Below are 143492 nucleotides of genomic sequence, written 5' to 3' on the forward strand. Positions count from 1 at the left end.
TAACTATTTTTGTGATGGAAAAATAAGATACAATTTAAAACTCACTTACATAGCTGTTCCTTGCAACTGTTGTAATGACTGAAACGTTAATAACTTAAATAACTGCTAAATACCAAGTCTCAAAATGCAAAAATCAAATGTTCAATAGCTAATTCTGGCTCCATCTAGAGGTAAAACATCAGATAGCTATGCTTCGTGTAATGACACTTTTTCTTTCATCACTCCTGCTGCTTCCTTCTACCTTCACTGATCACGTCTGACATATTTAATTATCTGTTGTTGAATCCAGGTCATATAATCAGCTGAAAGAGTGTTTTATTTAACTTGGCAATAAACTTAAAGAAGTAAAACTGCAGAACAGCAACAGTGTGTAAAACACTGCTCTTGTTATTCAAAACTAATTTATCAGCAAAAATGAAGATAGGCTTATTAGTCACTTTTCACCTTTCACTGCATGTTTTGACTTCAAATTTTTGTCTTTAACATAATATGACAAGTTGTCTCTGGGAACATGTTATGTCTCACTTGAAATTTGACAAACTGCAAACAGCTTCTGTATCTTTTGGATCATGTAGATGGGATAGAAGGGAAAAGGATACATAAAGCAAGGCAGATCATTTTAAACACTACATAACTTGGTTTAATACTGTGTATACAGCTTATTTGATCAAAGATGTTAACAAACATGTATCTGGTATCCTACCTTTAACAGGGTAAAAACAATGGTTGATGCAGACTGCACTCACCACTTAATACAATATTATAACAGAGGCTTACATTATGTGAAAGGTCACATTTGTCATAACCGTAACGATGGCCATGGTCTCACTGATGAAGGAGGGAGCAAAGCATCAAACCTCTGAGACCTAATTTTGTGGGGTAGTGTATAAAATAAATATCTACCCATGTGTAAGATTATGTTTCTTTAATTATTCTTCTGTACAGAAATCTTAGCATGAGTAAAACAGTGTTGTGATGATGACAGTTCTTCAAGGTTAACAAAGGTATACAGAGGTGTCATGTAAGATAGGGTTACATTGTCATCCAAAGGTTCACATGAGTCTAGTAAACAAGCTGTAATCTACTTTCCAGGAACCTTTAAGTGACACAAAGCTATGGTTAAGCAGAGATGTATGTTATGGTTTCTATGTTTGTGTGTTTGTAACTGAAATAAACAAAGCTAATAATTTAATAAAATACCAATACAGGGGCCAGTAACAGTCAGATTCCTTTCTGCATTCCTTCAGGTTTCATCTTTAGTGTCAGCAGCTCTATGTTTCTGCCACTGTACTCATAGTTCAATAATACCGAGGAAGAAAACCGGCCAAACAATCCAATCCTCAAATCACAAAGCAACACATCGAAACTCATGCCATTCACAAGAAAAGAGTTCAGCCTGCTCCACCCAGACTCTCTGGAAGAGACAGCTGTTTGGTTAGCTTCCTCAATTCCTTCTGTTTCCACTTTATTAGCCTCGATGCTAAGCTAGTAGATGCACATTTGTCTGCTTTCTGAGAGGTAACCAACTCTAAAGGGACCATGAGGGTTTGTGCTGTCTGAGGAGGCTAGGATCGCAGCTTTATGCTTCTGTATTATCACAATCCTCAAGTACAGTAGCCTTCCTCGCAGAGCTTTTTCTCAGCTGACTCTACCAGTCAGACTGGCTGCCTTCCCGCTGTCTTTCCCAGGGTTAGCACACCTCAGCTCAACCTGTTGTTCAATGCCGCATCGTGTCAAACAGAGATTTTCAGGTTTAGCATTTGACAAAGGCGTTCAGACTCATACGCACGGCACAAGTATGATGCAAGTGCATTTCCGTCATCACAGACCAAAACACGATCATAGAAGGGTGCACGTAGTTTATGCCTCTCAGTCAACATAAGTATTTATACCTGGTTGAATGACTCACTATGAGGATGAGTTCAAACTGCAGCTAAATATAGATACTGAGGATTTGACTAGTGACATTAGTTACTGTCATAATTAACATGCTCAAAATAATCTACAAAGATCCAAAATACTTTCAACCCCTGTATCTGCAATAAGAGAAATTAAAGATATGACTCGATGTGGATCATCTGTATTTCAGTTCTGCTTCACAGAGAGCCTGTGAATGATGGGGACCAGAAAAATGTTGATTCATGCAGGAAGAAAGTCAGCTATTTTAGAGTCTCTAATAAACACAGGTGGAGGGTATTACCCAATACTGTCCCCAGTCATTGTTTCAATGTCTGATCTGTAACGTCACTTTTTTTTTTTTAACACATACTCCACATACCTCTTAGTCTCAATGTGCAAACGCTCAAATGACAGCCCCCAAGGAAATCCTTCGGTCACAACTGGAAGATGTTCAATGAACGATACGCTCCGAGGGTGGAGAGGCTGATGTTTACAGTGCAGCTCTATCAGAAACATCTCGGCGTGGATGTTTTCTTTATCTGGCCAGGCTGTAGGTAATGATCAACTTTCAGTGAGACTACCTGTGGTTTATGGAGAGGAAAACAGATCAGGAGATACAGGACAGAAAGTTAGAGAGGCAGAGCAAAACCACAGAGCGATACAGAAATATCAATCATTATTTTGAAGATACTGGAGACCAGCTAGGGAGTGCTGCTTTGACTAGAAAGCAAAGACTACACCTGCAAGAAATCAAGAACTAAACTGTGTTAAAAGTGTTAAATTTATAGGCTCTAAAAAGTATAATTTTTGCCTTGTTGAAAGAGAACTTTCACTATTTTCAGAAATTTTACAGACCAAATGTTAACAATAATAACCTAAACAACTTCAGCATATTAGCTGCCGGTAAAAACAATCATTTGCAGAAAGACAGGATCACTAACGTGAATTAGAACCTGTGTCATATAAACTAAAATGTGTATGAGTTTGAATGTCTGCTGTATCGAAGCTTACCTGTACGCGCTGCACACAGGATGAAGAACAATTTGTGACATCCACCCGTGTGATGAAATGTCTGCAGGGTTTCGACTGATGGGAGATGGATGGCAAGGGAGTCCCTCAGGTATGCAGGCCACCATCTGATGGAGACAGAGACAGGCACTGCTCACATTCCTGTTGCTACAACAACTTTCACTCTGAGCTTGGAAGGAGAGAGGCTGATGGTATTCCCTGATTGCTCCTTCCTCCTCCTCCTCCTCTCTCTCTGTTTCTATTTGTTTTTCTCTGTTTTGCTCCTCTGCCCAGACTGGGTCTTCTCTGTTGGCACAGACTTGGACAGAAACTACTAGGCGTACCAAGAAACAATGCTTTCCATGGCATGACGTAACCACATGAGGATGTGATTTCCTCATGGGGAGATTCCTGTGACTTTTTGAAACTCGGCTTCCACTCAAATGTAAAGTTTGCCCCAGTTTTGAAGCAAATTAGTTGAAAACTCTCCTAAATACTGAATGTCCCAGGTCCCAAACCACAAATGTGAAAGGTGAAACATGTAGGTTGCAACATTTCAATCTTTGATACTGTAAACTTGCAAAGGATGTATTGTACATGGAAGATGTTTTAAATGGCACATTAAAATATATTCTATGATGAGGCTGGAAAAAATACATAAAAGAGCTGCAATTTTTGTGTTTTATCTTTTTGCTTTGTTTTGTTTGCTGTATCATAAGCAGAAGGTCTCATGATGCAAACCAGTCATTGATCACATAAATCAAATGCACTCAGAATTATGAATTACTGTACAGGTGACAGGTATAAGCAGCTAATTAAATTGTTCAATACTATGGCTAAGGTCAGAGTATGTCATCAGAAAGCTAGCTTTCACACCTTCATCTTAACTGTGGAAATCTGTTAACTGGTTAATCAGCAAGACACCCTCGGTGGACTACTCAGGAAAAATATGAACGGATGCTGACTAAAACCATTTATTAAAGAAGAATTATGCAGGTCAACAAGTCTGATCATGCAAATTGCAACAGTTTTGATTGAATTATTGACAGGGGCATGTTAATATCAGGATTGAGAAATAAAACAAAATCAAATATTTAGTATTCTTGGCATAGTCTTAAAAATAAACTTATTCTGATGGTGTAACTGTTTCATTTCTAAACTAATGTGAGGACTGTGTATCACTGAAAATTGATTTTCAAGGTAAAATCAAATATTATTATTTTAAGCATTACCTACTGGATTGATATTTTAAATAAATTATATTTTTTATTATCATAAATAAAGAAAAAATATACATTTCATTGTTACATTATAGGACATTGATGCTAAACCACATTAAATCACTAATCTCAGATTGAACTCGAGCTCAAGTGGCTGATAATTATACATAAGTAGGCTACGGCACCTCCCTGAAGTCCTTTGTTACTTCCATCACTGCAGACTTAGTGAGTCATTTCAGTAACTATCTATTTAGTAATTAGCTGACAGTTAATTGGCAAAGTACAAACTCCAAAGTCGGGCAAGATCAATTAAGCATTTGCATATTTTGCATATTTACAGCACCAGTCATACCAACAAGATAAAATGATTACAATTGATATCTATTTTTTATATTCGTAATTTTTGTTTTTCTTCTTCCAAAGTTAGTGTTATCTTTAACAACCTCTTCACATGTCATCTAAAGGTCTGCTAACAGGCCATTGCACCTCCATGGACCGACCTACTTCCCAACAACGTGAGCAGCACAGAGGCCTAAAGGGGTCGTTAGGGGTATGACGTTGAAAACATGACAGACGGACAAACAGTGCTTGGAAACTCACATTAGAGTTGGAATTACAGCACGAGGACAGGTGGAAACATCCGGGAGACTTGCGTGTGACAGCAGTACCCCAGCAGGTGAATCTGGCGCCAGGCCAAACAGCTTCCCCTCACTTTATGTGAACTTACAACAGACACAATTGCACGTCTACGGCAGTAATGTCATTTCAGGAGACTTCTGACTACTTCCTGTCGCGTGCCTACTCTGAATATTTATCACGGGGTCTCCTTAAAAAACTGTGTTCAGACCTAACAGCATGCTAACCTATCTATTTAAACCCCAGGCTCTGAAGTCTATGATTAAACGCATTAACGTTGCCCAACACGAAATACACATCTCTACCACATTCCTGTCCTTGGTATCATGAGGTCCAACTCATTGTGGCCTAAACTGCAGGGCGTCCTAAAACCATGCACGTAATTTAGCTCCCTGGCTTGGGTTGGGTTCAGCTGATACAAAGGACTTTTTTTTTATCTGTCACTAAAGAGGTGCACGCTCCCATGGGGCAATGTTGCTACGCAACCACTAGCTCCGCCCATCTCAGGTCTTTACCTGAGAGGGCGCTCACGTGACAAACCCTAAACGTTTATCCAATAGGAGTCAGGACAGGTGCTTGTAGAGGACAGTTTCGGAGGCGGAAACCTGTTCGTTCAGTAGACGAAAACCGCCCCTTATAAATGTGTCAATTCATTTATTTTCGCAAGCGTCGACGAAGAAGAAGAGACGAGGCATTTAATGAGAGCAGCAAAGAAAAGTGAAGTATTTGTGGTGGGAGATGAGAGGAGGGAGGACATCTGGCTGGTACGTGTAATGGATATTGCGGCGACCCTTTGAAGGACTCCTCCACTCTCCGAAGAAGACACCCACCTGTCCTTTGGTTTGTACCTCAACACAAGCAAAAGTGTCACTAATTTACTTCTTCGGGGGTCGTCTGAAGTGTCAGTAGCACCTGTAGTAGCCCAGGTGAGTTTTCATGAAAGCTTTTTTGTGCATTGTTCACCTGTGAATCACAGCTTGGGTTTGCTCTTCTGTTCTCACGACTCATTAAACCAGTTTTACAGAGAAGGTAAACATGGTTACACTGGTTGTACGTAGGATTAGTTGGTGTCTTCAGAGTAAACTGGAAAAATCAAAGAGATTTAAAAATGATGTTATTCAAGTAGGACAAAGTGTTTTGTGTGTGGTTTAAGGATGGACCTTAGGACAATCACGTTTTCAGGTTTTATTTTTTAAGCAATACAGACATGAACCGTAGAGTGGACAGGAACAGCAGGAGCCACCTCAGGACATGTGATGAATAAAATGTGATCTAAAATTATATTCATTCAAAATAAGAAAAAAACATGTGATCTATATTCATTCAAAAAGGAATAATCTCAGCTACAGCTGTGTTCCTGAAAGAATCTGTTTTCTGTTTTAGCCCCCTCACTCAACTCCAGGATGACAGAGAGGGTCCCATGGTGGAGGGCATTCCTGCCGAAGAAGAAGTCCGGAGGAAAAGACCAGAACAACACCTTTGATGCAGACTTTGACCCTTTTGCGCAACGCCCCCAAAAGCAAAAGGACACTGACAAGGATCAGTGTGACAACTCTCAACAAGCCTCTAACAAGGGCTCTGACCTCTCCAGGGATGACACCTTCGACGACTCCCGCCTGGAATCAGTCTTCAATGAGCAGACATGTCGCAGGAACCTGGCTGTGTCCCGCTCAGGACGCTTCAGGGAGAAGAGGAAAGTGCGATCGAGCCTCCCAATACAGGACAAAGAGACTGAGAATGTGGCAACAGGTAGAGAGGTCGAGAGACGATGACGATGATGAGGAGGTAGTGATCCGAGACTGCTTGAAAAAGATGCTTGTGGAAGCAGAGGAGTGTTGAAAGACCTGAAGATGTTTTACCCAGAGGTCTGCTGAATGTTGTGACGATGGTGATGATGAAGGTGATGATGACGGTGACTGTGAGCAGTACTGAAGGAATAAGGTCAAGTTGTACAAGAACTGTTGCTGATGATGAACTTCTACCAGAGAGCCACGATGATGAATGACTTGAAAATGGATTTGTTATCCATGTTGGTTATCGAACCATCCCACCAGCTCTTTCCCCAAATTAAAGCTCTGAAGAAGAGACCAAGTTGAAATGTACTTTAGAGCTCAATATCATCTTGACATCCCACAACTATGGACATTCATGGTTGGCCAACCTTGAAGAAGACACATCCTCCATGCCATTTTAGGTACTTAAGATAAATGTTTAAGGAGAACATTGTTGAAACGATGTTTACATGATACCTGTGGTAAGAATAATATATGAATTACAATGAAGGAAAAGTATAATGCTCCTCTTACTATTGCTTTAACATGAAATGTTGATTCTCAAGGGTTAGAAGGATGTTTGTGAAGGTGTAACGTGATTTAATTATTATGTGTGAAAAAAACGGTGAGTGGAAGATGTAAAGGAATGCTAGTAAGCAGCTTTGAGTCAGATGCGCCACACTTGCCAGCATAAAAGACTTAAAATGAAGGATAAAACCCAGCCTGTTGGAGACGGAATAGGTTCAAAAAGAAAGCTAATACTGACATTGAAGTAAAAGCTAACAGTGTGAGATCCAAATGAATGAGATACAGGCTTGAAACAGAGGAAGTCTGATCCAGCTGCTGTGCTTTTGACCACCTGTTAAAGCTTAAATGAAGGCAAAATACACTTAATAAACCTGACAACTGCTACAAAAGATTGTAAGAGTGAGTATGCTTTATCGTTTCATTTATGGTTGATGTTATGATAACTTTTTATAAAGAGGTACAACCATGTCTTCGTGTTTGGCTGCTTTAGAAAACGACCATCAAATTAAGATGGACTTTACTTCAAGAATACAGACACACACAAAAAAGGATCAACTCGTAATACCACATGACCTCAATGTGCAAAAGACACACCAGTAATCCTCTTGGCGGCCATGTTGGCGCCCAGTTTTCGCCTTACTTGAAAAGGTGAAGAGAAGGTGTGTTGATATTCCATTGTCTGAGATGAGCAATTACAAGGAATTAAACCCATTTATAGACACTACAGTGTGTGTGAGTCAAAGCCAGGCCTAATTACGCTGTCCTGTGGGTTAAAGGGAGGAGCACGCTTGTATCACTGCATTCCTGTGTTGTCGTGGAGGATTGAGGTGTGTGAGTCTGCAGCTTTCATGTTTATATAACCAGGTTACAGTGGCTGATGAACCTTTTATGGCGATAAAATATCAGTTTGATTTAATATCGTCAGCTGTTTAGGAATGAAGGTTGAAGAGAAAGTGTCAAAAAGCTTTAAACGGCTAACAAGCTAAAAGTTAGTGTTGTTGATTTTCTTGGCTCTTCTGTTTTGTTTATACTTGTGTGGTTTTTGTGAATGTGTGAGTAGTTTATGTTTGTTTCTCAGGTTCAACCGGCTTCCCTTAGATAAAAAAAAGGCTGGAGGTTCCTGTTTTGGCTTATGGCGATCTTAGTTTTCAAACACAATAAGATTAATTTTTAAACATCTTACTGTAGATTTACAGATAGTAAACAAAGGCTTTTTTTAACTGAACAAGTGCCAGTAACACAGCAACAAACACCACGGACGTATGCTCTACACAAATCTAAATGTAATAGAGTAGAAGAAATAAGTCAGAGGATAAAAATCAGAAGAAATCATGAAGGGACATGTGAATTATATCAATAATGAATAAAGATATATACTTTTTTTGTTGGGTGGGTGGGTTCTTGGTTATGGCATACACATATTTGAATAAAGTTAACTTGTAGTGTCGTATTTCTAACACAGGGGGGCGACAATGTGCCTCCTCATAGACTGGGTAACCTCCAGGAGTCCAGTTTAGAACTGTGGGGGAGAAAAACTCCACCCAGAGAGATCTTCTTACACAAAGAGTCACTCGTGAAAACATTTTAAAGCCGGTTCTCATGAATGTTTCACACGTTTATCTTATCTCACAGCAGGTGTAATTCGAGGTTAGGGAAAGTGGCTCTTTTTGCCCTAGCCAATAAGCGCTCTCTTTCTCTTCCTCTCATTGGTCCCGTGATGCATGGTTCAGGGTGGTGAGGTGTGTCCTCGCGCTGCTCCCCTCCTGTCGCGCGCTTAAGGGAATAAACAGTTATTAAGAGCACGATACAGGACCACCATCTGATGTTTTTTTCTGCTTTTACGGCTCAGAAATGAACGTGAAGTGATGTTAAACTTTCTGGATTTGTGTTTTGAAGCTTACAGGAGCTCATGCGGCAGATAAGTGGTGTTCTCCTTTGACTAAATATAACTTTGAAACTTTCTGACGGGGGGCGCACTATGAGGCCAGTTCGCTGTGCCTCATCTCACTGAAGGCTCCTCTGCAAACAGGTGGATTTCGGATATTTATAAAGGTATGGAAACGGCTCATAAAGACATTTTATTTTGTTTGTGACAGGTGAATGCTTCCTTTTTCTCAAAAACTCTGAAATGTGTGGAAACGGTGAAAACTAAACTCTGTTTTGAAAAATGTCAGCATCAGTACTCACAGTTAATCTCTCTATCAAGAAATCATGAAGATTACCATTACTATTCATTTAAATGCTTTTTTTCTAAAGAAGTTATAAAAAAGAGGTTTTAAGTGATATTTCTGTGTTTAAAACATTTGTGAATATAACTTCCATTTTTATAGCCATATTAAGTTATAATAGCATCCCTTCTTTAGAGAATGCTTTCTCTATTTGTGCTAACTGGGTATTTCTTGAAAGTGATTTTAAGCTTTCTTAAGCTATTACTGTTTTGCAATTTAATCAATTCTCACATGTAGTAGTGTTAGTGTTGTTAAATATGTAACAGGTCAGTTAATTCACTTTTGACCCTACTTTGAACACATGTTAAATCAATAACTGTCCAATTTATCCATTTTGTACTGTGTAGCCTTTTTTTCCCACAAAAAGCAGAATCAACACCAGTTTCAGCCAGATTGTGCCTTTAGGTGCATGTTTGTAGTTCCTTTGCACCATACCCATTGATAACACAGATCATTGCCTCAGATATTCCTCAAATCCTTCTCCATGTAGTCCAATTTGCATTGTTATGCTAAATGAAGTTTGCAGATCCCTCATATATTCTGCTACAGCAGCTTCCCCTTCCAGTTGTTTGTGTGTCTCATTGGGTCATCTCTTTTTCAAGAAGAATAGGACAGTCAACAGGTCAAAGACCAGCAGCTGGTGTGAGAGGTGCATCCCCACATGCTCCTGTCTCTGTGTAGCTGAGTAAACCAGCATGTAGCTTTGCTCCCTTTCATAACCCACACTAGCAATGTCACAGAAGCCACTTGACACAGATAAGGTGATCAAAATAGCAACACTAGACGGTCTGCCAAATGCATAGATTGGCGGCGTTATCTGCACACTCACAAGGTCTAAGTATATTCGACAAAAACAGCGTCTCTTGTCTGTTTAATGAAGTTGCCCCGGAGAGGCATGTGCCTGATCAGCAGAGAACTGAATGTGCACAAAACCTCGGGCTGTTTTCAGTCTCTGGAAGACAGCACGTCAAGAATTTATGATGTCACCAAGTTTGGGTGGAGGTCTCGGTGACTGTCTAAGTTAACAGACAAAAACATGTGGAGACTGAAACAAAGTGACACAATCCTGGACATGGGCTGTTCCTGGAGGACAACACATTCTTAATAAAGTTACGTGAGTGGACATAACAATGTGTGGAGTATTTTCCTTGGGAGTTTCCTCGATCTTTTTTCCATTCACTCCTCGACACTGAAGGTCTGAAGGGTAGGGGTCCATTACTTCGCACACAACAAGCTCCATTGTTCTTCTCCCAAGTCCTGCAACCAAGCATTGTGGGAGGAAGAGGAGGACAGCGTTTAAGGGGAGGGAGGGTATGTGTGTCGGATTTCTCTGGAGAGGATGGAGCGCTCGCTGCTTCCTGTTTTGCTGAGCACGGTGGTGAAAGAACTTCCTGTGCAGAGAAGAGGGTTGGAGGTCAGCAAAGTGCCCCGCAACACAGTAGCAGCTTCTGACATAAAGTTTGTGGTGTCTGTGTTTGTATCTGCAGGTGTCTGAGGCTGCAGCATGCCAGTCCCCCCACCTCCTCCTCCTCCTCCTCCTCCTCCTCCCCTGGCTCCCCCTCCACCTCCACCCAGCGCTGCCCTACCACAGGTAACAGTGTGTGCTCGAGTGACTCGACTCTTTCATGCAATTGTAAACGCTTGTGTCCTTCTCACTGACCGTCACCTGCGGGGTATTTGCATTATTGACTGGAATATTACACACACACACACACACACACACACACACACACACACACACACACACACACACACACAAACACACACACACACACACACACACACACACACACACACACACACACACACACACAGTGGCGCAGACAGCAGACTCTCAGTAGCAGCAGAGTGTAATGTTTCCACAGCAGGCGCAGTGTTCTCATGTTAGATGAGTTGTCCCTGCCAGCGAACAAGGCCACACCACAGAGACACACAGCTCCAGCACACACTGATCAACTGAACCAGACTCTGTGAGAAAACAGCAGACTTTTTACAGTGTACGAAATGATCCTCTCCTCTCTGAAACCTTTGCTGAATTCATTTTATGTCCGTCAAAAGTGAGATTGGTGATAACGTTGTATACAGTATGATATGTTCCCCACTCAGCTCCTTATGTAATAAGATTAAATCAAATAAAACCTCAAATCTGGGTAGCTCACTGTAGGATTACAGCTAATAGTCATTTGATTCGATGTTTATATGTTTCTGGGATAAAAAAATGTTCAGCATATGTCAAAAAACAGGAAGATTTGCCAGTCAAATTTACAGAAGCAGATCCAGAGGGGCAACCAGGGGTAGCATGGGCTGCGTTCTGCAATCTGCTTGGCCACCCTGGGAATGCTCAGAGCTTCCTTTGAATTTGAGTGTGGCCTTTGCAAACCCATGCTTATAGTCAAAATGGTCTGTCCTGTGAAGTAAAGGTGTGAAAAAATATTGATTCAGCAATATATCTTTCTGTGACATGTGACAAAATACTGATATTTTAACTCTTAATATCAATATTTTTGTTAAAATAAAAATTCATATTTTAGGCGAGTTGGAAGTATGATACCTCTTCTGCACCTCCACTGCAGTAGATGGCGCTGAAGAGCTCCCCCACAGTATGTTGCCCATAAACTGTTTTACAAATATAATCTTAAAGTATATTCAAAATATTTTATTCCTAAACTTGATAATGTGGGTTTTTGATGCCATAAACGTCAATGTTTTCTCTCTGTTCTTTGGTCAGTCAATTTAAAATCATTTGAAGTTCAATTTTTACAGTGTAGTAGACTCATAAAGTAACAATCATAGTTGTGTTTTGTGCAATATTAGATTATTTTTAATAACACCAAGTGATATTTATTGGTTTCACTAACTGACCACGTCTTAGTTTAGGTAACAAACTTAGGTGACAAAATTAAGTGCATGTATGAAACACTGCATCTGTCTCTCATTATCTAAACCACAATAAAATAGAAAAGTTGTTTCCAATCAAATAGATATAAAGTGATGTATCATAATATTGTGATACACATAGGTTCTTGCCAATACTCAGCCCTACTATGAAATAGTCTGAGATTTTCACAAGATGATGAAATAATGAAGTCGTCCCATAAGGATCTACAAACTGGTTCATGACCAGTGTTGGGAATATTAGCGTTGAAAATGGTAGCTTTGCTGACCGGCAACCTGTTTAATCACTATTTTAAATGTTGTAATGTTGTTACCATTACTAACAGTGAAACGTGGTGTGTTATTATGCACTGGTATCTAACAGCTGTTATCCCACCTGGCTCGCTCTGCCAGGCACAGGGCAGGTAGATGGGTCTGTTACAAACCCCAACACACCACAAACAGCCACACAACAGAACTAGATGCATCAATGGCAGTCAAGTTAAAACTAGGGTTTTCAAGATGGAAGTACAGGCACTACTTTAGCGTCATTGACTTTAAAGGCAAGAGCATACATTCCTTAACAATCCTGGAGAGGCGCGCCTCAAACACTAAGGTCTTCCCGTAGCTCTGCCTCTAACAAGCCTCCAGAGGGAAAGGAGCTGTGGAGGGGGGAGCTTTAAAGAGACAGCAGCTAAAAGCAAAGTTTTTCCAACAGAGACTGATGTCCGGGTTTTCTAATGAGAAGAATTAAATTACAATTACATAGATATTTTTGCTGTAAACAGTGGAAAGATACTACAGGGGTAAAAGAGGGCCAGGAAAGTCAAAAACAACCCCACTGACTGTTATTTTGACCGTACATCTTTGAAATCCAATAGAGGGACATGCAATGAATATTATAATACCAAATAGTCATTTTATAAGCACAAAAGTAATGACTAATCAAGCAAAACCTTATATCACAAATCACTTAGAATAAAAGCAAGTGAAAAGAAAAAGACAAGGGCTTCCACTCTTGTCCACAAAGATTAGCTTTAAGAAGCTGCTTCAAACAGACCAAACACAGCAGCTCTGAGCATAAGGATCACTTTGTTTGGATTCATGTAGAGTGAATGAACAGTTTGGAGTAGATGAGAATTAAAGAAGAAATGAGTGTTATCAAGGACCAGATTCCTAAGAGAGAGCACATAGGGTGAAAAACAGGTCAAAGTTACCAGGCAATTTCTTTTCTTTTTTCCTTTTTTTTTGTCACAGTGTCCAGCCGAGCCTCCTAAGCTCCAGTCTGGTGGAGGAGGGAGGAATGCCCTGCTGGCTGACATCCAGAAAGGAGCCAGGCTCAGGAAAGTCACTCAGGTCAATGACCGCAGTGCCCCCGCTGTTGATAGTAAGAGCAATGTCCATACTGACTGCAAGAATACACACACACACACACACACACACACACACACACACACACACACACACACACACACACACACACACACACACACACACACACACACACACACACACACTACAACACAACCAAACAGCATCACAAGTAAGTGTAAGTCTGACTGCGATCTTTATTTGCGTGCTTGTATTCTCCAATGCTCTAAATGTAGCTACTATTAAGAGACTTCAACAGTCTTGACCTGTTTTCTTTTAACATTTTATCAACATGTTGTTTGAGTGGGTTCAGTATTTGTTTTCACCTACATGGAGACATTTGCCTGTGAAAGAAGTGTTGTTTAGTGTAGTTTTGGTAGCCACATGTTTGGAGCCCTCAGGGACAGGATGGATTCTGGGTGGTGCAGGATTCACTCATTTCATGCAATGTGTGCATGTGTTATCCCTAAGAGCCCAAATCTAGCACTGGAGATGCATCCAGCGGTGGGGGTGCTTCAACAGGAGAGACAGCACCCATGGGACCCACGCTGAGTGGGCTGTTTGCTGGAGGGTTCCCGACCCTCAGGCCTATAGGACAGAGAGACCTGACAGGAAAGACTCCAGGTTGGAACAAAATGTTTAACTCCTACTTAATGCAGGTTGCATTCACATTGTGTTGAATTTAAATGACTTTGTGTGTGTGTGTGTGTGTGTGTGTGTGTGTGTGTGTGTGTGTGTGTGTGTGTTTAAGTGTCAAGGTCGAGCTCCTCCACCTCCCTGAAGCCTCTGTGGAACCCCCCCTCCCCAGCAGACCCCAGCAGTGTCTCTGAGCCTCTTAGGACTGTAGAAGCCCGGAGCTCCGCCCACCGCCCCATCACCTCCTCGTCCTCCGCTCCTCCCTCACCCTCTCACGGCAGCAGACACCCTCCTCCCTTTCCTGCGTCCTCTCCCCCTCCACCTCCACCTGCCCCTCCCTCGGTTCCTCCTCCGCCTCCCCCTCCTCAAGCATTTCAGGACCGTCCAGCTAACAAGCCTCCTCCTCTCCCCTCCTGTCCTCCTCCCCCACCTCCCTCTCAGGTCACCAAGCCCACCTGGCTCCCCATCCAGCATCCACATTACACCTCCATCTCCCAGCCCTCCACCCCTCCCCCTCCCCCTCCTCCTTTTCAGTCCCCTTCTGCTGTGCCAGGAGACCGCTCCTCTGGGAGCTTTTACCCTCCACCTCCCTCTCCTGTCCACACTGAGTCTTCCAGGTTCCCCATCCTGCGAGACAGCCCACTGGGTCCTCCTCCACCTCCTCCACCACCTCTTCCAGTTTCTTTCACCCCCAGCTGCCCATCTAACCATCCTCCTCCACCGCCCAAGGTGCCTCCAGTGCCCTCTCCAACCATGCGCTCCTTGCCCCCATCATATCCCTGCAATGCCCCCACCCGACGTCCGCCCGCTGTGCCCAGGAGTACAGGTAGGTGGACACTGAGAAGAACTTATTCATACCAGAGACATTTCTTTAAATAGACAGCTGTTAACAGGTGGATGAAAGAGGACCTGCTGGTGTGTCTGTTTGGAGTCAGCTTTCCAGAGCAGCAGTCAGGGAGGTTCATTTGTGATCCAGAACAATAAAAACTCCTAAGTGTAACTTGCAGGAAGAAGCCCTCTGCAGAAGCTGCTGTATGACATGTAAAATATTTTTTTGAACTGTTACAATTTTTTTTTCCTTGTCATTTAAAGTAAGGACACCACATGCATCAATGGTTCCTTTTCATACACTTTGTGAAACCCACAGAGGGGTTAGGGATTAAAAAGAGAAACTGAAATATTTCTGCTTTTCAGACTCTGTATTCACCTGACTTTCACCTGTTATCAAACAGTTCCATGTCTGAAGAAATACTTAGACCCTCTTGAGGAGACTTTTGGAACGTCTTTCATCTAAACAAAAACATTATTGACACAAGTACAGGACAAAACCACTAATTGAAATGAGAGACACTGCTTTGACCAAAGGGGGCGCCACAGAGCAACATACACTGAAAGTTACCCACAGGAGCTTTTTATAGGCAGACTCAAAACATGAAGGGATTTATTCGTAGATCCTTTCACTGCTTGTTGATGTTCCCAGGAGAACATACTTTTGTTTATAGGTCCTGAGAGGAACTTGAAGTCACCTTTAATTTCCCCTTTGAAAAAAGCACTTCTTTTTTTCTGTGTGTGTATGAAGTGGCTCACTAAATAATGTCAACACATTTGTTTCCTTTTTGGAACAGTCACACATTGTATATTGGGGTTTATTTGTGTGTGAGCTCTTTTAGCAGTGTGAAGTAAGTTATTTTGTCTGAGACATTTCACTGGGAGCAGTTTCAGATATTAAAAAAAGGAACATAGTGCTTTTTTAGGACCCACAAAATAATTCTCAGAAACGCTTTGAAGGAGTACAAAGTCAGAACTGGTTTGAACCGACTCACTTTTCAGTGGAAATTAAGTTAACTAAGAGGATCCTAGTCGTAAGAGATTGTTTGCTTGTTTTCATGTTTGTTACAAAGAACTGACTCAGACATGTGCATACAGTGTGTATCATTGGTTTGTGTTATTTGCGATGTAGTATAATGAATGTGAATTGTTTATTTTGTCTGAAGTATGCTACCCAAGTATGTGGTGTAGTCATAATTGAGTTAGAAATAATAAAAAATACAAATATATACATACAAAAATATTCAATCTGATTACATAAAGGGGAGTTTTATGTTATTTTTTTGTGTGAAATTGTTCTTTTCTGTGAAATATTTCCCAATCAAATGTAAATGTAAATGTAAGAAACAACAACACTGGAGTTTTGGAGTAGTTGCTGTTGAACATTTTTCTACTTGGACAATCATTGGTTAGAGTAAAGGTTGGAAGGTGTCCCAGGTAGTCATTAAAGTCAGCCTGGTATGAGTTGTGTAACTCTTTCTGCAGCTGTGACACATCTGTGTCATTTCTGACTCAGAGCAGAGTTTTTTAGCCTTGTTGTTTATTAAAGAAGACACAGATTTGGAAATGTTAAGATGATGCCTGACTCTTCTGCTTTGTTGTTGCCTGGCATGGTACCAGGTATGGGTCGGCTGGCTCCCCCTCCTGCTCCTCCTGCACGCTCACCCTCTACTGAGCTGTCCAGCCGCATTCCTCCACCTCCTCCACCTCCTCCCTTGCCTCCGTCCAGCCTCAGGAACGGACACCTGCACAGCCTGGGTGAGCCTTACTGTAGCCTTCATTTTATTTGACCGCAGATATCAAGGTGGTTTTAATTCTTCCTATCCTTATCTCTTCAGCATTTCAGCCCATGCTAACATCTTCTCTCTTTTTCTACTTCTAGCAGATGATTTTGAGTCTAAGTTCCAGTTCCACCCTGTAGAAGATCTACCCCCTCCCGATGAATTCAAGCCTTTCCCTCGGATCTACCCCAGCAAAGAAAACAGAGGTGACCTCTCAGGACACATTAGGTCTCACTCTGACTTCAGCATCCCCCACTAAGTTTCTGTTTTCTTTTTTGACAGTGAACGCCAAACCACCTGGGATGAGGACACACCTCAGATGAGTCATGCTCATCCTCAACCCTTCACACATATCAGCAGCTACACTCCTCTGCTTCCTTCTTGTAAAAACACCAGCACAGCAGTGGTGGTTCTCATGTGTATGTGTGCCCGTTGTTTGTGTTTAGTGTATTTGTGTGCAGATGTGTGTATATGTGAGTGTCAAGCAGGGTCCCGCCTTATTCTAACCATGTGACCTCTGACCTTTTTCCAGTATGGAATGTTTTGAATGTGTGTGAGGAGGAGGTCTCTCCCTACTTGTACTCATACACACTCAGTCCAGGGACAGTGTCCTCCAGCAGCTATATTTATCGTGACTCCTGGCACAGTTTGAAAGCATGACTGTAACTACGTACAGAAGAGAGCCCTCACGTTATATATCTGTGATTTTTGTCAGAGCTTGTCTTTGAGCTGCACTTTTTAATATTTAAACATCAATATAAGAGAAGTTCTTAAAGTGTGGTAGAAATATGCTGAAGGAATTTTTCCTAAATTTGATTTTTATGAATCTAATCTTCTAATCGGAGTACCTGACCCCCCCTTTGAGCTGCCACTATACCATGACTATGAAGAAAATATCTGAAATGTTACAAATATCAAAAAACAGTAAGCAGATGCTTAGAAAAAAACTCACCTGCACTTCAACACATGCTTACTTACTGCATTTTGAAATCCTTGTACATATTTTGTAGCTTTCCTGTTTGATTTAATTGTTTTTTATGAGTAACACACTAATCTTAATAAGCATGAATGAAGGAGTACTGACACTTTCAGACTATGGGAACACTTCAGTTTTCAGTGACTCAGAGGTGATGTCTGCTATGAATAGATAATGACTGAGGTATACTGTTTCCTCTCCCTAAATGCAGTAGCTCATACTAACACCTGTGAAGACAGTGCCACCTACTGGATCATCGTGTACAAAGCAACATGCAAACTAAATAAACCACAGTATTTTGTTAAAAAGTATAGTCCTCACTTTGTTGATCACATTTAGATTTCAACTCTGAGATCCACACTAAACAGAGTCGTCATTTGTCTGTAGACCTGAGTCTTGATGTATTTGCTTTTTAGAAGTCAACCCCACAGCGACAGAAACAGGATGGTCTGGATTCTATTTGTCACTGGGGGTGACATTCTTTTTGGGTTCAAGGCTAAGAAGTTCAAGATCATAAAACAGCCGGGAGCACTTTTAAGAACATAAAGAGTCACACTTGAAACAACCTTGTCCCTGGGTTGTATTTTTCAAGGAGAATCTATAATTTTAAAAAATTCAACCTGGCCTAGAGGGTATCATAAACTGTACTTCATGCAAAGGAACATGGGTGCACAATAGATATAATCTAACCTGTGCCTTAAAGGGGGCGATTTGGATTCAATGAACAGTGGAGTCTGAAAATAGTGGCTGGTTTCTTTTGAGGTTTACCAAAACTGGATTTACACAGTTACTGCAGGGATTACAAACAGCATCATGTCATGTCATTTTCCCTTATTTTTTAATCATTTTTTGCTCATTCTTTTAAATGTGAGAACTGTTTTTTAATAAAAGTTCAATAAAGTGGAACAATCTAAGCCTGTTGTATTAAAAACATCTGAAAAGTAAATGAAAAGTTTGCATTTTCTAATGTAGTCAGATTAAAAGACACCTGTTAAGAAACATAGTTATTGGGCAGTGGAAGAGTTTCTCAATCTGAGGTTCAGGGTTCAAGCCCAGGTCTCTCTTCCCACATAGCAAAGTGTCCTTAGACGATAGCCTGAACCCCAGAACTGGCCTGGGTGATGTAAAATCTGTGTAAATTAGATAAGTTGATACTAATACCACTTTGGGTAGCACTCTTTGCCATCAGTGATTGGGCGACTGTGACATGTAATGTAGAAAAGCTTCGAGTAGGGCACATCCATAAATACTCCATTCACCACATATAGCAGCCCTTTTTCCAGCTTTCATAAGTATTCTGTCTGCACTGTAACTCACCAATCAATATTGTTCTCTCAAGTGTTATTGATCTTCTGAAGACTGAAAAAAAGCAAATGGCCCCAAAAAGGACAATTCTATAAATCTCATTATATTTTACAAAATGAAAAACATTGAATTTCAGAGAGGTTTAGAAGCAGAAATCCTCTTACATAGCCTGCCAACACGATACACTTTCAGTAGATGCATTTTACACTGTACAGTGTCCAAAAATGTTTTTAAAAGATAAAATGGGATCACTTTCCTGTAATGTAAATGTGCCACATGTTGTGTTTGAAAGATCTGTGCAACACACAAACTGAGATAACCAGAAGTAAAAAAACAAACAACAAAAATGTTGGCTCACATCTCCTGTAAAATGACACATCAAACTAAAATCACATTCATGTAACCTGAGGGATACCGTGTACAAACCTTCTTGAATCACTGTGTGAACGGATGGATGACTGTATTGCAGTATAAAATGAGAACTTAAAGTTCATCATGTTTGTATGTAAACTCTCTGGAGGAGATGAATCCATCTTTGTTCTCGTCCTCTTTGGCAAAGATATCGGCCACCATGTTCTCATGCAGTGTGTCGTTAGGAGGGTAGCCATGTCGCTCAAACTCTTTCCTCAGGTATTCTTTCACCTGGCAGGGGACAAAGAGTAATAGTGTAAAATAAAAGCAATGTATGTAAAACTTATTGTAAAATACTGCAGCTAGTTTATTGTATTCTTGGCAGAACATTTGGCACAAGCCCAATTTAAAAACATGGACTCAGATTAATCCTGTTAGTCCAGAGTGAGGTGTGATAATGAACTGAATTCTGATGACCCTGACAGGCCTCGATGGATCAGTTGGTTTCATATAATAACTGACTGAACAGATGACAGCAAATCAGGTCTATTTACTTTATTATGTAAAAGCAGAGCTAGTCAAACAGAAATGAATACACTGAGACAAAAGGTTACATGTGAACCCAAACAAACATAATGAATGCTTCACCTCACTCTTCGACAGCCTCCAGTCATCATTCAAGTCCATCTCCTGGAATGACTCGTGTGATCTTGGTCCATTTCTGATCTCAAGGACTTCAATGATGAAGGTCAATGTGCTCTCAGGTGGGATCTTACCTTACCATGTGTACAGAGTAAGCACAAAATGGTAGTTTAGGCCAACACTTGTTTCCACATAAGGTTGCTTTATGCATTGCAGAAACTTTTTTTTCAAAAGTATGTGGAAAAAAGTAGGATACTGTGTTTTAATGTGAATTAGGAGAAGACAGAGAGGGCATTATTAGTATTTACCATCAAAGCACAGTTTGTCAGGCAAAAACAGATGGTTATAATTGTTAGTACAGTGTGTGCTTACCAGGAAAAAGGCACAGTATTGTACATGCATACTCCGCGGTGAGAGAAAAGTAGACTATTATCACTGAAAAAGACCTGCATTCAGTGTGGGAGCCCTACAAGAGCCATCCAAGACAAGACAGACAAGAACAACATACATAAATAAATTATGTATGTAACAATGGCGAACATGTACTATTCATGCAGTGAGGCTTACACGGTGCATACAAACAAGGCCACAATACCTTTCCCTTCTTTCCCATAGGCCAGAGCTGGAGGGATGACAAGTTTTCTCTTCTCCCCTGCGCACATGTCCTGTAGGCCTTTGTCCCAGCCCTTGATCACCTCTTTAATGCCCAGGGTGAACCACACTGGCTGCTTGTCACCATGAGTTCGACTGGTGGACACACACAGACAGAACATAAAAACATACTGCAAAGACAATAAATGTAGGATGAATTGGCTTTTAATAATATCATCATTATTGTTTTAGGTTAATGAAATGTGAGATTCACCTCAGTTGAAGGGTAATATAAAGCTAGGTCAAAGAAGAAGAATCTTCTCATGTTGACAATTACAATTTCCAAATTTCAAAAGATAAACAAAAACATGACACATACATTTTAAGGATTTGCTATGCATACTTTGATTGTACTCATCATAGATGTATGTAATATAAGGCATAAAAATTAGTATTTTGCTTCCTTTTCTGATTAAAAGTTGGTTTTAAACAACTGTAAACACTCATTAAAGTAATGCTGAAGAGGGGAGGTGAGTAAGGAAACAATTTTTTTCTGGGTAGGCAGAGAGTCTTAAAAGAAAAAAAAAGACAAGAAGAGCTTGAAAGCAGAAAAAGCCTGTTAATTTTCAAAGGGGTTGTTTTTTTCTGAAAAATTTTAAAGCTCTCGTAAGGCACATCTGTTTGTAACAGCTTTGGCATCCCCTGTGAACAAAACAGTCCACTCCTTGGAGAAATGATCCTTTACATGGGTCAATAAAGTTTCCTGGCAAAAATAACAAAAACAAACAAAAAAATATTTTTTTTTCAAATCAAACATATGACAAATCAATAGTCTATCTGGAAGTGTGCACTGTCTGACACATCAGTATCTAACTTCTAACATTCATATGTAAAAACATACTAAATTGGGTCTTGAATGTTTTTCTATTGATCACACAGAGGGCTTTGTTTTAATTCTACTCCATTTGATAAACTTCCAAAACTGCAACAATCACTATCTCAACCTTTCCTCTAAATTTTAGCGCATTAGCTAGGCCGTAGAGTAATATACCACGAGAAGTAACGGGAAAAACACGATTTTTAGAATAATTTTACTAACTTGAGCTTTAAATTTTTGTCACGTGACCATAAAAGGAGGCGTCACCCAACAGATGAAGCCCGCGTGCACTGATCTCTGCTAATATTAAAACGAGCTCTGCAAAGGATGTTTTAACTAGCTCTTACCACCAAAAGGCTAACAACTGTTGCCTTATTGTCAAAGTTTTAAAGCTGAGAAGCATGTTACAGATGTGTGGAAACAGAAAAATGAACGTGTCCAAGTAAGGGAAGTAAAGTTTTTAGATATACAGTTGTACACTCGCTCTGAGGGTAGGGACAACAGTCTGGCCTCCATCTTCACCACCAAACCTACCTGGAGTGAAACATGGTCCCATTCTCCAAGTATCCTTCTTGATGCACCAGCAGGATGTCTCCATACTTTGACTTTCTGTGACAGAGGAAAGGTCTGTGCAGGACTTCAATGGACACCTCGGCTTCAGGCAGCTTTCCCCCGCTGACAGAGAGCAGCAGAGAGGAGCAGAGCCAGCTCAGCACCGACAGCAACATGCTAACACGCTACAATCTGTGCCAACTGACAAACAGCAGGATTCACAGGCAAGTAAAAGTTTTGAACAAATGTTGTGCAGATGGTCCTCTACGTGGCAGTTTCATCATACATGTTGGTGCAGGAACTTAACTTCTGATTGGTCATCCACATTTAATCCCGCCCACAGACACTCCCTCTGTCAGATCCCCTGTAGTATCTCCTGAATGAAGACTCAGCAGTGAAGTGTAGACCTAACCTTTATTAATGTACCATGTTTTAAGAACTTATCATTCATGCAGGAAGATTTCCATGAATCACAACTTTCCTTTGAATCTTTATGTGATTGAGCAGTTTCTTCATGCTGCTGGAGGTTGTTTTCATGTATTTGTTGCAGTCTTACAATCACTTTTCTTCTGTCGGCTATCTGAACATTCACTTCATCAGGACAAAACTTTGGCTAATACATAAACAGCACAGTTTAAAGTGTTCTTCTGTGAACTGATACACACTTACATGCAATTCAACAACATTGCACTTAATAAATACAGGTTTTGAAATACATTGCACAGGAATTGGCACATTTACACACCCCTGATTTTCATACTACAGTACATGGAGTATCAATATTATCATTGCGTCTTTGAGAAAAGGCTTTCACCTTACTAATTACAAAAAAAGTTCAGGATGTAGCTTATTTCTGCATCAACAGTCAGCAAGTCATACACATTGTAAGTATTTCATATGATACAATCATTTAAATGTTCCCTGCCATCACCAGTGTCCATAACAGTCCTGCAGCCGATGAAAGGATAGAAACAGAGCTCCTCCCTGAGGCCAGTGAGAATATGAAGCCAAAGTCGACTCTCCTGGCTTTTCATGGCTCAGAGCAGACACAAGAGCTTCTCTTTTGTTCTCTTCTTCTTCAGTCCAGCTGTAATTTTTGAAAGGGTAAGACCTTCAGTCGAAATCTGGAGTACATTCCTCGTGATCAGAAAGAGGAACTGCAGAGCTGCAATCTTGACATTTTTTCCCCACAGTTCAGGTGAAATACTTGCAACCAGTGGAATCAATGATGCAAGAATCTGTGCATCTGAGCTGCCCGAAAGACCTGCAGGAGACGAGGACATTTTGTTTTTCATTTAAAATAGGTCCACACAGTACCAAGCAAGCACCTCAAATTTCTATATAATGTGTGTAATTAAGGTTAATGGACTTTTAAGTAGAATTATTTGTTTGTACAACAAACATGGAGCCATACTCAGAAGCTAATTAGCTTAGCTTAGCTTAGCATAGTGTCTTCGAACAGGTGGCAACAGCTAACCTGGCACCTTCTTGAGCCATAAAAGAAGGTTTTACCAGGACCTCTGAAGCTTTGAACAACGACAAAAGTTTAAATAAAAAACAAACAAAAAAAACCCTTCAAACTACTTGTTTTCGTTGTACAGTAGGTCACAAGGAAGAACATTTTCTGAGGTGAAATCTGTGAGTTTAAAGAGGTGAAAGGACTTTTTTAATGTAAGAATAAGGTCAACTCATTATTGTTTAGGATACCAAATGTACTTGATTGGTCAACCCCTCAAAACAAAGGGTTTCAATTCTTATCTACATTAGTAATATCATTAATCAATCCACCTAAAAGAGCCTAATACATTCTACCTCTACCTGTTGACACTGTGGCAAAAATGTTGTTTTTGTGTTGTGAGGGGAGAGTCGAGTGGCAGATGACACGCAGCAAAGTGTCAGTGGCAGGGGTCAAACCAGCAACTGCAGTAATAAGGATAACAGCCCCAGTATAAAGGGTGTTAAATTGCTAGACCAACTGGTGTCCTGTAGGCTAATGATTTAACTTGTCAAAGAACTCAGTTTACAGTTTAATTTTAGTTTGCAAGCTGCTTTGTACATCCAGGCATCACATGTTTGCCAACGACGCAGGATTACTTTCTGTCAGTATCAAGCTCTACATTCAAGATTCAATATTTTATTGTCATTTTGGCTAGGGTCTGGGACGACATGCTTTTCTCCCAGTTTGTTGCTTTTACAATTTTTGGGTGCCGATTCGTTTATATTGCAATTCTTTGTGATTTTTGCAATTTTGAGGTTGCTTTTTTGACACCATACCATGCGAAAAGTTAAATGATGTTGATGATGTCTACAGACTAAATCAGGAGCCATATTTTCTCCCAAAAAAATGCACTCAACATGTGAGTCAGCTTTTTGGATTTATTCAGGCCATCTGACATCAGAACTTCTTCCGACACAGGTTAAAAAAGACTAAAATGAAGGATTTAAATTTGAAAAAAAAAAAAAAAAGATTATTGAACAAAGAAAAAATCATGATTTAAAATTGTTAAACAAAAACCTGGATACTTTGTTTTTTTTTCAACTCCTAATGTTGGCAGTGTTGATCAGAATTTACTTCTGTTGCCACAACTAGTGCCCACATTATACATTTTCTTTTTCCTTTCATTGTTAATTTTTAGGTGTTTATGACTTCAAGATGTCACGAGTTATTGGATGGATTAGCTTAGATTTGTGAGTGTGTTAATTGCTGCTTTTGTGTGTTTTGATTGTAGTTTTGTGTCTAAACTGTGAGGTCCTGATGCTCTCTTCTTGTTTGCTGTTATAACATTCTACATTATCTTACATGTGTGCAAATAAATAGTTAAATAAATTAGCATTAGCGACCATGGAGCCAATGGTTACCCATTGCTTTGAGTCTTGATGCTAAGCTAAGCTAGCCACCTCCTGTTTTCCACCCAACCATACAGTCATGACTGTGACAAAACTCTTCTTAACTCTCAGCACTAAATACACATATTTCACAAAATGTTGAACTATCCCCTTAAGCATTAGCATAGAACAGTACATCCTGAAGATAAGGACACTTTCATTTCAGAGCCTGAATAGGATTCATATTGGTCAATGTATGCCTAAGAAAAGGTATTTACTGCGTATTAAACATACCCAGGAAGATAGGACTTGCAGGTCTGATAACCAAAGTCCTTTCCATCACACTCCTCCATGCCTTCATGACGGTATCCGTCTCCACAGTAAGCCCACTTGCAGTCTGAGATGACAGGGGAGTGTTGGAGTAAGGAGGGAGGGAAGAGAGAGAAGACGTTAGTAATGCCTTGGCATCACTGTGTGTTCCAGTGATGCCAATACAGCATTTTTCTGCTAATTTAATTGAACGGAGAAGTGAGAGGATGGCAGAAAAAGAGAGGGCAAGATTAATGAAAGATCAAAGAAAGGTTGCACAGCACTCGCTGTTTTTATCCTCTCTGCCTTGTGGGTTTACACGCTGCGGTGCGCAGTGGGAAAGCTCTGCAGGGCGCCTTAAAACAGCGTGATATTCTACAGTTTGGTAGTGCTTGCACGGCAAAAGTCTTACCTGCTTTGAGTCTGAAGAATAATTCTCTTCTGTTGTTTTCAAGGAAAACAAGCTTACGAATTGATCCTAACTCTTGTCTGTGCATAAAAACATAAAACACCTACATCACACGACTGAGTTAGAGATGCATGCAACTCACTGAGACAGGCATCAGTGACGATCTGGTTTCCATCATCGCACTCCTCTCCGTGCTGAGGCTGCACCTTTCCATCCCCGCACGCACCAACTCTGTCAGGGACTTTCTCTGTGGACTGGAACGGCTGGAAGGGCTAAAACAAACCACAAAGGAAGCACGAAACAGTTACTGAAAAGTTTTATCACCTGGTGCATGAAGGTGTGTAAAACAGTTTTAACAAAGTACAAGCCATTTTTCCTGGAAAATGTGTTAGATCAAGGCCTATGTTAAACATCGAACCTCTCTAACCAAGCCTTTATATGAAAGTAAGACAATCCAATAGCTATCAGAAATCTGCTGAAATAGGAAGACAGTAGTTTTTAAGTTGATACTTTTTAAGGAGGTACAATTTTTCAGTTGAAAAATTCAATCTCTTGCCTTACCTTAACTACATACTCTTAATGTGACAGAGTTTTGGGGTATAAATGATCACTTACTGTACTGTATGTAGTAGAGACTGAAAGATGTGAGCATCTAGTACTAGTTATTCAAAACCCAAGGTGTAACAGGTTAGTTTTCAATTTCATATTATCCTTCAAACCATCACCTGAATGGGCTTCCATCCATCTTTATCTTTGAAGTACAGCACCCTCTGGTCTTTCCTGAATGCTATTGCGTTGTCCAGCTGTAGATTTTCCATCTCCTCCTCACTGTTTACCACAAATATCTAAACACACAAACAAGGTGAGGCAAAACCTGTTGAGCGAGAACTTATCAGTTTTGAAGATTAATTAAGCAAAGTAACAATTAAGGTTGGGTGGGTCTTACTGCAGGGACTTTATTAGGACCACCCCGCTGTGTGTAGCTCCCAAAAGGAGCACTGTTGGCTACCACAGTGGAGTCACAGTCACAGCGACCAGGTGGACCTGGAAGACCCTTCTCTCCCTTTTCTCCCACCAGATAGAGACCTGTAACAAAGCAAAATATACAGAGGAAAAAATAAGTTAAGACACATGCTCATACTGTTCTCTGATATTAAACCAAGCTGCAACCTCTGGGATCAAAAATGAGGCTAACAATGAAGTGTCAACATTTCTGCATGGACCCTCACATCAACTCAGAAGAAATGGTTAGTCTCTATATTTGGCTTCCATTTTAATGGTCTGTGCATTGTATGGATTTTATTAGGGTAAGTATGTTCAGTTGGCCATTTACTGAATAGCAGCTAAACTTAGCCATGACTTTGATGTCCCAGCAGTGTTTAGGGGCTCGGCAAGGTTGCCAACCCTCCCGATTTTCCCGGGAGAGTCCCAAATGTCAGTGCCCCTCCTGAAAATCTCCCGGGCCCACAATTCTCACGAATTTCTCCTGATTTCCACCCGGACAACAATATTGCTACACCATCCTTCTCTTCTGACTGGGCCGTTTCCGGCCGGACATTAATAACAGTTACACCTCGGCTCAAAGTCAAGCGCGGCAAACAGAACAGAACAGAAGAAGAAGCAGAAGAAGAAATGAGTACGAAGAGAAAGTACTCGTGTAAATTCCAGAATGAGTGGAAAAGAGAATTCCCGGGACAGCGTGAAGGGGACGGGATACAGCTATTAAATTTTCTATGTGACTTTGCTTTGTTACTGTGGACTGTGTTTTCTTTGTCCAATAAATGAACTCTGTGAAATTCAAGTATTTCATTGTTCTTGTTTTGTTTGTATATGACCAACCCCCCCCCAAAGGTTGGCAAGTATGGGGCTCGGTGACTAATGAAAAATATATTATTAAATCAATAAGTAAATAAAATCCATTGTCGGGTGTTTTTATTAGCAAACCGTGGCATTTCCTCTCAGACATGTGATCACTCGTTAGGTATCTTCTGTAGCTATTTGAAGACTGTTGGTTTGAAGTCTTAGTATACCTGAGTATAGTATGCCCTCTTAGCATACCCTAACCTGCACATTGGCCAAGCATGTTTAAGAAGTCCTATTTGTTTGACTAGTGTGAGTGCTCTGTCCCATGCCCAGGCCCCATACACTATCCTGACCATGGCAGTATTTATGTCAGTAGTATTTGTATTTTTCATTTCATATACCATATATTTACATTTTTGTACTGTCCTCATTCTAGTCATTGTCTGACAACACTCAGGAAACCATGCAATGACGTTTCATTCCAAGTGCACCTCTGTGTAATTTGTGAAATGACAATCAATGAGATCTAATCCTAAGTCTACTAGAAGAGGTGGGCTCTGGCCTGGTACCTTTTCTTATGCAAAAGCACAAACACAGTGCAGCAAAGCACCTGGTATATTTTACTTCCACCTGAATGGAACACATCACATCACATCAACATAGCAGAAGGGAGCGAAAACAGTAGAAAATATATTAAAAAGTCAACAAAAGCAGCAGATGAACACTCATCAGATGATCAGTTGATAAAAAAAACAAAAGAAATGCAGCTAAATTTATATCCCTGTCAGAGAAGACAGACCCTTCTCTCAATACTTTGATTGGCATAAACATGATTGAGTCTCATTATTAACTAGAAGTAAAATAACTGAACAACTAATAAGACAAAAAGATGGCGACAGCAATGAGCAGACCACAAGTAGACCATGAAGCCACCGTTAAATGTATTTTTGGTTTGGTACCTGAGGCAGGGGGTCCTGGTGGACCAGGATGGCCGTTTGGACCAGGAGGTCCTTGGGGGCCCATAACTCCAGGGGCTCCACTGTGGCCCTTCATTCCCTGTGAAAACCAGGCAACATCAGTAAACACACACACACACACACACACACACACACACACACACACACACACACACACACACACACACACACACACGCAGAGTGGAGGTGACCTGCCTCTCGTAAATAGCTAAGGTAATCTCGTCATGGAAAAAAATATGTGTGTTCGGTGTGTGTGTGTGTGTGTGTGTGTGTGTGTGTGTGTGTGTGTGTGTGCAAACTTAAATAGAGATGCCAAAGACCCTGCAGCCCCTACTGGTCTAAACTTAGAAGTGAAGTAAAAGTTGAGTGACTGAATTAGCTGATGAAAGACGTAGCTCTCTGCTTACAGAGCGTACAGAGGCGTCTTGTATATCATTCCTCCTCGTCTTCTCCTCACCTGCTTGCCTCTCTTCCCGGGCCGTCCAGTTGGTCCCCTCTTTCCAGAGACCCCTGGCCCTCCCTTTGGCCCTTGTTCACCCTGGGCAAAAAAGTTGTAGCATAGTCAGTTTAAATCCTAATCTTTGCTGTAATTATTATTAAATCAGCCTTACCTTCTGCCCAAGCATCCCTGGCAAACCAATGGAGCCCTAAATGGAGACAAATTAAAACATTATTTGTAAAAAAAAAAAACATTAACTCAGCAAGGAAAAAAAACTCATAGCATCTTTGATACTTTAATCAAAACTAAATGGCGAGAGCTGGAAAAGACCTAAAAGTGAGTGTCTTCAATCAGTTTTTGGTGCCATAAACCCACAGATAAACTAACTGCAAAAAGTTGTTTTAAGAATGCTTGAAACACAATTGAAGGTTTGTAATCAAAAAATGAATATTTCTCCACTAACTTTATCACCCTTTGGTCCTGCAACTCCTTGGTCACCACGAGTCCCCTTTTCAAAAAGACACAAGCGATAAAATGCTTAGAGAGGACTTTAGAGAGGACATTATTTCTGTTGTTAAAAAACATGAAGTGTGAGAAGTGATTCTGGACCTACCTTTTCTCCCTTGTAACCAGGCAAACCCTGAACACCAAGCAGAACAGAAATTAGTGGCAGTCAATCAAAGACTGTCTTAATTTCTTTGCTTACAACAATGCAACTGAGTGTATAGTGTTGAGTAACCTTTATCCCTGGCGGTCCCCTCAGTCCTGGTAATCCCATGAGTCCTGGATCCCCCTTTTCACCCTGTACAAATACACATCAGTATGTAACAGTACATAATTTATCTGTAGAGAAACCTGGAGGCTGGACCCACCTTTGGTCCCTCTGGTCCAGGCCATCCTTGTAAACCTGGTTTTCCTGGAAGGCCTGGCGCTCCTGTACGACCCTAAAGAAACACAAAGAACATCCAAAAATTATTGTGTTTTTCTTACTTTTCATTGAGCATTATTATTCTGTATCAGTCAAAATATGATGAATACACCACCATGGGCATGTTATATGAGCTTACCTGAGCATAAAAGCCTGAAAACAAGGGGAACAGCTAGCTTGGTTTTGTCTAAAAGTAACAAAATCATCTACTCATAACTTAACCAATCATGTCAACGTGTTGTATCTCATTTGTTTAATCTTTCTAAAATAGGAGTGCAGCTATGACATGCTGTCCTTTTGAGCTGAATTATATGCCAGTACTATTTCTTGGCTGCATGTAGTCTACTCTGCAGCTGAAGCTAACTGTAGCAGCCTGGCAACTCTCCCTAATGTCAATCTTCTAATGCCACTCTTAACAAAAAGATATTTTACTAACTATCAAGATATTCCTTTAGTTTTGCTATTATGTGATTTCTATGGCATGCAACTTTTTTGCTGATCTAGATTATTCTGCATCGGCTCAGTCTCAAACACATGGCAAAGATAGGAGCATATCAAAGTGACCACAAAAGATTTCCAAATTGGAAATGACAGAGAACTAAAGCTAGCATGGAAGGCTACAACACTGCCACAAAGACTTGCTATTTATTGGACAGGCATTAAGGCCTCATTGATTTTGCTCTATTGCCAGTTCCCTGAAAGCTGGAAAGCCAAATATATAACACAAAGGCCTCACATCCCGGTGACACCTGGCCCAGAAACCCAGAGCTGCTGCCATGCTAGCAGCGTGCTCTCATTTAGCCGCCTGTCATTAAAACTGCAGCCCATAGAGACACCGTGGACCTGCTGCTGCGTGGAATGATTTATCATGGAGAGCAAAAGCACTTAGGGAGATTAAAGCGCAAGAGTGGAGCGCTGAAGAGCCTGGATCAGCAGGACTGGAATCCAGCACAAGAGCTAATGGAGTCAGGCCAAGGAAAGGAGGAGCGGGAGGGAAGGGAGATGCAGAGGAAAAGAAAAGAAAGGAGAGGTGAGGAGCAGGAGGATGACAGGAGACCTTCAGGGATGTGATCGAGCTCTGCTGCGTGGTCAAAGACTAATGTAGCATGACCCATCAAGCAGGTGCAGAGGATATTCTGAGCACATCAATAGACAAATCACATCACTGAGATTGGAGGTGCCGAGCGGGGACAATGGAGGCAGAAAGAGAGATAGATCCAGATCCCATTATTCCAAGGACATCCAGAGAGAAGATGAGCAAGGGAGCGAGACATGCAGGAGAGGAGGAGTGGCTCACCTTTAACCCTGGACGTCCAATTTCTCCCTGAAGGAGGACAAATGAGAAGACAGGAGAGGAAGTGGTCTTTAGAGCAGAGAGAAACTCAAGGACACAAATAATTCCATAAGAAAATATATAAAATGTTATGTTTAAGGCCAAAATGATAACAAACCTTCTCCCCTTTTGGTCCTCTAATGCCGGGCAGTCCGCTGTGACCCTGAAAAATTACAGAATCCATAACAAGCTCAAAAAATCTCAAAAAGCTTGGTACATTAGAAAGAAATCAATACTAAAAGGGTCATCTTGCTTGATTTCCATGCCTCTCTAACAATATTTTCATCCTAGCGACAGCATGCTGAGCGTAATGTCTGATGGATGTGCGATATTTAAATCGCACTGTAAAGTGGTGCAGCCACTAATGTGATATTCCCATTCTGAAACTGTGCCTTACCTCTGGTCCCTGGGGTCCTGGAGGTCCTGGGGGGCCAGGTGAACACCCAGGTATTACTGCTGGTTTTTGTTTTTCAGGTTCCTCTCCTCCAAAAACACTTGGCTCTAAGAAGCTGATACCATCCTTTGTTTGAAAAGATACAAAAAAAAATCCTAATGAGCAGGGTCTCAACATGTGATTCACCATGAGACTCCTGGTAATAGTTTACGAGGTGTGTTTATGCAATCTGGTGTGAGTGTGTGACCTACAGGGCTGCCACGCTTCCACAGCAGAGGCGGTGGGGGGAAGAGTGGCGGCGGAGGAGGTGACATGAGGCAACAGGGGTCAAACCTCAACGAGTCATCCGACAAGCCGAGAGCTGAGTGGAAGACAAATGAAAGTATATCAGTCCACACTAAATATGTGCAACACGTGACCATTCACTTAAATTTTCATCTCACCTGCGCGAGCAGCGAGGATGCTGTCCATGTAGGAGTGACTGGATAGTGCCCATGCAGGAAACAGAAGGATGTGCAAGGATAGTGCAAGTCTGAGCTGCTCCATGGTGCAGGTTTACCTCCCCCTAAATCACAACGCACACTATCAGACACTTATACACACACTCTATTTCTGCAACCTGAGTATAATGCACTCACTGGCAGCTGTCACTTTTCCTTACTGTCACTCCCTTAACCTCAGTCCTGTCTCTCTCCCCCTCCCTCTTCTTAGCATAACAAACTTGTTGAAGCTCCTCACTGCAGCAGATGCAGCCACCGCTGTTATTCCAGGCGTGCATCCGCCCCCCTAGCCTCGTGCCAGAATTAGACAGAGGAGGGGCTGCCACTCAGGCTTATTACCACAGAAACCACATTACAATGGTATGGTTGACACATGCTCATTAACTCAAACACTGCAGCTCTTGTCCCGTTTTATCCACAAACTGCAAGGAAAAGATGGCAGATTGAGGAAAGATGTATGAAGTATTAAAAATGATACAATCCTGTTTGAACACGCATTGTGCAGAAAATATGCTGCATGGGCATCAACTAGTTATCCGTTTATTATAACTAGCATGATATTTCATCTTAATTTTGCTAATCAATGGTACAGCACAGCTTATGTTAAAAAATTAGCAATGTCCTTGCATGCCTGGTCAGACCCGAACCCTCTTACCTTTTCCTTGAGATGTGCCGCACTTGTAGAAACGCAGTCTTCCTCTCTCGCGCTCCGATAAACGAACAGCGCGTGCAGCCTTGCAACTAGTAGCTCCCTTCACATCTGGCAAGCTGCAGCCTGTCTGGACTGCTAATAAATCTGATCCACTTATCGACCTTCCTCTATTCCCACTGCCGGCCAGTGACAACACAATTGAAGAGGAAGGACCTGTGAAGGACCAGGTGCTGAATGCCCACTCGTGGGGACAACACAGACGTGACAGCTCCCTCCGTGAGACTCCGCATCACCTGGGCTTGTTAACTGAATTCAGTCTGAACAGACTTCAGTGTCGCGTGCTGGATGGCTGGGATGAATCTGACATTTCAGCACAGCATGCTTACACCATACACGGCACGTTTCGTGTGACTGATGCGCTCTTTGGCTGTAAAACAGCGCCATCTTCTGGCTATTATAGGTATCAGAACAATTCAGTAAAATCTATATCCTTAAATGTTACATAACATCATTGCTAACGTGCATACATCGGTACATAGTGTGTGAATGAGAACAACTTGTATCCAAATCTGGTGACATCGCTGATACAAAAAATGTTATTGTTCATAATTATGATCTTTTCCAAGATCTGCTTATTTATTATATTCTAGTTCATTTGACCAATGTGTTTAAATGTCTTCAAAATTTGTCTTTGATATCTATCTTCCTTCATAGTTGCTTTTACACCATAGAGACTATTGACCTTATTTTATAAGACTCCCAAACAAGTAAGTGCTCTCAAAGCTACCAAGAAGTGTTATGCAAACTAAAGAACAAAGAGAGGAAAAATAAAATCACTTGGGACATTTTTTAAAGTCATAAAGAAAGAATTTTATTGCAGCTTCAAGTCAAGGTTTAATATTCTTCAGAAAAGAAAGAAATATCAAAAGTAAAAAACAGTAACTCAGTAAAAATGATATAAATAAACGCTCAGCTTTGTCCTTTTTAGGCCAACCTTAAGGACTGTAAATATTTTAAAATTAGTAACTTGCTTGCGAAACAATTCATTTACACATACTGAATGAAAAACACTTATGGATATAGCTGTATTTATTTTCAAGTGTAGCCTTGTACAAAAAGTCAGGACATCCTTTTGTTTAAAAAAGAGAAGAAAAAAACTCAGCTCTGTTAAAAATATTTTAAGAGTCCACCCGTTTCAAGAAAGTTAAAAAACCCCATAAAATATAAACACTGATAAAAAGACAAGAATATCCAAAAATAAATCTTTAAAGTCTCCCAGACTCACAGGGAACAAAGTGGCAAAATACAAAGTGTTCAGTGTCTGTGCAAGCAATAGTAGAACGAAAGGTAAACAAATAACCCAAAGTAAGGCTGGCCCTTTAAGAAGCCCTAACTGAGAACAGTCTGGAAGTAACAAGTAACATGAAGGCTGACTCATAAGATAATTAAAAACAGTCTCCCACACACAACAACACTGTGGCTGCAATGTTCCAAAGTAACACAATGCAAGGTTGTGAGTTTAAAAATCTACAAGCACCACACAGTTTTTTCCAAAGTATACAGTGTGGTGCTTTTGTCCACAGCTTTGTGTGTGTGAGTGTGTGTGAGAGAACATTAGGAGGTGGCATCCTTTAAATAGGCGATGATATCGTGCCTCTCCTTCTTCTTTCTGAGCCCACTAAAGATCATCTTAGTACCAGGAATGTACTTCTTGGGGTTTGTGAGATAGATGTCCAGGGTTTTCTCATCCCAAATGATACCTTGAAGAAACACAAACACAAGACTAAATGATCATCATATTTTAGTGAAAATGGCAAATATTTCTCTCCCTCACATCTGATGGCTGTGTTCAGGTTTTACCGCCTCGAGTCAGAGCAAAGTGGCTCATCCTGTTCAGACCTGCTGCTTTGACTCTAAGCTACGGAAAATGCAGGCAGCCCCAAAGCTTTGTATTAGTGACTGTACCAGATCTGTTGCACAACACTTAGCATCTAAATGCTCATTTAGAGGATGGTATATGGCACCACTGACAACCAAAGTCTTCCAAATCACTAGTTGAAATGCAAACAAATGATTGTGAATTGGCTCTTAGAGTTATCTGTAGAGGTACTTCAGGGGTACATTTTTAGTTGATTGGGCAATTGTTTGTATTTTCAAGTAATTATTCCCAAATATTTCAACTTTTACTCATGTTATTGTCCTCAAACACACATCAATGGATACACAGAAGCCAAAGATGTTATCTTTTAGTCAGCAATGAACACATTAAGCAACACAGCAGCTCTCTCAAACTGCACACAGGTTCACTCCTACACAGTAAGACCCGCCTCTGTCACTGCTCTACCAACCACACAGCCGTATTTTACATATTGGGGTCCCTGTCCCATATCTCCATCAGTTAGAGGCTCCTTGGTCTGAAAAACGCTAAAGGCCCCTGCTCATAAGCTGATTTCTCTGGGAAAGACTGGGTAAGATTTCCATTTTCATGTAGTGTATCATAACTCTTTGTGACTAGATGACACAAACAGGGCTACATGGTGGGCAATGATCAGGACTACAGCCCAACAGCAAGAGGGTCACCAGTTCGTTTCCCAGTGCACCTGGTGGGCTTTTCTGTGTGGAGTTTACATGTTCTCCCTGTTCATGCATGGGATCACTCTGGGTAACCTGGCTTCTTCCCAGTCTGACAACATGCTCATCAGGTTAATTGGAAACTCTTAAGAGTCCGAGTGTGTCAGCCCTACGATCAGTGACCAGTCCAGGGTGTACCCTGCCTCTCGCCCTAAAACAGCTGTGATAGGCTCCAGCCACTCGCAACCCTGAACAGGATAAGTGGTTTAGAAAATTGATGGCACAAACAGCTAAATGTTATTTCACTGTTTGGATAATGGGTGAAGGGATGAGTACAAAATGTTAAAACAGACACACGGCAGTAAAACTCGGTGGCCTGTTCTGTGTAGGTCCCTGACACAGTCATGCCTCTAATGACTAATATATGACTCTGAAACATCAGTGTGACTATACCTGTTAACCAGGATCAGAAGAAATTTAGCACACTGTACTCAAAAATGTGATCATTTGGTCGTTTTGAATTGCCTTAGGCGTGGGTGTGAGTGAATTGTTGTCTGTCTCATTGTGTCAGCCCTGTGATAGGCAGCCTGTCCGTGGTATTTTTTCTGCCTTTTGACCAATGAAAACTGGGATGGGCTCCGGCCTCCCACAAAAGCGGTGAAAATAAAGGATGGATGGATAGATGAATATAAGCATGATAGTTTCATGTTAATGGAAGTGTGTGCACTGCACGCATGGGTTAGGGTCCCTGTTTTGCCGGGTCTGATCTCTGGGGTCATACCTACCTTTTTCAATGTTGGCCTTAGTGTATGAGTATCCAGGAGCCTGTCCCGTCTGCCTGCCGAACAGACCCCACAGGTTGGGTCCCTGCTTGTGTTTCCCCCCCTCCTCCACTGTGTGACATGCTGAACATTTCTGGACAAACGCCTTTTTTCCTTTCTTGAGATCTCCCATAATGAGCCGCTGGAGGAGAGGAAAAGATGAAAAACAGTGAGTGTTAGAGCTAAATTTATATTCATGTCATTCTGTGTAACTCATGGAGTGAGCTGAAAGTTCAGATGACACGTCAAGTTTCATATGTTAAGGGGGAGCCCGGGGCACTTAGGCGTCCAATAAAGTTATGTCGACTTCCGGATTTGTTGTTGTTTATGTGAACACATGGATAATAACAAATGGCACTGAACTCCATCGATGAACATGCCCTGAACATGTAATCTGCGTTGCTTAAGGAAGAGGACAGGATGTAAACAGTCGCTGGGACAGATAGCTCAGTAGTTACGATGATATAACTACAATGAAACACTTAATATACACCACTTTTTAATAAGAATCACAAAACCCGACGAGGAAACACATTAAGAGCTAAAAACCGCCCTGAAAAATAGCAAACCAAAGCTAAATCCCTTTAAAAGTGTGTAACCGTACCTGGCGGGAGTGTGTAGTTCAGGAACCTCCAGGTAAAACTCCCCTCCCTGTTTCAGAGCCAAACTCCTCTCGATTGTTGTCGTTGTTTGTTCTCGAAACTTCTTGTACCCCTGGTTTTTTATGTGTAATCCTTGATGTTCCTGGGACACGGTCGGGTTTGAACCTTGATGCAGAACGATGTCAAGTTTTGAAAGGGAGTGGCTTTACCGGGTTGAATAAGATGTGATCAAACTCATTGCACAACAGACTGAGGCGGACCCAGCAGTTTCTAGTCACACCCATAGAGATTCCAGAGGCAGGTGAGGTGAGTTTGTGCAGTGTGAGAAAAATTTATCAGTGGATATTCGGTTTTAAGTGAGTTGAAACGAACGAATTAAGTAAATCATGACATTAATTGGCTACTTATAGGAGAAACGTATTTTATCATAGTTGCTAATGCTAATATCTCGAGTCATGTGCGCGCGCATGACTGACTTGTTCGTTCACTGAAGAAGTGGAGCAAGTTTCTACCTAGTTTGCATACTGTCCTCTTTTCAATGTGACTCGGAAATAACGACATGGAAATATGTTCTGTCAAAACGTTATGGACCACAACAAGAAACCACAACAAATTTGAGTTCCTGTTCAATACAGTAAATAACCTGTGGGGTTTCCATCATGTCTTTTCATCAATTAGCATGACCCAACGGCTGTAGTAAAAAAATACAGGTGTACATAAAGTGGAAGATGGACTTTACCTGCCTCAGTGTGAAAGTGCTGTGTGCTGCTAGCTCACTGTCACACAGCTAAACCTGCTTAATAGTGTTGAGTCCAAGGCTGACAGCTCAATGTGCTTTTAAATGGCCTTTTAGAATATAATCATAGTCATTTCTGGAATTTATTTGCTCTAAGAACAATAATCCCTGTTACAGTGAATTAACATTTGAAAAACTGACACCCTGTAAAAGATTGAAGCCAGTAATAATGCCATTTAATACAAAGATGGTTTTCTTGCCCTGACATACATATTGTGTAGGAGGCTAAAATCTGATTCAGTAGACTTTATAGTGTGGTTTTTCTATTAAACTGTCCAATATTCAAAAGACTGGTAGCATATGTAACACTTCAATTGCAATGAAGGCAAAAAAAAAAAAAAAACTATTTTCCACCTTGTATACAACAGCAGACCTAAAACATGTCAAATGCAAAGAGATTGGCGCATGTAAGATTCACAAAGATTTAAAGTTGATTTCAAACAGTAATCAAATCTGTCATGATTGCTGTCAGATATCAAATGTGTGTTTTTCAAAATTATGTCAACTAACGCTTTGTAAACCTATCAAATTAAACTGAGACATGGGACAATAATTCTTATTTTCTACACAATATTGTATGCCATGGTACATAGATGCATATGGCCATAAATATAATGATAACTATGCAGATTTATTTTTAAAAAGTGTCATAAATGAAAAACAAAACAAAAATCAACAACAAAAAGATACTGTTACAATAGAAATCTTGTATGGCATCCATCAGTATTTCTATGCATGTCGCTATCTAGTACATTATCTTACATGCACAGGAGAAATGTTTGGGGCACATTTGCAAAAAAAAAAAATGTTTAAAAAAATCCAGACCTTTGAAACATTTACTATGCAAATGAAGTAAAATTTGATTCAAATTTTAGAGTCAAATAAATATTTCAATGAAACACTGTTTTTTCCCCCCTGATATTTCTATCACTTTCTTGACCTTAACAAGCTGAACTGTTTGGACCACTTGTGTGCTTTGTTATATATACTATATATGATTTCTGAGGGATTTAAAGGGACTGTTGGGGCTTTGCAGTAAGTGATCTTGAAAAAGTCTCCCTTCTTGATATATACTTGATCGTAATCCACACTTTACAATGAGAAATAACAGTGCCTACATATAGCTGGCTACTAAACTACAGTACAACGTTAGCTTGTTGTCATGTTTCCAATCAACAGTGCTACATAACTGTTGATAATACCTTACCTCGTTGTGTTGTAGCCAGTAAAAAGTTGTCATGGATAGAAAAAAGTTCTGATCTCCATTCATCTTTCAAACAAACACACGCCTTATTAAGAGTTACGTCCTCACAACAGTGTGTGTGAGACTCTGGGGCCAACAGGCGTCGATAATTAAAACAGATGCTCCTCACAGCATTTTTAAAGGCTTTCTGAGGTCTGGACACTCCTGTATGGGTTTGGAGAAAAAAGTGAGGACACACTATCTTATTGTATATTGTAATGTTTTCATTTGCCCTCAAAATTATATTGAATATTATTCAGGGTCTGAAATTTTCTTTTAATCTTAATTTGGTTTGGGGGATTTTGATAATGTTTTCTTGATGTTTGTCTCCCTCTAGTGGCCAATCCCAGTACTATCGGACAACTTCACTCTTACCCACTAAGAGCTGAGGTAAAGTCTGTCTGGTCACTCACCACAGTCCAGTGGCGTATCCAGGACATGTTTACCAGGGTGGCCAGGATGGGACACAAATTGCTTTATCCTCTACTACTTAACTCTGTTTTGGTCTTCAGTGTAAGATTAAGACATTTGATTGTTTATGCCATCACTTTTGTTACCCTTTGTATTATTTTTTCAGCCATTCGCTTGTTAGTGTTAACAGTAATACTGAATACAGGTTTTTGTTTTACTGTTAGATCGTTTTCTCCCATACCTCTGCCCTCCTATATGTATCAATTTAATTATTCAATCCCCCATCTTACACACACTCAAACACTGCCACTACATCCTCAAGCTTAATTTAATTAATTTACTGCCACACAAATTGTTGGCTGTTGAAAAGTAGCTTGTTTGTTTTGACGTCTTATTCTACGGTTGACATGTGGTGGTTAGCTTAATTGCTGGTTCTGCATATTTGGTAGTCCCCTGTATATGGATTCTCAGATTTGTGTTTGAAGTCATTGAAATTGACAGAAACTTCCCCGTGGGTTGGCACAGTAGGCATCTGAACACTTAACTTTTCCCTGTTTATTTATTTATTTATTTTTTTTTCTTTATTGATTTAGATAAGTGACTGCTCTGGCTGCTCCTCTTCTCCTTCCTTTTCTGCCATCTCTCAGTGAACTGAAGCATGTCTGTGTGTGTGTATGCAGTGAAGTCGCAGGCAGGGATTGTTGAGTGACGACATCAACAGTTCCTCCGCTTCTATTGGTTGACACAGACATAGCAGCGTTTGGAGATGGCGTCACAGTCTGATCCTTACAAGTGTGAGATGAGACTGCAGGAGAAAGCTCTGCTTCAAGCACATCAATAGGAATCATTTTAAAATATTTAATGTAACTTTTGCATTCGCTACCGCGCTACATGACCAGAAAATCAGAGAAGCGATTGAGACATTCTTTCTTTTTGTAAACAACGACGCTACCATGTTGTTACTGAAAAATGTAGTTAAACTACTAGCGATGCTATTTGATGTTACTGCCCAACACTGTACCTCTCAATTGTCTCAATCTGTTTTTCTCAAGTCACAATGAATGCTGTCTCCGTCCTGTTTCGCTGCAGCAGGTGACACGGAGATGCAGCGTGCTCATCTCGTGGCTTTACTGATCCCAGACCTGCATAATCACTGGAAAAAGCTCCGCTGATCAGAAATCAGCTCTCTGGAGCCTCAATCCGACCATATTGTGGTAGTTAAAAGTGTAAAACTGACTCTAGATCAGTCAGTCAGCCATCACCATTGATTGACAGCGTTTCTCTTGTTTCTTGTGTTGACGAACTTGGCCAGCTACCTATCAGATCTGGGGTGGCCAAAGGGGTGGCCAATGAGTTTTCAGGGGTGGCACGGCCACCCCAGGCCACTCTCCAAAATCGCCACTGCCACAGTCAAGGGTGAAAATGCAGAGTTGTGTTTATTGCCACACTCTTGTTTTTAAAGAAGAGCAGATGTTGACTTTGCTGCATATTTGAATAGTTAGGATATCTATTACAACCACTTTAATTCCTGTTTATCCACCACAAGATGAAAATAACAGCCCAAGTTGTCACTTTCCAGTGTAAATTATAGTTTGTTACAGAGAGTTCACTTTGTTTTAATGATATGTGATACATATCCTCAAGGTGTTTAAAAATTGATGTTGTCCTTTTGGCAAGGACAGATTTGTGAGAAATGTCTTTTATTCTGAAGAAAAAGAATCAACCAAACCACCAAGTGCTATAGCTTGAAAGTTTTATTTTTTACTTTCCTCCGTCACAATACATTTTTTTAATTACTGAAAGAAACTCATAGATTTGTAAATCATAGTACCCAGATACACTCATTGCCATTCTTTATATTGTTTTTGTCCTGCATCTCCATCTCTTCTGAACTGTCTGTGAAGTCAATGTCTCTGCTCCTGTGGGAAGAAAACACACGCTTCATGTCTAACAGATTTCACTGGTCTGAACGTGTCAGGTAAGAAAAGTACATTTAAAACAGCTGTTTTGGCTCAGAGGTTCCTACCTGTGCACGTGGTTGTTTTATTAACTGATCACCAATCAGAGTCTTGTAAAGCCTCCATTTCAGACTGCTCCTCCCAAACCTTTGAGGTAGCACTACATCTGCCTGCTCTTGCCTTTTGTGGCACTCTGTGCACATATGAACCGTTGGCCAACCCCGTCCAAACCTTTGCGGCATGTTGGGGTTTTGGCCTTTGTCATTGCCTGAACCCATCTGCCTCCCAAAGCGCATGGGCATGTTGGCGTGCAGGTGGAGGGGTTTGGGGGTGGGTGGATATAGCTTGATGATGGAGGGGAGGCTGATTTTGCTTTTGGTGGGTGTTGGCTGGATTTTGAAGCTGTTGGGATCCAGACTCCTGTGGAAGTCACTTTTACCCTGTGAACATAAAAAAAAAAATAGACTGAGACCAAACAGGTTAGAGATGATTTGATTTGCATTTGAATCTTCTGTAAGAGACTGATCTTCCTGTCATTTCTGATGATGTTTTCTGTTCTCATTCGTGTTGCTTTCCTTATCATGGGAACTTAGAGACAGTTAATCGCTCAAAACAACAGGTTAAAATATCTTGTTTTTCTTGAGTTTTTTTCTTTTTACTAAGTTGGTTGTTTTACTCTTGTACTGATAAAATTTTGCTCTTAAAAACAACAAGAATCCATCACATTTTTCCACTTGGAAGTAAATTGGCCACTTTCCATTAACTGGTCCATACCTTGGTCTGCAACCTTTTCGATCAAAATAGCCATTTTTCCATTTACTCCCATGAAAGAAAAGTGGTCTGGAGCAGCTAAACAAAACACAGCTTGTAAAGTTTTATCCTTTTTTAAAAAATTTGAGCCTGAAATAACATAGAAAAATCCCAAGCAAAAGTGTAGTGTGCATGTGTAGGCCTACTTTGAAATTAATTTAGCATTGGCCCATTTGAATTCCTTTTCTATGTTTGTGTAAAATTGATGAAATAAAAACTAGCTTGCTTTAACATAAAAAGGAAACAACAAAGATACAACTGCATCATGGTATCTTTCTAAAAACATGAGCATAAAATTAGGAATATTTTTTTTGTCTTAAGTCCATTTCAGTGCGCTGTATGATCTTCTCTCTGTCAGCGATGTGACTTTGATCTCACTTTTCCACAGTAGCTCCAAAATCTCTCTCCTTAATTTCTCTTCAGTTTGATACTTTTCAGCAAATGCTATGTGCTTGTTCTAGAAATGTCTTTCAACATTATATTTTTTTGTTGTTTCCTAATTACTTGCCACATACCATATGCATACCTTAGTTGACAATTTTATTATTGTTTTTTAATTAGATGAGAAAAAGGTAACTGTGCAACAAACTAAACAAAAACAGAATAATTAAGAATTTAATAAAGCACAGACAAGGCTATTTCTCTTGACAATTAAACTGCAAAACAAGAGTTGAACCAATTGCTGGAAAAAAAAAGGATTAATCTTCTCTTCACTAGTGATGATTTTAAAACAATCCAAAAATTATAAGCCCTACAAGGAACCCCAAACCCTTCAATCTTCAATGTATTTTTACACACAACAAAGAAAAACACATCCATCTTATTTACCTGCTGGTGCAAATGCTTCCTCACTGTGTGTCTCCCATCATCGCTGCTCAGCAAACTTCTACCACCGAGGGCTGACTTCCCCAAAACCTGTGGGTCAGTTGTCACTGTCCCAAAGAGCCCCCCCAGCACTAGGAGGACTGACAGAAACACTGTGACGGACATGTTCACAAACACTGACTCCTCTCTGGACAGAACCTGCCTGCATGCCTGTATGCCTGTATGCTCTACTGACCACGCTGACCTGTTATTAAAAACCCTAGAAACATACGTCACATACATACATCACACTCACCCTCATTTAACCCACGCAAATACCAGCCTCAATGATCACCCAGCTCTGAGGAATACATTAGAAAAGGCATGTATGTCCTAATGAGGCTGCTGAATGGAGCTTATGGCGTATTCTCCTCAAACAAAAACACAAAAATATATACTCATTCACTCTCAGTGGTGTAGGGATGTGAAGTATCTGGTGCTGTTGTCACCTGATGTAGTTTTATGTTTGAAATGCCAATTAGGAAGAAAGAAAGAAGCCCCCTTTTCTGTGGGATGATTGATTAAAAATGCACAAAGAAACAAAACAGCAGCATTTTAACCACTGGGGATAGATTAAAAAATGGTGCTGCACTGCGCCATGTATGGCTGTAATTGTCTCGGGTTATAAAACAAAGAATTTCACAACAGTTTGTGATGGAAAGCCTTACATTCTGAGGTAGAAAGTTCAGTAAAGTGTTAGACACATTCTTCATGGGAAGAATAGGTTGCTTTTAGGTTCATTCATTAATCCGTTTGTTTGAGCACATGTAAGATTACATAATGTTGTGTTAAGAAATAAAAGGTGAGTCAAGAGAACACAAGAAATCAAATCAATCAAATCAATCAAATTGTAAATTGTAAATAATAGTAACAACAATAATAAAAAACAGCTCCATCCCAAATAAATCAGTGAAAAAAGAACAAAAGTCAGGACTTGAGACCTTATACTTTTTTTATTGTCAACAAGTCCTGTAAAATGTATTTATTTCTTTGCTGACTCTGTTCAAGGCAAGGCAAGTGTATTTATATAGCACACTTCAGCATGGCAATTCTAAGTGCTTTACAGACAGAACAAGTTAAAAGAAAACAATTAAAATTTCACTAAAAAGCAGATTGAAATTTAAAAGAAACAGCAAAAAAAAAAAAGATTAAAAGAAGAAAAAATGTGAAAATAGATTTTAAAACAGATTTTAAGATAAGATAAGATCAGTACATGCACTCCTTTCAGTCTGTTATATCATCATCTTCATGGACATGTGATTATCTGCAAATGTTGGTGAACTCATGGAAAGCAAATAGAAGATGTTTTTGTCTGAGAATTATATTTTGTTTCATTTACAGCATTTTTTTAGTACTTCTTCTCTTTAGATTTTATTGTATGACAGCAAATCTATTTATTGTCTAATTGACATGTAATGCAGCCTTTGGTTCTTATGTTCAGAGTCACAGAGGCAAAAATATGGTTTGCTGAACTACAAACATGGTTTCTTACCAAGTTAGAGGCTACCTAACATATTAAGAACTATTTGAGTAAAATGTCATGATGAATACAACCCTACCTGTCATCTTAGATAGGCCTGAATTCCAAATCTGTGACAAACACTGCAAAATATATGACCAGATCAGTGTTGTGGGCAAGCAGCAGGATTGTTTTACTATCGAGGGCTTTCTGCCATTTGACCACAAGATGGAGCCAAATTCATTCTTGAACATCTCATTTCTGCTTGAGTTGGACAAAGACTTAGTAACTTAACTGATTGAAGCCTTTTGAGTAGAACAGACCAAAACCTGAGAACAGTTGAAACTCCACATTTAGCATACAAGAGAAACCCTCCATCTCATAAATCAGTGAAACATGCATTTTATCTAAGCAGAAGTTCACCTAAAGAACAACAACAATAACAGATTCTAAAGCAAATAAAAGTTGATTTTATTTTGTTCAACAAGCCGTTGATGATTTGGCTTGATGTCTTTTTGTTTAAGTTCTTATTCCTGAAAGGTTTTCAGATCCAGCTCTCTGTCTGTTTTCTGGTTTTTCCCCTTTTCCCCCTTACGTTTACTTTGTATAAAGTCTGGTGTCCTGTTTCCAGTTCGACTTCTTCTTATTCTGAGTCTGAGGGCGTTTGAGGTGTTTCAGAAAGTTTTGGTTCTTTGTGTACTTCTTAGCCTTGTTCTGGAGCAGAGCGTGGATATGCTCCACCATCTCATCTTAAAAATTTGTGTGCTCCTCATCTTTTTGCTGACACATTTGTGACCAATGCCTGGTGACTGAAAATATCATCCTGCTGTCTGACGTATCCAAAGTGTCAGTCACTGTGAATCTTTGTAGGCAAATGAAAACAAAGGCTTTTTGCAGTGTGCAGTAACTCACCACATCTGACTCCAATCTGATGTACCACGCTTTGAAATATCGACATCAAACAGTTAATCTTGTTACTCCTGATCTGGTTTGCTGAAGCATCAGTGTTAATGCCTGACTGCCGGATAACCAACAGCAGTTTTTGAAGAACTTTGTTGTTAGAATTGGAGAAGTGATAGGAAACTTGGATTAAATCAGACCAAGTTCATGTGTCTGATACATATATCCATTAAACAGATCTAAGATTTTTTTTATTAACTGTACCCTGAACAGAAGGAAAAAAATTACAGCAACTCAAGCCGGCACTGTTAATGCCCTTTCTGTTCCTCTTCCACTGTTTTTTTTTCCTGAGTGTTAATTATTGACTGTCAGATGCATGGCTGTAGTCTCTAAGACATCACCCATCTACTTCTTAAGCGGGGTTTAAGCCTATCAGGGGTTGTCATAGTAGAAATGCTGGACCCAACCTGACTTTGGTCAATTTTAAAGACTTGGTAATGATAACAATAAAAAAGAGGCAGGGCTAAAGCAGCTTTGTACCCACTCAGTAAGTTTACATGCAGCCTAAGAAAACGGAGTATGAACTGTGTGAGTGTGTGCTGTATGAGTGATACAAGCGAAATCTGGTAATCATAATATCTCCTAAACAATGTGTGCTATGCAATAAGGCCATTTTCTGTACCAGGATGTAAACATTTTTGCTGTTAAAATACTCTTTTTTGGCTTAGTATGTATGTAGTTTATAGAATATTCAGAACCAGCCTCAGGGGGACACTAGAGGAGCTGCAGCTCTTAGCCTAGCTTGATGCTGAAGGTTGCTGCTGGTTCCTCTGCCTCTGTAAAGGACTGATTGTTTGACCTTCTCCATCAAGGCTCTGCAACCTGCGGCTCTGAAACACCTTTGCAGTGGCTCTTTGTAGATTCAAAAAAATGTAATTGAACAAAAGAATTGTACTTTTCTCACAGAGGGTATTGACACTAAATAAAATCATGCATTAACATTTTGTTGAACTAAATATGCATCACACCTTATAACAAAGCCTGCCATCGCTCTACTTCACCTCCTACAACATCAACAGCCCATCAACTTTCCATTCACCTGTGGCTAACATCAAGGTTTACGCCCCTGGTAAGATAGCTAAAAAAAATTTCTCTTGTTGCAAATTTTTTAAATGTCTAATTATTCAAAACTTTTTGACATTTTTTTGAATTAAAAAAAAGAAAAAAAAAGTAATTTTTTTTTCTTTTTCAATCTCTTTTTTTTATATTTGCAAATTCTTTAAATTAAAAAAGAGAAATCTTGTCAATTTATTTAAATAAAAAAAATTGCTAATACATTAAGCTTGAAAAAATGATTCAACTTTTGAAATTGTAATTTTTACTCTGAATTTTAACAAACTTTTGCAATTTTACATTTTATGAAAATTTTGCAATTTTTTTTAAAACTGCATGGTTTTTTACATTTATGAACAATTTTCATTTTTTGTGATTTTTTTGATTTTTAAAAAATTGATTGGAATTTTAGCAAATGTAAAATTATTTTTTTTTTTTAGAATAAAAAACTAAGACATCACATCACATGTACAATTTCATCAATTCAAAAAAGTATTGTTTTTGAATAATGACTAACTAGATTTGATTGATTATAGAATTTCATACACTTTTTTAGTCTTTTTTTCAGATATAGTAGATTTTGTGGCTCCAATAAAAGTCAAGGTCATTTTTTGGAGTGGCCAATCAGATTTTGAGGGGCCATGCCCCCCCAGGTCACCTTTCTGGACACGCCTCTGGTTTCAGTTGACCTATGATTTTCCTTTATTTCTGTTCTCTGCGAGTTCTGTGTCTAGCAACCGCTGGATGATCCAGCTCTGACAGGTATTCGCAGCCTGGGAGTGCAGCTGACGTCACCCACCATTCCTGTTTGTCATTTGTTCATTTGTGTGTTTAGATGCACAAAGGTGTGACTGGAGCTGTATCTGCGGACAGAATGTGAGGAATGCCTGGCGTGGGACACGGGGTGATGATGTTAACCTGCAGGGAACTTTAATTTGATCCATACGTCATGACCCTGACATTGTTGCCATGTCCGCCATGTTCCCATGCCACCTCTGCGTGTCTCATAGAGCAGTCTGAAGAATCTCAGCAAGGAAAGTATCCAAATCACATGTGGTTTAAGTGATTCTGTATCAAGCCCAAGATGTTTTTTTATGGCTATGGTTACAGTCTATCTTTCTGCATTATCATTTACCTCCAGCCCCTCCTTAGCCTGCCTCTTTGCGCTCTCCCTCCCTGACCCCACGGCCCCAGCTTGCAGACTATGGGGGATTGGGGATTTACGATCCTGTCTCTAACACTTATCCAGAGTCTTATCCACGGAGAGGGCTTCCCTGTTCCTGCAGCTCTGCCTTTGTTCTTTCCCCGAGCACTCCCTTCAAGACCTTGTTCTCTGCCACTGTAATTCTCCCTTCTTAATGTTTTTAATGTGCATCCCTCGCCACCCCGGCGGCCTTTTCATCTTTCCATTTTCTTGTCCTCAGGCCTGCTCTTCCTCCCCTCCTCTGTGCTGTCCACTTACTTGAAAACAGACACTGCTTTCTGCTTGATTTAATACACGATGAGCCGCCTGTATATAACAAGATTTTGATTTACTTTGCATCCATGTATTCTATTAGTCATATATGAGATGCAGGACTTCTTGAATGTTCCCATGGACGTATTTTAATAAACTCCAGGCGCAGTGATTCCAGTGGTTGTTCTAACCTGGCTAAGACTGATCCAGATTTGTAAACCCACCTTTTTTTCTATGCAGGATGTCCCGCTTGTTCCAGTAAAAACAGGGCTAGATCACCTTTATCTAGATACAGATAGCTAAGGATTTTGAAATGAAGATAACCAGTGCTATAAATGTTTTTTTTAAACTATATTTGTCCATAAAAGGCACCAAAAATCCACACATGCTGAAATAGTGAATGGCACAGATCCTCCTCTCTGCAGGGATTAGAGTTACCTCATGTTTTCCCTTCCCATTAAATGATTTTAAACAACTCAAACTGGGATTTCTGATTTCATAACCTTTTCTATTTTTCTTGGACATCCAGATTTCAAAATTTGACCCAAACTGAAAGCTTTGATTTGATCAATCAGCTGCCAGGCCAACAAATCTGATCAGGTAGAAAAAGTAAACACATTTACATGCCAGCCTTTCTTTGCTTCTTTCCTTCTCTCTCTTTCTGTCTTTGGGATCTGGCAGTCTTCCCAGAAGCAGTTTTTCCAGGACTGGGACAACCCCTTTGGATTCCCGGGATGATTTGTAGGAATGTGCTGCTGAACTGATTTATGTGGAGTTTCATCTTCCCCCTCACTTAGACATCAGCCAGGGTCATCATCACAACACTTTACATGCCCGTACGCTCAGCGAGGAGACACATTCATCTCGCTGCTGTGACGGGTTATAGTTTTATCAATGATCAAATCCATTTTCTGCGTTATGATGAATGGGAAAGACGAGCTGACGCCAGGCAGACGGACCCACAGAATCAGTCTGCACCAGGACGACGTGAGACTGGTGAAAGTCTGGGGCCGGTTGTTGTGATCGTGCTGGATAATGGTAATGATGATGATAATGGGTTCATCAGAACAGTCACACTGAGTATAAAAAATTAGCGGATGAACTGTGAGCTGAAAGAGGACTCATGGGACAGGAGTATGGACACAGAATTGTATTTTCCGTATCTTGAGGACAGAAGCAGTTTTGTGTTGAATTATTTAACCTGCTCTGCACACACAGGCCTGAGAGTATTTACTGGCTGGACACAGAATTTGACAACCCCCCACTGAAGTCATCTGTGGCAGAGACTGTAAATTGTCCCGGTTAGCTTCCGTCTTATGACAGGTTGTTAAACTGTACAAAAAAATGTATGATGTGCTTTTACTGAAAATTTTTGCAGGCACTACTCTAAATGTTTTGGTGCTGTCAGTCAATACCATGAAAACAACAAAACTGACAGTGTCTGGCTATTTCTTTAACCTTTTCACTACAACAGTTGCTTAAATTATATGAATATTGAATCTATCAGAAATATGTGTTATGGTTTGAAAGCTGACTGAAATCATTAAACAGCCAATCTTGTCTTCAAACAGGATTTATTAGCGCATTAGCAGGGACTATTTTCAGCGGTGGATTAATACACATTTAGTGCTCTAGTGAGAATTTATGGCAGGACAGTGTTTAGTAGGTGTGACTGACTCAAAATAAACTGCAGCTCTCATTCCACATGTTATATGTAATTGATGTGTTTTTATACATATTTGAATACACAGCGTGCGCCTGTGCAGTGACACATGGGAATGAACCACATCAGGGTCAGGAGACGCTTCTGTAATGTCCTAAACGGCTGTTAGGTTTTCATGTGCTTTATCAATAATGCTTTTAGCCAAAATAAAAATTCAGCTCATCTGAGAAAAATATCTTTCTGTAAATGTAGAAATCCAAATACTTTCAGGTTTCTTTGCTAAAAGGTTGTTGTGATTGTTTCTCTATTTCTGACCTTTCAGTCTCAGGGTTGGGGAGTAGAAATAACCTCTGCATTTCTGTCTTTAACCCTTTTAAATCTCTCTATTTCATGAACGTATAACTGGAGCATTTTGAATCTTACTGGAGTATTTTCCAATGTATAAAAAGTCAAACCCCTTTGCTGAATACAAAGCTTTATGAATGCTAAAAATAAGATAAAATAGAATAAATTGAATATACAGCACATGCTATCTTGTGGGTCCTTTTGGTGGTATGAACAATCTTTACTTCTTCATTTAATATCTAAAAAAATAGAATAAATAATAATAAAAAATAATAATATCGCTGCTTTTTATGCTCACATTACACCCCTTTATTTATTTATTCTAGTTGAAACACATCAAATCATTTGATATGTTAACTTCCAGTTAATTTTGATACAAGCTTTAGGATGTTTTTCCTCTCTTGTCCACAAGATGGCACTCTCAGTTCAGATAATGAAACAGAAAGTTAACAGATTGTTTTAAGATCCTCCTGTCTTCTTTTCTTCCTCAAATTAAGTTTTTGTAAATAAAATCAATGTTGATGATCAGTTTTTAGGTCAGGCTGACATTTTTATTAAGAAGAAAACTTTTCTTGTATTCCATCTTTTGTAAACACTGAGAGTCTGTCACCAACTGAATACACGCTGTGAGATGTGTGATGTGATCCACCAGGGGGCACTCTGACACTCTTACGCTCTGCTCCATGAGTAGGAGGAGCTCCTTAGAGAGGGTGGGGTCAGAGGAGGAGGCTGTCCTCTGAGAAAGTAGGAGTGTCCCTAAACACATGGGATGAATTTTAATAACTGCTAACAAGAGGAGGTGCTTATAGCATTGACCAATCACAGGCTTGCAAAAAATCAGCCAATCACAGGTTGGGACCAGAGGGGGGCAGGAAACTGAGCAAATGACCCCTGATGAGAGAGGGGGGAGGATGGGAGGGATGAGGGGAGGAGAGAGGGGGCCCTGGGAGAGGGATGTGTGTATATGTGGAAGCCATAGCATGTGTTTTGTCTTATGTTTTATTGTGAGATATATTTCTTTCCTCAAACATAAATGCTAAAGGCCCGTTCATGTGTAAAGAGGAAAATAAGCCATGAATAAAGAAGATGAGTGATTTAGCTGCTGTAATAAAACCGAGAAACTGCTGTGATGAAAGTAACGGCGCTGAGAAAATGTGATTAGAAGTTTTGTAGTTTGTGAAAAATTAAAGTTTATATAATAGAAGCTGTCAAATAAAAGGGGATTAAAATAAACTGTAAACCGGAGTGTTAGGGTTGTCTGCTGTTTGGGTAGAGTTAAAACAAGCCTGTATTAGTTTGTTGTTTCCTTTCTGCTGCTTGATTTGAGTGTTTACTCTGCCGTTTATCTGTTGAGTGAGTTTTACGATCATTGGGACCTGTAAACTTCTTAAAACCCTGGTGCATAAATTCAAAAGACATCGGCATGCATGTAAAAACGAGCATAACACTTTCTGATACGTGAAGGGTTTAAGTTTGTGAAAGTATGTATGCACTAACCGTGTTTAGAGGATAAAGTGGAAGCAGAGAAAAGGAAGCAGAAAATCAAGAAAAATGCTGAGAAAAAAAACTCTCCCTCTGCTGACCTCTGGGACTTCTCTTTGCTCCCAGTTGGACGGCCAGTTTGGCTGCTGGTCAGTGGGTCAGAGGGGTCAAAGTTCATTTGAGACACCCACACAGAGAGCTCAAAGCGACCTCCAACCTTTGCCTGCCGTGTGGCTGAACTCTGCACAGCGCCTAAAGCAAAGCAGGCAGCGAGGGAAGGGAGAGAAAGAGGAACATATGCAGCAATTTCCAACACGTGAAAGAGGATTTACTTTACTGGAAAATGTGTATCTGTAGTTTTATTTGACAAGCTAAGTGTTATTAGCAACATGAGTGAAGTAACACTGACAAAAGGTTTTACATGGAGCCTCTTCCTGTCAGTGAAATAAGTAAATAAATGAATAAATTGATGAATAAAATAATAAATAAATTAAAGAAGTGGAGTCTTAGCCTACATCACCTCAAATGATAGTCATATCTAAGAGAAAAAAAGGTCCAAATGATGAGATTAATAAAAGATGAGGGTTTGAAGGTCATAATGAGACAGTGGATCATTATCATGTAAAAAGTCTCACAATTTTAAAACAAAAGTTAATATTTGTGATAAAGTACCTGGCTTAACATTAGGAATTATAATTTTAATACAAAGTTTAAATAAAGAAAAAGTCTTACTAGTCAGACAAAATAAAAAAAAGAGGTAAAAAGTTGAAATGTTAAAAAATGGGAATTAAAAGAAATACTATCTTACAATTTTGACCTTTTATTTGATCATGTTTTTGACCTCTCCTCTAATAAGAAAGATATAAAGGTCAAGTTTTTTTTTTTTATCCAAGGCTAGTGTCACTTTTTTATTCTCTTTTTCTCCCATAGGTTGGGCCTCTGCACACATGTGCAAAAATTAATCGAATTATTTTCCCCAATATCTAATCTACTATTTTTTGCTCATCAACAACTTTATGATACTTTTTCTGTTTCTGTTTTTGTGATTTTTTTATGAGCAGCCTCAAAATGGAAAGCAAAAAAAGCACATGATAACTTAGTGATGAGCTCCACATGGAGCTAAATTATAAAAAATTAGATCATTTTGTTATTACCACTAGAGGAAAATTCTCCTAACATCCAGCACAAACATCGTACAATCTCAACAACAAATACAAAGTCTATTGACTGGTTTTCTGACCTCCGTACATCAGCCAGAGCTCAAGAAGACTTGTCATTTTACACTGCTACTCAGAGTGTGTGTGTGTGTGTGTTGACATATGATCCGTATGTTGTAGTGATGGGAGGATCACACAGTAACCTTAATTAAATAAAGGCATATATAATAGCAGGCCTCTAAAAGTCTCCATTCAGAAATCTGCTTTAACACCAGCGTGTGAGTGCATGCACTTAGCTGCCTTCAGTTACAGTACTAACACTCGTGTTTCACTTCCAGGAAGCTTTCAACCTCTGCCGCGTTAACCTCCATAAATTACACACTATCCACAGTAGTTATACTATATTAAGTGAGTTAATACGCTGCTGTGTAGTTATATGTTATCACTTCCTCTTTTTGTCCCACAGTTTTAAATATCTTCATGAGAGCCTGTTTGAAAATGTCTCATTCATAATTAATTACAACGGTCAAAGCTGACAACATTTTTCAATCAGGAAATCTGTTCTAAAAGTCAGACAGTAGAAAAAGTAAAAGAAAAAGTAAGGAAAACTTTTTAAAAAAGACTCATAAAAACCAGTAAAGATTCTTCCTACACTGAATCACTCATAGACGGCTGTTAAAAATAAATTTGAGTCTGTTTAACTCTTTGCAGATGAGCGACGATGCGTTAACATGGCCCATAGTAAGATATCATATCTCTGACACATATGTGCCAACAGAGCTTGACAAGCTTTCTTTTTGTTGTGAACAATCTGATTATTCAAGAGAAAAAAAATCACTGTAACTGTGACTGTGAAAGATGCTTGGGATTGAATTAAATCAGGTTTCTGTTACCCATAGAGGCAAACAGGACAGAGACCAGCATGACTGATATTTAAAACTGTAATTTTAAAAGTCTGTTGTTAATGCAAAGGCATCAGGCCATATTTTAACACCACAAGTTAGAAACAGATTCTCCTTTTTTCCTCTTTTAAAATGTGTTACTTTCCAGCAAATATTTAGTTTTTTTTTAATGTACAGAAAGTAATAATTGGGCTAAGTTAGATTTATATTGTAGCCTACATGCAGTGCCATAATTCCCACAAACTGAAAGTTCTTCATTGGAGCTTTGATATGAGACAAATTCATGTAACAAGTGTAGATAAAACCAGAATTAAATATTTCTACACATATCAAGTAATTCGGGCCTTATTTTGCTGGTAGTACCTTGAAATGAGATGGAAGTGGATTATGTTTAGTCTAGTAATATATTTTTGACTGAGACTTCCAAAGATTTGCTGTATAGTTTTTTTGGCTATTCTAACAAGTAGTCGTTGGGCAGTACATGAAGAGTTTCACTCAAAAATGTGGAAGTAATGGAGTAACAAGGTTACAATCAGCAGCTTTGTGGATCAAAACAGCTCAATTGAAAATATGTTGAATGCCACAATAACGGGGGCAGTGTGTCTTAGCTAGTGTTAGATAAACAAAACTTAATATTATCTGATTTTCTGCATTTTCAAAACCTTGGCCTTGTTTATAAACAGAGTGAGGAGGGAATTTCTTGTTTACATGCTGTTTTCATTCTTCATCCAGAAAGCTCAACTAAGCGGGAAGAAAGAAGTCAACATTATTTCCAGTGAATTTGGGAGAAAATTTGGAATCTAGTCAAATTTAGACAAACACAGCAGAGTTAAGACTTCGCGTGTTTGGTTGAGAGGAGGAACTGAATCCACACCGTCTGAAAGCAGCCCGGTTAAGTGACTGAAGATTAATCCTTCATGATTTTTAAAGAGAATTAAACAAGTTATTTTTGAGATGTTGCTATGAAAAAGGTAAAATGGGGAAATAATTGTAGTTTGAAAAAAGATCGGATGTGGAAAGCATTAAAACAGACGAGAAAAAAAATCAAGTTTGACTGAACAGACAGAGAGAGGCCACGGACTTAAAAACAGCACTCAAGTTTGAAACTGTCTGTATTGAGTTTCTCTCTATTTCCACACACACACTCAGCATTCTGTCTGTGTGTGTGTGTGTGTGTGTGTGTGTGTGTGTGTGTGTGGCCTGTTATGTGTGAATAAAATATTGTTATCCTCTGATGGTTTGTGATGGTAAAAGCATCCCCACTTTTCCCCTCATTTCCCCTCCCTTTCCCACTCCACCCCTGTGCAGTTCCCGGCAGCAAGAACTGGAGTGTACAGAGTGTGTGTATGTGTGTGTGTGAATATGTGTGTGTGTGAGGGAACTCAATCTGGACCATAGCTTTCAGCGCGGCCTGCAGGATCCCCAGAGTTTAGAAAGAGACAGAATCAAATAGAAGGAGACAAGGAGAGGGAGAGATGAGGGGGTCCAATTCGACCTCAGCAGAGTTTTATACACACATACACACAGCACACACACACACACACACACACACACACACACACGCAGCGCTGAGTGGTGGGGACAGCTGTGGGAGAGTGACATCATCTTTAGTTGCCGGCTCAGGTTTTTGATCCAGGCTGAGAGAGGAAGATTGAAACTGAAACACCAGACTGCTCTCTGGACCCACATCCTCTGCCAGAAAAATCTCTGTTTGTGTGTGTCCATGCGTGTGCCTGCATATGCTTAAGTGTGTGTGTGTGTGTGAGTGTGTGTGTGTGTGTGTGTACAGGTTTAATAGCACCAATAAAACCGCAACATTGAACCTCACTCTGCTCTTTCTGTCTCTCAGCGCGTCTCCCTCCCTGCGTGCCGCTGATTGATGCGTTGTGTATATTCTGGGTGGTAATCAGATCTGTTTCTTCCAGAACTTTCTGTAAATAAAGTCTGCTGCAGTGCCAGGCTGCCGGGCAGACAGACAGGCAGGCTGTCTCTGCTGGGGATTTAGCCCTCGCTCTGAAGCCTGGCATTGTGCTGTGGAGGCCCCGCGGGCATGGAGGAACACATGATGGCTCTCTGTGCACGCTTACTGATCAGTTTTATGTGTGTGTGTGTGTGTGTGTGTGTGTGTGTGTGTGTGTGTGTGTGTGTGTGAGAGGGGTCATCTAGGGTCTGTGTTAGCATGCATGTGCAGATTCATTAGACATCTGACTTGATCTGAGCAGTAAATTAGCTGTTAGATGCAAATTAGCAGAGCAGTGAGGTGGAGCACTGATGCAACTTTTTGCAGCTCAGTGAAGATGACTTCTACACACACACACACACACACACACACACACACACACACACACTTTTCAAGTTGAATGACGTCTCCATCCTTTCTTTCTTTTTTTCCACAAACCCTCAGAAAGTGAGAGGTCTCACTTATCAAGCCTGAGCAAAGGACACAGTGCAGCTTTAAAAAACAAAATTAAAACAAAACAAATTAATGTCACATTATTCCTCTAAAGCCTTTGAACAAATTCAAAAGCACACACACTCACAAAAAGATGGAGCATACTTAAGTAATTATGATATAATTGGGAAAGAGCACTATGATCAAAGAGTCAAACTGATGTCATCACTGAAGAAAGCTGAATCATCGCTGAAAATAAAAGAAAAACATAATCTTCACTGAGCACTAATCTTTTCTGAGAGCACATGGATATGTTAAGCTCTAATACATAAATTGATGAAACAAAATGTTTATTTCTTTAAAGGATGGATGACATCAAACTTCAACTGTGAAGGCAAATTTTTTGCTATGTATGCTGCTATATTTAGTGGCTTTTCAAACCCCTCTAGTATCTTTTCTCAAAAAAGCAACAAGCAATAAATTTACTGACTTTTTCTGGAGTTTGAAGACTGATGTGAAAGTTTGTGTTGGCCTTACTCTTCTCATTAAGCAGCAGGTGCTGCTGTATGCCCCTCCCCAGCCGGACCAGGTGACCCATGCAGCACTCGCTGCTCGCTAAGAGGCAGCTGGTGCTGAAGATCAACACGTGCTTTCACATTAGTCTCCAAACTCCAGAAAAGCTGCTAGATTTCTTGCAAGAGGGGTCTGAAAAGTTGCTAAATATAGCAACGAAGTAACTAAGGTAACAACACTATCCTGCATGTTGCAACCACAAGTAATGTTACAGCCAGTCACTAGTGGCGTTATCAGATCTCGCTCCCCTGATTAACCCTTTGGGTACAAAACTTGGCACCAAAATACAAGGTATATTTTGATATTCGGTACTATGGAAGCATTTTGGTCGGTGCCACAAAAAAACAAAGTTATGTTAGCTCTACTGGCAGGACTAGGGATGGGTACCTTTCACATGTGAAATGATACGAGACCGGTACCTGGCAATCAGTATCTGTACTCATTGGTACCAATTTTTGGTACTTTTTTGTATTTATGTAGTAAAAAAATATCAAATATGTTTAATAATGAAATATAAATTATTTTCAATTTAACACATTTATTCTTCATTATATAGCCTTATAATGCTGTGTCATGCCCAGCATGGAAAATCACCTATTCTTCTCCTACACCCTCACACTCACAAGGATGCGTTTAGGTACCTGAATGTGGTACCGTGTGACTTTTCAAGAACCGGTACCCAGTTCTTTTTACAGAATTCTGTTGGTACCTACAAAAGTAGCTAATTCGTTACCCATCCCTTGGCAGGACAGAGCACCAGACCTTCAGTAACATTAAATATAGCTAGCTACTTGAAACTAGCGTTAAAAGAAGATCAGATCTACATAAAGTTTTCAAAACAAACACACACTTTGTTAAGAGTCGTGTCTTCACGTCAGCGTGCGCCCAGGATTACGGCCAGAGCTATCACTGCAATCCACCTTAAACTGATAATCCTCACAATCCCCTTATGTGATGGAGTAACAAAAAAGATGACATAAAGGAACTAAAAATAATACATAATCCTGATGCTGAAATGAGTTTGCCTTTTAACTTTGTCCAGTTAGGGGTAAGTGTTTTTTCGTTTTCCTTTTGCCTAATGGGGCCAAGTGCTCAATCGTGGTGATTAGCTGTGAGTCTGCCTAACAACACAAAGATACAGCCTGGACCTGCTTATTTTAAGCCTCCTGAAATAGCTCTTGTTTTTATTTTGCATACATAGAAAAGATGATTAGTAAATTGTTCAAACTGATGCTAGAATATTCTCCAAATAAAATGATCTCAAATTGGATGAAGGGGAGACTTGGGTTCCTTGGTTTGAAGGGAAAATGAACGGTTGGTTAAAGGGAAAAGTTTGCAGCTTTGAACAAACAGATAAGATAAGGCCCTCTCCTGTTTCATCATGATGGTGCCCTCATGTGTAGACTAGGGTCATATAAATGCTTTTGTTGTTTCCTGTCACTGAATAACTTGAACAGTGTTTAACAACTCGAGCTGATCTTCTTCTCAAACATCCCTCTGCTGTTTCACTGTTTTCACAGTGAATCTATTTTTCTGCCTTCATGCCAATAGAGCACATTTAAAATGAACTGAATTGACACTCTACGAAACAAGAGAGTGGCAGACAAAGAGACGGAGAGGCTAATGAAAAAGAGTGGAGGGCTACCACCCACTGCAGCAGACAGCACACACGGTCTCACCCTGCACAAAGTCAGAATAGACACAAAAGATACAAATGCCATCTGGGCTAGGCGGCTACGCTACATCCACAGACAAAAGGGACTCATTCAGGCAGCCCAGCCCAGCCAGGGCCATCTGCTGCTGCAGGGAGTGAGTGGGAGAGGGGACCCCCTGCATCTCCAGGACCCCCAGAGGTCCCAAAACCCTACAATCAGCATAATGTCAGAGTCTGAGTATGGAAATATGAATGAAGATGATGCATATCACAACATTTGGTGACACAATAGAGGTGGTGACTGAAGCAGGCATGTGTGTAAGCATCCTATACTGGGAATGAGAACACGTGCGGTGTGTTTTTCTGGGCTACAATGGTGAAAGGAGAGCAACTGTTACAACAGCAGGGGAGAGGTGGCGTGTATGCATGCAAGCATCCACGCATACAGCACGCAAGGCACAGATGCACGCACAGAATAACAGTCATTCATCACGCAGCGGAAAATGAAACAAAGACCCAGAAAGAGAAAGCTTTTGACTTTTTGCTCTGCTTGACAAATGAAATCTGGTACCGTTTGAGCTCCAAAGTGGGGCAGATTCATGGAGATACTGATCTCTCTTCCTGACTGTGACTAGTTAGGCTTGGTGAGTATTTATCTAGTAAAGTCACGTCACGCCACAGCATGATAGCGAGGCATCCAGAGAGTGAGAACATCTCAAGACTCCAAGTTTAGAACGTGGGAGCAAACCCACACAGACACATGGATCCATGCAAGCACGCATGTTACAAACACATGTACTGTAAAACCAGGGGATTCCCTAATAAGATACCATGTCTTGTAATTATAACTGAAGAAGCATCTTTAGAAGAAAGCCACAGTGAGAGTTTTTTTTCTTAATGACTTCAATGCTCACATGAAGTTTAAGAGTAGAGCGGGCTGGACAATGCGGTGATGATATGTGCGTTTGCTTTGTTGATCCTTAGAGTGAAAGAACTACAGAAAATCATCATCCAACTCCACGGTTACCGTCAGCTTCTCATATTTTATTAAGATTATAACAATGCAGTTTAATGTAAAAAATGAGGCTAAGATTTTCTCTTTTTTAGCTTTAATTATCATTTTACAGGGTGATTAGGGTATTTGAAAGGGTGGCACTGTTCCTTCAGACATCGATACAAAACGTGCGCAAAGTTTCAAATTATAGGGTGAGTGTGAGTTTGGGTTATTTTGGGATAAACGCCTTGGCTTTAAATGTTTTGTTCAAAAAGTCAGACAAGATTCCAAAGATTCACGCACAATTTGTTCAATCTGGACATCACTAATGGTGAACGTCATTTACAAAGGCATAATGGTTGCCACACTTACCTGTTCTTTGTTTCTGGGGATTTTTTGTCGGTTTCCCAACTCTCTGGGTCAGAACCAGGGTCCCAACATATAATAATGTATCCCGACCATGTCACATTTTAAATAGAGGGAATGCAACTTAGTGGCATGGCAGCAGTAGAGGAGGCTTCTGAAATGCTGAGGGAGGGGCGTCTAAGAAAAGAATGAGTAAAGTTTTTCTTTTTCTCTGCCATGTAATGCTACTATGCCTATACTTAGCGTGTAGAAATCCATGTGACCACACCAAGTGTGTAGAGAGATCTGTGTGCTGAAAATGATTTCTTAAGGCTAAAACCCTAGCTAAAGGCTGAAACATGGGCTAAACTGTTTGTGATAATGTCCATTCCAACCCACAGTCAGCAGTTATTCTGCAGTGGTCTGTTCAAACTTTAGAGTCTATCAATAAAATGAAGAGTGAGGTTACGTTAGCTCTGCTTGGTGAGGTTGGAGTTGGTAGATGAGCTCTGGCAGCAAGGATTCACTAGCATTACAAGTTACGGACCCGTCTCAGAGCACTAGGCTGCTAGTAGCGCTACATATAGTCTGGTACTAAACTACACTACAAACTGAGTTTAGGATAGAATAGAATAGAATAGAATAGAATAGAATAGAACTTTATTTGTCATTGCAACAAATGCAATGAAATTGCAAAGTTACAAAGTTGGCTTATCGTCACGTTCCAATGAATAGTGCTACAAAGCTATTAGTCAATACATTATCTTTTCATGGCCTGTCCTGTAAAAATTTGTCTTGAACAAAGAAAAGTGGTGTTCAAAGAAAACCTGATCCCCTGTCATTTGCTTCAAAAACAAACATACACTTTGATTAGAGTCACATCCTTGCGACAGTGGGTGCAAGTGCTCATGGGTAACTGAGTCTTTATCCCAGGAAAACACTAGCTTTTCCAAATAGCCCTCTCAGCTCCTTTGATTTGTCCGTATAATTTTTTCATGAAGGGCTTCATAGGAATCATAGTAAAATTATGATCACTTGCACTTTTTTAGTTACTTTTTCAGACTTTTTAATCACTTTAATTCAGATAGGAGAGGGCAGTGGATAGAGCAGAAAACGCAGAGAGAGTGAAAAGGGACATGTGGGAAAGAGGCCACAGGCTGGAGTCGACTCCACGGCAACTGTGAGGGCGAACCTCATGGAGTGTGACCTAGACCACTAGGCCATCTGCGCTCCTCACTTGCACTTTAAGCCAGCAGCAGGCATTTGGGTGGCTTTGTAGTTTTTTTCTGCACATGGTGGCACCAGTCTTTAGCAACGACTTAACACTTTGTTGCTTTGCACCCTAGATTTTAAACAACAACCCAGGTAACATCGCTTCAGATCTGGTTTTTTTTTTTTTTTGTGCTTTACCATCAAAGTCACAGACACAACAGTTAGCCCTGGTTTAACTTTTAGACAAACACAGAGACTGTCTGTCATCAGCTGCTTTTGTTCTACTGTATCAGGCACAATGACAACATGTCAGTGTTTGCTCTCTGCTGATCCTCTGTAGTGATGTCTATAGACACCATTCCTACAGACTGTTCAGTGGATTGTACGGACTGGTTAGCATTTTTTAGGCCGAGGATAAAAGTGAATTAGTGGAGATTGAACACTTACTCAGGTGTGAGTTTAAACGCATGCTTCTGTGTTGCTGTCTGCTTTAAATTTACGACTTGGGCTGCTCGAACGCAGACATGTGCCAACCACTGATGAGAGATCCCGCGTCAAAATTTATGCTTGGTGCTAATGAACGGTTTTGTTCTCAAGCACAACCAGACATAGAAAGTGTGGAAATCCCCCTCAGCCGCTGACAGACAGTTGTCAGAGGCCTCAGATTAATGACGGAGTCTCTCAGTCAGCCGATTCCCAGAGGCTGACACGACTCAACCTCCTGGGCTGAGGGGGTCTTTAAGTAGTTCAGGGTTTGACGTGATCACAGGAACTGTAACAGCTAATGAAGTACATGGAAAAATCTGCTCTGTCAAAGTAAAATACAGCATCCCTTTAAAGAGATACAAATTAAATGAAATCCCTTCAGTCACTGCAAAGTTCAGTGTTCAGTGAAAAAGATTTGTTTCTGCTCAATGTAAAAGGCTGAATATATTGTTATGTTGTCATTTATCTGATTCACACCTTAATCAGTCTTTTGTAGGTTAACCTAGAGCCTTGTGTTTTTTTCCATAGTCCATTGTTTTATCTTTGCATTTGCAACAAGAAAAATTAAATTATTCAACACAACTAGTGTTTGTGATTTCTCCAGTTAAAAAAACACACTTTTAAAGAGTTCTGCAGTCCCCTTCAGGACAAGCATCCAGAGCATCCTGATGAAAATGTATTGCAAAGCTAAACACCAGCTTCTGGAATTGAGGCCTTTTTCTCATGGGGATTGGCCTTCAGTTCAGTATTCTTGGGTTTGCGTGCTGAAACTGCCCTCTCCTAATCAGATTTCCTATAGGGTTTATGTCAGGTGACTGTGATGGCCACTCTGGAATATGCCAGGACTTGCTCTGAAAACAAACCTCTGTGGACTCTGAGGCACACTTCAGATCATTGTCCTGTTGTAATGTCCAACAACATCCGAGCTACAGATTTACAGATGGTATAACATATCGTGCTTGGTTTCCTGATACTTGTTTGAATCTGTCTCACACTCCGCCTTTCAAGATTTTAAATGTCAGACAACGCCCCAGAGCATCACCGAGGCACCGCCATGCTTCACTGTAGGCAGAGGATTCTTTTAGATTTATGCTCCATTCAACCTGACATACTGCTAATCAAAAGCCCCAAAAGTTTCACTTTTTTAATGTAATTTATTTTCTTTACTCCTTGCGTTTTCAAAACAAGCTCATTGGTTCATTTTAAAAAGATGGGCCTATAGTACCATTGACTTACGAAGTGGGGGTTGCATGAGGCACTTGTCAATAGAAAGTCTAATATCCAAAGAGGTCAGCTCAGCCTCTTTGATGAGAAAATAGTAAGCTAGGCTATCAAAAACTGGAGATTCAGTATGCAAAATTTTAATCCAGTAACTACATGTAAGGTTACCCTATGTGTTGGTGAGTCATCTCTAAGGGGCAACATCTGGTTTAGAAAAGTGAAGCCTATGTAGAAGAGCTAAATGTTGCAAATCATTGAGCGTCCACTTGGGGCTGGCTGCAGAAAAACTAGAAACCACATACCCTACACAACAAAAAATGGACTTTGATGGCATTAAAAACATATTTACAGCATGGTTCAAAAAACAACTTGGGTTCTGAAACACTAATTTTGCTATCAGCACACTCTGTATTTGCGGAGAATTTTCTTCCACCTCAGTTTTCCAGAGGACATTTGGATCAGAACTTTGTCCAATCAGAGACAGCTCACGTGACTGACAGGCGCCTCATAGCTGTGAGGAAGGAAGCTCAAAGCCCACGTCATCCATTATGGCCCCTGCCAACAATCTGCTTCATTACTCTGCATCAGGAACAGTTGGTGACATAGCCGGGACTAGTCTATGTTTTTAGCATTGTATTCCTGTTTCAGACGCAGAACAGAAATCCAGCCAGCCAAACTGTTGGCTTAGATGACAGCAGTGGGTGTATAACTTTCATAATCTGTCAGGCCACATCACTGTAAATACTGCACATTGTGTTACGCAGATTTTACATTGATGTTCATTTAATAAAAATTCCCTGATCACGTTATGTGCATGTTGTGGGTAGTCTTAATGTGCCGTCAATCTTTAAGTTTCATTTTCATTTTGATTTGTCAGGACTAGTTCGCTGTGTCAGTGAGTAACCTTTTGAGGCTTTTTTTGTTTTAAGGAAGGATTTATGTGACAAAGATCAATACAAACTTATTTTATTTTATTTTGGGTTTTGTTTGTGTTCATGTTGCAGATTTACAACCTACTATCCTCTTTATCACTTAAATTGTCTATCTATAGAGAGTCAGATGTAAATGTTGGTGTGTGAGCAATAAAAGAGAGGAAAAGAAGATGAGTTGTGTCTGCCATACGTGTTTTGGGAACCCTTCCAGAGGAAGTTTACTGAACTGTAGGAAATATAGTTTGGTCAAATCTGGACAGTCGGTATCTACACTTCCTATGGGTTGACAGAGCTGAGTAAATGGAATATATTTGAACTCTGCTCTTTGAACAGATGAAAATAAAAATACTGAAGTGAACAATTTCCTGCTTTTTCAAAGATTTAAGACTGCCTGGGGAAAAATATGCTGGTGTCTGGACAATGTCTTTATCAGGAAGACCTTGAATATTACAGCAAGAAGATGCCAAACTGAATTCCAGATGCATTTCAATAGCACATCCATAAAAGAGTCTGAGTGCAATCTGACCTGCCTGCAGTGCTAACTTGTCACCTGTTAAAAACAACCGATGCATCATGACAGGAAACTGATGACAAAAGAAATCCTGAACTGTCAAGCAGCTGAGATCTTATACGAAGAAACAATGAAACATTTTATCTTCAAACGCTAGAGCGGGGTCTTGAGTTTTCAGACAGTCACAAAGTGTAGCTAAAAAAGAGGCAATGTGTCACAATGCAAAAATCCAAATCTGGCCAAAAAGTTTAGAAATGTGTTACTGGTCTCAGGCCCTGTTTACACGACAACGTTTCATCCGAAGACACTAAAACGCAGTGAAAAAATCTGCTGGACTGAAAACGCTGTAGTAAGCATGCCAGGCCTGTAGGTGGCGCTATAACTATCTTGGCTAGAAGCTGCTTTTGGGAGATCTCCACCAAAGTAGAGTTGAGGCGATCATCTGATGTATTGGTGAATACTACATGCAGAGGTGGAGCAATATATGCATAATTTGTTGAAAGACAGTCAGCAGATACAGCAGATTGAGCGGCACAAGCACAACATTGTCCGTGACGATCGTAACAACGGTACTGTTGTCCTGTTGAATGTGCTCGCATGAAGCGGAGCGTGAAGTCAGAATTTCCGCTGAAAACACTGGCTTACTATTCACACGGAACGGTGTCGACAGTGTTTCAGAAAAATCCCACTCTGGGGGCCATTTTCAAAAGTTTGCGTTTTAGGTCGGCTGAAACGCCGTTTCCGTGTAAACCTGAGGCCAAACGCAACAAAACTTTTGCGTTTTCCCTAAAACTGTTGTAGTTCAAATGGCCACTCAAAATTGGACATATGAATGCATTTTTTCATAGAACAGTACAGATTTTCACTTCCAGCCTTTGGTATGATGTCTTTTTACTATTTTCCATCTAATGCAGGGTTTAAATGGAACCATCCAAATCAGATTTCATGAAGACCTTAAACAACATCCCAACTCTTAAAGAAATGAAGTTGTATTATGGAAAAGCTCACATTTCATTTACTGCTTTTCTGTTTTCCGAAAATTCTTGTTTTTCATTAAATTTTTGGCATTTTGTGAAATGTTTTTGCCAGTCATAAAAAAAGCCTCTCTTTCTTTTGTGTGTGAGGCTTGTGTGTTTGTGGTTGTGGGGTGTGTGTACCCGCAGGGCAGAAGAGGTCTATGACAGGCTTTGACAGGTACGGCATGGTGGCAGACCTCCCAGCTGTCAAACAAACTCACAGGCCAAAAGAAACTGAAGATAAAAGGAGCCGATACGCGGACAGTGAGTGAGTGATAGCTGAGCAGGCTGGGATTTGTGTATACAAATGAGTAAATGACAGAACATTAGAATAACAAATTACCGTCAGTCACACCCTGTAGTCACTTTTCACAGTCCGACCACTTGTTACTATGCCTCCTTTAGCTCGCTAAGTTTCCTGTCTCTCAACACCTGGCCCTCTTCTGGATGAACGGTACAACTGCACCACCTAGATATACTCGAACAAGCGAATCCAAACTCTACGTGAAGGTTTCCAACTTGCCTGGGCTTGAGTAGAAATGATCTATGCTTGTATGAATTTGCAGTTTGGACAGATTACAAAGAAGAAGGGGGGAAAAGAGATTTGGAAAAAATGACGAATAGTTGAATGGGAAAACAGAGGAGCGGAGTGTGAGAGCGTGTCTTTAGGTGAGTGAAAACATGTAGAAGGTTTAGTCGGAGTGTGCTGTCAGGGCCTGTCACCTTGACAACTAGGCCCATATTTCACTCACACTCTAAAGAGAGAGCAGGCAAGGGAGGCCCCTGGCTTCTAACCTCCTGTCAGAGCCACACACACACACACACACACACACACACACACACACACACACACACACACACACACACACACACACACACACACACACACACACACACACAGAGTATAGTCTCTCACATACACATAGTAAATTCATCCTCCCTTTTCATTTACCTCCCCCCACTCATGATTCATTCCACAGAAGTTACTCAACCTGTTTACGTCCCGCCGAAACCCTCCAGTGTGTGTTACCAGGTCGCGTTCAAGACCAGCAACTCACCTGGCATGTAAGGTGAAAACAGCAGGTACATAAGGTCATGGGAAGCAGCGTGTCTCTCTGTGTGTCCCTGTGTTGTGAGGTGCACAGGTGTGTTTGCTGTTATCGCTGCAAAAGCATGCGAGCGTGCTGCCGGCGAGGCCTTTCTCTACGTCAAACCTGTCAGCATATCTCAGCCGAGAGAAGTCGAGATCACAGCAGCAACCACATAAACGTCACCGCCCACAAAAGGCAGGACAGACAGATGAATGAATAAGGGATGTGCCGAAAAATAGACGAGTGCGTAGCTTGAAAGACGGATGGTCTAATGGACGGATGATTTTAGTGACAAGAGAAATGACAGACGCTGCCGGATTAATGGATGGATTGACAGATGGATGGAAGGGCCGACAGATGAATAGAGACACAAAGTGACAAGAAAAGGAAGAAAGAAGAAGAAACAGATATATAATCTCTGAGGAAGAAGCAAATAGAAGACAAAGTGTTTAGCTGGTGAGTGATGAAAACAGTGACCGTGAAATCAGCCCATCAGTTTTCATTTGTGTAAGCCCCAAATACGTGACAAAAGTTATCTCATGGTGTTAAACACAAAGAGCAGGTTTTGTCTGCAGCTTCTGTGTGACTGTTTACAGTGACCTGCCAATGATCCTTGAATGAGATAACACTGAGACAACACCTGGAAAAAGATGAAAAGCTGCATTTGAAATAGGCAGAAACCCTGAACACAACCAAACTCTTTGCTGGATAACCATTTCTCACAAAGAGACAAGCCACAAAAGTGACACATAGGGACAGAAAAATAAAGTCCTACTGCACAAATTAATTAATGTTTAAACTTCCCAAAAAATAAACTTAATAATAAAGCACCAAAATACTTTAGTCACTTTCCAAGATAAGCAGGTTTAGTTTGGTCTTTATTTAGAGTTACCCAGATTATCCCTAAAGAAACAAGCTCTTAGCCAGAGAGGCAGGTGAAAACTTAAGGCAAAGTTTGGTCTGAGACCCCATTAAATTTAGACAGTTTGTGATGACTTTTTTTTTCTTCGCCTTAACATGTTTCAACCACAGCTTCATGCAGTCTTCCTCAGAAGACTCAAGTGATGTTGTTGTAGCTTGTCTATCAGATGATTTATAGAGGTTTGGTTGTCCTACCTGAAACATGTCACAGTAAAAAAAGAAATCACTCTTGGTCTAGTTACAAGAAGTTTTAGATTATAATATGACAATCACATGGAAACAGAGGCAGGGAAACAACACTTCTTCAACAGGAAGACACCTCGAGGAGAACCAGACTCAATGAAAGGCAGCCATCTGTCATGTTTTCTCATGACATTTTACATACAAAGCAGACCAAACTGTCAAAGGTTCCATTTACAGAGACTCAGATTTATTCCTTACTTTCTTTTTACAGGAAGAAACCTCGTGGAGAACCAGACTCTTTGGTGGACAGACACCTGTTGCAGGAACAGATAGAGTGTGCATTACTGTTGGAGTTTAATACATTAATTAGCCTTCGCTTTACCAATTTTGCCTCAAATATGTATAAAAAAAGCGAAATATTTCCACAAAATGAGCTGTGACTTGGAAACAATGGTGAGAATATTTTGTTGATGGTAGAAAAATCAAGCAGTACCATAAGATGAGCATTACACAGTCATCTGATATGCTTCTGGGTCTTATGACTCTCTGAAAATGTAACTACTAAACTGGACTTTTTGTAAAAGGGTTTAAGGAAACCCAACATCTATCTGCCGATAAATCCTGGAAACATTTCCAGAGCAGAGGTAGAAATGGGCAGAACCCTCAAGCAGAACCAGACTCATCAGCTATCCATCCACATCTGAGATACAGGGAGCGGAAGGAAGAATGGATCATAGTATGTGAAGTTTTTCATTTATATACATTTTAAAACCACTTCAAAGCAAAAACGTACAAAGAATCAAATTTAAGAGAGGAATAAAGATAGAAACACAAGTTCTGTCCCTCTGTTGGAGACTAGACTGACTTCTCCTTCGCTTGACTGGACAGGCAGAAAAGAGGGATGGGACGGAGGGGGGGCTGGCATTCCCCTGCACTCTATCAATAGAGCCATCTGACGCTGAAAAGAGTCGATCTCCTCTCTCCCTGCCTCACCCCGTCACATCTATCAATGCTGCGGTAAAAGGCGTAACGACAGAGCAAACCAACAGCACTCAGATAAACACACTCACCATCAAACGCACATCGACTGACACACAGGGGACTGAGATGAGGGGTGGGGATGTTTGACTAATACATCTGTACTTCATAATTACAATGCATGGTTCCAGACCTCATCAGGCTTCAGTCAGTGTCTCGCTGGGAGTGTTGACGTCTCACTATTTATGTCCCTGGTGTTAAACATTTGTTTTGGCTGTTGTTTGGGTTTACTGTCTTCCATCACTGCAGACAAACTGTCTTGTAACAGGCTGTAATATTAATCACTTGTGGTGAATATTTGTGGAGTATTTGGCAAACAATAAAGGTGTGAAGCAGTACTTCATTTTAAGGTTGTAACTGTCAACACTCATGATCGTAAAAAAAATCATTCACACAAAAATACCAACTCACATGTGTGTTAAAGAGACAGTCTACAGCTCCAGGATGACAGAAGATGGACTTCTCTCCTTTTGGAGCCTTTCCCCTTGGAGGTGTAGTTTCAAAGTGCCTCTAGGGCAGGAGTCAAAGCTGTTTCTTCATTTACGTTCCTTGGTCTTATCATTGACTGAGATGTTTTTACTTCAAGACGGGTTTTCCAGTGCAAGTCAGCAGTAAAACTAAATGTCCAGGCTACATCAGAGACAACATACAGGAAATAAACTTGGTATTTTACCACAGTACCAGAGGCTCCATCTTCACAGCATTGCACATATATGTACTTCTTCAACAGTGAACACAGAAAACTCTTAATTAGCAAAAAGACCTTAATGTGGACATGACTTTGAGAGTGATGGATGTTTCCACTTACATCTGTATGTGTCTGGAGGTGACATATCTGGAAGTCCATTCATTTCCACTGGAATCTCAATCCGGTATACCTGTAAAAAGAGGGGGGAAAACAGAGCAAAACAAAACAAACAAAACCAAAAAACACAACTTTTGTGATGGATTTTGAAACTATCTAACCAAAGTGCCTATTTTAAAAACTAGCAAATAGGCTAATCCATTGCCTGCGATGATTTTTGTATGAGCTTGTAAGATTGAGCAAAGCTTGTTTATCTAGATTTAACATGAAGTGACTCTGACTAATATCTTGATAAAATATGGATATTCATCGTACATAGTTAGATTATTATTAGTTTGAGTCTTTAGATCTCAAAAGATCAGGTTTCCCTCCATGGCCAAAGGTCTGTAAAGTTTCTATTCATCAGTAAAGAAAAACACTTCTTTATTTTGAACATTAGTTGGAGAAAAACCAAGACTTTCTTTGTTTTCTCCTGCAGGTCTTCTCCACTGGTCTTTATGTTATTTTTTAGACTTTTCTACAGGAAAAACAATCACTGACTGAACTATCCCTCCTCAGTCTTATGGTGGATTTACACTGTTATAATTCATACCTCTCAGACCAAACGTTCAATTTCTTCTCTATACGTGAGGTACAATCTATTAGATCACATAGTAGTCCGAGTCATGGTGCAGGTCACCTATGACATCGTAGCAGCTGACACAATAAAGAAGATGGAGGTTGAGCGTCTGTCTTGGGGGTTGGTAACCTTTGTTTTTCACTAGCTTTTACCAAAGAATCTGGAAAATGGTGATTTATTACTGCTTAGGGCACTTTGGGTGACGAGAGGGGAAAGTTGAAGATCATCACTTCTTGATTTGTCACTTGTCAAGCTGAGTTACAAAGTTTAATTCTCATAACATGTCCAAGACTGTCTGACACTACATGCAATTAGAAAAGTTGTAAATGTGGCTGTTTAATCTTTAAATAAGATGAAAGTGGTGTATATAGTTGGAAAAGCTGGTGTTTTTTGGGATAAAGACTCTGTTTCCCATGAGCACTAGCACCCACTGACATGACTCCTTGTGCGTATGTTCTGAAGCAAATTAATATCGGAAAGATCTTTTTAACACCACTTTTTTTTTTTTCAAGACAACTTCTACCAGATACAAAGCAACGAGGTCATCTAACAATTATGTAGCACTGTTGTTTGAAATGTGTCAACAAGCTAACTTTATACAGGCCACTCACAGCCTGGTGCTCTGAGACGTGTCTGTAACATGTAATGTTAGTGAATCCTGGAGCTCATCTACCAGCTCCAACCTCACCAAACAGAGCTAACATAACCTCGCTCTTCATTTTATTGACCAACTCTCAAGTTTGAACAGACCAATGCAGAATAACTGCTGACTGTGGGTTGATATGGACATTATCACAATCAGTTTAGCTGGCGTTTTTGTCTGTAGCTCGTGCTCTATCACTCTCTTGTTAAGCTTTCTTCTGCTCTTCTGTACTTTTTCTTACTCCAAAATAAATCCAAGAAATTATTTCTCAGAGAAAAACGACAGATCTCTCTTCTCACTGCTATACTTTGTTGGTTTATTGTTGTCATGGGAAGTTCTATGTGCCGTAAATCATTCCGGTCCTGGCCGACCCAGACACAGACACTGAGAAGTCGCGTTTAGAAATCACCTGTTTTGGTGCTGCTTAACTATGATTAGGCATAAATATATATAGAAGTGAGACTTTTTCAAGATCAATTTGAAAGTCCTCGCGGGGACTTTAATCAGAGAGGACAGGACAGCAGAAAGTTTAGGAAACAGGGTGAGAGTGGTGAGAAACAGGCAGGAATGGTGAATTGCTAGCTCAAGCTTAACTGCCAGGTTATACTGATGCCACCAAATGCTACTTTTTAAACTATATATACGTTTTGGTGGCTTCTGGATTCTGTAATCTTTTATGGCACTTTGTTAATAACAGAGGCGGCGTTATGGGTGGTCCCAAAGGCCCCAGGCCCACTCACTTTTCAACAGCCCCCCCCCCAAACTTTTCTTTTAATTCGTATTTATTTTTTGAAAAAAAATACAGTTTAAATTGTAAAATTTTGTCACTTCGTGTTCGCTTTGTTAGTGATTAGGGATTGTTAGTGTTAGTTAGATGCTCTGTCTTTGTTAAATGAGCCATGTTTTTTAGCCTGTTGAAAAAAAAAACAACCTGAGTTACAAAACATAGCTCTATGTGGGCAGGATCAGAGTATTATTTTTGAAAGAATGTAGATTTTTATTTAGTTTAATTTACAGTGCTTAATGTCCCCACTCTTACAGCTTTTAATAAACGGGACGCCGTAGCGGTGCAGCCTATTGGTGCATTAGAGCGCCACCCTTTGGTCAGTACCATGGAAAGTGATCGCAGGTAGATCTGTTTGATGCACTAAAGAGTTATGAAAATGCAATTAAAGGTAAAAAAAAAAAAAAAGTAACTAAATCTGTGTTAAAACCACACATAGTAACAGTAGTACATTGTCAGTCATTTTTATTTATTAAATTAATGATGTACAAACTTTTGTAACTTAAGGCCCAGCCAAAACTGGATTCTTGCCCAGTCCCTGGTAAATAACCGTAAATATTGAAAAAATACCATGAGCCCTGAGATTCACCTGAACTATTTCCTCTCACGTGATGTCTCTGGGAGAACTGGTAATGTAGTGGTGCCCAGTTTCAAAAACCATCTCCATTCAAGAAGCAGCAATGTTGTGAATGTGCAGCCTTAAACAGCTGCTATCGTACGAAACAGTATCTATATTCCATCGAGTTATACGGCAGCAGATACTAAACTTATGTTTATATCTCAGAGGTCATGAAAATGTTTTAAGTCTTGCGTATCCAGAAACGCGACGGGCTTATTTGTTATGGTGCTGTATAAAATGATATAACCTCTGCTTCTTCAACAACAAAACTTTTGTGTGAGAGATAAAGTTTTACTACACTCGCAGTGTTTACAATGTCTGGCTGTGTGGAGCATCACTCTGTTTTAATGTTTGTTTTGAACAACATCTGCCAAAGACGCACATTAAAACAGCCTGAATGTAATTTTCCTCTGATGCAGGGGCTGAGTCTCTCTTTTCAAGCTGTATGTCACAGTTATAGCTAACATTACCAACATGAAGACAGGGGAACATGTTTCTCTTTCAGCTTATTGATAGATGTGGTGCAGTGAGAAATTTTCCCCTGTCAATCAGAGAGTTTAACTTTTTTTTAACAAATGTGCACAAATGAAAATCACTGTCCCTTCTTTCCTCTCCTTTTCTTTCCACAAACCAAACAGACAAGCAAACTGAGGGAAAGTAGGCATTCTGGACTTGTTGAATTGTGCGGTCAGAGTGAAACTTTGTGAGTTTCTCTAGTGTCACTCTGCACCTCACAGCTGCAGGAGAAGTAGCGCTGAAAACTTAAGAGACACAGTAAAACCTCGACTAGCTCACACACTCAACGAAGCAGCACACACACATATTCTGTAGGTAAACACAAGCTCAAGTTTGCACGCTCTTTGACATACATCCGCTGACCCTCCAGTCGCGTCCACACACACGCATTCAGGTTTCTTCTTCATTAATCTTCATTTCAACACACACTCTGGCCGCCGTCAGCACATGTGCTCCCAACAATCACTTGGCACTGCGCACACCCGAACACACACACATAAACAAGCTCTCAGAGGGTGAGATCTGATCGCTGACACTGATATCAGTTCCCCTCCTGCTGTTGAGCTGTCCATCTGGCTGCCCGATCAGAAGACAGAGTGGGGTCCTCGCAGCGGGGGCTCCTGTCACTGAGCATTAGGAGAGGGTTGACGGCAGACTGGAGCTGACACTGAGGATAATATTGGCATCAACAGAATCCTTTGGTGCTGGTACCACGTTGGGATTACGATGGAACATGATGACATCCGAGGTGGGCCGGGCCGAGTCGTTTCGAGGGCACAGCGTTCCCCGATGATCCCACGGATCTTTTCCTGGATTTTGAAGGAGTTTGGGCCACGTCCAGGGGACGGATCCACGTGGTGTGTTTGAGCTATTGCTGGACAGAGTTGCAGAAGCTGGGACGCCCTACTTTTACTGAGGCCAGAACTACATTTGACAAGAACTTGTGGTTTCTCTTTTCCATTGTGTATCTGCATCCAGGCCACATTAAACATATCATACTGGCAGAAAAATCCCGTTTCACCCACACACGAAGTGCCAATCCTCTCAGTTTTTACAACATTGTTGACAAAGATCTCCAAATAGCGGTTGCCGTGTGTTTGTTTGACTCTTTTTTCTAACTGGTTTGACTGATTCCAGTCCTCTCCCAGCCTCTGATTCACTACAACAGAGACAAATAAACTCCGAGCCTGCGTTTGGCCAAGCAAATCAGCGCTGTTGAATGATTCAATCCCAGGGTTTATTATGGTTTTTACGCCATGCATTCCAAATGAAGCTCTGAGCACGAACAGTCATTTTGGAAAACCAGGCACTTATGTTTTGTATATTTCTCTCTCCCTCTTTCTGTCTGTAGCTGGTTAAAAAAACCTCTTGTTCTGAGAGATAAATTTGTAGCTGTAGAGCTGCAATGAAGACCAGCAATGCCCGACAAAAACATGGAACTGTGGCCAATGTTCAAAGATTGTACCGAACAGAGAGGACTTTGTGAGCTGGAGTGTTTTAGTCCAGTTTTCCCCAGCTGTGTCTCGGCTGTCAGTGGGATATTTGGAGTGCTGGCTGGGGGCGACAGGAAGGTTTAGGTGTTGTAATCAAACTCCCTTAAATCCCCGTAGGCTCGTTACAGCGCTCAAATTCTGCACTAATTGGGTAGCGAGTCACACGGCAGCCAGGAACCCCGTCTACTCGGTGGCCCCAGGAGAGACATGAGAGGAGGGGACTCTTATTTTTTTAAATATGTGACAAAATTTAACCTTCAAGTTGAGGTTTTAGGCTTTACAAAAGCACACATCATGTCAAATGTTGCCAACACCGTTGACTCCCTCCATTGTTTATGAAGTGTTACACGCAGCTGAATTGGAAGCTACTCCCCACAAAACACGCATTCAACAAAACTTCTTTTTCTACATTAAAAAATACTCAGAAAAATTTGTAGGACTGTCGTGTTCACAACAATAGCTAATGTGTATTTTTAGAGATTTCTCAAGGATACTGCAGATGGATTTTAATGGATTCTGACCAGGTACTAAAGATAATGAAGTGTGGCACATAAAACTGGGTGATGCAACGTTGGTTTTTCAATAATTGGAATTGGAAGATAAACAATCTTCTCTTATCTGCGCTTCTGTCTCCCCACTCCTTCGCGTACCCCCTCCTCCCTCTTCCCTCCTCTTCTTCAATCTTCCTCCTTCCCCAGGTGCCTCCCCCTTCGAGGTTTATAGCTCTCGGTTCTTTGACTGCTGAACCGTTACCCCAAAGAGCAACAAACTGATCCGCGGTCACACTTTATAAGCTGTCAGCTGAACCGTGCTCCTCCGCCGACAGGTGAGGAATGTTTTCCTTCACCTCTCTGCCTCTCCGTGGGTGTTTCTCACACACACCGTTAAACGCATCTTTTCACTGCACCTGGGCTCAGCACTTTAAAGATGAAAGGAGAGGGGACAGGAGGAAACAGAAGATGAGAGGTGGTAGACAGCGGGAAATATGATCCATCATCACACGGGTCTTCCTTTTCAGCTCAGGAGCCACACTGGAGCCTGGTTCCTGTCAGGGTGTCCCGAGACCAAAGAGGGCTGGAGGCCTTCTTCACCTTTAAGGTTAAATTATTAAAAATGCGTGGCTTGTCCATGAACTCTTCACTGATTACGTGTACATCCAAAAAAGTTGGAATGCTGTCTAAAATGTCAATAAAAACAAACAAATTTTACTTACTGAAAACATCCGAACCCAAAATCTGATTGAAAATGATGCAAATACAACAAATAGATACTGAAACCAAACAACACCTATCAAAGCAGTTTGGATGAATATGAGATTATCAGCACCAAAATAAGTGATTTGTAAGTTCTATTTCCTAGCTTCCTGATCAGACTGGACTAATTGATTCACAGCACATCTAGGTCTCCATGACAACATCACGCTGGCTGATGAAGTTTTGTAGTGAGAAGAGAGATCCGGATTTTTCTACGATGAAAATGATTTCTGTGATAAATTTTGTAGTGATGGTGGACACAGGAGTTGGACTGGCAAAAAGAAAAAAGACAAAAGAGCTAAAGAAAGCCAAATGGGAGAGTGAGTAGTGAGTACAGCACAAACTAAAAGCTAAAACACAGGGGCTAAACTGTTTGTTATAATGTTCATTCCAACCCACAGTCAGCAGTTATTCTGCAGTGGTCTGTTCAAACTTGAGAGTCTATCAATAAAGTGAAGAGTGAGGTTACGTTAGCTCTGATTGGTAGATGACTGACAGGACATGATGAGGATTCACGACACATTATAGACATCTTTCAGCCCGCCGGGCTGTGATAAGCGCTAAATTTAGCTGGCTACTAAACTATGTTGTGGTTTACAAAGTTTGCTTGTTGTCGTGTTTCAAACAACAGCCCCACACAACTGTCATGAATACATAACCTTGTCATTTTCTATGCAGTAAATAGTTGTCTTGGACAAAACAATATAAAAGAGTAGTGTCAAAAAGATCTGATCCCCATTTTTAAAAACACACACACACACACACACACACACACACACACACACACACACACACACACACACACACACAATGCTCCTAATGACAGTGGAGAACAAAGAGAGTCTTTATTTCTAGCGCTAACTTTTAGCTAGCTTTTCCAGAAAGTCCTCACAGCTCTGTGAAAGATGCGATGAGGAGGATCTGTTTTATTTGGACTGCTTTGCCACCTTCTGGCCCAGAGTCTCCACACACTGTTGTTAAGATGAGACTTTTAACCAGACGTGTGTTTGTTTTGGAACAAATTTTCTTTTTACCATTTACAACGCGTCAAAGTAAGGTATTTAACAGTAAAGTTATGTAGCACTGTTGTTTGAAACAACAAGCAAATGTAATGTTGTACTGTACATCAGTAGCCAGCGAGATGTAGCACGAACAGCAGCCTGGTGCTACGACATATCCATAGGCTAACGTGTCAACAAGCAAACTGTTGGTTTGTACAGTTGTTTAGTAGCTGTCCATATGTAGCACTGACAGCCTGATGGTGTGAGACGTGCCAGTTATGTGTAACGTTAGTGAATCCTGGTTGTGTCCCGTCAGTCATCTACCAAGCAGAGCTAACATAACCTCACTCTTCATTTTATTGATAGACTCTCGAGTTTGAACAGACCACTGCAGAATAACTGCTGACTGTGGGTTGGAATGAACATTAGCACAAACAGATTAGCCTGTGTATTAGCCTTTAGCTCAGGCTGTATCACTCTCCTGTTTATCTTTCTCCTGCTCTTCTGTCCTTTTTCTGTCTGACAGTTAGGCTCCAGTGTCCACCATCGCTATAAAATTAATCACAGAAATTGTTTTCAGCAGAGAAAAACACTGATCACTGATGCCTTATTTGGTAGAGTAACTAGAAGATTAGCTTAGCTCCCTATATTAAATAAGTAGCATACCAGACAGTTTTATTTAGTTAGTTAGTTATACTTTATTCCAGACCCTTAGGTCCATATAAACAAGAGCTTTTTTCTATCTGCTTGGTAAAAATGGTGCCCCACAGTCTGTTTATTAGTACCGCTGATGCCAAGGCCAGAATTTAGCATTCATGACCGGAGGGAACTGCTTCTGAAAAAAAGAAATATAAATCTTTGTCCAAATGTTGCACTGCAAAGTTTAAAAACTATGAGGTTTCTAAAAACTGCAGACAGGGAAGAACAAAGGGATATTACCTCTGACATAAGACAGGAGAACGTCCAGGGCTGAGCCTGAATCATCTGCTAAAATAAATTAGCCGCTGTAATTTGGCTCTGTAGACCACAGTTAAGACTTCTGTGCTGATCCATGTGAACAGTGAATTAGTCTGTGCCTGTGTGGCTGATTAGTGTGTGTTTGATGAAGGCTAAGGTTTCTCACTCTGACTCCTGCCCACCCTGCAGCCTTCATGGCTAGCTGCTAACGGAAGAGAGGGATTGTGGGAAAACACAGAGGCCTGGGGCTGCAATGTCACCATCGCTCAGCATCCTTTTTGGCCTTGTTGCTAGTTTACACACACACACACACACACACACACACACACACACACACGAAAATGTCCCAACCATCAGCTTGCATGTGACATCAAGGTTCTGACAAAGACAAGCTGGCCCAGCAGTCTTGATTTTAACAAGCTCCAGCTGAGGGTGGACATAGGCCACTGTGATTCTGCTTAAGTCTGTGTGTGTGTGTGTGTGTGTGTGTGTGTGTGTGTGTGTGTGTGTGTGTGTGTGTGTGTGTGTGTGTGTGTGTGTGTGTGTGTGTGTGTGTGTGTGTGTGTGTGAGGGCTGGTACTCACAGTGACACAAGACAGCCTGTATATGTGTCTACTCCTTCATTTCCTGTTCCTGTGAGGCAGACTTTCCTCGTACAGAACATGGCAGCTCACCATCAGGGGGCAAATGGGCCTATGTGTGTGTGTGTGTGTGTGTGTGTGTGTGTGTGTGTGTGTGTGTGTGTGTGTGTGTGTGTGTGTGTGTGTGTGTGTGTGTGTGTGTGTGTGTTACCATTAGAAGTGAAAAGTCATGCACTCAAGAGGGAATCAATCGCACTTGTTGCTGATTGAGCCATGACTCCACCTCCTTCTTCTCCCGCCTCCTCCTCCTCCTCCTCAAGCTCTCCTCAGCTGTGAGTGATTAAGTTGATCTGGAGGGGGTGGGTGAGTGCTGGAGGTGGAAGGGTGAGAGGAGGGGACAGGGTACTCACTCACAGGCTGAGTAATGGCTTCCAGAGACCCCCGACTCCCCGGCTCTGTGCAGCACAAGGGCTAATCAGGAGTGACATCTCGGCCCGTTTGGACAGTGTTAAGGCAGCCCCGCTCCTGTCAGGCAAAGACATGGACAGCCAGCCCCCTCCTCTCTTTCTCCCCACCACAGGACCCCCACCGCTAGGCCGCCAGTCCCTGCCACAACCATCTGACAGGGAAATGTTGGTTATGAAGCAGGAGGGGCGGACAGAGCGGAGAGATGAAGGCAGAAATGACAGAATATTTCATGCAGATCTGAGGCTGAGAGAGAGGCAGCCAAAGACAAGCACACAGGGAGCTACATGAAGGCCTGTGTGTAGTTGAAAGCTTGTTGGTGTGGTGTTGGTGTGTGCTGGTGTATCAGATTGACTCTGTGTGTTTTATAGAACCTCTGAGCCGCTGGGGAAACCCATCATGTTCAGTTAACAGCACAGATCTGAGACAAAAGCAATACTGAGGTTACCAAGCCTCTGTGTGTGTGTGTGTGTGTGTGTGTGTGTGTGTGTGTGTGTGTGTGTGTGTGTGTGTCTGTGTGTGTGTGTGTGTTTGTGTGCGTGCAAGGGTTACGATGTGGTCTGCTGATTTGTGCTGTTTCCACGGTGATTGGTTTCCATCACGCGTCCGAGGGGCTAAACCATCGACAGCGTTTCCCCGACATCCGCGCGACCCGAGTTCTTTCCATTTTTCAATTTCACTTTCATCAACCGCTGCCGCCTGTTTTTTCATTTTTCTATTTCCAGCCGATGACAGGAAGTGTGTGAAGTGTGAAATTAGAAAGAGCGTGTGTAAATAATGGCGTGTAACACGGAGAACACACACATGAAGAAAATACGCATACGAACACACGCGTACGCTGTTGCATAAGCCATGAGACAAAACTCATTACATTCAAACTGAGTGATGGAAAAACAGGGCTGAATGCACGGACTTGCCTCCAAATGATATAATTACAAAGAGAGGATGACAGTGGGACTCTTCTCGTTTGGTTTTATTGAGTGTGAGGTCAGAATACTGTGCAAAGAAGTGCAAAACGAGGCCTGTTTCTCTTTACGGCACTGACTGAGCAGACTTTCAGTGTGTTATTCTGTCCTTTAGAGTCTCTGTATGAAGAAGCCTCTGCTTTATGTCGCTGTTTGATACACACACTCACTCCCCTCCCCACCTGGGTTTAACTGTCTGACAGAGTGAGATGTTGGCGTAGTGCAGGGCTGGAGAAGGAGGTCAGGGGCGCGAGGGCAGGCAGGGCCCTCAGACGTCCATCAAAATGACAGGTACCCCATACCCCTGCCTTAAAACTCCCTGACCCACCCCAAAACCTAGTTTCCCTCCTTTTTTTGCAGATACACACATAATCACAAACACACATCCACACACACACACACACACACACACACTGGAATACCAGGCCTAAAAAAGTAACCCCGCAGCGAAAAGAGACCAGCTCTTCGCAATTAGGACATTCTGCGGCCATGAAATCATTCTGAAAATTAGCTCCAGGAAGCGAGGAGGGAGACAGAGACAAAAAGAAAGAGGGGAAAAAACGAGAGTGAAAGAAAAAGGGTGAAGTTGAGGGAGAAACTAAGTGTTCTGGATCCCCTCAGCAGTCAAACGCACAGGCCACATGTGCTGGAAGGGCGCAAATGAAAGAATTCAGAATTATTCCAGATAATGAGGGCTGTTAAGATTAACAATTAATCCTCTGGCCTCACGACATGTTAGATTTAAACCTGGGGAAATGACTCTGAGTGGTGTGAAAGGTCTCTGACAGCGACTCAGACAAGTAAAATACTTTGTGTGTATGTTTGTGCCTCCGGTGGCTGACGGTGTCCAGGCTCCAGGTCCTGACAGGAGAAGGAACCAGGGTTTGATTCTCAGCTCATAAGCTGCTCTATGTTCGCCGTCTGTCTGTCCTTGACTTGGCTACAACATTGTCTGTGCAATTTCTGCAGATCTGGAGCACTCCTGTCGCCCCTGGTTTACCCTGCTGTGACCCCCTGCCTTTATACAAACAGCATCTGCCAGCAATCAGCCTCCGACAAGCTCTAAGTAACGCTGGGACAACATTACGCTGTGGCACCTCAACCCTCAGGCCACTAAGCTCAGCATTTGAGAGATAGACTTTGGGATCACTTGCTGCTGGCCTTTTCTACTAACTTTAGAATAAATGGATCTGTGTGTGAGTGTGTGTGTGAGCCCAGCTGTGGGTTGTTAGTAGCAAACTCAGCTCAGTGGGGAAGGGGCACCAGATGGTTGGCGGGATGGAACGATTGAAAGTTGAAAGGAGGAAGTGTAAATCGCAATTAGAGAAGACGAGGAAAGGCCTTTGGAATGGGGGAATGTGGAGAAATTGCAGAGCAAAGCACGGAAGTAATCCAAATCTTAACTTTCCATCGCCTTAATCCAGCAGTGCCACGCTGAGAAGCACAAATGCTGTCAGCAGAACCGACATTTGCTATGTAATCAGTACACAGCAGCTGTGAAGGGCCACATGGGAAGGGATGCAGACCAGGGATGATCTGATGCCACTAATTGATGAGCTAACCAGTCCAAATGGAAGAAACCACTAAGAAAACAGTCAAAACAGAGCACAGAAAAACTCAAGGCAAACTGGTTCATTGAGTGTTGTGAACATCGGTGTAGTGAGCTCCAACCTTTGGTCTTAAGAAAAACTTAAGAATATTGACAATTAAAATTATTTCTTGGAGGTCAAACCTTGTTACCCTGAGGTTGGCTAAAGAAGACACATTTAATAACACAACTGCAGACATCGATGGTGTTTCAGTGTAAAGTGTGACCATGTTACTGGTGACTTATAGGCCAACAACCACTGACATGTTCAGCTGAGAGTCAACAATTAGCATGGTCACTCTTTGCTCCAAAGAATCTGTAGTTCTGTAACCGTCAGAACTCTATAGAAGTTGACTGGTGTGTTATTGCAACATAGGCTTATGTTTGTGGACATGCAGCCACATTCTGCGTTGATTTGTACTTTGACTCGTTTGTCATCATCAAACCCAAAAGTCCAGATTCACCCCATCTTATTTTGCAACACTTGAGGGTAAAATGGGAGGACATGTTGTGCTGCAGTTCCTTAATAAAGTTCTGGTATCGTTAAAACAACATGTGTTTTTCTCAACATAAGGGAAGTCTGACAGTCGAGCAAGGATCACGCGATCGAGTGATCTGCTAATCAAGCAATGGGAGAGGTTGGGAATGCCTTTGGAGGCAAACAATGGAGGCAGTGGGTTGTTTTTGTGGTATCCGGAGCAGCAGGCATTGGGAAATCAACTTCAGCTGAACAGCCCCACACACACACACACACACACGCACCATAATTTGACAAACATTTGGCAGAAGTACCCATCTTGATTAAAGGCTGCATGCTTGTGTGATGTATGTTTCTGCTGATGACATGCTGCTTTGCCAGCGTGTGCAGACATGTTAGCTTTTCCTCTGTGGGAACTTGCTTGTGGTGCATGTTGTGTGTGCTTGTCTCCTGTCTGATTAGCGGCTGCTTCTTTCAGGTGTCCCTCGTCCTCCTGTTCTTTAATCAGAGCTGAGGCCCCTGCCATAGCCGGAAGGAAACCCTGTTCCAGGAAGTAGCTGCCTGTTACTATACACATGGCCTCACTGTGGCCTCAGAGCCAATCTTACATCTATTCATCTAAGGAAAAGGAAAACTGCCATTCCCATCCTCAGTCATTCCCAAATCCAGTTAAACTGTGGACTCCTGTCCTGAATGGGAGGTGTGGTCCTTTGTGTGTTTGTTCTGACCCCGGTGATTGACATCTCGTTGACAGGTACGACAGAAATACACACCACTTACAGTCTGTGACTCAACACCCCTGCATAAAATTTTCTAAGGAATGTTATTTGCTTAAGTCAACTTGAGTTGCATCTGAGGTGCACTATGGGTCACTGAGCCCTCATTCAGGCGCTGAGTGATGATGTCATACTTAGGAAACCACCACTGGGACAGCAGGAAGGAAAATAAGAGCCATAGCGGTAAAAAAGGGGAAAACAGAGATTGGAGGCGACGGTTGTGAAGTGGAAGAGTGTTTCTGGGCTCTGCGTCTGCGAGAGTGGTGCGGTTTCTGGCTTGCTTAGAGTTTTTAATAAACCGCCTGTTGAAACATGACAGGGATACCGGGTAAAATCACGGTCATTTTACCGTGATGACTGAATTGGCTCAACAAACCTGGAGATAAACCAGATTACGACAGTGCTGGTCTTTATGATGCCAATGAGGACACATTTCAACAGAGCGGTGTTTTCTACTCTCAGAGACCAACACTCCCCCAGTTTTTGTACCACAAACACTTCTTCTTGTCTTCAGAGCAGGAGTTTGTAGCCTTAAAACTAAGAATGACATATTGACCCTGAAACTCTTTATAGGTGAAAAATTAGGCAACAATTTTTTCTCCACTCAGCTTTGTGCATCGATGTGGGCAGGAACTACCACTAAATTCAATGTGTCTAGTGTTATAAATAGAGATTTAATGATAAACCCAATCTGCCTTACGACACAGTGCACAATTTTTTCAATAGTGTAAGTCACTCAGTTAATTTTCATTAAAAAGAGATCGCCTCATGAAACTACTATCTGTGTAGCTTTTATTTCCCTGTTACTTTATTTAATGTTTTGTAATACATGCGCTTTTATTTTGAAAGGACACACAAGTAGAATGTGGTGTAAAAATGACAAAACTTTAGGTTTGTGTAGATTAAAAACAGCTAAAACAGCTACAAACAAACAAATAATCAATCTGACGTAGGTTATGTCTCTCTTTATCTACTACCCACCAAACAGGAATGTAAACATGACTAATAACACGAATGCAACGAGAGAAATATGTCTTTACTTTTTGCCATCATATAGCAGCCCTGTACAAATGAGAAAGAAAATAAGATATGATTTTTTTAATGGGACACTTTCATCATATCTTTTCTCAATTGGCAATATGTACAATGTCTACTTACTGTAGATGCTGTGCCCCCTGTAAACACATTTCAAGGCCCCCACTTTTTACTCCATAACGTCTTTTAAACATGTGACCAGTGTCAGTCTCCCTACTCTGCACACGCTGCAACCGCAGACAACAGAACAAAACAGGCTACAACAACCACCCAGACACTCAGTGCTTTCAAAAGCCTTTTTGAGGACAGGGGCTCTGCTGATGCCAGCAGAAAACAACCTGGCCTACCCAGATCCCTCAGCAGACATATTCTGCTGCTGTTAGGGTGAGGGGTGAGGGGTGAGGGGTCAGAGGAGAAGGGGGAGGGGCTTACCTCTGGAGCACAGCCATAGAACAGCTGCCCCTGACGAATACACACACATTCATGCGTAAGCACACTCTACACATTAACCCACTCAACCCCTGTCTCAAGCTCTCGTCACTTTTTATGTTTAACAAAGACATTTTCTCCATTTGAGACCAGAATTATTCTGTCTTTCCTGCAGGTGTTTCATGTCTTTGTATGATGTGTCCTGTGGTCACAGTTAAAGTACACCAGTCTGTTTCCTCTAAGCACGTCCATGTTTCACTGATTCAACAAGAGATGCAAACAAACAAACAAACAAACATAACACCAACTGATTTTACTCATCAAAGGTTTCCAAATCTGTTTTGGGTCTAAGCAAGGAGGATGAACAATATGTAGCTTATTTGTGAAGCTGTTTGCTTTGGTTCTGTTCCTGTTAACTCTGAGTTTGAACAGATGGGGAAATTAAAAGAGAACCGAATCTTCAGAATCAACTTTCGCATTGTTTGTTGGGAAGAAATGACTAGTCTCACTTCTACTATGGGTGTCTGGTTACTGTGTATTAGTGTTGAACACATTCATTTAGTTTTTTAGCAGCCTACAGATTGTCACAATGCAGACCGCCTTGACTTAAAACCAACCAGGAAAACTTCAATATAACTAAGATATTTGCATCACCAGTAGTCTGTTTCTTTTACGTATACCTTTCAGCTACCTGAAACGCTGTTTTTTTTTCCCTCCAGTACTACTCTATTACCCATGAGCACCAGCACCCACTATCGTGGGCTCCTGACTCTTATCAGCAGGGCTGGGATGATATGTTATTCCCGCGATTTGATTCTGTTACGACTGTTAGGGGGCTGATTTGATTTAAATTGCGATTCTTCAATATTTATGTTTTTTACGATTTTTAGTTTGCTTTTTTTAACACCAGACCATGAGAAAAAGTTAAATGATGATGATAATGTCCACAGGCTATATCAGTTTTCCCCAATCATACACATCTAGTGAGTCAGAGAGAAACAATTCACCCTCTGCTGGAGAAAAGTGGTAACTTGTTTTCCAATCCAATTTATAAACAAAGACTGAAATGAGGAATTTGAATTTGAAAAAAAAACATTTTTTTTTTTTTTTACAAAGAATCCAGATTTTGATATTGTCAAAAAACTTTGTAAACTCCTTTTACTTACAGCCCAGTGCTCTGAGACCTAAAACTCTGAGACTACAGTGTCCACCATTACATTAAAAGATTAATCCAAGAATCTGTTTTTCGCAGAGGAAAACACAGATCTTTCTCCTCACTGCTAAACTTTGTCGGCTGTTGTGGTGTTGCCATAGGAATTTCTATGTGCTATAAATTAAACAGGTTCTGGACAACCTGGACAGGGAAGCTGAAAAATAGCATTTAGAAATAACCTGTTTTGACACAACTAATCTCATTTTGAATTGTGGATAAAGATCAGGCATATATCTAGATGTGAGACTTTTTCAAGATCACTCAAAAAGTCCTCACATGAATTTTAATACAGAAAAGATTGAATGAAACAGGAAATGGAGGCTCTCAGCGTCTAGTTAAGCTCTTCTCAGTGTCCATAAACATGTTATTATTTTACTTCCCCAACAATGCTTCCTCCACAAACCCCTTCCCTCTGATTGGCCAGACCGCTGGAGGCTTGTAAGGGGCAGAGCTATGAGCAGAAGAGCAGACCTCAGTGTTTGAGGCTCGCCTGCCCAACATGTCATGAACCAGTGTGGAGATCCTTATGTGATGACATCATCATTTTCAGCAAGTGTCTAAAAATCTCTGGCTAAATTTTTAACTGAATTTTATGAACAGATTCAGGAATTTTTACAGCATATGAACATGTATAGGTTTTAAAATCTCATGTTTACACTGAACACTCTGCATTGTTACTTTATATCCATATCTAGAATATGGGAAAAGCACAAACCCCCTGTTTAACGTCAGTCCGCATAATGATAGACTGCCAAAGTGGAAGGTCTGTGCAAAAGCAAAACTTTATAACAACAGAAACCAACAAAAGTTTTGTTTTTTCTTTAACTTATAATGTAATTTTTTGTTGAGTTTGAATAAAGTTTAAATGGTGGAAAAAAGTTAACACCACTGGTAAACTGGTGGAGCCACTCTGTCTTCACGTCTCACTTCCAGTGTGTGTCTTTTGCTCTTCTGGTTTGATATTGTTCATGAATCTGATGCATGTTGCTGCTTTGGCTGTTTGCAGCACATCATTTCAGTTGTCACATTTGTTTTAAACTCTCACTTGTGCTCAAATCTCAAATGGATATTTTCTGAGGCTTTGTGAGGTTCGTCATCCCACATCAGGCAGAGGTGTTACGGCTGAAATACACCAGATGCATCTTTGATCCGGCTCCGCTCTATGGCACTGGATCAGATAGGTGTTCAGTCAAATCAATTTTGCCAGTTTACACTGGATCTGCTCTGCTGCGGTCCAGCAGGTCACAGGTCGTATGCAGCCATCCTATATTTGCTGGATGCCAGAGCTGTGACACATAAATTCAGAATTGGGAAGATCAAGTGGGACAAGAAGTTGTGCACGGAAACTACCCAAAACACCCAGCAACTTTCAAAATAGAACAAACTGTGTCTAAACCACTGACTGTGAAAAAAAAAAAAATGAACGTCATCTTGCTCCCCCTGGTGGCTGGCTGCAGTATTAGTCAAAAAATCTGTCTCTCCAGTCATTCCAGCAGTGTTGTGGTCAAACTTTGAAAAATAAGCACACCTTGTAGAAATGTTTCTCACATCAGATTGTTGTGGTGATTTGAAGATATTCAAAAGATGTTCAACTCATCTTTTTTCTGAAAAATGTTGTTTTCATTAGTTATTAGAGGTTAAAAATGAGGCTTTACGTCACGTTCAACGATGATTGACAGCTGCTGTTCTTGTGTATTTTCTTTGGGGATTGTAAAATATGTCGGAAGGGAGAGCCAAGAAGAAATTAGACTCTCAAAAGGAAAAAAGATATTATCTTTGTCGTCCGGCTCCACTCGGATTCTCTCATAGCCTCTACTGCGCAGACTCTGGCTGCACAACTGCTGCCAATGGCGGTGCCTGTGACGGGGGTATTTTGGCTTCAAAATCATACAATGGTAAATGGCAGAGCCACCCTGTCCACTCTATGTACAGTCTATGGTCAAAACCTGATTTTATTCGGCCTGACTACAGCAACAAATGGACATAATGAGCGGGGCCAGACCAGGAGTCAACAGGTTTGAGGTTTTACAGCCCAACATGTATGAAGAGAGACTTATCAATGGAGAGAGAAATGCAGGAACTCCTCGGTCTCGAGACTTCAGCTGTCTGTCAGTCAGCTGGTGTGAAGCGACGAACACAGCCAACACGCAGAAGAGTGGAGCCGAACTGCAGACATATCTGGTGTATTTGAGCCATTTGACATTGATGCCAAGTCTGGAAACTATGTCACTTGAAGTAAAGCAGATTAAAGCTTTTTGAGAGAAACTACAATGTGTTGTAGTGACATGGACAAGCAGCAGTGAGTGCTGAAAGGCCATGCGAGGTGCGGGGCAGATGTTAAACACACTGTGACTGAGGTTAGACAGGGTGAGAGACAGGGCTACTGTCAGAGCCTGACTGAGGAACAAAAGTGAAAAAACAAACTGCTCCTGCTATGAAGAATGATTCAGAGGGCAGAAACATGTTTTTGTTCTTTAAAAAAAGAGTGATTTCATCTTTCCAGATCAGACCTCAAAGAGTGAAACATCTGCACGCTGAAATCAAGTCTAATCAAGCTGTGATCAAAGATCTCACATCTCTGGGAAAGGAGCTGCATATCTTTGGTGGAGAGCCCACGTTCTCGATTTTCTCTCCCTGGTGATGCGATGTAGGTCTGAGCCGTCAAGGTGATGGAAATTAGTACAGGCGCTGATCCGCAGGCCTGATGGACACGTGTGCTGGCCCGTGAGTGCTCCAAAGATCTCCCTTCTCCTTCTCCTCCTCCTTCTCTGTCATCTCTGCGTTTCTCCCATGGTTTTTCCTCCCATGGTTTATTATTACGGTATAATCGCTTCCATCTGCCTGTCAAGCCACCGAGTAGACGGAGATCAGGAACAAAAGACAGTGAGAGCGAGACAGAAAAAGAGGGCAGGAGGGATTTTTCTCTCCAATACAAACACATCTCCTCCCGCCCCTCTCCTCCTCTCAAAGTCCCTGGTCAGACCAACTCAGAACGCTGCAGTCACTTTTCTCTTTCTTTCGGGGATATCATAATTCAGCATGACTTCTGGACAGCTTCATGCACAATTAGGAATTCAGCGGCTCTGGGCAAGAAAATGTGATTCAAATTAGTGCTGTATTACATTACTGTTTACTCATGATCTCGGCTGCCATCTCACACCCTCTCAGTTTTTCTTTGACGCTGGTCCGAGTGTGCATGTGTGTGTTTGGATGCACGAGTGCACTTTCACGTATAATGTATACACCCGGCAGGAATCCATTTATAGAAGGAAGTACTCTCCAATTTGGGTTCCTATAAACTCCCAGCACCACCCGAGAACTTGTATCTCACATCATTAACACGTATTACTTGCTATGGTGCTCTACTCCCAAGTCACATGGCTATAACCGGTAGCAATCAGCTGTGATGCAAACAAATGTGTTTGATGTACATCTGAGGTCAGCAGAGGGGCGAGGGAATACTCACTCTAAACCACACAGGACCCCCAGTCCTCTGATCTCCAATCAGATTATCCCATCGTTCCAATTACAGCCAATCACAGCCAATTAAATCCAATTATAGCCAATTATGGATAATTAGAATGCCCCGGAGATTGATAGCTTGGAGAGATGGGGCAGCGGGCTGTCACTTTCAAGAAACCCTGACACTCATCGTTCTTTTTCTTTTTCCTATTTGGTCGCTTGCTTTATCTTTGCCCAAAAGATCTCACTGGATCTTTTCAAAAGAAGCCCTCTGACTTCAAAGACGTCACGATAACAGGGCAGCGTAAAAAATACTCTTCTGGCTCTCTTAAAGATCTGCAGTCTGTCCTCCGTTGCTCCTAAATTATGGAGGTTCCTGCTGAAAGATATAACACTGAAATGACCACCAATCTCCTCCGTGCTGTTCCCCCTGCCAGTTCAACTGGTTTACTCACTGCTTTTCTAAGACGCATGACTACCACTCTCGATGTCAGCCTTCTACCACAAAACAACTGGCGCTTTGACAGCTGGATATTTTGGTAATGTGGTTTGAGAGCTCTGCGAAACAGAAGGAAAGGGTCTACTTTTGTCCCAGAAGCAAGTTCGTTTTGAGACGAATGTCCTCAAAAATACCTATCCGTGTATTTTCAGAAGTTCCCCTATATGGTGAATGTTTTTGCAACAGTTCAAGCCCTCTCACTGGGCGCTGTGGAATGTCCACGGGTTGTGTTTTCGTACGGCTTTGAGTTTCGGACTGCCAGCGTGCTGTTGTTTGACTTGGATTGATAGGAGTTATACGAAGACATATTTCAATTTTTTAGACACTGCACAGACACGGGCTAATGTGGAAAATGAAACGAGACTTCAGATTTAAGTCAGGTTGACATTCTTGAGCTCAACAGGTCCGTCACGTTCGTCCATCAAACCGCAGGGCTCCTGTCAGTCAAAAGGTCAACCTCTGACCAGGTCCTGCCCCGCCTCTTGTTATCCCATAGTCCACTTGAGGTAGTTAGAGCAAAGCCTTTTATTTTAACAATTCTATTTTCCATTCCACGGAGCAATTGATGCTATCGTTTTGATTAAAATCACTGCTCAGATATTTGGCTCTAATGGCTGACAGAGAATAATGAGGCCTGTTCCAGAAAAAGTCCAGCCAAGATAAAGTGCATAAAGTGCAAGTGCAAAAGCAAAGTCTTTTGCTGTTTGAAGCATTTTAAAGATTGAAATAATTACTATAAAATACTCACATAAAAGCTTCCTTGTGTTTCACTTTGTCAGATTTCCAAGATAGTGCCTGCAGCGGTTTCTGTTTGTATGGGAGTTAAGGTGGACTGAAATAACCTGACATCAAGAGGCGCTGACCTAACTCTAAATAACCCCGACCATCGGTAATCCACTCAGATTCAGAGTTTTTGGGGTGTCTTTTGTTACATGAGTAAGTCTTTCCAGGCCTTTGTGAAGCCTCCACTGTGTTTCCTGCTTTCTCTTGGGTTGCATAAGTTCATATATATCAGTGTGGCTTTTTGGGTGGAGGGGGTTCAAAGGAAACATAGAGGATAAACAAACAGGCTTGCAGAACCGTGGAAGGCTCAGCACTGATTGCCTGTCTCAGATTGAGTCTGCCCTGGTTTATTTGTCTGTGTCAGTGAGATAAACATCACAGCAAACCATGGACAAGAAAAATGAACCCACGAGAGGATGAACACACACGCCAAGCACACACACCAAGCGAAACCACTCACACATGTATTCTTGTACATGCCAGGATGTGAAAATATATCCACAAACACATAGGCACTCTCTATTTTACTCACTCATACATCCACATTCCTTAATGCCTTCCCTGGCCCCTGCCATGAACAGACCTCTGTAAGAGCTGTCAATCAGTGCTGGTCACCATGGAAGTGACTCCAGCTCCTAACAAAGACCCTTAAGAGTTTCTCACAAGGCGAAAGGAAAGCACACAGAGAAAAACAACAAAGAAGAGGACACAAACAGACAGCCAGAGACTTTCAGGGAGACACATCAGCGCTTGCAAGGCACAGAGATTAACTGACTTGAGCGAGTGAGTTGCCACGTAGATGAAGATTGAGTGAAAGGATGTGATGGACAAATTAGACAGAAACACACTGAGATAAAGGAGTCAAGAGGCAGAGTTGAAGAAGAGTTGGCAAAGAGAGGGGAAGATGATTTTCTGCCTTTGCCAGACATCCCATCAAGTCTCATGAACACTGACACAGTCACACAGAAAAAAAGCCACAAGAGAATATCAATTTGATTTGGAAATAAACTTTCCCAAACTTTTCTGCCCATTTTAAGATCTTGAAAGCCATCATGGGTGGTTTTGATTGGCTGAGGTGACAGAAAGCCCGAGGGAGCGTGGGACAGTGGGTCGAGAGGTGAGGGGTCAGCGGGTGTGAAGGAGGCCTGGGCAATGAGCCTGTGGCGACAGGGTCAGATGGGTGTGTGGGCCTCGGGCAGAGTGCCAGGCTGAAAGTCACTTGGGTGGGCTCAGAGTGGGTCTGGTGGGTGAGAGGGGCATGAGGTGGAGGGTGGAGGTCTAGTGGGGAAGGGTGGAGTAACATACTGGAGAAATCACAGAGTAACCCACCAGTGGGATGTTTCTAAAACGTGACACTCAGACTTGTTACTGTCTGACCAAGTGCTGTTTTCAATCCCTACACCTATCCAAGCAACAACACCTGCTGAGCTACGCACAGAAGTTTAGGTAATCAACAACTGAAAACCAATTAGTCCAATCTGATGCACATTATTTTCAGCTCCTTCTAAACATCAATGTGGCTAACGATGCTGTCCCATTAATCCAGACTAGGTTTTCTGTCCGCTCACCAGTCAGGCTTACACTTTTAAAATGAAAACTTAACATTAACTTTAAGGTGCTGTGAGGAGTTTCTAAGTCATCTTGAAAAGTCTCCCTTCTAGGTATACATGCCTGATTTTTATCCACACTTTAAAATTAGATCATCAGCACCAATATTACAAGTTACAGGTTATTTTAAATTGCTACTTCTTTGCTTCCTGATCGGGTTGAACAGGACCAGATTGATTTACAGCATGTCTTGGTCTCTGTGATAACACCACACTGGCTGCCGAAGATTAGTAGAGAGAAGAGAGATCTGTATTTTTCTCCGCTGAAAATGATTGCTGTGATTAATTTTGTAGTGATGGTGGACACTGGAGCCTAACTGTCAGACAGAAAAAGGACAGAAGAGCAGAAGCTAAAGGCTAACACAGGAGAGAGATACAGCCCGGGCTAAAGGCTAACACTAAGCTGTTTGTGATAATGTTCACTCCAATCCACAGTCGGCAGTTATTCTGCAGTGGTCTGTTCAAACTTGGGAGTCTATGAATAAAATGAAGAGTGAGGTTACGTTAGCTCTGCTTGGTAGATGACTGACAGGACAGAACCAGGATTCACGAACGTTACAGATTACAGACACGTCTTAGAGCACCAGGCTGCCAGCTGTGCTAAATAAAGAGCTACTAAACTACTTACAAACTGACAGTGTTTACTTGTTGTCACATTAGCCTACAGATAAGTCGGACCACTGGGCTGCCGATAGCACTACATATAGCCAGGTATTACAATGTTTACTTGCCATGTTACTGTACTGATAAATACCTTACCTCAGCGCATTGTATCCAGTAAAAAGTTGTCTTAAACAAGGAAAATTGGTTTAGATTCGATCTCCATTTAATTCCAAACACACGTCTCGCTAAAAGTGATTTCTGACAGTGTGCGTGAGACTCAAGGTCGGGAGGCAGTCAAGGCAGCCCAGTTTACACAGATCCTCCTCGTCGCATCTTTAACAAAAAAATTGTGCAAAGGAAAAATGTTCTATTGTTTTGCAAACTACTTTAAAGTAGTTATCTCAACTACCTTTATAATATTTTGGTCCCATGTAATTAGTTAGATTGACAAAAGTTCAAATTCTAGGTTTGAGGCTTGAGCTAAATTTGTTGAGTATGCTTCAGCAAAGAACAGGGTCTCCAGTTCTGAGGGGTCCTCATCTACATTTTTCAGTTTCCCACTCATGTGGCCATCCCCCATGTTCTCCTGTTCTGTGTGTGGATTTTATCACCATAGAGGTGAGTATTTTTATTTGAGTGTTGCATTGAAATTTTAGCTTCAGAGTTGGTCGATTCATTATTAGTTGATCAGTTGCAGGTTTGTGAGTTGTTAGGGTGGCTTTAGCTAAGTGGTTGAGTGGCCAGAGGGTCGAGGTTTAAATCTTGCTCCTGTAGTAACATAAAGTGTTTCTGAGAAAGACAATAAACCCCAAAATTGTTCCTGCCATTGGGCAGCAGGGTGTGAATGAGTATGTCTGTCTAAGCTAAAACTAATAGCCTGCCATAATAGTCTGTGCCATCAGTGTGTGGGTGAGCAAAAAGGCTTGGCATTGTTACGTTTATTTTCGGAGCCAAACACAAGTTGGCACGACGTTTACTTTTCCAATGATAATTCTTCTTTTTTTTTTACAGTTATTTTTGGGGATCTTATGCCTTTAATTGGATAGCAGAGAGGACAGTGGATAGAGCAGGAAACAGGGCAAGAGTGGGGAGTGACATGCAGAAAAAAGGCCACAGGCTGGATTCCAACCCGCACCAACTCCATAAGGGTGAACCTCATGGAGCACGACCTAGACCATCTTAAAATTTGTCAATTGATTATCTAAAGTAGGTTTGACCTTTTTTTGTTTTCTTTCTCTGATATGGAGATAATGCAGTGAAGAACTATATTCACATTGCAGGTCAGTGATGTCTAATGCCAAGTCTTCAAATGCTTTTTAAAATTTCACCAAACTTTGTTAAGTTTTAAATCTTTTGTATGATATGCAAACTGAAGTTTTGCTTGATAAGACAGTTTGGATCAGCATGTAAATTCTGATAAGTATCATAAAATGAACTTGGCCGGTCTTTCGATCATTTGTTGATACAAATATAACAATTTTTCCCAGGTGAATCATCCACTGTCATTGCAAAACTGACAGAAATGGCCTTTTTAACATACATGGTTACATCATCCATCTATTCGGACTAGAACAGGCAGGTCAAAGAACATGGCAGTGGATGGGGAACAGATTTTGACATGTTTAACTGACAATAAACTGAACAAAATTGGCATTTAAGTTTACAACATGGGGCTTGGACTTCTTATATTGTGTTTTATATTGATTGATAGGTCTTAGATATGTTTCAATGCAAAAAACGACAACACAAATACAAACGGCACAACATAACAGAAGTACAGCCACAACAGAAAAAAAAGAGGTTAGTTGTCCCAACGGACACAGAAAAGTTGCTACAGTAAGAAAAGGATTATCTTTTTTAACTTTATCTATGATAAATACAGCTTTGTAGGGGTGTCACCTTGCAACATCCTTCATAGTACTTATATTTTTTTATTTACCAGAAAAATATGTCATCTCATATTTAGCTGTATGAATCAATAACGTTAGCATTAAAGCTATATTTAGCATAGCTGAAGGTTAAAAAAAGAAAACAATCATTTTTCTAACTTTCACAACTTTTCTGTGTCTGTTAGGATAACTGACCTTTTAACTTCCGCTGTGGCTGCACTTCCATTGTGTTGTGGCTTTTGTGGTGTTTGCATTCATGTTTTTGCTCCTGCATTTCTGTTGTTGCTTTTGCAAATCGGCTGACACCTACAGGCCACCGTACATTTATGATGTTATGACGGAGTGTGAATAAGATAATGAAAATCTCAAACAATAATTGTTACAAAGAAATCTCAGAACTCATGTTGAACAGTTTTACGTTGAGTAAAACCAGAGCAAGCTGCATGGTGCATTTATGAATGTGGTCACAGAAGGGTTCATGACAGAAACAAACATTATGATGTGAGGAGTATCACCTCTGAAGTGAAACAGTCTCTCTTTTCCCCCCTCACTCACAAACACACGCGAAAACACAAACTGAAGTCTTTCTCACACATCCTGTGCCTACTTCAGCCTGGTCCTAAACACTTTTCTCCCCAGTTTTGACTGAGACAGAACCAAGAGGCAGTCAAGCTGTTCCTTAAGAGCCGGTGACACGCTGATAGAAAACAGCACAGAGCGGTGACAGACAGAGTGAAAGGCAGAAAGAGAGGGGAGGAGGAGAGACAGTGAAGAAAGACAGAGGCCTTCAGTGGACAAGAACAATACCCACAAAGACAGAAAGAAAGAAAGAAAGAAAGAAAGAGGGAGAGGGTTTTTGAAAAGAGGCAAAGGGAGAGAAAGAGAGGAAGCAGTAAGAGAGGCCAAGCAGGAGTAGAAAGAGTGGAGAGCAGAAAAAAAGAAGGAGAGGGTGTTAAAGAGATTACTTTCAGGTTCAGAGACACTCTTTCTGGCTGCTTACTGGCTGTCACTCAGTGCCTGGCTCCTAGGGGGAGGGACGGCTGGCTCTCATTGGTGTCATTCACCTGTCCGTCAGCCTGACAGGCGGACCATAGGGCCTCATGTTGTGGTGCGGAAACTGTCTGTCAGCCACGCAGCAGCTGCACATGACATCATCCAAGATCAGGTTTGGAACACAAGACACAAACTCTGTGAGTGTGAGTGTGTGTCTGTCTGTGTGTGTGTCTGTGTGTGTGATGAAGAACATACACGCATATATGTGAAATTTCAAAAGTCACACTCTGGAAATGCACACACACACACATGTGGATGCTGCCTACTGACATACGCATATTCACACCAAGACACACAGCTCCCTGTGGATTGCACCTCACACTCTCTCCAGTCCCCTGGCTGTCCTCCCCTTCACTTTGCTCTCAGAAGGGCCTCGTTTCTGGCAGGACAACAACCCTAGGACATCTGCACACCAGAAGACACACACACACACACACACACACACACACACACACACACACACACACACACACACCAGACACACACACTTGCATGCATCTGCAAATTCGACAGCTGGACAGTTAGACAGCCAAAGAGGAAGGGCAGATCTGTGCATACATCTTGGCTGTAATTAGCCACACACACACACACACACACACTAAAGGGATCAGCACATGAATAAACCTCTCTTACCTACACACACACACGCGTGCACACACACACACACACAACCACAGAACACACACGTAGCTCTCACAGAGAAGTTTTGGCATGGAGACAGCACCCATCTGTTTTGAGCTAATTTAACATGGTCACTAAAACAAAGCAGACAAAGGCCCGTCCTGTGAATAATGATCAAGTGACTGTCAACTGAAAAACACTTCTGGCTCTTGTGCGTATGATTTGCTCTGTCTCTGCTGGTCCACGCAGCTCAAATCAGTGAATTTGGTTTTGGAAGAGACTCATTTGAAGCAGTGAGCTCCTGTTGTGTGCTGCGTGGGAGGAATCATAGCTGGATTTGGAAGTGCACACCAGGACTGCTCCAAACTGAAGACTTTCCCAGCTGACTAGCAGTTAGTACATGCCATCTGTCATCTAACGACATCTACAAATGTCTTGTTCCTTTTGCTTTTGAAATAACTCTGATTATTATTTTTTATGATCCATCAAAGTTTAGATTTCTATAGATGGTATGCACGTGACGTCGAGGTAGGTGGAGTTACTGGGATTGTATCCAAGTAGTGACAAGTAGCATGTAGCATGTAGCACTGTGAGCATAGGGTAGCAGCCAGTGGTCATCATCCGGTTTAGAAAAATGAAGCCAATGCAGAAGTGCAAAAAGTTGAGGTCCATTGAAAATCTGCCCGAGGCTGGCTGCTGAAGACTCGAAAGCCAATAAAAACAGACTTTTCCTGCATTACAAAACGTTTACAGACTGGTTCAAAACCTGCTTGGGGCTTGAATCACTAATTTCTCTATTGGCACACACTGTGCGGAGGTGAATTTTTTTCCTAACTCCACGGTTTAGAAGATATTAAGATAATAAGTTTGCCCAATCAGAGGCACTGCTCAGCTCATGTGACTGATGGACGCCCTATAGATGTTAGTAATGAGGCTCAAAGCCCACGCTATATTCAATATCACCCCAGCTGCCAACCGGTTTTATTACTCTGCATCAGGAACTGGCAAGTGATGTCCATGTTTTATACAGTCTATGGTAGCAGCACCAACACTCAGCATAAATGCTGGGGAAACAAATTCACACAAAGAGGGTGAACTACAAAACAGATGGATTTCAAGGACAGAGGTTTCAGTGTCAGAGACCTGACTCTCTTCAACATAGCTAGATAATCATGCTAACTCACTTAGAAAAGCTAACCTGATCTGGTTGGCCCTGGTTTCGGAGAATAGAATAGAATAGAATAGAATAGAATAGAATAGAATAGAATAGAATAGAATAGAATAGAACTTTATTGTCATTGTAACAAGTACAACGAAATTGAAGTCACAGCAGCAATCGAGAAAACAAAAGTAACAAAGTGTATAGAAAGTGCAAAAAGGTCCACAAGAAAATAGATGATGACAGCTTGTCCATCATTCTCCAGCCCAGCCAGTCTCCACCTCCACAGGGTCCAGGACTGAGCTTCTTCAGTCATGCTCCATCTCTGTCTCCTAGATCCTGTCTGCTCACAGCAGGTGAAGCTCTTCCAATGTGGCGTTGGTGTCTGGTGTTAGCTCCATTAGCCATGTCTGTGAATAGCATGATGCTACTGTGCCCCCTGGTATTCCCTCTGTTGCTGGGTTAGCACAGCTAGCTCGTTAATCTTATTGGAGATAGATCTTACGTTCCCAATAATGATGAATGGAAGGACAGGTCCATGTCGTCACTTCTTAGCTCACACCTGAGAACCAGTATGTTGTGTCCACCTCCTCCTCACCTTGTGGGAAGACATCAGGCCTTACACCAGATAGCATTGACATGCTACAGGCTGCTAACAGCTGAGTTCACATGTAAACAATGTGGCCATGGTTACATGTAGGATCTCCAGACAAACACAGGAGAAAAGTAGTAAATATATCACTGAAGCCACAAAAAGTTTGGTGTCCATGACCAACAATGAACCATACAAAGTAATGATCCACTCCAAATACAAAGATTACTAAAAAGAGAAACAGACAAAGAAGAGAGAGCTGCTGCAAAAGGCAGCCATAGCCAACAGGGCGGCGCCAAGCAACATGACCATGCCTAGAGCATGGCACAAAGATGTTCTCTGGAAGTTTGTGTCATAAAATGATTTGTACAGTGGCCTAAATTATTAGTACACCTGTCAGATCTGAAATTACTTAAATTTTGTTTAGCCTCCAAAGCATAACCATGAAACATGCAGATGGTTGCTGTGAGCACAACAAATATCAGATGAAATGAGTCTGTTTTCATTTCCTTTTAACTTTTATATTTGGTTCGTCCACCTTTTGCAGCAATTAATGCAGTGTGTCTCTGGTATGGAGTCAATAAATTTCATGAGAACTTTAACACCAATGTTAGACATGTAGAAGAAGGAAAAAAACAACAGGCATGCCCAGCCAGTGTTGATAACTTAGTGACTTCATCTCAATATTTGGCAACTTTTCAGATCCCTTTAGCGACTCTTTTCAAAAAAGTGACTAGAGACACATCTGGTGACTTTTTTTTTCAGAGTTTGGGAGACCCTGATGCAAAAGCATGTATTAATCCCTAACTCCCACTGCTTCTCAGCGAGCAGTGGGTGCTACTGTATCCCCTCCCCTTATCCCAAACACTCATTGGCAGACATGTCCTCCTTGCTCCCAGCAGTTCCTCCCAGCTGCAGCCAGAGCAGGCAGAGACAGGTGCTTGTCTCTTTTGGGTCATTTTGCCCAAGTCAGGGTAAAAGAGGAGGGCTGTTGTTTTGACATCAAAAATGCAAAGGACAAAGTGCATTTATTGTTATAAATACATATACGGTGGTTTTTACATGCTTAAATCGTCATATCCTTTTTCAACAATTTAACACTGTCCCCTGTTGTCTGAAAGAAACGTTCTTACAATGTTTCAGTCAAAATACTTTGAATTAAGCAGCAGAGGAGGTCTGAAACCACAGCCTTTCTCTAAAAGTTTGGCTTTGTTGTGTCTCTTTGAATCTAAATGAACAAACATAACCTTGCTTTTCAATTCATTGAGGCTCTCAGGTTTGATGCACATTATCACAAACAGCTTAACCTGTATTGTAGGCCATGCTCTATCACTCTCCCATTTAGCTTTCTTCTGCTCTTCTGTCCTTTATTTATTTATTTATTTTATACCAGTCCTGCTCTATTGTCTACCATTTCTACAAATTAAATCCAAGCAAGTGTCTTCTTCCAGAGAAAGGGCAGGTCTCCCTTCTCACTTTGTCACCTGACTTCCCAGAGCTAAACTTTGCCGGCCAGCGTTGTGTCATCAAAGGGACTTTGGCTACAAATAGATTTATGTTCTCCAAATCCAACCTGACCACAGACTCTGAAGAACAGCATTTAGAAATAACCGGTGTTGACGCTGATAATCTATTTTTTAATTGTGAATTATGAACAGGCAAATTTACAAAAGTGAGACTATTTCACAATCACTTATGAATCCTCAAATTGGGATTATTTTCTAATTCATATTATCTATTATTATCATATATCTGCAGCTCAACATAGAACTTGGTATAAATAATGGCTGGAATATTATCATTTATTTAAAATTGTACTACCTATTAAGGTAAAACTAGCTTGCATGAAAATCCGACCTCATAGTTAATTTATGCAGCTGTCTTCACATGAGCTGCTTTGACTCTGAAAACTTAGATTTTCTCTGCAGAATTTCTTGAACAAACAAGTGTTTTGAATTTTGTCCAACCAGTTTAGCTGTAGTAAAGGGTGTGTATATAATGTAGCAGCTACATTAAGGTAACCAGCATTTTTTCCCCCCACTACAGTCTCAGATATGCGCTTACTGCACATACAGACACACAGCAGATGAGGAAATGAGAACTGTTGAACCGTATCAGTGTGACAGTTATTATGACGGATGACTGTATCATCTGAAGGGAGGAAATCCCTGTCTGTCTGCACTTGTGTCCTCTCAGGTCTGATCATTCTCTGTCACTGATTTTCTGGATTGAGGTCAGAAGGTGATGTTTCAAAGGTCACAAAAGCGAATCAAATCTCTACACAACACTGAATGAGGAGTAGGAGTTCAGTGTGCCTCAGGTTACTTGTGGTTTGATTATTTTGTTTATCTTCTTTCATTGAACTGACAGAGGTCTATATAAAGTCTGTTCAGATGCAGTTCCTGTGATTTATTTTAAACTTTTTTGGTCTTCTGCCCCTGATTTCATTACAGATAAAAGGTCATAGGTTCCTTAACTAAGTATTTACGCCATGAAGAGGATAAATATTTGTTGTCTCTGCATGACCCGGCTGACACTTTGCACCAATCAAACTGCTTCATGCAGACAGTCTTTTTAAAAACATGTGCTCTGTTAAATGTTTTTGCCTTTTGTCTGTGATGTGGTGCCTACTGACAGTCGTGTCAATGGAGGAGAGCAGCCAGCAGTCTGTTCATACACCATGACGGTCCACAGATTCTTTGAATGCCTCGCATGGATGCTCAGAAGGTTCAGAGCGGTCGCCGTGGACACTGTTGCTCACAGTTACGTCTCAATGAGATCACACAGGGCTGCTGCTCACAAAAGAACGTCCTGCTATTCATATGTGGTATAATTGATGTTATCTCTGGGTTTTATGTCTTGGCGAATCAGCTGAATGAGTTCAAGTTGATGACTGTAAATCTGTATTCATATAGCAGTGACCTTTGGAGTAATAAAAATGACAAACGGCTTGATGGACAAAACTGGTTATGTCTCGTGAAAACTGCTGAGTGAGAATCATTTGCAGAGAGCTTTCCCTGTTCTTCTCCTTTTCTTTTTCTCCATCCCTCATCTGTTTTTCCTCCTCTGCTCTGCAGCTCAGAGGGATCTTGTTATTCCAGATGGCTGTGTGCTGTGTGGAGAACAGACATGAGGTATACTTCATTGAAAATATGAAAATATGTCAGCATGCGGACATCATTATGGCAGCCCAGATCATTTAAGCGCCCCTGAAATTACCTCCAGGCTTCATGGAAGAAAATAATAAATGTGTGTGTGTGCACAAAGGATTGTACGTTTGCCTCTGCACTCTGCATCTGTACATTACTACAGATTTCAGCCACATGTGATTCTGTCTTGATAGCGAATCATATCCAGCGCTAACCCAGTTAGCTTTACATCTGGCTCAGAATCCAACAACATTGAGATAAATAAAAAACACACGACAAACTGAGACACACAGTCTCCAAGGGAGGATTGAACCACAGGGGTAAGACATATGTTTAGCATTCCTCCTCTGCTCGCTGTTTTAGATCACTCAGATCCGCGCAAGGGGAGGAAATCTCCATGTGGGTCTCGATGGCTCCTTAAATCTGCCTCCAGTGGGTCCTGGAAGTGCCCCTTTGCCAAATGAGCAGCGTAAAGCATGCCCCAAGGTACAGCCCAAAACGACAACCAAACAGCAGAGCTGTCAGCCCATGAGCCAATGCACTAAAACATGAATGCAGCCGAACCATTGGGTTTTATAGCCTACAACTCCCAGTCACAAGCCCTCTAATGCCCCGTTTAACAAGCTGAAAATCCCCCATTTATTCCCCCTCCATCTCCCTTTAGGAGCTCCTCCATTACTATTCACAAACAAAGACGGGCTGAAATACGCTCCACGGAGTGCGTAAATGCTTGCAATGGTGTTAATGCACAGCCGAGGTGAGGGAATAGATGGCGCTCAGTTAAAGTGGCCATTTTAACATTCATGCACACGGAGCATGCCTTGGCACTAATTCTGTCTTTTGAAAAATGACGAATACAGGGTTGTAAAAATGTCCTGAATCTGCTTTTGATGACGACGTTTGGCAGCTTGTAAGGCTGGGTAGGTCTGTGTGCAGGTTATGCTCATTAAACAGAATCAGAAGTACTTTATGATCCCACAGGGACATTAAAGTGTTTAAGTTTCTCACTGTGAAGGATAGGGGCAATCAGAGTACAACAAGTTAATTACAATAAAATATCAAATATAATAAAGCCCTTCAGCTTAAGTAAAAAATAAACAGTTGTAAAGCAAATGTAATAAAATGTGACCTCTGTGTTGGAAAGTGCATATCTAAAAGCTGATGTGATGGCTTTATTGCTTACGGCACATTGCATCTATTGAAGTTACTGCTAATGTAATGCAACATTAATGATAATGGTATGGTGCTGACATGAATATTTATTGCATAATTAAATATAGGTAGCAGCAAAGAAAATACTGTATGTTAAAGCAGCCTGGTTAGATATTACACCTCATGCTTACTGCATATGTCATAAAAGTATATGAACTAAGAGAGTTATACCAAGTATAAGTGGTTATTACTGAGTCCATTAGTGCTGTACAACATGATACGAGTAAAAGTTAGTCTGGCACAGCTGGTTATGTAGGTTTTAGCATAAAGACGAGTGCGCAGAGAAAGGAAAAGAGATAGTGAGACACTGCAGGGGGTCTGCTGAGAGCTGGGGTCACTCTCTGTGTTCTCCCATCATGAGCACAGCAGATTGGATGAAGTCTTCATCAGCGTTTCACTCCACCAGTCACAGTCCTGGGAAACCAGCACCATGTCCCACACACACACACACACACACACACACACACACACACACACACACACACACACACACACACACACACACACACACACACACACACACACACACATCTCCTCCCCCTGCTACAATAGTGTCACCCACTGAGGCCAAAGAGACACGGGGAGTGCTCCACCATGGGTGTTATCCATGGGGATCAGTTGCTTTAAACTAGAGAGGAGGGCTGTGCTTTTACAGGCTCTCAAGTGACAACTGTGGATGAAGACGTTTGAAGTTCGGTCTCTTATTTATTGCAAGTATTTCCCTTTCAAATTTGGTTTGTGGGGACGATAATGTAGCAGAACGGGCAGGAGAAATGCCCTGGATTGAGTACTTGTTAAACATCCTTTCCTATTTGTATGCATTTAAATCATCACCAGATGTATATTATATTTTGTTTCATTTTCATTACAGGTTTCTCCACTCTCGAGTGTTCTTTCCGCTTCATTTCTTTTTACAACTCAAACCATGGGGTCTTATTTTGCCATCTCTGGGAGAAGAAATTAAATCAATTTTGAATACACGGCACAAAATAGCAATGAAAACCCTGAGTAAGTGGATCTGGCTGGCTGGATAAGCAGTTACTTTTTCCAATGAGGTTTTGTTTGCTTGTTTGTTTCTCTGTTTTTCCGCTCTGACATATACAGGGATTGGAAACATGCAAACTGTCTCAGCAGCCTAACAAGGGTAGCGGTCTTAGAGTGCGCAACGGTCCTCCAAGGGGGAAATAGTTTTTCCTTCATAAGCTTTTCTGTTTTCTTCTTGTCAGGCATTGGAAATCAGGGGCTACGTCATCTCTATATATGCCTGCTGTGCATGTTTCACCTGAGTTTTCTTTCATGTTAAGGGATGTGAAAGTATCAACCCTTAACTTTTCATGTTTTTCAAATTCTTTGCTTAATTTTTCACCCAGACTTTCTTATAAACTGTTAGAGCTCAAAAGAGCTAAAAGGAAGCAAAGACATAGTTTTGTGTTTTTAATCCTATTAGTTATAAGGGAACTGTGAACTGCTTCCCAATCTCTAAGGTTAACATCCTCACTGATCTTCACCAATACACCTCCAGACTTTTTTTTGCTGGGTGTGTTTATGGCCTTGAGAGGACATGTTTATGTCTGACACCGTGTCAGGTCCAGAATCCTCAGGAGTGCTATGATGTGGACAGGAAACTCTGAATCTCCTTCCCTCACAAACATGGCACACATATTCCCTCTCCCCACCCCGTTCTCTAAAATAACAGCTTTGACACGATCCACGCCAGGCTGAGGGTAACTCGAGAGCAGCCTGCTCGGACACGGAGCGCTGAGGAATCCTGAGGCGGTGAAAGAGGCAGTCAGGGAGACGGGTCACACACCACGGCGGGTAGAAATCGATGAGATGGGCAGTTTAGGTGGAACATACAGAACCCTCTGGACTTAGCCCCCCTGGTGAGATACACCCAGGCCATCTGGTCAGGGTGCAGGCCAACAGGGGCTGACAGTGGCGTGCAGTGTTTCTGCCACGGTAAAGAGGAGCATTCAGCTCGTGTCCCTTACAGTAAACACGGTGTGAACAGGAACTTTTGGTGTTTATAGCAGTAAAATCCTTCTCCCTTCTTCTCATGGTCACAGAACTGCAGTCAGGCCTCTGTAAACATCTGTCAGCCATTGCCTCCTTCACTCACCCCCCTCCTTAAGACCCCAGTAATTCAGCGTGACCTTTGACCTTTGACTGAAGAAAGAGAAACTGTGTGTTTCTGCCAAAGACTTGCAGAGTAGTGGTTTTTGATAACTGCCTTAAAAAGGGACAGATTGCCTTGTTTGTCTGTAGATAGATGAAAATTGCTATCTGAAAATCAAAAACTTGTTTGGAAGCTTAGAATAAAACTGTTGTGTAAAGTCCAGGGATTTCTTGGACCGCAGGGGAAAAATAGAAAGAAAGAAACAGAATAGAAATATCTCCTAAGTGCCAACTCGCAGTAATAGAATTATAACGGATACGCCAGAGAGGAAGTCAGGCTGCTGCGTTTGATACAGGATAAATATTATCTTTGAATCATACAAGAGTTGGATTTTTATCCCTCTTTAGTCAACCAGTCACTTCGAGTAATGAGATTTGTCTGTGGTTTGGACACTCGAAGCTCTGATCGCCGTCATCTTAGCCCCTCTGCCTCTCCTGGGATCCAAACCAGCACCGTAGACCCTCAGACACAGACCAGAGCCCCTCATCAGCTCTCACACTGCTGCCTCCCTCCGGAGCCTCAGTTTTCCCCTCCCACCCACGCAGGCCTGGATCCCCCCTCCCAGCGTCAATTACAGCCAATCCCCCGCAGCGCTGGCCCCTCCCTCTGTGACCCCAGGGTTCACAGAGTCAGGGAGGTCAGAGGTGCTTCTCCCCGCTGCTACTCCAGGCATCTCTCAGAAGTCTCTGTGACTGGAGCCCCGCGGGTCCTGCAGGGTGACACCCACACGACCCACTGCCAGCTGGAGAAGAGAGGGAGAGTGGGATTCCCCTTGTTCTGGTCAACAATGTTCTGATCCAGTCAGTGAAATTGGTGTTTCCAATTCACGTCTTTGTCTCTCTTCATTGATGCACACTTCTGGTTCTGCAGCTTCAAGATGTGCTTGTGAGTTGAAAAGCCAGTAACCACAACATGAAAGACGTCCTCAACGTGAAACCTATTGTGAGAGTTTTAGAAGTGACACTGCAGCTTTCTTTGCTTTGTATTACCTCTCTAGTCTTTCATCTATTCTTTAATCCTCTTTATAGATCAGATCTGTGGTGACAATTTTGTTTATCTTATTTCTCTTGTGACATTTCATTGAGAAATTTGTTTTTCTCCTTAACATCATGCCAGAGGTATGCTTTTAAGATATGGGCAGTCAAACATTTGTATTTTCATTTCCAATTATTCATTGATTAATTGCCCTATAAAGGCCTGTATGAAATTCCATTATTTTGTGTTCAGAAACAGGATTTAAATCTATATTTAAAATACACAGAAAATCTTGATTTGGGAATTAAATAAATACAATAACGTCTTCCTCAGTGCTGACAGGTCTTCAGTCAGCAGCCAAGAATTGGCAAACTTCCTTGATTTAATCACATCCACTGGTCTGTAGTGATCTGCACCATCTAAAATAGTGCTTTGCTGACTTTTGTGATACATTTGCACCTGTGTGTTTAGCTTGTAGCTGGTAGCCCAGACTAGAGGAACTTCAGTTATGATTTAATTTTTTTTTAAATAAAGTGCTTGCCAACTGAGTTTTGAAAGTAAAAGTGGACAATTACAAGCACAGTGGTGTCATTGTTATTCATCATGGCAGCAGTGGGCAGCAGAAAAACACTGTGGCTACGTAACTACTCTGTGCCCAAACAGGACAAAGTAGGATGTAAAAAATAGAGCACTACTTTTAGGCAATCAATTGCATTATGACTGACAGTCCTAAAAAAAGCAGTGCATGCATATCCTGCAGCAGGAAGAATATCTGTTTTATCATTTTAAAACACAAGGAAATAAAATTATCAGAGCCAACCCTATTAACAGAGATAATAAGAATATGGAAAAAGGGGGCTTTTGCTCATAAAAATCAATGGCTAATGTAATAAAAAGAGTTTACACAGATCAGTTTCTCGTGAAATCCTGGAATACTTTGGTCATCTTGCTGAGAAAAGATGCCAATATAATCAATTTTAATCCACTTAGTTTTATTTGCTCATGAGGATTATGGGTTATCCTCAGTACTAATTGAATAGATGCTGAGGCAGTTTCTTGGCCCCTTCATATTTACAAAAGATATAAAGAAATGGAGGCAGTGAATAGCTTTCAAAAACGTGTTGTAGCACATCTCACAGGCTACAGTGGCCAGATGTAACACACAGTCAGCCTGGTTATACAGCGAGTCGACCACTCAGGTCATTTTGTCCACCCCAGACTCTTGACATGGGACTCGGCCTGTTGGAGTAGAACTATATTTCTGCCATAGTACACAGACCTCACAGTGTCAATACCAGACGCATTATCTCTAATGGGAGAGTCTGAAGGTGAAGGGAAGAGGAGACAGGGAAGGAGACAGCAAGAGAGAGGGAGAGGATGAGGACAGTCTCTCTATTGATTAGCTGGAAAAGGACCTGCACTCCACCCTCTCCTGTCCAGACATATGGGGTAATAAGGACCACTCTTCTCCACTGCCATCCCTCCTCCTCTCCTCTCTCCTCACCCCAGCTAGAAAGCCTTTTAATCAGCCCTCCAGGGAATACATGGATATGATATGGGAGAAAAAAAGGAGGGGAAGACAGAAGGAGGAAAAGGAGACAGGGTGAGAGGAGTCCATTAGTGAGGCAGACACAATAGCTACAGGAACAGAGCAGGCACAGGGAGGTTCCCTTCGGACATAAAAAGAACGCACATCCTGTATGTTTGCACACAAATGTACTGAAATTTATACAAGTTTTTTTCATGTATGTCTCAGCTGATATCTACCAGGTCACATCATACAGAGCTGTTTTTTTTCTGCCCAGCCTGGGTCATTTTCCTCTGTTTATGTACAGCCTTTCTGTTTTCTTTTCCAACAAGAAGGCTGCCAATCTCACAGAGCCAGACTGACTTTATCAAGGCAGTCATCGCAGTCTCTGACATCAAATCCTCAAATGCTTCTCATGCTGTTTTTTCTCTTTCCTTTCCTTTTTTTAAACTGTCGGCACCTCTCCCCACTGCTGGCCCCCTTTGCCTCTTGACTCTTGAGACATGGTGGTGAGAGAAAGGGAAGCAGAGAGGACAAAGTGAGGAAGAGCTCTCAAACATGAGTGTGGATTGAAGCAACTTTGGTATTTGTAATTCAGAGTAAGACGTTTCATTATTATTACATGCCAGTAAAATAGACTTGTTAGGGTAAACATTTAAAAGGGTGGACAGGGTTTCCAGTTGAGGCCTTAAACTCTCAAAGCTATGGCCTTAAGGTCCAAAAAAGCAAGAGCAACAGCACACTCTTGTGGTCAATAATGCTGTAGCACTTTTGGGCAAAATAAATGTTTTGCAAAATAAAATCACATGTTATAAACTGAAGATTAAGGTCAAACCTGTGAGTTATTGTATCTTGAACCACCAAGGCTGGGTAATGAAACTAACATTCCTTCAATTCTGTCGATGGGAGATGCATTACTGCTGATGGAGTAAAGTATAATCACTGCTAAGTGGACAAAAACAAAGCGCTCAGTGTTCTTCAGACAAGTCTGAGACATAATGCAGAAAAGGTCTGCACAGTCCATCAACGTTAAAACAAAACCTGCATTGAAAAGGAAGAGAAATAAAGCCCTGAATAGAGCATTTTTCATTATTACAGCTCAATTTGCAGTGAAAGAGCCCAGGGTGAAATTGCTTCCATATGCCTCCGCTGCGGGGCGCCACAGAGTCTGCCAGGACGGCCACATAAAGTTTTATGTTGATTTACGCACTGTGATTGGCTGATGAAGCGTGGATGGGCGCGACAACGGGGAGCCAATAGAGAGGCAGGTTGGGTGATTCGTTCCTTGATTGGCTGGGTGAGGATGTCAATCAAGCAGCGGAGGGGTCTGGACGCAGAGAACGGCCAGTCTGTTGTTTTCCTCTCTGGAGGACAGAGCTCCGCTAGAAACATACACACACACTCACACAGCAGGACATCACAGACCCTGCACAAGACCGTGCGATCACATTTATAGTCATTAGGCTGAATAAAGAAATTAAACTAAATACTCTTTAGTATTTTTTTCACCTTTACCTTTTTTTTTTTTTTGAAAAATTATTTTTAAATGTTAAATTGAATAGTTGCCCTAATTCAATTTCAACGTTTTTATCATAATAAAACGCCTCCAAAAATAATGAAAATTTGATCTTTCACTATAGAGTTAAACGACAGGATGAATTTTGTATTTATTTTTTTAGTTGCTAGAATAATAGAAGGGATTTTATTAATAGTGGGAACAAATGATCATATTTTCTTTAAACAGAGAAGATGATTTAAATTGTGCTTTTTGTTTTACATAAACAAGAATCACATGTCCTCTCAAATGTGGCAGTTGTTAAACTAAGCCTACTGCTGAATAGATTTTAAATTAACAATTGTTAAGGGCTCTTTGAATTTTTTTTTTAAAATAAATGTGAGTCACTGTTAAGTATCTTAAATCCAAAAATATTCTGAAAAAACATTGAATTATAAAGGCTTTTTTCAAAGAAAAAAAAAAGTTCTGTTTTCATTTTTTAGATTTTATTTACCCTTATACAGATTCTATTTATGTCTTCAGACCAATGACTGGTGCAGCTGTATACATGTCTCCTGCAGAATAACATATGGAAGGCCATCAGAATAGATTAATGTATTTCATTGTATCTAATTCAGGTTCAGTCAGACATGGAAGTTTTAGCCTCCCTGTCAAACGGATGTAGCACAACTAGAAAATACAAGAAGCAGTAAAAGTATGTTTTTAAAAACTCAATTTGAAGTAAGCTTGCGATGATTATGGCCTTTTTCTGATATAAGACTCCATTGAGGGCATGATTCTAAGTACGAGCTTATACCTTCATTCAAAAGATAAAGAACAGTAAAGCAAGATAAATACAAATTAAATGCATTGAAGTCACCTCGTTTTCCCTCGAGTTCCCATAAGTCTGTGCGGCTTTAAAACTATAATGCGCATGCGCCTTCGCCTCGCTCGCATCATCTATAATTCCACCAATCAGCGTCGTCCTCAGAGGGGTACGTGGGGTTGATTTAAGAGCTCGCCCCTAATAAATCTGTCAGAACTTCACAAAGTTGATTTAAATGTGTTTCACATCGTTATGAAAATACTTGTGGATTAATCTGATGGCTGCGTGTTGGCGTCACATCAATCGGAGCAGATTACTCTTCACAGCTTTTTTAAAGCGACGCGATTTGGAGCGTTTAGATTCTGGATTTGTCGATGTGTAAAGCCAGCATGGGGCGGACCGCAAGTGTCACTAGTTATATTTAAAGGGGAGTTAGTGTAGCTCTGCGAGCCTCGAGTGTAGCGCGTAAACAGCTCGGGACTTAATGGGAAAGTTTTTCTCAGAGATGGGCTGTACAATTCAGATAGGCCTATACAAGTGGGAAGTTGTTCGAGTGTGAATGTATCATTATTCAATCCGTTCTGTAGCGTAACAATGCTGCAACAGCAAACTTAACTCTTTGATGATGTAACACACAGGAGATAAGCCTTTAGCGAGTTTGACTTGTCTACACTGGATTTGTGCCTGTGGTCTGTTGCGGGGCTCAGCTGTCTGCTGCTGACAGAGACAATGACTATTGAACTTGCTGTGTCGAGCCACTACTTGAGGCTACTTAGTTGTTCATTTAATTGAGGGATGAGTGTCTGAACGATCTTGTAATGTATCAGTATCTGTAGACCAGTTTCATTAGGATCACTGTACCTCAATGCAAAAATGGATAAATAATAACAATCAGCATCCCACAAAAAAAAAATAAAAAAAAAACTTTGTATTTAAAAAAAAAAAAGTTCATCACGTCTTCTGTGATATGGGGCATATCTTTTGTCCTGTTTCTACTGCAGACAGCTGACAGAAGAATAGTGAACATTTCAAAATGCATCCCAAAATGTAATCTATCATGCATTATTGAATTAATTTTATGTTGTTTAATTGTTGACATGTTGACATTTTTTAAAAGTAGCCGATTTCATTTTAAAGGGAGAGGTGCTTTAATTTGCTCATGCAAAGGTCAGTCTGTTATCAGTTTACTTTACCATTTTCTACCGGCAGGGGTCGCAAGTGGACCAGCTCTCAAACTTCCCAATGTCCATTTGGTTTCAGCCATAGACAGTAGAGTTTTATAGTCTCGGCAGAGCCCACTGATGGCATAGTGATAGTCCATCCCTGGGACTTTTAGTGTGAATTGAATCTTGATGCCTCGGGAAGTCTGTGCCAACAGCTGAAACAGCATAAAGAAACAGTAAAGAAATATTTGATTTTTTTGTAAGTCAACCAATCATATGTGTCTAAAATAACAATCAACATTAGGGGTAACACTACCTTGCTTCACTAGTTAAGTTTCATTTGCTATTCTTTTGACACATATTTATTTTGAGGTTGTTACCATTTTGTTTTATATTTTTCACCCTGAAATAATAAAGGCTGTACATTAGTGGCATTAACACATTTATACAGATGAGAAAAAACAAGTCCAGAAATAAATATGCCGACTTATACTTGACACATTTAAACTACTCTTGTGGATATATCTGCATTACCACTTGAATATAGTTTTGACCATGCCCAGTCTTAACACTCAAACATTTGAATAGATCAGAGATCTTCTTTTATAAATAGATATGTGTGTTTAGTGTATTTCAATGTGTATCTTCATAATTTCATAATAAAGGTTATGAATGCTGCAACTGGTGTCTGCTTTTAATCCAGTGCATGTGTTCTGGTCCTGTTATTCACATCATAGTTTCCCCTGATCACAACACTGGCTTTGGATAGCAAAGACCTTGGGTAACAAGATAAAGCAAACACGTGTGATCCTGCACTCAGAGGGTTAGGAGGTCTGACTGCTTCAGAGCTACAAGATAAGTTAAGAGTACAGGAGCTTGTATAAGGATCAAATACAAAACACCCTGTACAGTAAAATAACCAACGTTTTGGGATAGACTGTTTTGTGTGTAAGGAAAAAACTAACTATGTCACATGACTAACAACATGATCAGCAGTTATTATGTAACAGTGATTTAAGGGAAACAATGCTATATAAAGCATTTATTTTTTTTATATCTATTTATTTTTTACTTATTTCATTTAGTATTTTTATTGTGATCAAAAGTTACGTGTCCCTACCACAAGCAGTCACATAATTTTAAAACTGGTACGGGTATAGCTACTTTAATTTTGTGTTGTTTTAATCCACCACAATCCACAGTCGTTTAGTACACACTACGATCATCCTACCATCCGATTTCTCCTGCTCAGGGGGTTTATGCTGTGGTTCAACAAGTTCAAACTGTAATTCAACAGCTTACCAGTAGGCCACATATGGCACAAATGCAGGTCAGTAGCACAAACATCCCGGAACTACTGATTGTCCATGCTCCTGGGACATTTCATTGGGTAAATGTACAGTTGGGTTTTTCAAACAGCTGGCAAAAGAAGATTTTTCTCCTTTGAATGCGATTCAGAACATGTCTATCATTCCGAAGTTTCACAAGTTTGGTTTCTTTGGATGTTAATTTAAATACAGGAGTTAAGTGGTGCTGGAAGGGAACACGACGATTCTTTACTCCCATTGGTCAATATGACAACTGACACTTTTGCCGTCCAATCACATACTGGTGCTGTCAAAGCTCTGGTCCAATCTAGGACAGCTATGCAAATCTTGAAACGAAGTTCCCCAGCAGCAGCAGCACTCTCTGGTGACAGCATTTAGCCCATGAGATGTTTCATTTTCTGTTTAATTTTCAACGTCGATAACGCTCTGGTTGCAGGTGTCACCAACGAAAATCTAACGCGCTCAAAGGGAAATAAGGGAAACGATTTCGCCATGTGTATGCTACGGAGTTTCCGTTAACCGGTAATTAAAGCAGATAGCTTAGAGCTAATAGCTAGCATAGCTGCCTAACGATTTCGCCGGTACAGGCGGACCTCTTTGTCTGACAGGGGAAGGCGTGCTCTTTTGTTCGGCTTTTCCCTTTGTCCGATCGGGAAAGAGGAACTGTTGGGTCAGGATTTCACATTTATCTGCAGCTCTGAAAGTATTTAGAAAATGCAAATCGCCAAAAAGTACCTCACAGAAGGTCTGATTCAGTTAACAATCTTACTTAGTTTGATTGGAGTTCGTGTTGATATCGACAGCTACTTAAGCGGCTACTACTCGCCTCTAATAGAGATTAACTTGGGTCCAAGCTCAGCCTACACCCAGACACCCTTTCATAGTTTGAGAGACAATCTTGACGGGTACAGTGTTCACCCTAAATGTCCTGAATTGGACCACTTTTTTGCAAGTCGCCGGCTGTTAGATGAGGTGAGAAACCTTGGCTCTCCGCGGTTCCCCACTCAGCTGAACGCATGGCTGGTGCACCAGGTGTCTGCCACAGACAAGGCTGACTGCGGGCCTTCAACCAGCAACAACACTGACACCAGCTCGGGGTTAGAAAGCTCCGGGGATGAGGCCAGAGGTGACAGTGAACACCTGCCTGACAGAGGCCAAGATGTGAGCCAAACAGACCCTGAACTGGGATCAGGGCCTTGCACCACTGGAGCCTGCGGGTTTCTTAAAGAGGCAAGTACATGCGTGGGATGTAACAAAGTTTGACAGATCTTGCCTATCATTCTTATATAAGAGAAAAAGAGACTGACTGAAACGATAGAGCGCAACATCATATTTGTTGATGAACTGGAACAAAACTTCCTCAATGTTAAGCAGAGCAGCTAATGCTATCAGTTGCTAACTAGCAGCACCAGCCCATGTTATACAATGATGGGTGTCAATCCAGGCAGTAACTTATTACACAGTTGTTTCCTGCTGAACCAGGAAACAAGACAACATAATTTGAAAACCTGTGGACTATCATGCCTTGTGCATTCACTTTCACTTTAACTGGCTCCACCAGTGCCTGGTCACATTTAAACTCAGAGATTAACTTTTTGCCCTGTTACATCAGAGCTCTCCCATTGATTATGAAAACATGGCAACTAACAAAAGTTTAGGTAGTTAAATGAGTAACTTATAGAGCCAGTTATCAGGAAGTATTCTATGTGTAGCATTAAGTATGCAACCGTCTGCTGCACCTGTCACACTTAGCTGTGGAGCCTGTCACATTAAGCCCTCTCTAAAGAGTCAGCACTGAAGAATTAACATGTAAGACCCTAATGAGACCAGTGTGACCACACAGCTGTTCATGTATTTGCCAACAGGTTCTACTACTTTACTTTTAAAAGATGTTTGAAAACTACTTTTTCATATTATGTGTTGCCATCATTTGTGTCTTGTGAAGGCTCTTAATTACCATCACACCCACACCTTTTATTCAATCTGATCAGTGATCCAGTTTTTCTTGCTCAGGGTAGAAACAGCTGTTCAGTGTATGTTATGACCTGAAGGCAGTTGATATTGCCGTTTGTGTAACTATATCCCCTTTCTTCAGACTCAGCTGCCAGCTGTGGGCCTTGAGATGTGGAGAAGTGAGGCTTAAACCCACACCCTGTTTGCTTACACAAAAGCGGTGGTCCATACTTGAACACTGCTGCCTCCCAGGGTTCTTATTTACAGGGATAATGTGCTATTGACACATCTTTTCTTCTTTTCTTCTACTTTGTTAAATGTGTAATAGTTTACTGGCCTTTGGGAAAAAGTGTTCTGGAAATACAGTGAGTCAAAAGACAGGAGTACAGCTCTGACATTTGAGAGTGAAGGATCAATAATTATCTTTATTAACTCAGCCTTCTGTCTCTGATAATGCCATATTAGTACATGGGGACAAGCACAGACAGAACCTCAGCAAATCTGGGCTGGTAAACGTTACTGTAAGTTGATTTTTTGTGCCTCTGGCATTAACGTAGAAACCAATTCAGCTGTAATTTTCCTTTGAAAAGGGGTAGAATTGATTTCTTTCATCATTAGGAAATGGAAAAACAAGTTTTATCCCCAGTGACAGCTGGTGACTTAAAGGTAGGACATGGTGTACCAGGGCTTGTCTAACAACTTCTAACAGGGTCAGGTTGTCCCAGTAAAAGTTACTCCCCAAACTGTTACTCAAGTAAAAAATCAAAAGTTTCAGTATTGTGTATAAACACACATTTGTAAGAAATAAAAATACATTTCAAAGGTCTAGACAGCAGTTTGCGGGGTCAAAAAGAAGTCAGACTTACATATAATCTGTTCAGGTAAACTCTATTACCCTCCCGAGTCACAACAACTGCTCATTAACAAAGCTTTTACCTGACAGAACAGAAGCGTAATCCTCTCCTAAGATTGTCTGCAAAGGTTGGATTCGGGTCAGCTAACTGAGACAAAACTATCTTTGGTTGTCACGTTAACAGTTTTCTTCTTTCTGCTTTCTCCCCGGTCCTCTGTCTTTCTACAACCAGGAGTGTGATGTTAAAGTTAAAGAAGAGGAAGAGCCAGCCCCACTCACTCAGCTGGCCCACAGCTCTACTCTAGAAAATGAGGTACTACCCGTGTTTGACACAGTGGGTTTCACACTGCAGCAATGTTACAATGGTCTTCATCTTCTGAAAGTAACTGTACTGTTTTATAACTAAGAGTTCACACCATTGTTGGACAAGTCTGTCCCAAAATATTTCTTATATTATTTCTTATTTGGTTTTTACTATTTTTGGACAATTTACATTTTTGATAACAGGTTACCTAATTTCAGCCTCAAATTGTATATTTACTTCATTGCTGATACTGCACCATCTGGATGACAGTGTTGTTAAAGTAACACCGTATTAAGATCATATTAATATACAGTAATCACTCTTTGTCTCAAATATTAAGACTTTGTGTTTAAGTTCTTATTGCTTATTGTACAAGGGCAAACAAGAAATTTGGTTAACAGTAAAAGCTAACTCTGTCTGTCTACTTACATATTTTATTTTAATCTATTACAGAATCTGCTTGAAGGTATCACTGCACTCAACCCTCCCCCTGCCATTGATATCGACCAGCAATGGAGCAACTTACTCTCTCTTTCCTTTTCGGACCTTGATGTAAGTTTGCTGCTAATTTTCATTACACATGCCAAAGAAATAATTTCATATTGAAAATGTTGTTTCACATTTTAAGCAAGAACAAAGATCTGCAAAGAAGAAAGGCTGTCCCTGCCTTTAACTTCTGAGAGTTTAAATTGATTTGCTGTTAAACACAAAGTGTGGATGTATTCTATGCTTTTATAAATGACTAGAAAAGCAAATATTTGATAGAGGAAAATCAGCTGACTTGGCTATTTTGATTCAAATTATTAAATTAAAGGGACAACCTCACAAGAAGAGAATCTTTGTATTGGTTTGATGAGTGTTTTGTGTCAGTAGTGATCAAAATACTGTGGTATATCCTCAAAAATTGCATGCTCTTAAGTTTGAGTCAAAACAAATGTCTTGTGCAGGATCTGGACCCTCTTGTTACTGGGCGTCTGTCAGACATGGACACAGACATCACCAGCGCCATCAGCCAGGATGTCAGCCTGCATGATGCCATGGTAACAAGTGCTGCAGCTTTTGGTACACTGTCTGAAAGAGCTGAGCCCAGACTGGCTACCCAACAACGAAGAGCCCTCTCCCGACAAGAATCTACCAGCTCTGCACACTCAGATGCGTTGCCTGGGATGGCACTGGGCCTGGCTGCTCTTCCCTTTGCCTCAGTCTGTAATTTAACTGGAAATGGCGCACTGGGTGGCTGTCTGGATGAGGCAGTGTTTGACCAGATCAATCAGCTGGGTTTAGAAGGCCTGGACACCATGGACATCCAGCTGATGCACTGCCTTGAGGATCTAGACCCACAGGCTTTGGAGGACATGGACTCAGACTCAGGTCTCTCACTGGAGAGTAGCTCTGGAGGTCCAGTTTCCCCAGGTTGGTTTATATTTCCACTAATACTGTTAGAGGAAGTGTTTATACTTAAAAAGTATAGAAACAGTACAGCATTCATACTAATGACTGACTCCTTGCTTATGCAGACTCATCAGAGATGTCCTCATCATCTAGTTCATACTGTGAAGATGAGGGTGGAGCTACGGGCTACAGCAGCGAGGTGGACTCTGTCCCCCCAAAAAGCATCACAGACTATGACACAACATGGTCACCTGCAGATCCGAGTGAGAATGTATGGCATGATCACAGCTACTCTTCTCCTGCTCTCTTTAACCCACCACCAGTCACACTTCCCCACAAAGGGGTCAAAGAGGAGCCTCTCAGCGACGATGAAGGCCCATTTTTGGACGAAAGGGATCTGAGTCGTGACGAGCTCCGAGCCCGTGCCATGTGCATCCCTTTCTCCGTCCTGCAGATTGTCAACATGCCTGTGGAGGAGTTCTTGGAGGTCCTTGATGGCCATGGCTTCTCCCCTGAACAGGTGACCCTGCTGAGGGACATCCGCAGGCGGGGGAAGAACAAACTAGCAGCACAGAACTGCCGCAAACGCAAGCTGGATGCCATCACAGGGCTTCAGGAGGAGGTGGAAATGTTACAAGCAGAAAGAAACAGGTTGCTGAGGGAGAAACAGCTAACAGCTAAAACCATGGGTGCTGTGGGCCAGCAGATCAAGCAGCTGACCAGAGACGTCCTGGCCAGGCTGAGGGATGAATCGGGGCAGCCCCTGAACCCAGAAAGATTCACCCTGCAGTGCGGGGCAAATGGAAGGGTTGTAGTTCAGCCAGTGAGACGGCCTGCTGTCTCCACGTCCACTGGAAACAAACCAGACAAAAGGAAGAAGGAGAAGAAGCAGTGATGCAGTATTTCTAAATTGGACTTTGGTTTTTGAGTATTCCTGAACTTATTTGCCTGACTCTGGTTTTGGGATCTCCTCTTCTGTAAAAGTGGGTGTGGATTCACCGCTGTTGGGAGCCTAAATTGGCAAAGCTGCAAAAAGAAAAGATACTTTGGACTTAAAAGAAGAATAATATTTGTAAATAAAACTTCTCATGGGAAAATGTAGCTTACACACTGGACACTCTTTGCTCAGTAAAGATGCACAAAGCATCCTGGGGCGGTTGAAGGGAAGAGCTCAGTTGCTGGTGATACCAGTTTCTCTTTGTGCCTGTTAACTTTAAAATGACAAGTGTTACCTTTAACAGACAAACATAGTCAACCAGACATGTCTGAAGTCAACATGGCCCACATTGTGACAGTTACCAGATAGAGATCTTGGTGGAGGCCTCTATGTGTTTGCTTCTGTGTAATCTTGAGCCTGCTCAGTATAAGGAGGAGGTCAACCTTCATATTTATTTAAGTGTCTGACGTTCCTGAAATGCTGTTGTGCATTGTGGGACCATTAAGGGCAGTATCTCCTTTTCACAAGTTTCAGGTTTAAAAAAATGGTATGAATATTTGGACATCACCTAATTAAAGTTTACAGATTTCTTTACGGTATTTGAGGGCATGTTGTATTTCATCGAAATATTGGATTTTGTTGTTTACTTTATGTCTTGATTACATAAATATACCAATGATTAAACAAGGCCTTAAATTTGCATTGAAGAAGTGTTTTGGATATTGTGTGTTTATATGATTCACACATTTTCACGACACAAAAAGGCACAACCATTATTTCAGTTTTCCTTTCCATTTGTTTGTTTTGCTGTTTAAGCACAATTTTGCTCAACCCTTTCATTTCAATCATTCGGGAGTTTTTGCAAGATTATATTCTACCTCACAGTTTAGTTTTTGTGCAAAAGTTTTTCAAAAAAGACAAAAGCCTTTTTGGGGAGCCAAACTGCAGTCATTTTATAAACATTTTTAATAATTTAGTGACTCTAAAACAGACTTTTACATCCAGTTGCTGAAAAAAAACAATCAACATCTAAGGTATAAGATAAGAGTTTGTTTTTCATAAAATTGAGTTTTTTTCAAGAGTTGAATAAAATATTGAGTACAAGTTGTTAGCTTATCCAATGCGCACCACTTTGTAAAGCCAAGTGAGTGAGTTAAGTGTAAGAACGGTGGATAAAAGTGAAGAGTGTGACTCATTATTTTATTTAATCTCATTTTTGTAAGTCCCTCAAAAAATTGTATTTAATTTCCTGGTTTGACTAAGTTTACTTTTCTGTCTGTATAAATTTCCATCTGTTTTTCTATGTTGCTGGGGGCAAATTGTTTTGTTTTTTTGATTGCATGGTGATTGTTGAGTGATGTTAAAATAATTTTGCTTAAGGGTTTTGAAATGCACTTGCAGACATTGTTTCTTTTCTGGTTTAAAAAAAAAGAAAAATAAACAAGATGCTCTAACTCCTGTGCCACTGTTTAGCAGAGCCTCTCTAGTTTGAAGCTTAAGAAACCCTGAACCCTGGCATACAGACCATGCTTATATTTTACTCAGTTACTACAGGAAAACATATGCAAACCAACTTTGTCATCCTGGAGAGGTTAGAAAATCAATTTAGTTCATATGTATAGGACAACTAGATATTTTGTGTTGTCTTGACATATATGTGTAATGCCTTAAAATGCTTCCTTCACAGTTTTATAGCCACACTCGATGGATAATGTGCCGAAGAGCGTTCAAAGGAAGGCTGTAACAACAGCATCCACACGAAAGGCAGTGTCGAAGGGAAAAGCGCGTTTTCCTTCCAGGCACCCGTAGACAACCGTCGGTTTTGGCGCCCGCCCAGTGTTGCAGACAAGAGATAAAGCACAGGTTGACCGCGTGGTAAAGAAGAGTCATCAGGAGAGCGACGTCCCTTGTTTTCGGGGTGTGTGCACAAACTTCACCGGGAGCGCTACTACTGTGTGCAACTCGGTGTTTATTCTGTTGCATATCCAAAACGATCGAGAGGGAGGAAGCTGTATTTTTTTTTCTATCAGCTGGACTACGAGTCAGGCAAAGCAGTTTGAGCAGAAAGAGTGAGGCACAACGTTCCCAAAAACAGTGTTAACAAACCTTAGCTATAACGTTAAAACCTGTTCACGTGAGTACATTATCGGTATGCTAACATGTACCACTGTAATGGATCTGCATACTTAACCATCAGCTAGCTTCACGTAAATGTGCTCATTGTATGATTTAGTTCTGTTATTCAGGCCTCCAAATATGGTTTGAGGTATTTTAACTATATATCGACCGGTATGACGTTATCTGTAGCATGCTTTAGCGAATGCAAATGCAGTTAAGATTTTTCATGCTTTCGTTTCTTTGTTGCACATGCATCATCAAAAACGACTGATCGCAAGTTGCTCCGTCTAGTTTAAGAAATTCTGTGAAACACTCGAGCCTGGAAGTGTATCAGCTCATGTTAGAGCTAGCATGCATGCTAATCCGCCCAACGCCTCCTCATACATAGCGGATTGAATGCCCCCGTTTTATGATGATCTTTTCGATTTGCACCCACGTTTTGGTTAGCATCAGCACCTGCTGCAGTGTTATTAAATGTGACTACTGATTAGTTAAACCAATGATATCAAATGTGTCGATGTACCCTTTCCCTTCATCATCATCTGGAGGAGCTCAGTGGCTTCTTGTGTTAACTCGTTTCTTTTCATTCATAGTTACTGCGTTAGCTAATGCTCTCTCTGTGTCTCTCTGTAGTGAATAACATGGGCAAGAAGCAAAATATGAAGGCCAAGAAGGACACACCGGAGACTCAGGAAGAACCTGAGGAGTTTGTTGTGGAAAAAGTGCTTGACCAGCGTATTGTCAACGGGAAAGTAGAGTTCTTCCTGAAGTGGAAAGGATTTACAGAGTGAGTTGCTGCGACACCTGGCCCCTGCTGAGCTGGAAGTGCTTCCCTGGTATGGGGTTGTGCTATGCTTTTGTTTATAGCCATTTATTTGCATGATGTATCTGCTTATCTGGCTCAAAGTTAATGACTTTATTTACATCCATTTAGATGGAAGTTGGTGTTGAAAGTGTGGCTTTGAGGTGTTAATGCTGACCTTTCTTCTTCCTGCTGATTTAGTGCAGACAATACCTGGGAGCCAGAGGAGAACCTTGACTGTCCAGAGCTGATTTCAGCATTTTTGGAGGCCCAGAAGAATGTGAAAGAGAAGCCTGCTCCTGTGAAAAGGAAGGCATCGACAGATGAACCTGAGACAGACGCAAAGAAGACAGATGTGGTAGGTTTAATCTGTCACTTAATAAACCACTGCAACCGTACTCAAAATTCAACAGTGAAGGTACATAATGAAGATACTTTTAAACGATAATGAAAATGTAAATCGTTACCTTTCCCATGCATTAGATGATGGATGTTAAGAAGTGGCCTGATATACGTAATCAGCTCAGTTTCTGAAGCAAGCTAGTGAAAAGCAGCCTGTTCATGACTTATTATGTACATTCCTGTGCCATTGCAGGAAAAGATGTAATTGTCATGAACACTCATGTATTGAAGCCTCTTATTGCTCAAATCCTCTTGCAGTTATCACCAACTGTCTGCAGATAAAAAATTCTCTCCTATCTGCACAAGGCTGTTAGCACTGATGCGATGATCATTGTGGCAGTGAGGCTTATATGCAAAAAAGAGAAGTATTTAGTATCTCATAAAATTAGAATTCCATGACAAAATTGTGTAATGTTGACTAATGATGTCACACTTTAACCATCTGGAAACACCTGCAAAGGTTTGCTTTCAGTGGTCTCTCAGCCAGGTTCACTAGGCATCATGGGAAAGACTTTTGACTCGACGATATTCAGAAAGAAGCTGGCAGTGCTGTAACCAAGTGTATTACTTGAAAGTGGAAGAAAAAAAGTGAGGTAGAAAAATATTCACAAGCAACAGAGATAAATCAGGGTGTCCGCCGGGTCTTAAAAAGTATTAAAAGTTGATAAATCAATTATGGGAAAATTAAGGCCCTTAAAAAGTATTAAAAAGTCCTAATTGTAATGTTATGAGGTATTAAATTTTATTGGTGTTCAAGCTTTGACTCCAAAAGTATCCATGAATATTTATTTTCCTCCTTGCAACTGTTACAAACTAACCTGACACGCCAGACAGACAGTTCCATATATCCGCCACAGAAATAGTCCATCTGGTTCAAAAAAAATTTCAGGGTCCGAACCTTCAAAAATAACCACACCTGGTGATTGGACGATCATTTTGCTCGTCACACTCATCACAGACCAGCGTGAGGATCTGGAAAAAGCTTTAGCGTCTCAAAATATTTCACTCTAGATCATAAGAGTTTCCTCAAGCCTCCTGAGAAAATTTCCTGGACTTTTGATGACCTGGGATCTTTGATTCCTACGATTTAGAAAAAAGCTTCTCCTGATCTCAGTTGTTTTGGAACAAATTTTCTTTTTTAAAATCACCTTTTTACTGGATACTACGCAATGAGATAAGGTATTTATCAATACTGTTGTTTGAGACGTGACAACAAGCAAAGTTGTAATTTTGTGAGGCGCGGGCTATATGTATCGCTAGCAGCCCAACCTATCCGTAGGCTAATGTGACAACAAACTCAGTTTGTACTGTAGTTTAGTAGCCATCCGTATGTATTTTGTGCAAGTTGGCCTGAAATAACTGTTACTTGTTGTGGTAATGGGAATGTCAATTAACCTGCCTTTAGTTTCATTTATACTTTCAAGCTTTATTCCTTCTCAGCTTATCTAATTTATGTTAAAATGAAAACTACAATCATCAAAGATTGGTTGCTAACAGCAGCTTAAAGTCGCAGTAAGGTCTTAAAAAGGTATTGAATTTCACCTCAGGATTTCAGCATATACCCTGTAAATGCAACCTTGAGAGAGTTGTCCTAAAAAAAAACAATTTGGGGGAACTTGACATGGAGTGGAACTGAGGCTTGAGTCAGTGCATGAAGAGCTACCACACACTTTCACATGAAGGAGTTTGTCAACAACTGTTGCATTTCTCATGCCAAGCCACTCCTGTTCCTCACCTGGGCTAGAGGGAAAAGGAACTGGATGATTGCTTAGTGGTCCAAAGTCCTCTCTTCAGATGAAAGGTTTTTTTTTTTTACATTTCTACACTTGGGAATCAAGGACCCAGAGTCTGGAGGAGGAGTGAAGAAGCTGCTTGAAGTCCTCTGTAAAGTTTCCACAGTCAGTGATGATTTGGGGTGCAATGTCATCACGGTAGCTGTTGCTTTAATGTCTTACTGAAGTCAAGAGTCAAGGCAGCTGTTCACCAGGAAATTTGAGAGAACTCCATACTTCTTTCTGCTCACAAGCTTTATGAAGTTTATTTTCAGAGACACACCAGACCTGTTAAAACAGATGAGCTCAAGGCTACTATTGGGCTGCCTGGGCCTCTGTGACACCTCAGCGGGGCCAAAGGCTGAGCAGCTCCATGTCACTCCACATTGATGCTGTAATTCATGCAAAAGGAAAATGGGTGCATATTAATGGACCTGCTTTTCAGAAGGCCAATGTTTCCTGATTAAAGATCCTTTTATAATTATCCCATGTAGGAGTCAAATTTTAAGTGATATGTCAGGTTTTCATTAACTGTACATAATAATCATCCCAATCAAAAAAATAATAAATAATAGGGGTGCTGGTATAAAAGACACTATTAATTACAATCAATCCTGTCTTTGATGATCCTGTTTGCTTTAGTTGGACAGTAAGAGGCATTAAGCATGAGTTTCAGTCTACTTCATAACCAGCTAATAATTATTTGGTGCTTTAATATGCATTAAATACTAAAGAAATTGAACAATTTTGGCTACTGAAAATAATAATACTAACAACAACTGAGAAATCTACATGGACCAAGTTACTTGTGTTTGACCTTGCTCTGTTGTCACCATCTACAGGCTGAGAAGCCACGGGGCTTTGCCAGGAATCTTGAACCAGAACGGATCATTGGTGCAACAGACAGCAGTGGGGAGTTAATGTTCTTGATGAAATGGTGAATATAAAATTAGATTATCTTGTCTTTGCCTAGCTCACATGTTTTCATTAAAGTGTGTGTGTGTGTGTGTGTGTGTGTGTGTGTGTGTGTGTGTGTGTGTGTGTGTGTGTGTGTGTGTGTGTGTGTGTGTGTGTGTGTGTGTGTGTGTGTGTGTGTGTGTGTGTGTGTGTGTGTGTGTGTGTGTCTTAGATTTTAAAAACTTTATTTCTTGCTATGACAGTTGTGCTGTAGTTGTTTTATCAAAGAGAAACAGACCTAACGTTGAGTGGCCCCTGTTTAATATTAATTTCATTTTTAGTAAACACTCACTTGATGTAATAGATAATGGATATATTTTTTTCCTCTTCCTTTGTTTTCTTCAGGAAAGATTCAGATGAAGCAGATTTGGTCCCTGCCCGTGAGGCTAACACCCGCTGCCCTCAGGTGGTCATTTCTTTCTATGAGGAGAGGCTGACATGGCACGCCTGTCCAGAGGATGAAGCCCAGTAGTACTTTCTCTTGGTTCTGCGGTTCCTTGCACCACCTCTTCCCTTTTCCTCAGGACTGAATTGTCTCCTCTGGCTTGCCTTCTAGTTTTAGTGACTTAGATATGTTTTGGAGACATTTTAATCTTCCCATTGTGCAGCAGTCAAGGAGAGCTGTGCTCTTGTACATATGAGCTGAATGAATTGTTAAGTGAGCAGGCGATGGCTTTGTGACCTTTATGTCTTCCGGTAGCATTTTTTTTAATGTGCTGGAAGTATAGTTTCAGTATACTCTTTAACAGAACTTTTTAGATCTATATTAATAAACTGATGAATTGTGTACAAACTAAATTGTTAAATTGTTGACTGCCTGGATTACCATCAGAATCAATCTCCTGCATGAGTAGGTTTTTGTCTTTTACACTTGTTCTACTGTTTTGTTTCAAAAGTGAATTTTGTATAATCAGCTTGTAAATATAATTTGAAGTCCCAATAAAGGTTTTATGTGACCAAAATACTCCACTTTGAACTGTGCAGTCAGAAAGGTAGTCCTAGAATATAAAGACAGGCTAGAAAAGAGGCTGGGTCTGGATTTTGAATGTAATTTTTTATCTTTCCTGAACTGATCAAAGGTGGAAATGTAAAACAAAGTGTGCATATCAGCATGACTAAATAGTGTTTTATAGTGCATCATCTATGACAATGGATTCCTATTGTATTTGACTGTTCAGGTCAGGGAGTCTTACGATGATTTGACAGGATGTTTTGAAAGCATTTCTCAGCTGACTGAGGAGTTCAACTCAAGCTTTGAACTGACACGAGTCATTTTCTTCTTTTGTATCCTGCATGCAAGTGGGTCAGACCCTCTTTTAGAATAAACCTGCTTCAGTTCTGAAGAGCTGAGTCACGATGAGTCCAGTGAAAATCATTTGTTTGCACTGAAGCAGACGCTGAGAACACAAAACAACAAAGTCTTAGTTTGTTACAGTGAAATTGTGTATACTGAGCATGGGAAAACCTGCACTCTGTATACTCCTGCTTCGCATCTGCTCACGCTGTCTATATCAAATCTGGCTGTTTGTTAGATTAAGAGGTATATTAATTGTTCTTGGTAAGTTTGCAAACTTTAAAATACTTTAAATTTCTTTGGACATTTCTTTGGAGGAGTGATCAGCAGATAGATAGAAGCTTTATTCTCATTGTATATGATACAACTAAGACTCTTTTGGCAGCATCTCTCACTAGCAGCAACAAGATAAAAATAAAGTGAAAAAATCAAATGTTTACATGAACAGGTCTTAAAATCTATAAAATAGACATAAAATACAAATAAATTAATAGACTGTGCAAGTCAGTTTGGGCTTTTTGGCAGTTGCCCGGTTGACTGGGGGATAATATTTGTGTGTGTGCGCCTATGTGGTGGTGGGGTGGGGAGGAGGTCCCCACCACCACCCAGGTGTCTCACCCAGGATGTGTCACCAGATGGCAGGACTTTACAGCAGTTGCGTAAAGTCTTGTGACTGGCATTAGAGCATTGGACATGGACTTTAGACCTTGGTGCGTCTGTGGATGATGTTTCTAAGGCAACAGGTTTATTTTAGGTTTTCATTGAGGGGGGAAAAAAACCTGTGATATCGCCAAACAACTAAAGTAACAGCTGGCAATCCTTCTCTCACCAAACGGTTCCAAAAAGGAACAATGAATGAACCCACTGTTCTTCTAATTTTAGTGCCAACAGTGTTAACGGGACCACTGCAGTGGTAACAGCCCCACATTAAGTTTTCTCTTTAAGTGGGATTTAGAGTTTAACAGCTGAAAAACAGTGAAGAAAATCCTACTCTTGTGGAATGATGATGGTGTTGTAGAGCAGTGGTTCTCAAATGTGCACCCTTGGGGGTACGCAAGATTCAAAGATGGATATTCAAAAAATAGCGACCAAGCAAAATTCCTTTATCACCATTTATTTAATCAATGTTTGAATCCAATATAAGTTTATGTTCAAAATTTAATATCATTTTCAATAAACACTAAGAGAACAGTGCTATGTTCTTTGTTTCCATCCAAAACTGCTTTGTGTTTGTTAGGGGTACTTGGCCAAAAAAAATCAATGCCATCAGTGGGGTCCACCTTTCACTTTTTTGTTTGAGTTGAAAAACCCAAGATGCAGGTACATGTAAACATCTTCCAGCAGCTCCTCTCACATTTCATTCATCTTTGGACTGGTACGCTTGATTAAATCAAACCTCTTATCAGTGCAGCACAGTCACTCTCTGTATGCAAATCTCTGAACCTCTGAGCACAAATGACACCTGTACGACAGAACAAAAGTTGACACAGAAACACACACTTGCAGTTACAAAGTTCATTATTGTCAGTATTAGTGTTTTATGTATGTATATTTGTATATGACTGAAAGTTACTAAATAAACTTGAGCTTCAAGCTGAAATCTTGGTGTGGATGTGGTATGTATGAAGCAAAACAAAACAAAAGTTTTATCATGGATTGGGACAGTAACTGGATGAACATCTCAGACTGAACTACTACATTGTAATCTTTCAAACTGTTTGAACAGCATGTTGGTTGTCTGTATTCCAACTCACAGACCTCCTCCCTGTGTCAGTATTTTTTTACTCAGCACTTTTTCTATCACACTAATCAGCCATAACCAGACAAACAGATTATCTAAGAGCTTTAAACCAAAGGAAAACTCTCCTCATGTAGCCAAACATGATAACTGAAAGTGAATAGAAGCCACTAAAAGACCTCCTATTGCTGACATGACTGAAGATAAGGAGCCCCTCTATATGCAAATGAGTTAAGTTTTGCCTCCTGCAGACCTGGGTCAGAGGCACCACAGTATTTATTAAAGGTCACAGGAGCTGTGTTTAATTCAGTCTTTGGTTGGGGAGTTCGGAATAGACCTCTTCGGGCCAAGGTATTAACTTTCATATTTCACTTTTTAATCGCAGATGTAATGTCAAGAATTTAACGCTGGTGATGTTGATATTGTTCTTTTCATAGTGTGTTTTTTCAGTTTGGTCTGGTTAGAAATTTAAATGTTACTGAGAAAATCATATTTTTATACAACTGAGTGACAGAGTAAAAGCTAATGATTGAACTTCTGTCAGTGTGTATATTGGATGCCCAGACAGCTTTGCTAGTGTATGATTGAAATGGTTAAAATACTTGTAAAAATCCTGCGAGTCGTTTGATTGGGCGTTAATACGATGATCACCAAATATCCCTAAATCCTCTTTCGACCTGTTGCTGCTTAACTGTTTCATTTGCAGTAACCTCTTTTTCTCTATGGGAAATGCTTACTCTGCCTGTGCAGAGTCAAAAAGGTACCTCAACAATGGACGGCACTTTGCATTGCTGCAAAAATCCCTGAGCATTTTTGAAATCCACAGATTATAATCAGAGTATTATTCTACTTTGTGTCAGGTTGGTTGATGACCTGAGCCACACTTGTTTTTCTCACATTTTAGCCATAGAGAGCTGGGAAAAGACACATAGAAACTTATTTTGTATTTAATCTCACGTCTTTTCCGATCCGCATGTGAAAATTATTGTTGTGGAAGTTACACTGTCAGAAAGTGAACTGGAGGAGACAGGGTCAATAAGTGCCAGGTACTTGATAAGAAAGAATTATTTCCTTTGATAATAATACATTAGCTAGAGCCAGGATTTTAAAAAGAATAAGGTCATGGTTCACACAGAATAATAAATCAGCCAGGGGCTACCGTATTACACGGTATATAACAAGACTGGGATTTTTGGGGAAATTTGGCTCACGTTTAAATATAAGGACTCTTTTACACTGTGTGCTATACCACCCAAAGACAGTGTTGGACTGGATACCAGCTTGGCTGTGAACTGCTTGCAGGCCTGAGATCTCAAGCCTAGAGTGAAGATATTCACAGAGCTGTGCTGATATTAAGTATAACAGTATGACTTGGGGTGTGATATTGTTTCCTATTTAACATTTTATATATAATAGCTCTACAAGCAGCACCAGGTTAAAACTCTGCATTCAGCATGACTCAGACTGAAACGTCACCTGTTGTCTTGCTGCTTTTTCTGTTTCTACAAATCATGAGCTTGATGGCATTATCACCTAGGTCATATTTCAAAAGTTTTAGAAAAGAAGAAAACACACGGTTTTTTTATGTAGATTTATTATTTTTATACCAATCTCTAATATTCTGTTTATATCATCTATATTATTATTGTTGACTTATTTTGTTTACATTTCTTTCACTCAGGCAATGATGCTATGGAGCTCACAAATTTTAATCTAAATGTGTATAATATATGACTCAGGCAATAATGCTGTGAGGCTAACAACATTACCACAGACGACTTACCGTGTAACCTGTACATTTCTCTGTATGTTTTGACTGACCGTCACCATGGTATGATTGATCAACTTGGACAAAGACTGTGTTTTGTAATGTTGGTTACAGTCAGCTATATGTAGAGAGATACACACATACACAAGAGTCCAAGTGATGTTGTACTCTGTATCAGCAGGCACAGGTCATGTATCTTGTCCAATAAAATCACTTAGCTTCACAGATATATGACAGACAGTACAGATGACTGCCACATCATAATGTATTGTTATTTGAAATACCCTCCAATGATTGGTTCGACAAGTTGTGGGAGTCACAAACATTTTTTTTAATCAAGCATGTTAAAAGTATATTACCAATTCAATTGAACTGTGTTTTGAACATCATTTAGAATTCTTCATTCTGTCCATATCCAAATGATTCTTTAATTTTAAAACTTGTTGAGGTTTGAGAAATACTGGACATTGCAGGTCAGGATATTGACTTCACTTCAGATGTGTATTAGTTTAAAGCAGTTTTAATAAGTTGTTTTTTGCCATTAGCATGGGGGGTATTCATATGGGGAGTATTTTTCCAGTAATACCCAAAGGACAAAGATTTTGTTCACAGATCAACACAAAGTATCTGACTTAAGAGGTAGTTTGTAAACCCTCTGACTTATCTTTTGGCTTTGGCTAGTAGTACTAAAAACAGAGTGATTAATTCAAGGGTGCAACAGCTTCATTGTTTTCAATCAACTGCCTTTTGGTTTTTACCTTTTGCTTAACTTTGCTGAACAGTCACCCTGACTTCACACTGCATCACTCTTATTATCCCGCCTCCTCCCACCAGGTGAAACCGTTTTAACTGATGACGTCCCCTGAAATAATTAACGAGAGGAGCACATGTTGGACACCGCTAACAAATTTGCCTGAACCATTATCCCTCTGTGAAGCTCGCCTTAAAATCAAATATATTTTTTATCGACTTTTTAATTTGGGTTTAATTTATAGCGACATTGTTTTCCCTGAGCAGAGAAGGCGTGCACTGTTCGAGGGGCAGAGGTCACACTGAGCCGCAGCAGTTTGTATTAGCAAACAGCTTCAGCAGCAGCACTAAGTAGTTCAGTCCAGGGCAGCGCGAGCCTCGAGCCACACCGCTGAGCTGCTCGTGGTGGTTTTCCAAACGCCACGGTGGGCCACAGCTCCTGTCGTGAGAACGGTCAAGGTAGGAGGAAGAACTCGGGCTGAATCAGTCAGTCGAGCTCCAAGAGTGTCCAGCAGTTGGAGAAGACGTTAGTTTTAGGGTTGCTTTTTCATGCTGTAATTTTTGCAGGAGATATTTTCCTAATAACTCTTGGAATAGTACTAATTTTATGTAACACTGTTATTTAAAAAAATCTTCAAAGACACTAATCCTGAATCCTTAAGATGGCTAGTCGAAATGATGCCTTTCCAAATTGCTTTTCAACCCCTTGAAGTCGGCACGTTGTATTTTTCACTCCTCTGCTCAGGTAAAAGAAGAAAAAACGTTTTGTTGGAGCTACTTTTTATGGTTGCCCCCTTATCACGGTCATATTTTATGTTTCACAAATGTTGGCTGCTTAAAAATGAGCTTATAGAATCCTTATGTTGAAAGGTCAGATGTTTTCTACTGTCTCTGGTTTCTAAAGGACTTTGTTTGTTGCCTTATTGACACCCTTTGCTTGAACACGACCCCTGTAAACAGGTTTGCAGTTAGCCCTCTCTATCTATCTGCCATCACTTATTTTGTGGTGTTACACTTATTGTCTTACATTGTTTTTATGTGTTGGACAAATTGTCATACAGACTAAGGTACATGTATTTCACATTTGAACTAGGTCTGTATTGTGATTGTGTTTAACATTGCACAGTTAACTCATTGCAAAGGATGTTGGCTACTGTAAGCAGATGTAAACATTTGTGTGCCTGTCTCTCAGGCTGTGAGGTGAGCAAACAGGAAGACAAGTGAACTTCATGCTGCTACTAAAAATCAGCCTCAGTGTTTGTCTTTTACTCCCAAGTCATATTAGGTTTGTGTTGTGTTGATATGGCAAGGGAAGTAGGGTGGAGCAATGTGATTAATTACTTTTTCTAAGTCCAAATAACTGTATTTTTTTTTATCCGTTATAATCATCTTCTCGTGTTGACACTCATCCAAGAGAAATCGTGTTTGGAAACTTTTTTTCCTGGCCAGTTACAACCTTGCAGCTGCCCATCAGTACAATCAGCTTTATTAATTCAGCGAATGGTAAAGTAGCTGGCTGACCTCTCAAATGCAAAAAATGCTTTTTAATGGTTCCAGCCTGTATTTGCGTGCATGTGTCGGTCCTTATTAAGGTTCCCCTAAGCCTTCTCAAGCTAAGTCCTCCATCTTTTCCCATTCTTTTATGCTACATCAGCTCTAAATGTCTCCCTTTTTGAGTTTTCAGAGCATTAATCCGCAGCCAGGCATGTGTTTTGCAAAACAGATCTAGCTTTAAAAAAGTGGACTTTGACTGCTGGAATGGTTACTTTAAAATTAATCCATCTTTTTATTTTATAACTGTTTTTCCAAAATGCTCTTACTCCCATATCTGTAACTACTAATTTTACTTTTTCTATTTTACTTTTTTTTTATTCACTTCAACTAAATGTGTCTGTCTCTTTCCATGGCAGGTGTTCGTGATGAGTATGGACAGTCTTCTGGACAGTCTGTCAAAAACCGTAAGTAGTCAAGCTACATCTCTTCCAGTCAGCTTATTGTCCCTGTGACAGAAATTTTGGTGATCTTAAACTATTGGAAATATGCATTAACCCTTTTTTCTGAAATTGAATACCAGATAACACTTGAACATGACATTTCTGAATTTTGTTTTTATTTCAAAGGAGTTCATCAGTATTTGTGTTCGGGACCCCAGGCTTGTAAAAGATGACTTCTGGCACACGCACATTGACTATGAGATCTGTGTACATGTAAGCACTTGTAAAAACCCGCTCATTTTCCTGTTTTACATTATTATTTTGAAGCATTTCAGTTCACTCTATCTGTTTTCTTAGACAAACAGCTTGTGTTTCCGAAAGAAGACTTCCTGTGTAAGGCGGCGTTACAGTGAGTTTGTTTGGCTGAGAAATTGTCTGGAGCAGAATGCCCTGATCATGTGAGTTTTTAATAAAAGGTCATGTTTCAATTTATTACAGTATTGCATTAGTGCTTAATTTTTGTTGCTGCACATGCAGAAAATTACCCAAGTTGCCACCCTGGAACCCCTTCATCAGTATGAGGAACAAGGACCAGGTTTCCCACAGGATGCAGGGCCTGCAGGACTTCTTAGAATAGTGAGTGGCTGTGCAACAAGAACAATGGCTGTAATTGAATAATAGTATTGCCACCTAGTGGTATCACTCAAATTCCACCTGACAGATTTTTATCTGTATTATGTGAAGAAATAATACACAGAGCGGGATCTGTCAAACCTTGTTAAACACTATTTCAGATGTCATCATGTAACCGCCTTTCTTCTCCAGTGTTCTTCATTCACCTCTGCTGCTATCGGACAGTCGACTTCATCTGTTCCTCCAGTCCAACCTGAACATGAGGAGGATGGAGAGGTGTGCTCGGGGTAAGACAAGGTACACGGTGGCTGAGGCCATCCAGCGCACCAGCTGCAACAGCTACGTCAGCAGGCTGGAGGAGAAGTCGTCCTCCTGTGACTCTGACTGTGAAAGGTAGGCTTCAGATGGAGGGACTTATTTATTCAAAAGGAAAACAAAGTTATGATTTCTAATATGACTCTTTTCCTACCTCAGCAGCTCTTCATCATCAGGCTTTGGAATGAGCGTCGACACTCCACCCCGTGGAAGTCCCCTCTCCTTCTTTGAGTCCTCTGACAGAGACCCAGAGCTGTGCAGCTGTCATTCACAGACCCAAACCCCGTTCAGTGCGTCCTGAAGCACAACAGTTTTATCTGAACGTCTCTTTATTTGTTACTTGGTGGGGCTCTTGCTTTTCTTAATCTATCTACAAAAAGCAAAATCCTTTGTTTTACTGTTATCAGAGGTGTTCTAAGATCTTTTTTTGTTTTATTTACTTTAATTTTCTTTAAGAGCATTACAGTGGTTATTTAATTCAGAGTGCCCCAAAATATACCCTTGTTTTAAACTGTATTGTAAACTTAAATTTATAATGAGTTCTTAAATATTTACCTGGATATTTTTATTTGCATGGATGCTGTGCAGTGGGTGGTGAATGTGTATTTGAATGACCACATATTTTAGAAAAATGTTTGAGAATACTTCTATGATTTGTTAACGATAAATAAATAGATTTTTTATATAAAGAAGACTTGCATCTTTGCTCAAATCCTTTTTAACGATTGCATTAAAATACTGCTGACTTTTTTTCAGCTGCACTTTGATATGTAGTTAGATTTGAAGTGCAGCAGTCATGCATTGTTGTTTTCAGCCCAGTAGAGGGAGTGGAGACATCATAGGACCATGAGTAAATGCAGTAGAGAGATGGAGGTCTGTAGTGCTGATAGTGGAGACTGAAACTGTTTTATAAAAGCTGATTGGGACAAATTTATGATTTTAGTCACAGGCTGTAAGTAAAGATCTATGTTGTTCAGTGCAAGACTAGTGCATTTAAGTTGTCAGTCAACTTTTGAGCTTAAAGCCAGTGAATTTAGTGTTCCTGTGTTTCAGAAAAAGTCCAAAGGCAGGTCTGGAGGTTTGATTCCCATAAGGTGCCACCATCTCCTTAATCACATCTATAACAGTAATTTGGACAGAGAAACAAAAGACACTAACTTAGGCATATGCATTGTGTATTGCAAGTATTGCAAGTATGCATCGTTGCAGCCTCAAAGGAGTTAGAGTCCAACAATAGCTCGACAGTATTTCTCACCTGTTGTGAACTTTGTGCTTAAACTGTTATGAACAGGTTTTACAGGAAGGCTTTAAGTAAGTCTCCATCTGAGGAGAAATGTCAAAGTTGCCAAATACCTACATTATAAAACAAAGCTGAGAAATATTTAAGATTCATTTCAGGGTTATTTCACTGTCCCCAATCTGTCTGATTTGTCTACAGAGTGGGCAGAGGTTGAAAAGGTGTAGAGCCTAAAAAAAATAGCACAGATGTTGTGTTTTTAAATTTTATCTGTGTCAAAATAGGTGTTAGCAGAGTTGGTGCATTTTCTACCAAGTGCATGTGCTTTTTTATCCAAAGAATCTTAACTGTTGTGATTTTGACAAGAGGAGGCTCAGGTCACATTTCAGACTCTTGTCACTACTTTCCCAGGTGAGAGGCTCTAATTAAAAGAAGATGACAAATTAATTTAACAATTAGAGGCAGCTCTTGGGATTCACCTGCAGAATATGAGACAGAAAACTGTGTGTGTGTGTGTGCGTGTGGTTGTGTGTTCCAGGGATGTGGCTGGATGATGGCCTGTGCAGAAGTGCTGGACAGCCCTATAAATTGAAAGCTGATGAAAGAAGCACAGGCTCATTAAAGCAGACAGCAGCCCCCACCCCCTCCTCCAACAGCTGAGCAGACGTGGGTCGGCCTCATAGTAAACCTGGCCTGTCCCGTGTCTCTGTCCTCTTCTCTCCTTCCCCTGGATGGTGCTGTCTCCCCTGTGCACACGAGCCATAATGAAGCTGTCAGTGACTTCACACAGCAGCGACAGAGCTGTACTCACATGGCAAACACAGACACAGACACACACGTACACACAGTGGCATGACTGAAAACACACACACACACACACTGGTGGAAAAGCTGTGGATGAATGCACATTTTCTCTCTTCCGCATCCACTGTCATTTTCTGAGTCCCTCTGGTTTGTGGTTGGTGCTCTCCATCTCTGTTTGCTGTTAAGGTTGACCTTATCAGCGCACCCCATGACAGCAGTACACCACAACACACACATGCACACACATGCAGGGTTTGGTTCAGAGCAAGTCAATTTTCTGACAAAATGAAATGCAACTGCTAGCGGTGGCATCTAGTGTGTGTATGTGTGTGTGTATGTGTGTGCATCAAGAGGACATCTAGTATTTGGATATTGAGTATTCACGGTACATGTCTATTTCATCTCAGTAATTTATAACTCAATTTCCAGTGTGCATTGATGCGCTTCATACCTCCAAAACACAAAACAAAGCCAAAACCCAATTGTATTTCAAAGCAATTAGGGTGCCCACTGAGTTGTGAACGCACCACGTTGTGGCGGCTCTGTGCCTGTGTGAAATTTTTAATTGTTAATTTTCTGTCACATTAGTCAACTTCAGAGCCTGTGGACAGGTGACCGAGCTCCTGTGGGCGACACATATAGCGACGCGACACAGAACATCTTCTCAGCTTTTTGATGCAGCATGGTGGACGGTGTTTTTATGTGCAAGGTGAAAAAGGTTCAGCCGTGTGTGATAAGTTAAATGACAAGATGGTACATCATATTTACAGCTGTTTTATGGTCAGAATCTTCTTAATGCTCTCCACTATATGAGGTGCATGTCAATATTAGTATTAGTTTATGGCTCTAAATTATTATCTCATTTAGACTTCCTCCTGAATCCACCACAGGAAATTGCTTTACCTCTCTGACCCTACAAAAGCTAACAATGGCAAAATCCATATGGGCAATTAGCCTACATATCTCCCACCCTGCCCTTTATTTTCGCTCCCATAGTGTCTTTACATCACTCTTTCTCCCATTTTCTCCCTCAACCTCTCATCATGTCTCCAAAGACTGCTATGTTAATTAGCTGTCCTCTCCTGCAGTTGGGTGTTTTTCTTGCTGATGCTGCAGACTGCAGTCCACCTCAGCTGTCCAACTGTTAAGACACAGTCCCAGCTCTGGAGCAGCTCTGCTACTCCTCTCTGCTCCCTCTTTCACAGGGGTCAAAGGTGACAACATGCATTGTATTTGTGATTATTACCTCTAAAGTGCTATAGCATAAAGCGTCATTAAGAGTCAATGCATCTCCTTCTCCTCTCCCTGTCTCTCCCCTCTCCCCACATGCCTTAAACACACACACTCATATTGCACGCACTCCCGCACATCGCCGGCCATTTAACAGCTAAAATACGACCCATGCGCAGATAAATGTCACAGGGCCATCTATCTGCGAGTGTTAAAAGTCGGCTAATGGAGATGACATATTAGCGGCCCAAATGACTGCCATAAAAACTCTCTCCATACCTCGCAGCACCGCCGGCCACTGTGACTGCAACGGGATACGACAGCGGCACTGCAAGTATCTGTCCCCGCAAATGACAGAGACAGATGACGGAGATGGAAGGTGATGTCATATTTAGATGTGGGTCTTTTGATTCAGTAGGAGAGTGTAGGTGCACTAAGGCAGTGATTGACGGCATAACTGCTCTGAGACAAATGTAACATATTTACAGCAATGTACAGAGGCCCCAAGCAGACATGCATTCATACATTTTATGTAGGCCTTTTCCCAGCAGATGATGACTCGAATTCAGTTGTTTTCTTCCTGTTACTGGAGTTTTGTAACCATGAGCCAGACATAGAGGTCGGGTTAACAATCTTTATTTGTGTGAACGACAAAGACATGGCAGATTGTGGCCTTACCTATCACAATGACCAGCTCATTGCTTTTAGATCACCAGAAGTTTCTGTTATCAAGTGAAAACACCCCTGTTTTTCACTGGTATTAAGTTACAATCTATACTTTAAGCAGAGAAATGTATCAGTACAGCCTGTATCAGTAACTGATCTGAACGGTACCTTGAGATAATGCTGATTTTCACAAAATACGTTTTTATTGTAAAAACACGCCACACAAACAACACCTGTATCTGTTTATCACCACGTTCCTGTACCCAATCCCACATCATGCTGTTGGACTAAAAACAGAGCCTCACTAAATCCCTTATATATCCAACACTGTAGAGCAGAAGTCTTCAACATGGGGTCCGTGACATTTTGGGTTAATTAGGCAAGTTTTAAATTTTCAAACAATACCAAATATTTACATTTTACTTGTATTATTGTCTCTAAATAAGCATCAGTGGATATAAGGAGGCCAAAGATATTATCTTTCAGAAATGAACACATTCAGTAACTCAGCAGCTCTCGCAAATTGTACACAGGTTCACTCAGCATTCACTTCTAGCTCCTTAAGAAAGAGGAAAACCCACCTCTATTGCTGCTCTGCCAATCACACGGTTGCATGTTTCACACCAGCCCCAGAATAGCTTAATACTGGATGCACACTAACATGTTACATTTAAAGGTTGCACTAGGCTTGGTTTAACAAAAATACACAGTTTATAAATACATATGTATGAGAGGTCTCTGCTCCGTCTCTCCATTAGTCAGGGGTACCTTGGGCTGAAAAATGTGATGTGTTTTAGGTGCTATTACACTGGGGAACACGGTTTTTGTTGAGTTAGGTTTGACAGCTGTTTTTAACTAATTTTTGGGTGTGGAATCCAAAACTGATCTCAGTTTTCCTCTATCAGGTCAACTTTTTGAACTATAGTGGTGGCCAACCAGTCATAGACCAAGAGCCACAAAAATTACTTTCGTACAACAAAGAGTAACATCACACACGTGGTCTTCCAAACAAACCTCCTCTCGCACATAAAATGAAAAGCAATACATTTCTATCTATCTATCTATCTATCTATCTATCTATCTATCTATCTATCTATCTATCTATCTATCTATCTATCTATCTATCTATCTATCTATCTATCTATCAAGATAGATAGATAGATAGATATGAGCACATTCGCAATTGAGAGAAGCACATGTAGAGAAAAGAAACCGAAACTTAAGTATCAATCTCATCACCCACCAAGTATTGATCAGTACTGATCCCAACATAGGCATCAATATATCAATATTTTAGATTGATCAGCACACCACTACTCATAAAAATATACATATCGATATTTTTTTTAGGAATGGATCAAAGAGCCGCACACCAAAAGGTAAGGAGCCACATGCTGCTCGTGAGCCACAGGTTGGCCATCCCTTACCTAAAGGATCCTGTTTTCTTAAAAATATGAAAAGTACTTTACTTAACAGATATGTGCTTGTTTTATAAAAATCATCAAATATTGACATACCATGAAATATGAAAGAAACAGGTATGACTGCAATGTTTATTTAACACTATATGTTTTCACAAAGGATATGGCTGCTGGAGGAGCTACAGGAGCAGACATGATCTGGAACAAAGGAAATATATACCTATGTAAATAAAACGCTAATATGGAATAGTTTTGCTTTGTAAGCTAAAAAAAACAAAAAAAAACATGAAATGAATTAGAACTTACAACGGTATGCCCATGGTTACAGGGTTAAGAAAAAAGCCCAAATCCTCTTAATTCCTGCTATGCTAGCTTTGTGTTTACAGATATTGATAGTTCTGACTTTTTGGGAGCTGCACACACCTCTCACCGCACTGTGTCAATTGTGACTGCACAAACAAGTTGCCACACAGCTGTAGATGAGTCCAATCATAATCAGGTGGCAAGTCTTACTACAGCTAATCAGGGGAATTTTGCTTATCTGGAGGGTGAGCTGTGGAGAACAAACATGACATGCTAGAAAAAACTGACTGAAATTTTGGAATTAGCATGAGAATTTCAGTTTTAATCAGCATAAAAATCTAACTCAACAGAAATTTCCTTCAAATTGTTCCCCAGTGTTATGACACTGAAAGACAAGCTGTAACAGCATACCAGCTCACTTTACTCTCTGGTTATTACAGGAAAACCTGCCTTGTTATTAGTAGATAACTAGAAAAGTAAGGTGAGACCTTAAAATGAAATTAAGACACTTTTAAAATCTGTGACATAAGCTGCACCAGTAAATAAGACTCTGTCTGTTTTCTCTCTGAAGACTTCCAGCAGTATCAGTGCAGATGTGTAGAGTACAGGTGGTTTGGATTGTTGTGAGGTATGGATAGACCCACTTCAGGTAATACAATAACCAAACTAACACTCTACAAGTTATTTGCTTTATAACACACGACTGCTCTCTTTAAAGGCATGGTTCAAAGAGTGGTACCACCTGTCTGATCTGCCTTGCTGTGAGACAAACACACATGCTGAACACCATCTTCCAGGAGAAATACCATAACATTGAAAAACTTCTACCTGCGTTTCATTGCAGGTTAACTAGATACAAGAGTGTAAATAACACAACTCCATTCCTAGATGGTAAAAAAGGCATGAAAATCTTGTCTCAAACAAGTTTCATCCCAATTATATCACAGGATTACTAGTGCTGTTACCTCAAGATAAGATGAGTTAAAATCTGAAGTTAAGATACCAAATAAACTCAGTATATGTACACATTCATGTCAGCTCAAGGCTTCCATAGATAACACACACTCAGTAACATATCTGATGTAATGTCAGTGACCTTTGACCTTTCACAGAGTAATAGTGGTCAGAAACTGTGAGCCAGGTCAGCTTGAGTTTGGATGTAAGAGCGTGTCAATAACTAAGCTCCCTACAGGATCAATACAGATCCTCCACAGGTACACGTTCACCTCCTCTCCTCCTCCTATCTCTTTATTAATTACCCTCCTCTATCCGTGCGTGTCTTCCTCTCTCTGAGTGAATGGAGCAGTTGTAATTGCTTCTCTCTGGAGCAGTTAGAAGCGGCACAAAGGAACCGTATAGAAACCACATTTGCATTCAAGATGAGCAGAGGAGAAGAGGGAGGGAGCACTGCCCTGCTGCCCTACACTGAGCAGCACATTCACTCTCCTCCTCCTCTCATCTATTGTCTCTCTCTCCATCCCTCCCTTCCTCTACCTTATCTGCTCTCACCCCCACCTCCTCCTCCTCCTCCTCCCTTTTTTAGCAGCATGGCTCCCCTTGCATTGTCTTTCCAGAGAGTTCCAAGGTCGACGGGAGCTTGCTCATCAGAGCAGAGTATTGTACACTTAGTGCGGGCGTGGACAAGCTAATTTGTGTGTGTGAGGCCGTGCACGATCCTGCATGTGTGTTTGCACATGGCCTGAAGCCTGCATTAGTGTGTAGGCATAAGAGGTTGTGTGTGTACTTGTGTGTGTGTGTGCATGGCAGTAATTCTAATAGCTGGTAAAAAGAGGTAAAGGAGGGGAGGCTGTAATTAATAACTCATAAGCCAGGAATTGCAATTTTTTACAACCACCAATATCTCACCACCTCTTAGACCTATGCCATCACTCTCACTCACTCCTGTGGCGCGCGCACACACACACACACACACGCGCGCACACACACAAAAACTCCTGAGGGCTCTCCTTTTCCCGCTTGATAAGCATTTCTCGTTTGTTTCAGCATTTTGATCAATACAGTTAAAACGCCAAACCAAGCATAATTAGGTCTGAGATGGCTCCCACTGTGACTGAATGGGCTTCACCTGGGGAGGTGCTCACCATTATCATCATCGTCCCATGTGTGTGTATGTGTGTGCGCGTGCATGCACTTGTACCCCACACAGGGTGATCTAATAGAATTGACAAAGTGCACATTGGGACGTAGATTAAAGGCGAACGTGGAGCTATCGGTTGATTCTTGCAGGTGATGGAGTCGCCCATTCACCCTGCTCTCACTCATCTCCATCTTCATTCCCATAATCATTTAGACAACCTTTACAATGCATCTCTGCCAGCACGCTCATTTCAATATGTTATAGGCCACCTCAATCATTTTTTATTGGTTTATTTACTCAGAACGATACATAAATGGAGACTAGTGGGGTCATAAATTGTCCACAATTACCATTATACACAGTGAAGTGACTCTCCTTTGTGCTTTAATCCAGGGTGAAACCCTTTATAAAATCCATCTCAGACAGAGAGGAAGGACGGCTTCGGGCACTCAGCGCACATTTACTCTCACATCACTGCATCAGCTTCTCATTAAAACCAAAATAAAGCTCAGAAAAGCACCATGTAGATCAATTTTGGGAATAAAAATCATAATTTGAGACCAACTAAAGGCGAAAAGCCCCTTTTCTGCAGCGTTTTAGGTTTATCAGCTGCCACTTTGAGTTTGTGCATCATTTAGGGAGGCCGAGTGTACATTTTACCCTGATGACAGATCTTTAATTTTATATCAAACTCGTCATTGGTCATTCAGCAGAAATAAAGAGTGACAATAGCTTAGATATTCTAAGAGGTGAGAGGGACATATATTCTTTTTAACTTGCCTTTTTTACATATAAGGTGATCATTTTAAATTTCTACCGATGTGAAGATGACTTTCCTGCCGTCTCTTTAAGAGAAGTTTGTCTTAAAGACAGCAGCAACTTTAAATTTGGACAAACTGTCCCTTTAAAAGAAAGTACAAGGAAGGACATCTCAATTCTGACCAGAGCCAACAAAGGGCTTAATATGACGTGTGTGTGTGTGTGTGTGTGTGTGAGTGTATGTGTGTGACAGCACGGTTGTACAGGTGTCCATGTGAGACACAGAAAGACAGACCTAAACTGCTTCTGTTTTAGAGGATAATTTCAGAGTAAAGGCGTATGTCGTGCATTTGCATGTGTCTACAATCTTTGTGTGCACTTGAGTGTCTGTGTGAATGTGTGTGTGTGTGTGTGTGTGTGTGTGTCTGTGTGTGTGTGTGTGTGTGTGTGTGTGTGTGTGTGTGTTGGGGAGGACGTGGGGCAGGGAGGAGGATTTAGACCCATCATAAAGGAATTCTCCCCCCCAGCCCGTAGCTCATCCCGACACTTTTATGCCTTTTTATTTTCAGGCCCATTGCAGCCAAGCCCGGAGATGTGATTTATACTGCCTGGCAGCATGGGCACTGCAGCAGGAAAGACAGATGGAAGGAGGGAGGAGAGGGGAGAGGAGGAGGGGGAGGAGGAGAGGGGTGAGACGGAGTTGCCGAGGGAAAGAGGGGAACATGTGTGTTTTGTGTGTGTGTGTGTGTGTGTGTGTGTGTGTGTGTGTGTGTGTGTGTGTGTGTGTGTGTTGGGGAGGCGGTAATAAAGAAGAGGAAGAGATGAGGAGGAAAGGAAAGAAAAGAGGAGAGAGAAAAGGAAAGGACTGAGGAAGAAAAAAAGGAAGAAGGAAACGAAAAATCTCCTTCCCTTTGTTTTCCTCATCTCCTTTGCTTCCTTTTCCTCCCTGCCACATCTTCACCTCCACATCTCTGTCTCTAATGAGTTATTGGCCCTGTCCAACTCAGGAAGAGAAGCCCCATCTCTCCACCAAACTGGCGCCCTGACAGACTAAATCACCCTCCTTCTTCCCCCCTCCGTCTCCCCCTTATTCTCTCTATTTCTCCTCCCCCCCTCCGGCGACCGGGACACTCCTCCTCCTCCTCCTTCTCCTCCAACCTCTGCCTGCCTGAGGTGTGTGAAATCTTCATGGGGCTCCCATTGATTGGAGGAGGGATTGGGAAATGGGGGGATGTTTGACGGGCTCAGGTCTGAGGCCGCGAGGAAGACAAGGAGGCCACCGCCCACAAAGAGACAGCTCACTTACAGGGAACATGAAGGAGGGAGAGGGGGGGACAGAGGTGGTGGACAGAGGTGGCGGGGCGGTGAAATGGGAGGCAGGTGAATGCCATGGAGACAGGAAGGGGTGTAGATGTTGTATGCAGGTGCGTGCTTTGGGAACTTGTCTGTGTATGTTTGTGTGTGTGTGAGACACCTGCTTGCTTGTGTGGCGGTTTGCTGTCTCTGTGCTGTAACATCTCTCTCTGTCAGACAGCCGCCTGAGAGGAGATGAGCTGCCATGCCGACTGTCAGTCATCCATCACAAACGACAGCACACACACACACACACACACACACACACAGAAACACACACACTCAGAAACACATATAAATCCTCCTCGGGATATAAAGCTAAACATGCACTTTATTCAGCTTTCATCTAAATTTTCACTCAGATAAAACACATTTTGGTGCCTGATCATATTTTTCTTTTCACTCTTCTTTCCTTATTTCTCTTTTCCAGTCCATAAATGTCACAAAAGTTTTATGATAAAAGATTTTTCTCCCTCAATTTAGCCCTTTCTTTATGGAGCACTTTCATTGTTACCAAGTGATGCACAAAGGCAGCACAAATTAAGCAGACACATTATAAAGTCATCAGGTTCTAAAACATAATAAATAAATATCAGAACAATGTAGGAAAAAAAGGACAGCAAATAATTTAATAGAAAAATAGTTAAGTGAAAATCAGTAATGGCTCTTTCCTTTGGTGTCTTTTTAGAAAGCATTACATGCCTCGATGAGGACTGGGGACTCCAAAACCCCCTGCTCAGTTTACCTGTTGTTATTTCGACCTAAGACTTTAAATCCAAGCACACACATCTGTCTGATTCACAGCGTCCTCTGTCTGAAAAGAGAAACACACTGGTATAAAAGCAGAGTTGCACATCGGTATAATCTGCTCCACAACTAAGGTCAGTTGTAACATCATCTGGGGTTAATTGTAACAATCATAAAAAGTGCTCATTTTCTAATTAAATTCTAATTACTTTTGTCATTAATTTTAATGGGGTCATTTATAATGTCTCAACAGCAGATCCATGCATGCTGCATGCCTTCGTGCCTTTTCAAGGAGCAAATATGGAAGTATGTATGCGGGTGTCAGAGGGGCTATACTAAGAGCAGCATGATACTAAATTAGAGCCTCAGTCTCGGGTGTTTATCTGAAAACGCAGCGGCAGAGTACACGCCACTTTGTTTAATGTTGATGGGAAATGAAGACGAGGGTGGTAGCAGGGATTTGTTTGTGGAAAAACAACATTTGTTTAGATGAGCACACAGAGTTATGGTGTGGTATGTGAGTGCATTTCACAAACAACGGAACTGACACCAACTTGCAAATCTGTCATGCATAGAAATAAGGAAAGCGTGGGTGAGTTAGTGAACATCTTATTGACTGTGCTTGGAAAATACCCAGGTTTTAAGTTATTGCTGGTTTGGGGAAAGAGATCAAGTTTACCATGCTAACTTTTCAAATTTTTTTATTTCAGAAGATAAGTCTCCAAAAATTTCTAACAAGGCCAACAAACTTATAAGATGAACCAAAAACAACATGTTTGTCTGTACTTTATTTGTCAGCCAGTGAAGGAGCTCTGCCATGACCACACCAGGACTGAACCACAAGGAGGGCTGGAGGGGCAAAAAGACTACTAGTGCTTTTCTTTGCATCTAGATGTAACATTAAAAACATCGAAAACATCGACATTTTCTTTATGTAACAAATATCATTAAGTCACTATTTCTTACAAATCAGGCAGAATTTTTTTTTACTACCTTTCCTATTAATTTTTAAAGTATAATATAATTATAACTGATAAGTAATGGTATGAAAAGCACCTATAATGGGTGGAAATTGGACGTTGAAAGGGTAAATAAATGGTATTCATTTGTGTGTGTGCATAAAGGGCACAATCAGGCAGAAAGTTGTGGTGCCACATGCGCACACACTCCCACCTGTTGTATCTCTTTTACTCTGTGATCAGAAACCCTTTTTCTGTAGCATCCTGTGACAGATCATTTCTGTGGAGCTGATGTGCTTTTCAAGAATACTTCAAAAGCAGCCATTAATCAAATATACATATTCAAATGTGACTGAATATATTCTTAAGTATTTATAAAATATACTAAAAACTAGAGATAGACCAATATGGATTTTTCCAGGCCGATACCTATACTGATTATTTGTGGTCAAGGAGACCGATAACTGATATTTGAAGACAATATTAATTTGCTATCAAAGTGGTGTCAAAATGTTGAACAATACAAACTTCAACACTTAACTTCACTCAAATACCTTTAAGCATGAGTTTATTAAACAGCTCCCAGGCTTAGAAACATGTTTTATAAAGTTAAATGAAAAATTAAAAAAATAAATAGCTAAAGTTTTCTACAGTAAATGAAGTTTTCCAATATTTCAATGTAACAGTAATAACTGTAATAACTGCACTGCTGATTGGCTGTTACCCAAGCCATGGCTCTGCCTGTAACCAATCAGATGGCACTGTGGGTGGGACAGTGCTGGGGACTGAGTAGTGACTGCAGACAGCAAAGCGGCTGCATCAGAGCTGCAACAACACAGTTTTAAAAAAAGGCCAATGCCGATATGCCTCAAAATGCCAAATATCAGCCCCGATAATCGGCTTGGCCAATAACCGGTCTATCCCCACTAAAAACAATCCCTAATACTGGTTTCCCCCTTCCTGGGACACCTTTTGGAAAAGCTTTGAGGTCTTCTCCCCTGTAGCTCCTCTCGACCTCTTCTGTGGGAGGAGCTTTGTGATGTCACCATGCTTTCTAACTTTAGGAGCTATTTCAGGGAAATGCTTCTTGGCTGATGACAAGATAATACCTCTGCTGCTAAAGATGACGATGTAGCGGAGGATGAAGAGCTGACTATTCATGAGCTAAAAACGTGCCACCTGGTTTTCAGTGCCTCAATCACTGCCCTTGTTTCCTTAGCTAAAGTTAGCGACACTGTTAACAGGTTTGCTTTGATTCAAAGGACCAGCTCTGACATCAGGTTTTATCCAACTCTAGCCCTCAGATAGCTTTGAGTCGGTTCCAGCTTAGTGCAATTTATGATTGCTCTAATTGCCGGCCCATCCCGTCTCACGCCATGTATCTTTGAACGAACAAACACGTGCTGCGCTGTTTCTCCAACCGCTCTTCGTCGCAGGCCCTCACAGCTCTTAGTGGTACGATGAATTTGATAAATCCCCTTATCGCCCCGGGAGACAATTAAAGCGCATGTGACAGGGGTCCCTATCTCCGCTCTCCTCCTGTAGCGCTTCATTTAGAAGCCATTTGTCTCCGCTATGGATTTCCTATTTTTAATGGCGTGCGTATGCAGGGGTCGAGCCATGCTGAATAATAGATGCCTTTCGCTCTCTCTCACCCCTTTCATTCCTCCCTCTCCTTCTATCTTTCTTGCTCATTTCCTCATCGTCTGGGCCTCGTGGGAGGGTGTCGGTGTCACTCTGGGAAACCAAGGTGCAGCACTCCTGGTGCTCTCCAGGTTCTGGCAGGAGGCTATTCAATCCAGCGTGAGAGGCTTTCTCGGTGAAAGCCAGTGGCAGACAGTGAGCTGATATCAACGGGCACACGTTAACCTCCCCCCCACCCTTCT

The 143492-nt window shown here is 41.0% G+C and overlaps 8 protein-coding genes across 12 annotated transcripts; 4 read left to right on the forward strand and 4 right to left on the reverse strand.

The window, feature by feature from the left end:
- Positions 1 to 8846: 8846 nt before the first annotated feature.
- wipf3 (WAS/WASL interacting protein family member 3) lies at positions 8847 to 19108 on the forward strand. Its single transcript, XM_074686850.1, has 8 exons — positions 8847 to 9115; positions 10779 to 10882; positions 13423 to 13552; positions 14008 to 14160; positions 14288 to 14998; positions 16621 to 16758; positions 16883 to 16987; positions 17064 to 19108. Exons 2-8 carry the CDS (start codon positions 10796 to 10798, stop codon positions 17102 to 17104), a joined length of 1365 nt encoding a protein of 454 aa, XP_074542951.1. The 5' UTR covers positions 8847 to 9115; positions 10779 to 10795; the 3' UTR covers positions 17105 to 19108.
- A 14-nt stretch (positions 19109 to 19122) lies between these two features.
- On the reverse strand, positions 19123 to 22337 carry LOC141802999 (peptidyl-prolyl cis-trans isomerase FKBP14-like). The gene is made up of 4 exons (XM_074686851.1): positions 22058 to 22337; positions 20651 to 20802; positions 20062 to 20189; positions 19123 to 19704 (listed from the first exon to the last, which is right to left on the reverse strand). Exons 1-4 carry the CDS (start codon positions 22249 to 22251, stop codon positions 19546 to 19548), a joined length of 633 nt encoding a protein of 210 aa, XP_074542952.1. The 5' UTR covers positions 22252 to 22337; the 3' UTR covers positions 19123 to 19545.
- Positions 22338 to 22470: 133 nt separating this feature from the next.
- Positions 22471 to 33065, reverse strand: LOC141802997 (uncharacterized). The gene is made up of 18 exons (XM_074686849.1): positions 32649 to 33065; positions 31937 to 32058; positions 31745 to 31854; positions 31497 to 31619; positions 31218 to 31262; positions 31064 to 31090; positions 29711 to 29782; positions 29578 to 29640; positions 29452 to 29478; positions 29302 to 29346; positions 29011 to 29046; positions 28857 to 28937; positions 28382 to 28478; positions 26566 to 26705; positions 26345 to 26464; positions 25762 to 25891; positions 25196 to 25298; positions 22471 to 23339 (listed from the first exon to the last, which is right to left on the reverse strand). Exons 2-18 carry the CDS (start codon positions 32037 to 32039, stop codon positions 23270 to 23272), a joined length of 1392 nt encoding a protein of 463 aa, XP_074542950.1. The 5' UTR covers positions 32040 to 32058; positions 32649 to 33065; the 3' UTR covers positions 22471 to 23269.
- A 690-nt stretch (positions 33066 to 33755) lies between these two features.
- Positions 33756 to 36907, reverse strand: LOC141803141 (cytochrome c iso-1/iso-2-like). Its single transcript, XM_074687056.1, has 3 exons — positions 36642 to 36907; positions 36002 to 36179; positions 33756 to 34405 (listed from the first exon to the last, which is right to left on the reverse strand). Exons 2-3 carry the CDS (start codon positions 36168 to 36170, stop codon positions 34260 to 34262), a joined length of 315 nt encoding a protein of 104 aa, XP_074543157.1. The 5' UTR covers positions 36171 to 36179; positions 36642 to 36907; the 3' UTR covers positions 33756 to 34259.
- A 3964-nt stretch (positions 36908 to 40871) lies between these two features.
- Positions 40872 to 42885, reverse strand: npvf (neuropeptide VF precursor). Its single transcript, XM_074687446.1, has 3 exons — positions 42686 to 42885; positions 41116 to 41487; positions 40872 to 41008 (listed from the first exon to the last, which is right to left on the reverse strand). Exons 1-3 carry the CDS (start codon positions 42845 to 42847, stop codon positions 40994 to 40996), a joined length of 549 nt encoding a protein of 182 aa, XP_074543547.1. The 5' UTR covers positions 42848 to 42885; the 3' UTR covers positions 40872 to 40993.
- A 67547-nt stretch (positions 42886 to 110432) lies between these two features.
- Positions 110433 to 116925, forward strand: nfe2l3 (nfe2 like bZIP transcription factor 3). The gene is made up of 5 exons (XM_074686466.1): positions 110433 to 111337; positions 113146 to 113226; positions 113671 to 113769; positions 114165 to 114630; positions 114735 to 116925. Exons 1-5 carry the CDS (start codon positions 110822 to 110824, stop codon positions 115502 to 115504), a joined length of 1932 nt encoding a protein of 643 aa, XP_074542567.1. The 5' UTR covers positions 110433 to 110821; the 3' UTR covers positions 115505 to 116925.
- A 402-nt stretch (positions 116926 to 117327) lies between these two features.
- cbx3a (chromobox homolog 3a (HP1 gamma homolog, Drosophila)) lies at positions 117328 to 124363 on the forward strand. Of its 3 annotated transcripts, none has more exons than XM_074686469.1 (5): positions 117328 to 117464; positions 118298 to 118451; positions 118668 to 118824; positions 121483 to 121577; positions 121943 to 124363. In XM_074686469.1, exons 2-5 carry the CDS (start codon positions 118306 to 118308, stop codon positions 122067 to 122069), a joined length of 525 nt encoding a protein of 174 aa, XP_074542570.1. In that variant the 5' UTR covers positions 117328 to 117464; positions 118298 to 118305; the 3' UTR covers positions 122070 to 124363. The 3 variants fall into 3 exon arrangements, with proteins under 3 accessions (XP_074542570.1, XP_074542569.1, XP_074542568.1); XM_074686468.1 differs by having other exon boundaries at positions 117372 to 117680; XM_074686467.1 differs by having other exon boundaries at positions 117379 to 117615; positions 121943 to 122915.
- A 2898-nt stretch (positions 124364 to 127261) lies between these two features.
- snx10a (sorting nexin 10a) lies at positions 127262 to 130561 on the forward strand. Of its 3 annotated transcripts, none has more exons than XM_074686999.1 (7): positions 127262 to 127606; positions 129058 to 129105; positions 129268 to 129354; positions 129439 to 129539; positions 129619 to 129717; positions 129907 to 130107; positions 130192 to 130561. In XM_074686999.1, exons 2-7 carry the CDS (start codon positions 129067 to 129069, stop codon positions 130328 to 130330), a joined length of 666 nt encoding a protein of 221 aa, XP_074543100.1. In that variant the 5' UTR covers positions 127262 to 127606; positions 129058 to 129066; the 3' UTR covers positions 130331 to 130561. The 3 variants fall into 3 exon arrangements, with proteins under 3 accessions (XP_074543100.1, XP_074543098.1, XP_074543099.1); XM_074686997.1 differs by having other exon boundaries at positions 127264 to 127606; positions 130189 to 130552; XM_074686998.1 differs by lacking the exon at positions 127262 to 127606 and adding an exon at positions 128085 to 128107 and having other exon boundaries at positions 130189 to 130552.
- The last annotated feature ends 12931 nt before the right edge of the window (positions 130562 to 143492 follow it).

This window comes from Halichoeres trimaculatus, unplaced genomic scaffold (genome assembly GCF_033239565.1).
Source record: "Halichoeres trimaculatus isolate MK-OKI-2021-1 unplaced genomic scaffold, fHalTri1.1 fHalTri1_scaffold_14, whole genome shotgun sequence".
In the NCBI taxonomy this organism is placed as follows: domain Eukaryota; kingdom Metazoa; phylum Chordata; class Actinopteri; order Labriformes; family Labridae; genus Halichoeres; species Halichoeres trimaculatus.

Bases quoted from the DNA above. Each gene is read 5' to 3' on its own strand.
- wipf3 (XM_074686850.1), top strand. From the start codon at position 10,796: ATGCCAGTCCCCCCACCTCCTCCTCCTCCTCCTCCTCCTCCTCCCCTG. The intron at 14,161-14,287 runs GTTGGAACAAAA...TGTGTGTTTAAG, and splicing joins CCTGACAGGAAAGACTCCAG to TGTCAAGGTCGAGCTCCTCC. The intron at 14,999-16,620 runs GTAGGTGGACAC...GCATGGTACCAG, and splicing joins CGCTGTGCCCAGGAGTACAG to GTATGGGTCGGCTGGCTCCC.
- LOC141802999 (XM_074686851.1), bottom strand. From the start codon at position 22,251: ATGTTGCTGTCGGTGCTGAGCTGGCTCTGCTCCTCTCTGCTGCTCTCT. The intron at 20,803-22,057 runs GTAGGTTTGGTG...TGTGTCCACCAG, and splicing joins GGGACCATGTTTCACTCCAG to TCGAACTCATGGTGACAAGC. The intron at 19,705-20,061 runs GTGAAGCATTCA...GTCCCCTGCCAG, and splicing joins GGAGGCTGTCGAAGAGTGAG to GTGAAAGAATACCTGAGGAA.
- LOC141802997 (XM_074686849.1), bottom strand. From the start codon at position 32,039: ATGGAGCAGCTCAGACTTGCACTATCCTTGCACATCCTTCTGTTTCCT. The intron at 29,479-29,577 runs GTTACTCAACAC...CTTGGTGTTCAG, and splicing joins GGGGACCGCCAGGGATAAAG to GGTTTGCCTGGTTACAAGGG. The intron at 23,340-25,195 runs GTATGTTTAATA...CGTCTCCTGCAG, and splicing joins TGCAAGTCCTATCTTCCTGG to GTCTTTCGGGCAGCTCAGAT.
- LOC141803141 (XM_074687056.1), bottom strand. From the start codon at position 36,170: ATGGGAGATCTCAAGAAAGGAAAAAAGGCGTTTGTCCAGAAATGTTCA. The intron at 34,406-36,001 runs GTAGGTATGACC...TGTTTCTTCAAG, and splicing joins TAAGGCCAACATTGAAAAAG to GTATCATTTGGGATGAGAAA.
- npvf (XM_074687446.1), bottom strand. From the start codon at position 42,847: ATGTCCGTCACAGTGTTTCTGTCAGTCCTCCTAGTGCTGGGGGGGCTC. The intron at 41,488-42,685 runs GTAAATAAGATG...TTATGTTCACAG, and splicing joins GGAAGCATTTGCACCAGCAG to GGTAAAAGTGACTTCCACAG.
- nfe2l3 (XM_074686466.1), top strand. From the start codon at position 110,822: ATGCAAATCGCCAAAAAGTACCTCACAGAAGGTCTGATTCAGTTAACA. The intron at 113,227-113,670 runs GTACTACCCGTG...AATCTATTACAG, and splicing joins GCTCTACTCTAGAAAATGAG to AATCTGCTTGAAGGTATCAC. The intron at 113,770-114,164 runs GTAAGTTTGCTG...TGTCTTGTGCAG, and splicing joins TTTCCTTTTCGGACCTTGAT to GATCTGGACCCTCTTGTTAC.
- cbx3a (XM_074686467.1), top strand. The intron at 118,825-121,482 runs GTAGGTTTAATC...CACCATCTACAG, and splicing joins ACGCAAAGAAGACAGATGTG to GCTGAGAAGCCACGGGGCTT. The intron at 121,578-121,942 runs GTGAATATAAAA...TGTTTTCTTCAG, and splicing joins TTAATGTTCTTGATGAAATG to GAAAGATTCAGATGAAGCAG.
- snx10a (XM_074686997.1), top strand. From the start codon at position 129,067: ATGAGTATGGACAGTCTTCTGGACAGTCTGTCAAAAACC. The intron at 129,540-129,618 runs GTGAGTTTTTAA...CTGCACATGCAG, and splicing joins GAGCAGAATGCCCTGATCAT to AAAATTACCCAAGTTGCCAC. The intron at 130,108-130,188 runs GTAGGCTTCAGA...TTCCTACCTCAG, and splicing joins TGTGACTCTGACTGTGAAAG to CAGCTCTTCATCATCAGGCT.